The sequence below is a fragment of the Empidonax traillii genome, unplaced genomic scaffold (genome assembly GCF_003031625.1).
Source record: "Empidonax traillii isolate 1590-97213 ecotype Southwest subspecies unplaced genomic scaffold, ASM303162v1 scaffold144:size1428860, whole genome shotgun sequence".
Lineage (NCBI taxonomy): Eukaryota > Metazoa > Chordata > Aves > Passeriformes > Tyrannidae > Empidonax > Empidonax traillii.
In genome coordinates, this window is record NW_020955337.1 from 1087507 (window position 1) to 1229008 (window position 141502).

General features: G+C 44.6%; 5 protein-coding genes and 3 long non-coding RNA genes across 10 annotated transcripts; 2 read left to right on the plus strand and 6 right to left on the minus strand.

Moving 5' to 3' along the window:
• Positions 1–9991: 9991 nt before the first annotated feature.
• On the minus strand, positions 9992–14658 carry LOC114057764. Its single transcript, XR_003571298.1, has 2 exons — positions 14481–14658; positions 9992–10132 (listed from the first exon to the last, which is right to left on the minus strand). It is a non-coding gene; the product is annotated as an uncharacterized LOC114057764 (long non-coding RNA).
• Positions 14659–14746: 88 nt separating this feature from the next.
• ABCG2 (ATP binding cassette subfamily G member 2 (Junior blood group)) lies at positions 14747–30462 on the plus strand. 3 transcript variants are annotated; one of them, XM_027884414.1, is made up of 16 exons: positions 14747–14797; positions 15127–15339; positions 16662–16721; positions 17133–17247; positions 18378–18530; positions 18926–19083; positions 19460–19611; positions 20052–20156; positions 21628–21878; positions 24319–24401; positions 25386–25475; positions 26070–26194; positions 27315–27469; positions 28352–28441; positions 29142–29239; positions 29712–30462. In XM_027884414.1, the coding sequence occupies exons 2-16, from the start codon at positions 15134–15136 to the stop codon at positions 29860–29862; spliced, it is 1992 nt and encodes a 663-aa protein (XP_027740215.1). In that variant the 5' UTR covers positions 14747–14797; positions 15127–15133; the 3' UTR covers positions 29863–30462. The 3 variants fall into 3 exon arrangements, with proteins under 3 accessions (XP_027740215.1, XP_027740217.1, XP_027740216.1); XM_027884416.1 differs by having other exon boundaries at positions 21631–21878; XM_027884415.1 differs by lacking the exon at positions 14747–14797 and adding an exon at positions 14945–14964.
• An 11403-nt stretch (positions 30463–41865) lies between these two features.
• Positions 41866–66597, minus strand: PKD2 (polycystin 2, transient receptor potential cation channel). Its single transcript, XM_027884379.1, has 15 exons — positions 66296–66597; positions 60956–61069; positions 58455–58588; positions 57846–58096; positions 56922–57146; positions 56132–56360; positions 54144–54314; positions 52804–52985; positions 51685–51805; positions 49400–49498; positions 48330–48451; positions 47395–47512; positions 46977–47140; positions 46016–46163; positions 41866–45033 (listed from the first exon to the last, which is right to left on the minus strand). The coding sequence occupies exons 1-15, from the start codon at positions 66498–66500 to the stop codon at positions 44800–44802; spliced, it is 2517 nt and encodes an 838-aa protein (XP_027740180.1). The 5' UTR covers positions 66501–66597; the 3' UTR covers positions 41866–44799.
• Positions 66598–67115: 518 nt separating this feature from the next.
• Positions 67116–71534, minus strand: SPP1 (secreted phosphoprotein 1). The gene is made up of 7 exons (XM_027884382.1): positions 71407–71534; positions 70071–70137; positions 69921–69971; positions 68941–69045; positions 68756–68800; positions 68231–68488; positions 67116–67781 (listed from the first exon to the last, which is right to left on the minus strand). Exons 2-7 carry the CDS (start codon positions 70122–70124, stop codon positions 67377–67379), a joined length of 918 nt encoding a protein of 305 aa, XP_027740183.1. The 5' UTR covers positions 70125–70137; positions 71407–71534; the 3' UTR covers positions 67116–67376.
• A 237-nt stretch (positions 71535–71771) lies between these two features.
• Positions 71772–92203, plus strand: LOC114057738. Its single transcript, XR_003571293.1, has 3 exons — positions 71772–72189; positions 84475–84476; positions 92190–92203. It is a non-coding gene; the product is annotated as an uncharacterized LOC114057738 (long non-coding RNA).
• An 11940-nt stretch (positions 92204–104143) lies between these two features.
• LOC114057737 lies at positions 104144–114898 on the minus strand. The gene is made up of 4 exons (XR_003571292.1): positions 114077–114898; positions 113675–113846; positions 113060–113201; positions 104144–104213 (listed from the first exon to the last, which is right to left on the minus strand). It is a non-coding gene; the product is annotated as an uncharacterized LOC114057737 (long non-coding RNA).
• Positions 114899–121554: 6656 nt separating this feature from the next.
• MEPE (matrix extracellular phosphoglycoprotein) lies at positions 121555–126329 on the minus strand. Its single transcript, XM_027884380.1, has 4 exons — positions 126208–126329; positions 124573–124626; positions 123720–123812; positions 121555–123609 (listed from the first exon to the last, which is right to left on the minus strand). The coding sequence occupies exons 1-4, from the start codon at positions 126259–126261 to the stop codon at positions 121555–121557; spliced, it is 2256 nt and encodes a 751-aa protein (XP_027740181.1). The 5' UTR covers positions 126262–126329.
• Positions 126330–129247: 2918 nt separating this feature from the next.
• Positions 129248–134057, minus strand: IBSP (integrin binding sialoprotein). Its single transcript, XM_027884381.1, has 7 exons — positions 134027–134057; positions 132908–132972; positions 132777–132827; positions 132578–132649; positions 132307–132363; positions 130253–130354; positions 129248–129965 (listed from the first exon to the last, which is right to left on the minus strand). The coding sequence occupies exons 2-7, from the start codon at positions 132959–132961 to the stop codon at positions 129372–129374; spliced, it is 930 nt and encodes a 309-aa protein (XP_027740182.1). The 5' UTR covers positions 132962–132972; positions 134027–134057; the 3' UTR covers positions 129248–129371.
• Between the last annotated feature and the right edge of the window lie 7445 nt (positions 134058–141502).

Consider the following 141502-nt stretch of genomic DNA (forward strand, 5'->3'; position numbering starts at 1 on the left):
CCCAGGTGAGGCACCTCGGTGACAGCAGCTCCCCGTCAGAGTCAGCCCTGCCCCGTGGGCAGCGCCCGTGCCCGCGGCTGCGTGGCTGGGACAGGGATATTTTCCTGGTCCTGAGGCGTTTCTGGCAGTAATGTTAAAGCTGTCCCGCGTGAACAGCTGAACGCCCGACTCGAGGAATCCTGCGCTGTGCTTCCCCGCCGTCCCTCAGGCCAGTGCCTGCCCGCTGGGGCCAGGGTCGTTGTGGTTTCCATGTAGGGCCGCCCTCGATCCTAGACCGGCAGCGGGCGCCGCAGCGTTCTCCCAGCACACCAGGACACGGCCACGGCCGCTCCGGTTCGGAGGTAGTGGCTACAGCTGCACAGCCGGCAGGAGCAGGTACAGGCATTTGTTATATGGGCATCCTCACTGAGGGAATGGGGTTTCTCCTTTCTCCCAGTGGAAACAGATTTCATTAGCTGGCAGCTGTTGGTCTTGAAAACCTTAATTTGTCTGTAGTTTTCTCCTGTATTCAGCCTCAGCCACAGCCCAGGAGAAAGAGCATCTTACCTTTCCTGCGTCACCCAGGCAGACAAGGCAGTGAAACCACAGCAGCTGGAGCAGAGCTGCTCACACCCCGGGGCAGGTGTTACTCCTGTTCTGAATTGCGGTGTTTCTCCCTGGGGCCTCTGGGTGATGTTTAAGGGTAAGCCTGCTTAAATGAATTTTTGTTTCCTTAATTCATCTAATCTGTTGGCTGAGATAGTTTTGGCAGCTCTTCCCTAGCTGGTCTGTGCTTTTTATCTACTGGTTCTGTAAAGCAAGCATGAAAATTTGCACTTTGCTGGAGGAGGTGCCCCTTGGCAGTGATGTGTGCAGGCTGTACTCACGCTGCTGCTCTCGGACACCCCCATCCCCTGGCTGGGATGCTGTGGATGGTGGGTGAGCACTCAATCCCCTCTGAGGGCTGGCTAGGTTGGGGCTATTCCTGCTGCCTTTTTTGGCACTGTATGAATATGGGCGTGGGGCAGAAAATGCCAGAGAGGCATCAGTGCCATGTGGGGAACTACCACAGCCACTCCTAGGAGGTTTGTTCCTCACATTTCGGGGACTGGGAGATGGGAAAAGAGTTCAGGGAACATGAAGCAAGAGCTGTTGGGGTCTGATCCAGCTGCACCACACTGGCAGCAGTTCTATGTAATGCTGGGAACAGCCCATTGTTAGTGGTTACTATCCCTGTGCTGAAATGCACCCTGCTTAGCAGAGGGGCTTGAGCAAGATGTTCTTTCTTGGCTCTCCTTCTGAGGAGAGATGTGACTCTTCTGGGCTGGGAGGGGGACAGGCATCTCCTGAGGGTCTCTGGGGTGTGCACCCATCAGCTCTGACTGAGTGGTGTCTCTCTTTTTTCAGGTACAGAGGAGACTCCTGCTTTGTGCCTTACCTGCACCCAACAGCCTGCAGTCCTTCGCAGGCACAGATCCCTGCACAAGAGCTGCCCCAGAAAGCCCATCTCACTTCTGCTGTCAGGAATGGGGCTGAGAGAGACCCTCCACACAGTGAAGAGCACATGACACGTATTTAATTCCCAGAGGAAGAGGCCAGGCTCCCTGCTGGAAAGAACTCCTTGTAGGGGACAGCCCTATCTGTGCCCATGTGGCTCCGGGCTGACAGACACCCTGGCTTGTTGCAGCTCCAGCTGATAGACAATGCAAATACTGGGTGCTCTGGGTTAGAGATGCTCCTGATTCTCACAGCTCTGGCCAATGGATGATTCAGCTTCTTACAGTTCAAGGTATTTGAAGCTCTTAAGTTACTTCAGCTGCTGCTTCTTACAGCTCCAGCTCCAAATCACAGTTCTGGCTGCTCCACAGTTGAGTGACAAGATGTTCCTGCCATCAGACCTACTGCCCTTGTTAGAGCTTGAGTTATGGACACTTGGGTTTCTCTTGAGTTTCAGGTAATTCCAGCTCCTGGATATACAGGCAATGGATGTTCCACTTCAGCTTATTTGAAGCCCTGAAATATTTCAGCTTCAGCACACTCCAGAGAAGAGATGCTTCTCTTGCTTTCAGAAGCTTCTTTGTGTTACACGCTAATTGAAGCTCCAGCTACTCACAGAAATCTGGGCTTTTGGCAAGGTTGTAAATCAATCACTGTCATAATTGAATATGAATTTTCCTAATTGCACATTGTCTAAATGCTTGCTGATTATTAAATAACTATTCCAGTCATTATACAAACCTAAATAAAGAATAGGGGAAAAGCACCATTCTGCCCAGTCTCAGACATTGAGCTTGACCTGGTGCATGCTAGCCCCCTTAACTTAGGAAACTCTTCTGGTAGGGGTCCACACCCCCTGCCCTCCTAAAGGGTCCCAAAGCCTGTTGCTAACACCCAAAAATGCAGCACTTCATTTTTTCTCTGAGTCCCAGAAATGCAAGCCTTAGTCCTGCTCTGAGCTTCAGAAACAAAGTGCTCTGCTTCTGAGACCCCAAAACTCAGCACTGAATTTCTGCTTTCTGCCCCCATGTGTGATGTTTGGGGTAGGGGGAGCATAGCCCTTGCACAGCCCAGGATGTCCTGTGAAGTTTTGGGAATGCTTGGGAACATTCCCAAAATGTGGGGGTAGCCCTGTAACGCTCTGCACTAGCAAGCAGTCCCTGGGCTCTAGCCCTTCAGGCTCTATCTGACCTCTGCCAAGAGTGACCATCCTGTACAGCAAATTCAAGATCAGCAGCAGCTTCTCCTCCCCTGCAGGGAGCTGTGGCTGTGAGTGCAAACCCCTCTGGGCCACTCATACCACAGTGGGTGCTTGAGCAGGAGAGGAGAATCCAGGAACTTCTGCTGGGATCCAACTGCTCTGCTTCCTCATCTAAGCAGCTGGGCAGGGTTCAGTGGGCAGGGCAAGGGGCTCCCCCTGGTCCCTTTAGCCCAGACACAAATCACAACTCCATCAGAATCAGGGTCTTTCTCAGGACCCCACTAGACTCAGGGACAAACACAGTTACAGCACCAGCTCCCTGCCCTAAGCTACTTGTATCCGATCCCAGACACCTGCATTTACCTGCTGTTGCATTTCCCCACAGAGGAACAAGTTCCTGTTTCTTACAGCTCCAGTTCCAAAGTGTGGTTCTGGCTATTGCATAGTTGGGATATGAGATGCTTCTGCCACTGGACCTCCTCTCCTTGTTACAATTTGTGTTATGGACACTTGAGCTTCTGTTGAGTTTCAGGTTTTCCTACTCCAGCTTCAGCTCCTGGACATGATATGCTAATTACAGGCAAAAAAAAATGTTTTCCACTTCAGGTTATTTGAAGCCTTGAATTGTTTCGGATCCAGCACACTCCAGAGAAAAGATGCTCCTACTGCTTCCCGAAGCAGAAATTAACTCTGGGTGGTGTTTGCAAACAGTCTGAGGGGCTCCAGAAATGCAAGACAGCCTGTCTCACAAAGCACACTACAAAGGGGTGGCTATGTAGTCCTGGAGGCCTTGCTGTGCATGCAGGGTCTTCCCTGTGGCTGGGGGGGTGATCTGAAGACATCTCCCCATGTTCTGTGTGGGGGTGTTCACAGCCTGTGCTGTGCTGTGGGCACTACCCTGTGCCCCAAGCTGGCAAAGCACCATGTGAGCACACAGATGCTGTACACATGACCACATCTGGAGAGAACCATGGAATTGTTAAGGTTGGAAAAGACCACTAAGATTGAGTCCAACTAACACTGCTGTGCTCATCACTAAACCATGCCCCAAAGCGCAACATCTACACATTTTTTTAGAGCCTCCAGGGATGGTGATTCTACCACTTCCCCAGGCAGCCTGTTCTAATGCCTGACCACATTTTCTGTGAAGAAATTTTTCCTAATATCCAATCTAAACCTCCATGGCACACATTTCCTCTCATCTCCTCTCATCCTATGTCTTATTTACATTGGAGAAGAGACTGATCCTCACCTCTCTACAACCTCCTTTCTGGTAGTTGTAGAGAGCGATAAGGTCTCCCCTGAGCATCCTTTTCTCTAGACTAAAGACCCCCAGCTCCCTCATCAGACTTTTGCTCCAGACCCTTCACCAGCTCCATTGCCCTTCTCTGGACATGCTCCAGCACTTTCCTGTAGAGAGGGGCCCAGAACTGAACACAGGATTTGGGGTGTGGCCTCAGCAGTGCCAAATACAGGTGGAGAGGCTCTGTTTTGGACAGAGGAGTTCCATACAGGTGCCTGGGTGCAGGCAGGAGGTGCCCCCAGGCAGTCGATGTAGTCAGCAACAGGAAAACTGCCTGTCCTGGGACACAGCACCGATCCTGCAGGGACACTGAGATGATGCAGCAAGGCATGACCCCGAGCAGCAGATCAGGCACACTCTTAATTCAAGGCTAATGAAGCATGAGTGTTAATGTGCCGGGTGGTGGTAAAAGCGCAGCTAATGCAAACCCCTCCCAAAACAGCCTTCCTATACTTTTCCAGAGTGGTTCTCTACATTTTCAAGAAGCACTTCTGTCATTCCTTGATTTTTGTTTCACCTGGGGCAGAGCAGTGGTGGTGCTGCCTGCATGAAGCACAGGAAAGTAAACCAGACCACCCAGTTTCATATCCCACACTGTTTCTAATGGTCAAACTCGATGGTACATCTTTTCTTCGTCTGGGCCTGGCCCCTAAGCAGCAATGTGTTTTAGGAATCCTCTGTGAGCCGGGAGAGCAGAGTGTCCGTCACTAGAGGGCATCATGCTGCTTTTGAGAATACACGCAGGACTACTCTCGAGGAGAAAAGACAACGCAGAAAGAATCGCGTCTCGTCGATATCACCTGGGGAGTCTTTCTGCTGTACCTTCTGCAACCGGACTTGTCTATCTCGCATTGGCCTTTTTAGCTATCAGCACGCCTGTAGCAAGCGTGGGTAGAGCCCTTCTCAAATCTTCGTTCGCGAAGCCTAGCCATGATGAGACGGCATCAGGGAAGAAGGATGCGAGACGTTCACCTACTTCTCTGCTTCATGGTCCAGCCTATGAAGGAGAAAATGTTCTTCAGTAATTCCCTGCTGCTGCTGTTTGCGCACAGGCAACACCCCCACGACAACACATCTGCCCAGGCACAAGATCACAGCAATTTAACAGCGAGAAGGAAACGTGTCAGTCCCTTGTATGTGTTAGAACAGCAATGAATGGATGTAAAAACTCTGAGGGTATCTATCAAGTTTTCTTTGCCCTTCTACGTGTTTGTGTTCAGGACATTTCACGGTGGGTGCAGTGCTTGCCACTGTGGTGCTTCAACTCCCTGCCTGGGACTTGCTGTCTCAAAGAAATCAGAGAGCTGGAAGGGAAAGTACAACGGTGGACACAGAGAGCTGTTGTTAGCAGGAGCTGGTGGTAGCAGCCCTAGGGACTGTTGTGTTCACTGATAGGAAACAGAGCTCTTAGATCTTTCCTAGTTATGTCAAATTTTTCAGTGAGCCAGGTTCAGCCTAAAAAGAAAGGTAGAGGCAAGACACCTGTAAGACAAAGCAGGGTTGCAGAGGAGTGCAGCACCAAGCCTGAATTCAGTAGGGCTGAAATGCAGCTCACTCTGTGCAGCAGCAAACCTGCTGGGAAATCTGCTACTCAAGTAAAATGTGTGACATTAACATCATGGTGATTTAAGTCCTACTTTCTGGGGAATGGTTGAAATCATTTGATGGGAATGTTAAGCCTCACAGGGGAGAGGAGTGTCATGCTATTTTTATGTCTTATGGGACAGACCAAAAGGGCTCCTGAGAGATTTGCATCTGGTGCCAAGCTGGAAATACTGTACAGTACTGTGCCAGCCTGGTCTGCAGCTCAGGAAAATTCCTGGTGAGCATCATATTGAGCAACATTAGATTCAACCTCCACAGGCCTTCCTCAGAGTTCACTTCAGGTCTTCCAAACAGTTACTCAAACAAGACGTGTTATCTTCCACTCTTTCTAATAAATCTTTATTATGTTTTTAAACATTGCCTCGCAGAGCTGGGGTGAAGGTGCACAGCCCTGTTCACCTCTAAACAGAGAAGGGGCACACCCAGGGACCTCACCTTGGCAGGTGTGGCAACTGCACAGATTCTAGCTTCTGTCTCGGTTAATGGACAGCTGGTGGTGACCTTCTGCCAGATTTAATATTTAAACAGGACATGCAACCTGTTTGGAAGCATTGTCTGATAAGGAGATACCTTTCTTAAGATGTGTATAACGTCTCAGGTTTTATGTATTGTGAACTGAGCAAAGGTCAGCTGTGTGATATGGGTGTGCCACACATCTGAGCAAGCACAAAACACAAGTGTGAAAGGTTGAACATGTTTAATCAGTTACTAACAAGTAACTTTGTGATACGCCATAGGTTAGTCTGAAGATAGATGAGGAAAAATTTATGAACACTTGTCATGCATTCTTATCTGACAAATATGCACCTGGGGCAGGCATGGCCTTGGAGACAGTAAGATAGAAAATAGTTGGTTAGAGTAGAATTTATTACTGAGTTTTGCAGTCACTTCTGAGGGCACAGGTTTCAAGCCCTGCAGGAGGACATGAACCCTGGGTTCACTTGATCCCCCTGGGAACCCTGTAGTAGCAAAGCCGATGAGATGCCAAAGTCTGCACTGTGTTTTTCTGATGAAATCTGTAGTCTTATCACTGAGGAATCGTGTTCCTACACTGTATTTCTTTTATTACTAATCTGAACGTAGATAGCTCTGTATTATCTTTATACAAGATCATTCAGTATCTCAGCAGGTAGCTGGGTTAGATAATACAGTCCCTTCAGCCTTACTAGTACACGTGTCTAAGAGCGAAAACTTCCCAGTGAAATTAAATAACTCCTGGCCACCTCCCGAAACTGCAGAAAGACAGGCTGAATTCCTTTCACTCACTGTTTCAGACTCCAATGCAAGCATGAGCTGGGGCTTTCCTTCAGACAGTCTACTCCATGTCTGAAGACAGGAACAACTGGGAATTGACCCACTCAGAAATGTCCTCAAGGATACCTGTGCCCACAATTTAAAAAAATCCCAAATCATATTGGGTTTTAACGGTAGAGCAAATACCTGTGTGAACAAAACAACTATAGTTTTTCATCTCCTTTTTTGTTTTTGTTTGTTTTGTTTCAGCATGAGTGCCAGTCATGCTGAGAGCAACAGCCACCTCTCACTGAATCCTGTGCAAATGCTTTGGTTTTTTCTTACTCAGAGAATCACAGAATATTCTGAGTTGGAAGGGACCCATAAGGATCATTGAAATCCAACTCCTGGCTTTGCGCAGGACAACTCCAAGAATCACACCCACGTGCCTGAGAGCATCGTCCAAACAATTCTGGAACTCTGTCAGGCCTGGTGTTGTGACCACTGCCCTGGGGAGCCTGTTCCAGTGCCCAATCCCCCTCTGGGTGAAGAACCATTTCCTAATATCCAAACTAAAGTTCTCATGACACGGCTTCATACGCTTTCCTTGGGTGCTGACACTTGTCACAAAAGAGGAGAGATTGGTGCCTGTCCCTCTGCTTGCATTCGTGAGGAACTGGCAGATCCTGATGAGGTCTCCCCTCAGTCTTCTTTTCTCCAGGCTGAACAGACCACGTGACCTCAGCTGCTTCTCATACGGCTTCTCTTCTAAGCCCTTCACCATCTTCATTGCCCTCCTTTGGACACTCCCTAATGGCTTAATATCTTTCCTATATCGTGGCACCCAAAACTGCCACAATATTCAAGGTGAGGCCACACCAGTGCAGAGCAGAGCGGGACAATCCCCTCCCTCGATTGGCTGGTGATGCTTTGCCTGACGCCCCCCAGGACAAGGTTGGCCCTCCTGGCTGCCAGGGAACTGCTAATTGATGCCCAACTTTACCTTGACCAGAACCTCCAGGGCCCTTTCCACGGTGCTGCTCTCCATCCTCTCGTTCCCCAGCCTGTCTATGCATCCAGGGTTGCCCTGTCCCAGGTGCAGAATCTGGCACTTATCTTTGTTAAACTTCAGGTGGTTTGTGATTGCCTAGCCCTTTAATTTATCGAGGCCTCTCTGCAGGGCCTCTCTGCTTTTGAAGGAGTCAAGAGCTCCTCTCAGTTTATTATTGTCAGCAACCTTACTTGGTATACCTTTGAGTCCTGCTCCAAGTTGCCTGGGAATAGCCCAAATCTGACACTATGAATGGTCTGCTGAGGTTTCTGGGCCAGGCTGCAAATATGCTCCCTGAATGAGATAACAGTGTTTCTGCATCTATTTGGTCACATGTGCACCTTCTCAAATGCTAGTGGGACTATGCAATGGTCTTCACTAGCTGCTGGCATGCTTATAAGTCTTGTGCCAGTCTTGAGTACAGGCTTAATTATTATTAAATTATTGATAAAGGAAAGATTCCTGAACAATGAAATGCTTTCCTATCCGAGGTTTCAACCAGCTAAATCTGGCCTCTTGGTGTTCTGTCTCTGATAGCTTTTACAGGCTGCCTTGGTGTTCACTAGTTAACAGTGAGTACTGCTAGGAAAAAGAGAGTATAACAGTCATGATTTTAACTGGAAACTGTCTGCAACATGTACTCTTTTGCATTGTCTGCCAAGAAGAATGACTGTGACTGCATGGGCTCGTGCTCCTGTCAAAGCGCTGGCAGAGCCCTCGTGTGGGATGGTACCTGGGACACTGGCCAACTGAACTGAATTAATTCCTTCAGCATCCCCCAGAGCCTGGAAAACCTCACCTTTGGGGTTACTGGGCTCAGAAGCTACTGCTGTCCTGGAAAGCAAAACTGTGTCAGGGAGCACAGGGGAGAAGTGGTGTGTCCGTCACTGATACTGCTCCAAATGTTAGCACAGCTCCTGGAAAGCTGTGGCCTGCGCTGCCCAGTGACCTCACCTGGGGACCAATGCCCCTACCTTGTATAGTGAAGGCTGCCTCAGCTTTGGTTCCTTCCACAGTGACACCAATGACACGCTCACATATCTAGTGGAACCCCCGCTCTGCTGGGCTCAGAAAAGCCTTTGCACTATTGCAGGTATTTGGAACCGAAGGAAAACACAGTACCTGTCCACAGGAGGGTTCTGTTCTCCCCCACTGAGGGAGAAGGCTTCGCAACCAGCTGAGCTTTTTGCGACATTCCACCCTGGCAGCTCTGCCAGCCCCGGCTACCGCTGCGAGCCTCGGGCAGGTGGAGATGCTTTACTTCATTCAAATGTCGGCGCTACCCACACAGCTGGGTTGGGGCAGCTTACCACTTAGTTCAGCTAAGAGAAGGAAAGGTGAAATTGAGGCTCCTCCTGGCCCTGCCCTCCCGGCAAAGCCCTCTGGCTTCCCCAGCGTGCGGGGAGAGGGTGGAGACTCCCCGGGGGTGACGGAGCGCGGGGATTTCAGCCGTCCTGCAGCAGATGGGGTGACACGCGTGGGACTGCCCTGCCCTGCGAGCTGAGCAAGCCGTCGGGGCTGTGCTCCTACACACCGCGCTCGTCTCTCCGCTGGATCCTGCGCTCCTTCCAGCGCTTCTGCCACCCCCCCCAGCAGCCCGGCGGCGCTGACCCTGACCTGCTGCTGGTAAGTGAGTCGCTAGCAGAGGTTCAGCCCTTTTTACTGAGAGAGATTGAGTTCGGTGTAGTGGGTTTGCTTCCTCGCCCGCAAATTGCTTACGCTGCCATCGCTATGGAATTTATATTTAGCAGCTGTTTTCCTCCAACAGCCAAGGAAAACGCAGCGAAGCGCTTGCCGCCTACCTTCTCCCAGCTCTTCAGGGGGGTTTAATCGAGAAGGGAAGAAATCAATGAAAACACGTTTTATAAATGGGGGTGAGGGGGATGTGGAGAGCTTCAAGGCTTAAATTAAAGCCGGGAAAAAGGTTAGACTATTTTGCAGGATCTGCCATAGTCGGGGTTCCCTCGTGCATGGTAACACGCTGCTGACAGCGCTCAAATGCCTGCACGCACAGGGCGCTGCCTGCTCGGTCCCCGGCGAACACACAGGGCTCTTTTCATGGAAGGCAGGTTACAAATCCCTCGTAAGTCGGTTGGCAATTAACTTACAGATTGCCTGAATGGCATTATCCTTATTTACTGAAGTGGCTTTAATTTCCTACGCGTGTTCCTGAGAAAGGGGGCTCTGTGGTCCCGGGCTGGCTGTGCTAGGCTGTGCTGCCCTCTTGGCATCCACACGCCCGTTCTCTGGCCAGTCTATGTCCCTGTAAATGCGTACAACTAAGGAGGGAAAAAAAGCTATACTTAGAACTTCTGTGAATTTATATGTATCCAAAGTCCAAAATGCGCACATATGGTGCTGTTTCAGCCAGCAGGTTGCAAAACTAAACTTTGTACCCATTAAAAATGAGAGAAATAATAGTATACTTAATTGTGGTTTCTCTGGAGTGCTCAAGTATCCAGGAAAAAGGAAAACCCACCATTTTTAAGAAGGGTTTGAGGCAGCTTCCTTTAGAAAACTCTGCTGAAAGCTGCTTGTGTCTCTAAAACTCTTCCTCTAAGTAATTTCAGTGCTTATACTTTAAAGAGATAAAATACTTTGAATAAATACCTGCATTTTAAAAAATGCACTTCTAGTACCCCTCCTATAGTATTGTTTTTTAGAATTTTTTTTTCCTAATTGTACTGCAAGTTTCCACCATGCCAAAAGCTTTGCAGGCAGACTGGCAGGAATGAATGTTACTTGGCTTTTTATGTAGACAGTATATCTTAAGGCATACAGATAGGTTTACTGAAATTGTTTGAAAGACTCCACGTATGGTATTGTGGTTCAAGTGGGTTTAAGTCAATGGAACGTTCTAGCACATTTTGTTGTTGGTCGATGTTTTTGTTTAGTGCCCCCTGTGTATGCAGGAAAAACGAGACTTTGTCCTTCACAAGTCTCAGAAGAACACACAAGAAAGTGACTGTACTGAGAGTTTCATTTTTTGTGCATGAAAACAGTGAACAAAGAGATTTTATGGTAATTTTAAATAAAGTAGTTTCATTTTGCCATTAATAAAATATCTCTATATCCTGTCCTTTGTCTCCTGACAAAATTTTCTGAGAGTAAATATCTCTGAAGGAAAGTATTTTCTATTAGGCCTGAGCTGAAATTATGTTGAAATCAGTGGCAAATATAAAAATATTTTAGAACTATATGGCAAAAGAAATGAAATTTGTAAAATTCCCAGGGTTCATACATTTTTTATTTTGTTGATAAGAAAGTTCATTATACACAGGGTGGATATGATAAGGCTATGAAACACATTATCATATTAACAAATATTTCTGAATACAGCTGGCAGTACATATTGTTATTGAATCTCCTGAATCTCATTTCTGATCCAAAGTAAATATTTGTAAGCCATTAGCAGTGAAATCTAGGAAACTTCATTCAGAGAATTTTAGTTTGCATAGAAATTGATTTGATTAATGTTCATCATGTTTGTTTCTTTTTCCTGCACATCCTGTGACCAAAATATTTCACAACTGTATGTCACATTAAGCACATTGTTTATTAAACAATTAAAAATTGTAATATTTTAAAAATTCTCTTCCTAAGGAGCAATTGTAAACAGCTGACAATTATATTAGCTGTAAAGGGGCATGTCCCTGTATTCCTCTGGTGAAGTTTATTGCTAGATCGGAAATGGAAAGGTTGGATTGTAAAATACTGAACTGGTTATCTCACTGCAACTCCTCACCCCACAGAGAAAAACAGGTCTCAGAAAAATAAAAGCAAATCAAATGCCTAATTTTAGCACATGGGCATAATTTCTGCTGTTAGCACGTCATCTTCTCCCAGTACACTGTTAGCCGAGATCCAAATCACCACTCAGAGGTTTCCACAGATCACTCAGGCAAAGCCACAGCTGATCCGATCTTGTGTTGGTGACAGTTCGGCTCAGAGGGAGAACTTGGGTTAGGGGACTTCCCCAGGCCCCTTCCCACCAGCATGTCTAGAGCTCTCTCACTCTGCCGTCCCCAGGAGCTGCTGTGATGGAGACCTTGCAATGGTTCTGCACCTTTGAGAAGAGAGTGGCTGATTTCAGAGATTTCACACAACATAAGTAACCACCCAGTCTTTAAGAGAATGACTATTCTGCAGTTTCTTTGTGCAATAAATTCTAGAAGCTCTGGAAGTATAAAATGCTATTTTCAGTATTAGGCTAACATCTGAAATAGATTTGGTTTACTTTGATAAATCTACCTCCCAGGTGTTCCCCTTACAGCACCCCACCGTGTCCCTGCAAGTAGCACAAGTGCATTGTAGCACGAAAGGCTGTGCCAGTTTACACCAGAGGTCCAGCAAGACTTGAATCCAGCCTCTTCTCAGAGCTGCCAGTAGCTAATGGCTTCCTAAGGAACAATAGCAAAACACAGTTTTTCTATGGCAGATTTGGGCAATCAGTGGGCTTGGGCCTTCCTCAACTGGAAGTTTGCTGCTGACAGTTTTATTAAACAGCCACTCTCTGCTGTGGACAGGTGTGATTCTTCTCATAGGTATTTTATTTATTTAGCTTCTGCACGCATCTTTGCAAGGATGTGTACAATCTCGTCATAACTTAATTGGTAAATTAAATTTTGACTTCGACATACTCTCTGTTCTTAAGAATGACGCAGTGTGATCATGTATTTATGAGGACAGTTTCTGATTCTGTGCATACTGTCGGCATATCTAGTTCAGTCTAGATGATTGAATCTGTTTAATTCTTAAAAGTTTGTTTTCCTAAAAGCATTTCTGAAATATCAGTGCAGGTGCTGAGCTAGGTTTTTATGCTGGTCTTCAGAAAAAACCTCAGCAAAACCAAATGAAAGAAAGAAGAATTTAACTGTTCTATTGATAATGCTTGAGGCCAGACTCCACCTCACTCTTCCCCGTTTATTCATAACATTACATGAGTAAAGCTGAGAAAAAAATGTGATCAAGCAACAAACTGATCTAGATACCTTATAGATACAGTGATATATCAAGGTCAGAGTCACACATTCCTCAAGAATTCTGTACTCTTGTTGTGTTTCCTGGTTATCCAGCAATCCGAGGGATTTTGTAATATCTACCTGTGTTGTTGACTCTGGGGTTGGCGCCTTGCTCAGCAAACGTCTGCTCAGTGCATGGTGAGCCTCTAAGTGAAAAGTTTCCACTGCAGGTCTGAACACACATCTCTAAGTTACCTTTCAAATGGTAATGATTGATGTCCAGTCAGATTAGCCCAGAAATTAGTCTATAAATAACCATATGAAATTAGCTGCCCTGATGCAGGTAGGTAAGTCTTCTCTGGTACAAGTAGAGTGCAGAGAGTTTATCAGTAAAAGGCCTCTAGACTTTAATTGTTGCACATTTAATTGATGTTCAACTCACTCAAAATCCATTTTAGCTAAAATTAAAGCTAGTCCCATTATAATAATTTTTGCAACACAGTTTCTTTGCGCTGGGCCAAGATGTGAGATTACTAAAGCATTAAGACCAGCACAGAAAACTGTGGCTTTGTCAGAAGAGGCAAGCTTGGGCTAGATTTTGGGTAGCATCACTGGGAGACAGATGAACCAGCCTTTACATGCAGATAGGCCTCCTGCTGAACATAGGCCTTCCAGTGGGTTCATTGTGTTGATAGCCACAAAGGAGAGTTCAACTGAGTTCATCTGTCTGCCGGGCAACCTTAGCAAACTGACAAGATAAGGGCTTGGTTTGTTATGTGACCATATGACTCTGTTAGATTAAACAGCTTTTTTTTTTTTTTTTAATTTTTTATTAACTGCCATCAAATTCATTCAGCATGTCTGAAATGGTCTCATAATTTGCTTTCTTTCTTGCTATAAGCGGTGTACATATGCTGAGGTACGGGACTGATCATTCCAGAGCTCCTAGCTTCTCATCTACCCTCTCAATTCCCAGCTCAGCTAGGTCATTACTAACATTTCCTACAGTGGCAATTAAAGTAATTAGACTCTGATGTCAACATGGTATATAAAGAGAGGCCAGATCCTACCTCTTACCTGAATGACGCTGTGCTTCTTAGGAAGCACAAAGGGGACAAAGGTCTGCGTGCACGGGGACAGCCAGGGATGCCCCACGGTGCACGTGGATGGCTCACAGGCAGGAGCCTGCTGACAAGGGAGGTGAGATAACTTTAATTATCCCACAGATGCTTTCTATTTTTCACGTGGAAATCAAATCCAAGGAAGGGAATTACTTGGAGTTACTTCGCAGCAGTGTCATTTTCCATGTTCCTATAGCCTTGGCAAAATTATTTTGATTAAAAAAATAACCCAGCAATTTTTAGATTTTGTTACTGTTGCACTGGAGCACTAGAGGTAGGAGGTATGTCTTTACTTTCAAACTGTCCCTTTAAAAGAGTACCTAATGGGCCAACTCTAAGCACATTCAAAAAGAGGATGGGCAGAAGACCAGGTCCTTTTGGACCTTACTAATTTTGAGCAGATCTTTTGGTGAGTCACCCATTGTATCCATGGTTTCCAGCAAGGGTGCAGTTTAAGTACAGACCTTTCTGCCAGGGGCAGTACTCCAGAAAGAGCAGAATGTTGTGCTAGTGGCACTGTGAGATGTACCTACTTCCTCATACCTGGAGAACAGACACAGCTGGTGGCTGTGGCCGGGTGCTGCTGCAGGAAGGGTACTGGGGAGGGGAGGCTTCTGTGAGAAAGAACGTGAGGCTGCCCTTGCCAGACACAGCCACCTCCAGCTGGTGCCAGTAGACCCACCGCTGGCAAAGCTGAGCACGTCACTGATGCTAGTAAAGCCTCTCTGTGTAAGAAAGGTTAAAAGATGTTGTTCAGCAACTGTGAGAGGGGAGTGAGAAAATATGGGAGAAACAGCTGCACAGACACCAAGGACAGTGAGGGAAGAGTGGGATTAGGTGGTCCAGGTGCCTGAGCAGACATTCACCTCGGTGGGCAGCTGGTGGCCAGCCAAGGTCAAGCCGCTACAAGAGACCATCAGGTTGGAGGGAGACTCTTCTATCTCCCTAACACTGCATGAGGTGTGAAACAATAGGGCAAACCCAGCTCCTCATCAGCTCCACGTCATCTCAAGGTCTGAGCCCCCAGGCCCCAAACTTTCTATCCAGAAGAGAGAGACCTAGATGGGCATGTGAAAGGCCCACCATAGGTTCGGTGTCGCGCACTGGTCCCAAAAGACGCATCTTTCCTCTCCGTACCTAATCAAATCTTACCCTACCTGTTTTTCCATTTCCAGAGGAAGGATGGCAGAAGACCAGCCGCACCTGTGCATTCAGATGTCAGACTCGAATACAAATGGCATCCCCAGCAGAAGGCCGTCCTCACCAGACCTAGCTGGCAAGGCAGGGAGCGTGCTCACTTTCCACAACATCTGCTACCATGTGAAGACGAAGACTGGGTTCGTGTGCTGTCGAAAAACAGCCACTAAAGAAGTTTTGAGAGATGTCAAGTACGTATTCAAACATCTCTGTAGAGTATGTGCATGTTTTATTTCTGTCTGGACAGTTGAGTCCTCTCACATCACTGAGCCATTAAGCACAAAATACAAAATTTGACCAAGATTTAGAGAAAGTGTATGTTCATGTTTGCTATCAGCTGTGCTTAAGCTTCCTTCTAGGCTCCAGCGGTCCTCAGTCTCTAGTGCTGAGCCTATACATCAGGGAGCTCATACTGCTGGGCATCATTTCCCTGGGCCCTGGGGGTACAGCCCTCCTGGCTGCTATCAGCACAGGGCCACACCAATCAGCTCTAGTCATTCTGCAGTACTTGGCAATTCTCCCACTGTGCTGTGGTGTTTAACTGAGATACCAACAGCCTGCCATCAATGGTTGTGTCTCCTTCCCTAAGGTGGCCTTTGGAAAGGTTAATCTTGGGGAATTTAACTTAAAACTTGTAAGACAGTAATATAAACGAGGGTTGTGTTAATTTTAAAAAGAGATTTTTTCTGGGGTTTTTTTGGTGTTTTTTGTTGGTTTTTTTTTTTTCCCCCCCCAACATTGAGCACTACTGTAGTAAAGGAATCATGTCATTTGGGCCTTTGTTCAATAATCGATGCATAAAGTTTGCCTATTCACAGTTCAGTAGTTAAACTAAGTGGCAAGTGCTTATACAATATGCCATTCCAAGTCACCTGTGACCTTCAGCTCCCTAACTCCAATTTCTATCATAAATATTCACCCTTTTGTGTTGCTCTGTCTGTTCTGCTCTTTCTCTGTGTAATTTCCACACCTGCTAAACATGAGCTATTAGGGTCTTTCCTAATTTCCTCGAGAGGCATACATCGTGGTAACTCAATTGACTGATACTGGTCATTTGCAACATTTTCTATCTGGCTTTTGAGTTTCATGTGGCTTAATGTCAGATACAGGGAAACTGTCAACTGCAGTTTAAATAAAGACCTGTCTACAGGGACCATTATTCTCTGTGTTAAGAGAATAATACCTTTAGAACTGAATATGGTTAAAGCAAGAGTGTGCTTCACTTGTGGAGGTCCACGGGGTAAAAATATATGTACAGATTTTGTTACATTTTACTCATGTTTCTGTATTGTCTTCATTATATGAAGATTTGTTCTTCTTGAATTAGTAATAAAAATTAAGGTGGAGTTTGATTGATCATAAACATTGCTTATGATCAGGCAGCTTCATTAATTCCAAAATTAATGGGATGCAGAAAGTAGTTGTACAGATAAGTTACCCAGCCTACCAGTTGAAGCAGTAAAAAGAGATAAACCCACTCCTATTTGTTTTGTAAATCTGTTTTGTCTTACAGTGGCATCATGAGACCTGGACTGAATGCAATTTTGGGACCCACTGGCAGTGGTAAATCTTCGTAAGTGCCCCCTTTGTTGTACACAGAGATTACACCAAAGAGAAACTGCACATATTTAGCAATAATGGACAGTACTCTCAGAGAAAGATAATGGTTTTATTTTAGGTCTGTGCAAATCTCACCTGTTTCTGAGAATTACTTGAATTTGAAGAAGACAGGTTTATGACAAAGATGAAATTAAGTTTTAGTTCAGACTTTGCTGATAACACAATCTTTATGCATCATTTTAAGTAAAGCTCAGGTTCTTGAAAAAATGGACATAAAATTGCACAGATCTCATTTCCTTAGGAAACCAGGACAAAAGAAACTCAGTCCTTCAAAGTTGCTGGGGGTTTTCTAAATGGCATGCTTTTAGGTAGTTGCTTGTTCCATGAACTGGGTTTGTGACTCAGAAACTAACTTTTCCTCTAGGCTACTTGACATTTTGGCTGCAAGGAAGGATCCCCATGGGCTTTCTGGTGACATTTTGATCAATGGAGCTCCTCAGCCTGCCAACTTTAAATGTGCCTCTGGGTACGTCGTACAGGTAGGCAATTTTTATCACTGTATGGATTCTATTGTAAAAAGTTGCTGCTGTGTTCCAAGTACCTTGCCTTGATCCAAGAAGCAGAGCTGTTGCTGTAGCAACTCCCCACACATCTACTCTTGCTAGAAAAAATACTGTGCCTTGTATTTGAGTCTCTTCCCTTAATGCTGTACAGTCTATGGGAGCAGATGCTTTGGATCTGGATCCCTTCTGGTTCTCCATTTGGGGGAACAGCTGTAAGCCACCAATACGCATGGAGTATTTTCCAAGTATGATGTTTTCTGCTAATTTGCAGCTGGCACCTCCACTTGCCCAGTGACAATGTCACTAACTCCCATTCTGAGAAAACCTTTATTCTGCCAGGGTGGGCTGGGAAGAAGGACAAAAGAAGGAAAACCACATGCCTCTATTCATTTCTTCCCCCTCCCCATTTCTCGTGCTCGGCAGCAGGCTTGCAAGTCTATCAAGGCCTGAAGAGGTGCATCTGTGAAAATTATAAAAGCATGGTCAGCATGTTACTGAAAGAAAACATACGTAACCCTGAACTCCTACACCTAACAGATTCCCTTTGCAAGAGACAAGCAGATAATATCTAAAAAACCTACCCTCCTTCCTCCTTTGCTGAAACAAGTTTGGAATATCTTTGCCCTCACCCACATGGACACAACCTCTCTTTTCATTCCTTCTTTTCTCACTGCTCTCACCTGTGGTGGGCTGGGGCTGCCGCAACAAACACACATGTGGTGACATGAGCTGTAGCTGCTCCTTAGATCCCTTCAGCCCTTCAGTCTCTCCCTCAAAACCTCCAAAAAACTGCATACGGTAAAAAGATATAAGGGATAGTTTTTAATTACTTTGCTATTTATGGATTCTGATAATCATTCATGATGAAGGATGTTCCTATATTGCGTTGCTTTATGAATTAAGTCAAATACAATGAAGTGCACTGAATCAAAATTGCTGTGACACAGACATTGAAGATGCACCTTATCACATGCTCTGGCCATTGCTACTGTCCCTCTGCATGCAAGGACAGCACAAAACATAGGTAAATGCAGTTCTAGGAGGAATAAATAGAAATTGCTAAGCAACCACCAAGCATCTACCTTTTTTTTTTTTTTTTAATGAAGGATGATGTGGTGATGGGAACCCTGACTGTAAGAGAAAATCTGACGTTCTCAGCAGCACTTCGCTTGCCAAAGTCAGTGAAGGAAAAAGAAAAAAAAGAACGAGTGAATCAGATCATCAAGGAACTGGGTTTGAGCAAAGTGGCAGATTCCAAGGTAAGGCATGTAAATAAGGTGCTTAAATCATAACTAAATATTAAGTGATTTATTAATTGAGCCAAATGGCTCAACATGGCAGATTAAAAAAAGGTTAATTTCAACAGTCTGTTTCAGTAATACAATAATTAATAGCATTTCTCTATGGGGATCTGCACAGACTGTGCTAATGCTGCTCTATGCTACTACATTGCAGGGAAAGGGAGTGGTAGTCTGTGTTTGGAGAAAAAGAGAACACCTCAAGTAATACTAAACAAGTCTATGTGTGAGATAACACATCTGTTCTTGAGAATAGAGCTAAAATTTCTTATAACTCTTTGCAAATAGTGCTGTGTGGGTAGGATGCTGTTCACTCAAGGATTTTTCATCAGTCCAGAGTTTCTTGTTTGGGGCAGGTTGGCACCCAGTTCACGCGTGGGGTGTCTGGAGGAGAGCGGAAGAGGACCAATATTGGGATGGAGCTCATCACGGATCCTGCCATCTTGTTTTTGGATGAGCCAACTACTGGACTTGATGCAAGCACTGCTAATGCTGTTCTGCTGCTACTGAAAAGGTGATGGCCTTGGAAACAGCTTCCTATTTTCAGCACTCCACTCTGCTATACTTGTGTTGTATTTTACTGAAATCACAGTTAGAATGAGCAAATAGGGAAATCATATTGTTTACCAGCGAGCCAAGTTTGCAAAAGGGATGGGAAAAAGGCTCTATGAATTCTCTCTCTCTCCAAAGTGAGAATTCTTTTCTCAGATGGGCACTATAAATGTGGTTTGAATATTTTCTTTTTCCCTTTTTTTTTTTCCTTCCTCCTCCCCAATCTGGCATTCCAAGTTAATCAGACTTCACTAAGGCTTAACTGAACTTTTGAATTCTCTTATCTAAAGGCTGAATTGACTTGCAAAGCTAACATCTGTGTTGTTCTTCACATTCAGGATGTCGAAACAAGGAAAAACGATAATCTTCTCCATCCACCAGCCTCGGTACTCCATATTCCGACTATTTGACAACCTGACACTGCTGGCTGCAGGGAGAGTGCTGTACCATGGGCCAGCCCAGCACGCCATTGGCTACTTCCAGTCCATTGGTGAGCACAACTTTTGCAGCAACACCTTTAGTTTGCACTAACTTGAATAAAATGCCAGTAGCTCTGGGCTAGAGTTGGCCACAGCATGTATCAGCAAGCCCAGGGTTTTAACAGGCTAAGCATTTCTCTGGTAGTTTCTCCTCTTAACCCACATGTAGGTTTGGATGACAGGGCTGACCTCTAATGAACTGTTCCTGGGTGCATCTTACCTAGCCAAAGCCTACGCTAGGGCTGGGAAGGCACATTGCCAGCTGTCACCTTGCTTTCACTGATGGAGCTGCCTGGCAGTGCCATTCATCCCTTGGCAAAGCACAGACCTTCTGAAGCCTGCCCTGCCCATGGTGCTGGCTGCTCAGTGGGCACAGTGTGTGGCTGTGTTCTTGACAGCCTTTGTCCAGTCACACAGCCATCACTCAGGCCTTGTACTTCTGTCACCACAGGCTACCAGTGCGAGCCCTACAACAACCCTGCCGACTTCTTCCTGGACGTCATCAACGGAGACTCCACCGCTGTGGCGATGAACAAGATTGATGAGATTAACAAAGGTATGAAATGCAGAGCTGAGTCAAATTATCACAACGTGTATTTTGCCAGGAGGTGCCCAAAACAACATTCACAGGTGTGTCAACCAACCAATAACTTCATTGTATAGTGTATGGCTGTTTGTATGCATGAGTGTCATGCACTGCTGATCCATGTTGCTTTAAAGGAAAAAAACCCACAAGCACACTATTCCTAAATCCTTTCTGCTTATGTGTGGAAAGTAATTAGCACAACCTGAAATAAGTGCCAAATTCACATGCAGCTCTACTATATAAAATGTTCCTGCCTGTGCAAGAACAGTTTGCCTCTCATAAATAGGTATTTAGTAATTTTGTCCCTGCTACCCATAAACTGACCTGCATACTTTTGTGTCACACTCAAATAATGAGATATTATAGGTGCAAGAATATTTTCCTATGTTGAAATTATAATGTCTGGGAATATAAGAAAGTATTTTGGAAACTCTCAACACAGAGAAAGCTTTTTTTCATGTTCAAGGCAAACCAGCTGAAGTCTTGCAGAAGCAGAGGTGATAAACTGGGACAATTATTCCAGTTAGGGACATAATTTGATGCAGTTACGACTTGTATTTTTTACCTAATGAAATGGTTAATCTGTTAGGAAATTACTGTTTTCCTTCCTCTGAGCCAGGTGGGAAGAGGGGGTAGGGATAGTGGACATTTGGATAGTAGGGATAGTGTTCATTTGATGCTTCCCTGAAGTTGTGGTAAGGCAGAAATTATCCCCATACTAAAAAATTAGATCTTGCCTATGTTCAGTAGCATGCTTTTTCATCCTTTTCTGCTGCTACTCATTAATAGCATACTCTCTTTTCCCAGGACTGAAAAGGGGCATGAAATTGTGAACATACTATGTCCTAAAACACACAGTTTCACTGTATCTTTACCAAAGAAGCAACTGTTTTACAAAATGCATTTTTCAGGATCTGACAAATATTACAGCTGGTAATAGATGTTGGAAAAAGCACATTGGGCTATAGTTGAGGAAAAAAGGAGTTCCAGCTGAAATTTCTTCATGACTGAAGTAGACACATGCAAGATTACCTGGATTTAAAAGTCTGGAAAGTCTAGGATTATCTCGTCAGATCTGTGGAACAGATCATTTACAGAAACAGTGAAGGGTGAGAAGTGGGTGTAAAGGTCACTTTTTGATTAAAAGCTTTATTGCTGTCATGCTGAAGCTTCACGGGCAGACAGGGGTTTACCTACTGAGTCTGCTGTGAAGCTGCTGCCTGTGGGTCAGGTTGCACAGACAAGCACAGAGGTTTGGTCTCACACCAACTCTTTTGAACTGTATGCTATGAGGGCAATGAATCACTGAAAACTACATGTGCATATTAATTCTTCTGGTTCATTAGTAGCTCTCCTATCCCACATAACTCCCCTGGCTTGACTCCAAAACAACCTTCCCATCCCTTACAGGCATGGTCATGTTTCTTTTTAATCTTTTCAGCAGAGAGCACTGAAGAACGCATTGAATATGATAAAACCTTGGCTGAGCAATTAGCAGAAAAATACTCCGGCTCCACCTACTACCAAGAAACAAAAGCACAATTAGAGAATATTTCTTTGGGAAATAAAAAGAAAACCAAATCAGTTTTCCGGCAAATCACATATGCCAATTCCTTCCTTCATCAGCTGAAATGGGTGTCCAGGCGCACTTTTAAAAATCTGATAGGAAACCCTCAAGCTTCCATAGCTCAGGTAACGCTATTTGTATCTATTGTTTTGTGATACATGTTGAATTTATTTGGCTCCTGTATTATTGCATGAGTCATTGGGATAGTTTTGCCTCTTGATATTTTGACTGTAGTAAGCATCTGAAGAAAGTGTGTTCTAGGTCCGGGAATCTAATTCCATAGAACGTGTCTTGAATGCTCCCAAATCAGAAGCATGCAGGACTGTTCAGTAATTAATTTTGGACTACTAAAAGGCTTTAGGAGGCAAAATCTTTCCCAGCAGGATATTCTGCTGCTCCTGGCCAGGAGCACATTATGTCCCAAGTAGTGTCTTGTATTTGCTCATGAATATTCTGCAAACTTGACTTTAATTGTCTAGGCTTGGTATTGTGGGGTTTGGCCTCCAGTCTTCTCCCCTGCCAGGAAAAGCTAACAGACTACACTAGCGTACCTAATTAACCTTCAGTACAAAATGAAGTGCTGGCAGTTGGCTCAAGTGCAAAAATATTTTTGCAGTCTCATAATGTGCGTGCTGTTTGGTCATTTGGCTGTCCATATTGGCGGTGATGTCTTCTGGATAAGATGTGACAAAGACCCACAATGGGGTCTAACACCCACCACAAAACACAAGCATGTTCTACATGACTGGCCCCATAAGTGCTCGTTTTTCAGGAGAATCAACACCGAAAGTGTTGACTTCTTCAAAGCTGTACATTGCCTTCAGAAATAAAGAATGTCTGGCTGGCCTCTGCAGAATGACTAATCCTCAGGAATCCTGTAATTCATGGGCCAAACTCTGCAGTCACAGCACCACCAAAAAACTCACACTTCTCAGCAGTTCTAGAGGAGGCAACAGAAAAATTGGTCTGTATCCAGGGGTATAAATAGTCTTCATCATGGCTTTTATAATGAGTGAAAAAATGGCCAGTGTGGAGGGGAAATGAGTGCAGAATCCCCAAGGTTAAAAGGCTTTGATATATGTGTATGTGTCTGTATGTTGATACTATGGAGATCCCTAATAATTGCTTTGTAAAAGCTTGACCTTGTGACAAGCATTAGGCTCTCAAGGATCTCCTAATACCCCCAGGTTAATAGTCCTGACTTGTTTCTCACAATCTTTTCTATCTCCCCGCCCTCATTAGGGATGGATTTGACCAGCATTCTTTTAGTGGTACACGGCCTGTTAAGCCTTTTTTTTATTAATCTGCTCCAAATTGGTCTTGAAATGATCCCTGCTTTCCACTGCAGTGGGCTTAGGATCTGAATTATCCCTGACATTTGCTCCTTTCGGCAGGATCTTAGCGGTAGGGTACCATGGATCAAGGGGTTTATAGTGTTAAGAATCATGCATTGCTCGGGCTTAAAGATGACAGAACTGCCTGATACCATCAGTTTTCCTGAGATTTTTGTCATTTGCATTTAGTGTTTAGAAAGTATGATGCACACACTTCAGTATTCATCCCTGAACCAAGTGTTATCATTGCTATTTAAATTGTGTTACAGACTGCAAATATCAGCACATTTACAGCCCAGTTGTAGTATCTTGTTAAAAAAAGGCTCAGGAATAAGATGTGTGATAGAGCCTGGCAATTACACATTCTGGGGCATGAAAATAAAATGTCATCCTGAGCCTGGCAGTCAGGAAAGACTGATTGCCCAGCTCAAAGTAGCCTTGAGATGGTTGCAGAGAAATCCCCACAGAAGCACTTGCACTGCAGAGCTGTGGTCAGCCCTGGAACTGAAGTGACCCTTGTCACTGACAGCAGATGGGGAATGACTTTCTGTCCAAAGGAGAGTGAATGGTGGAGATTATCAGTAGGGAGAGAGGAGGAAATGTTGCAATCAACTTAATTAATTTAATCACACCACCTAAGAATGGCTGAAACAGTTCTTGGGGAAAGGAGTTTGGGTGAGGTCCATGTGATGCTGGGGATCCCTCTTTCTAACCTGCCCTACCAAGCCTCTGCTATCCTCCTCCTCCCACTGCTAGTATTAACATCCTCCCAGCACTCGTGGAGCAGGTCCACAAGATCTGGCCCCACAAGAGGTCACAGAAAAGCCGTGATATCACTGCAGGATTGTGCCTCCTGCCAAGTATCATGGCAGAGCGAGAGCAGCAGCTGAAGCTTCCATACCCTCCCTCCTGTCTCACTGTCCCGCTGCCTTGACCACAAGAGGCAGCAGCAGCTGGCCACTGCCACGGGAAGGTGGCTCTGGGGAGCTGCTGTGTCTCAGGCACTTCTTGGAGGATGTCATGGCTGGAGACTCGCAATACTGCAGAGCTGCAGGTTGCTAACACCCCATCGGCCGCCTTCCCAGCTTGGGCAGTTTTTCTCCTTTCTGAAAATACTTCTTGTCAATCCACACTCGCCTGCTGCATATTTAAGAAAAAAAAACGCTGCTGAAGTTTTGAGGCAATGAGAACGATACTTTTCCTCTTTTTTTTTTTTTTTTTTTCCATTTAGGTGTGTGTTACGGCTTTTCTGGGACTGGTTGTAGGTGCCCTTTTCTTTGGACTTAAAGAGGACACCGCTGGACTACAGAACAGGTTAGTCAGTTTGAGTAATGGATGTTCAAAAGTTTGATGTGGAGCATTTGCTTTATAAAGCAAATGCTTCCCTTCAAATCAGTAAGTAAGGCCAAGCCTGTGTTAGTGACTCAAAAGTGAGGATGTTCCTTGGTCCCTGCAGAACTGATAGGGGGATGCAGCTTTGCCCTGCCGTGCTGGAAGCTGGACAAGCAGTTCCAAATGAAATGAGTGATGATGCTTCTGTAGGACGGCACTTTCCAGTGCCAGTGCTAAAATCATATTAAAAAGGTTTAATTCAGCATGGCAGGACTTCAACTTATTTTCTGCGAAGATTTTCCCAAGATGAAAAGAATAAAGATTAAAATATGCAGACTTGGCTACATAAACCTAGGAAACAAAAGCTTTAATCTTGCATCTGTTTCTATATACACACAAACTTGATTTTACCAGCAGTAAGTCAGAAGGTGCACCTAGAGCTAGATTTTCAAATTATTCTGGTCTGTATATCATTTTGACAGCTGTATATACGTGACCTGACACATGATTTCACAACTCTGAAGCCTCTGGGTTGTTAGTCCTGAAACACTTCATAGCATTTACCTAAAAATGGCCCAGTTTCAAATTGGGTATGAAGTGCCTTAAATTTCAGTGGAAAAAGTGAAAACTACTTCTCACATTGCTTACTCAGTTCCTCACAGTTTGCCGTCAGACAAATGCCTCTCACAATCTCAGAACTTTTAATGTGTCAGGAAATGATATAGAAAAACTGCATCAGAGAACTGACTATTCTTGCATGCTGAGAGCAAATACTAACCGTACCACTGTAATTCAGGCTTGTCACAGACTCAGACTTCTAGGCAATCCTTCTGTCATGGAATTTGGGATGCGAGGTCACAGACTGCTAAACTTCAGGCACTACGGTTGGATTTACATATGCAGTAGTGGAAACACTACATTTACATCACATTTTTAGTAACAGCTTGCTGTTCTGCCTTTTTGTAGAGTGGGTGCAATGTTCTTTCTGACCACCAACCAGTGTTTCAGCAGCATCTCAGCTATTGAACTCTTCGTTGTGGAAAAAAAGATATTTATGTAAGTAAAGCATACACAGGTTATCAGGCAGTGCTGTTAGAAAGCAAGTTTGTCTGCCCTACTGTAGCTAATTGTCCTTTAAGTACACCTAGTGCAGAGTTTTGAAATGATTTCACTGATAGTGCTCATTGCAAATGAGTGAGTGAGTTTTAACGTGTGAGTTGTCTGGAAATCCCCCAAACAGTAGCTGTGATAGCAGATAGCTGGGTTTAAAATCACTGACAGAGTAGGAAAAAAAATCCCCTGAATATTCAGTTTTGGTATTGATTACGAATTTGTGACTTGCTAGTGAGAACAGGAAATACTATCTAACTGGATTCTTTAAAGCTATGCATATTACACTGTATAAAAAAATGAAAATTATTTCAACTTTTACCCTCTCTGTTTTGATAACACAATATATATTTACTAAAAACCATGTGCACAAGTATCCACATTCAGTTGTCTGGCTTACTGGACATTTGCATTACAGCCTAACTGTGAAAGTCTTATTTTCTGGTTTGAGCTAGAATTCATTTGTCTCCATGTGAAAATAACCATACTGATTTTTAGTGATTACATTTGTCATATGCTGTACGTATCTCTGTGTTCCAGACATGAATATATCAGCGGGTACTACAGAACATCTGCGTATTTCATCGCAAAGCTAATGGCTGATTTGATACCCATAAGGACTCTACCAAGCATCATCTTCACCTGCATAGTTTACTTCATGTTAGGCAAGTATGGTCTCCTACAGTTGCATTACAACCCCCAACACCCTCAATAAATCAACATGGGACGTGTAGTTTATAGATGTGTATGTACACATAAATATTTATGTAGGGTAAAGCACTACATCAGCATGGCAGTGGTTACTGCCAGTTGCTTTTAGCACACCATGTTGTTTTCTACAGAAAAAAAACACTTTCAAAGATTTAAGTGTTCATCACAGAATCTATGACACCTCCTCTCCCCTGTCCCTAGAAGGAAGCATGACTTGACCATTATTGCATAGGTTTATTTTATTCCTTTTCATCTGTGGCCATATTAAGCTTCTGATGGCTTGTACAAGATACTTTTCCAATCCCTGCAAGAACACCTAAAAGACAAATTTTTGGTTTAAGATCTTAATACTGTGTGAATTAGTATCAACTTGTTATTTTTGGTGAAATGTCTTCTAGTCAGTGAGCAGACTTTGAAAGTTGCCGGCACCAACTTTTACAACCTTAAAACACATTCAAACATCATCCATTTTCCTGGAGTAAGGTTTCAGATGATGACATCCTTTTGGGATGTCCCAAAAGCTTGAAAGTACAAGCAAGACTTAAAAATCATCACAGTGTGCTTTGGCTGAGATTTTTTCCCGAAGGAATAGGTAAAAAGGCCACATCAGCAAGAGGCTCTCCGACTGTGAAACTGGAGCAAGATAGATCTTGCTGCCAAATCCACAGTCACCGAATGCCCCCTAGGCCCTTTGGGAGAGGTCTCTTCTGGAAACCAGTAAAATTCTGTACAACTGCTGCTCATGGAATTGCACTAGAAATTTCTCCTTTCATAGACAACTTGAAGCCATGGTGAAGCCGTCACTTGGGATGTGTGGAGTATGGCACTTTTAACTCCTCCCCGTTCTGCCATCTCTAGTGTTACTAGTTATTCCTCCTGTCCTTCACTGTCAGGGCATACACATGGGCTGTCACAAGCACCAGGGGCAGTCTTGGGTCTTGGTGATGTAGCCCACACTGTCAGACAAAGTGTAGTCTTTAGGCAGGACACACTACAGAATTCAGGATAGTGTTCAGCTTATGGTAGAGCTTTTGGCAGGATTGTACTGAAACCCTTCTTGTTCTGATCTTTAAGGTTTGAAACCAACAGTAGAAGCCTTCTTTACAATGATGTTTACCCTTATGATGGTGTCCTACACAGCCACTTCTATGGCACTAGCCATTGCAGCAGGACAGAGCGTGGTCGCTGTAGCAAACCTACTCATGACTATCACATTTGTTTTTATGATTGTGAGTAGCATTATTCAGTTTTCTAGACCGAATCCTGAAATCCTAGAAATGCTGAAATCTAGAAATCCTGCTAGCACTGAGTTCAGCTGAATTCTGCAGGAAGACTGTTGGAGTCGAGCATGTTGCATATCCTGATTTGTTTGATTTGAGTATTCTGATGGGGTTGAATATTCTGTTTTGTCCTTTGAAAAAAACAAAAACCGGAGGGAAAGGGGGTTTGGGTGTGAGGGGGAAGGAGAGAGGCTCCTCTGCCCTCTTCATTGTGGCTCTGGCAACCAGCAAACTGCCTTGAAAGCAGAAAAGCCACCTATAGCTACATATTTTTCTTTCACCCTTAGCTGTGCAAAAGACAAATGTGTCTGGCTGAGAACATGACCCACAGCCTCCTGCTCTCTGAGACCACTACCCCAGCTGTCCTCTGCAGCTGCAGAGCCCCCCGCTGGGCATGTTAGAACCAGGCAACACACAAACAGCTCCAGCTGGGAGACAGGCACCGTAAACAATGAGGCAGCCCCGAACCCACAGCCAGCGTTCACAGGGCATGCAGGGAAAACCCGGTGCACACCCTGAGGAACAGCAGACAGTTCATGCAAACCCATGTGGGACCCCGTGCCAGGAAGCAGATGGGTTTAATGCACAGGGTAAAGCCCTCCCTGTTAACCTATTTTGGGAGAAGGACCTGGGGTTATAGCTAAAAGCTGATTAACAGAAATGATTCCTTCCCTCTCCACTGGAAGATTTTTTTCCTCTAGAAATGCTTTCCCACTGATTTTTTATCTGAAGAAGCAGGGTCAAGAGCTAGAGAAGAACACATGATAACAGTATGTAATTTGTAATTTGCTTTTTTTGTTGTTGTGGCTTTTTTGTAATTCTTGTCTCTAGCTTTTCTCTGGGTTGCTGGTCAATCTCACAAGTGTCCTGCCCTGGCTCTCCTGGCTCAAATACTTTAGCATCCCTCGATACGGATTGACAGTAAGTGCTATTTTTTTCCTGTGTACAGACTTGGAAAAGGTTAGGTAGAAAGGAATGTTTTTACTCATGGTAAAGAAATCAAACCTTATGGTCCAGTGAGCAAAATGAAGCTACGTAAGTACAGCAACCTTGAAACAAGTATCTTGAAACAAGAAAGGCTTCTCATCAACCAGCACCCACTGCTGTCTAGAAGAGCTCATTTCTGCTACCTAGAAACACCTCATATGAGAGAGCAACTGAACAACTACACCCAATGAAATGCAGCTGGACAAAAATGATACAAAATAAAGACCGTTATCACTAAAAAAAAAAAAAGAAATTAAAGAAATTAAATTCTTCTCTTTTCCATCAGTCTCTCTTTTCCATCTTGACAAAAACTTGTCAAGATAAAGCTTTTTTCCTCATTTTTGAGAATGTAAGCTAGGGTGATTTGGGCTTTATTATGCAGGTGCAGAAATAGTCTATCCTGGGGGAGGTGGTGAAGCCTGCTGTTGTGCATGCTTAGCAGGGTGTGGGCTGCATACATTCCTTTCTTAAAAGAACAGTGCTGTTCAGCTTAAAAAAATGAAAATCTGGCCAACATAATAGTGATACCATCACATTTTTAGAATAAATTTTAATTGCGTTATATCTCGTCTCAGTAATGTATCATTCCTTTGCCTGCTGATTTCTGTTGTCATTGTTTCCTTTATTTTAAAAGGCTTTACAAATCAATGAATTGAAGGGTCTGAACTTCTGTGGCAGCATTAACAACACAGTTTTAAGCAGCGACAGTAGCTATCGACAGATGAGCCCAATGTAAGTATTTTGGTTCATTGAAACGAATCCCACCATCAGTAACTTCAAAAGTCTTAGAGTATTAGTCTGAGCATCAGAGATGCACACTGATGACCAGCAGAATCTGTGAGTTTTTTAGAGAAGATGATGCTTTGACTGGATTTTTGCATTCTGCCTGCATAGAACATTCTACCTGTTGTCATATTTAGTATTTATAAGAGTGCAAATATCCGTCATTATGCTTCTTCAGACTGCATTTACTGAAAGACATGCTCACAAATTACAATTTTACAGCCTCACAAAATCCATTTCAGCTTCCTATAGGAAACTGGAGCTACAAGACAAATGAATTTACGTATAGAAAATAAACCAGTTCCATAGTTGGCATTTGCCTGACCTGCTATACACGTGAAATCACACTTACAACTTCTAGGGATCTTCCAAGGTGCTCCAGACTGACAACATTTATAAATGCATGTGTATTTATCTGCAGAGTGTGTACTGGCGATGACTACCTGAAGAGTCAAGGCATCGATGCGAGTACCTGGGGCCTGTGGCAGAACCACCTGGCTCTTGCCTGCATGTCACTAATATTCTTCACCATTGCGTACCTGAAACTGCACTTCATGAAGAAGTTCTCTTAAAACCAGAAGGAAGGATGCAATTTCCACTCTTCAGAAGTTTGATGAAACTGACTGTGCAGCTGACTTGGATTATTTTTTTAAGAGGCCTTCCTTTGTACTTTTATGATTACACAAGTCAACAATGTGAAATCCTTGTGTATTATATTAAATACTTACTATTAATGTACCTTGCTGAAATATTTAACGAGACCCAGTCTTCCCTGCCAGAAAAAGTGTATAACTAATAATTTCTTCAAGAGACTATTCAGTCTTTCTGCATCTTCTAGCTATGAACTTGTTAGACACTAAAAGTAATTTTTATTGGCTTAACTTGTTAAAAAATAATAGTTGTATACTTTAATTAGCACCTACATTTACTGGAAAATAATCCTATCTGAACTGATGCTTACCAGAACACCTGTGCAGTCTGAACTGCTTATGTGCTCACAGTCTATGTGAGACAGCAACAAAATCCTCTCCAACCCAATGCACATCTCACCCTTTTCCATTTGGGAATCATTACTGCTCTGGGGAGTACTTGATTGATGCCATGAAGTCTTTCTTACCACACTGGAGTGGTAAAAGCACTGGTTTTTTAAAATAAAGGTGACTGTGAACTTACTCTGCCACTTCGCATAATCCTCGTCCTGAAATTTGCATTTCCTCTGTGTGATTGCAAGTCATCTCCACTGTCTCTTTATTGCTGCTATCATTAGCTCTTAGTCTTTTTTATAGTGACCAATTTCAATTGCGTGACTAAACAGGGTGGTACTACATTTGTAGAGGTCCATAGATTGCAGCAGCCCTTTCCTGGCAGGCCAGCTTTTCCCTGGCTGTGTGCAGCAGTGCTAGCTCATCTCCTTTATTCAGGGGACTATAATTATATGCACAGTTATGCACAGTAAATGTGTTAAAATGCATAGAAGACAACTTTATAGCTCTTTCTTGAGTTGTTACCAGTAGTCTTTGCCCTATTTTGTGTAGGTCATACAAAACAAACTTACAGAACCTTATTTCTCTAAGAGACTTACAATCGTACAATACACTGAGTTGGAAGGGACCCAACAAAGGATTACTGAGTCTATCTCCTGACCCTGCACAGGACCATCCCCAAGAATCATGCCATGGGCCCGACAGTGTAGTTCAAACACTTTTTGAACTGTGTCAGGCTTGGTGCTATGATCACTTCACTGGGGAGCCTGTTCAGTGCCCAGTCACTGTCTAGGTGAAGAAACTTTTTCTAGTATCCAACCTGAACCTCCTCTGACACAGATTTATGCTGTTCCCTGGTCAGCAGAGAAAAGAGAGCAGTTCCTGCCCCTCCAATTCCCCCTGTGAGGCAGGTGTAGACCACAATGAGGTCTCCCCTCAGTCTCCTCCAGTCTGAACAGACCAAGTGACCTCAGTCACCCCTGGTATGGCTTCCCCTCTTCACTATCTTCATGGCCCTCCTTTGGACACTCTCTAATAGGTTTATATCCTTCTGATATTGTGGTTCCCAAAACTGCACACAGGGCTCAAGGTCCACATTGAAAGGACTCAAAGGACACAGGAGTTGAAACTGCCCCAGTGCAGAGCAGAGCAGGACAATCCCCTCCCTCGACTGGCTGGTGATGCTTTGCCTGATGCCCCCTGAGACACAGTTGGCCCTCCTGGCTGCCAGGGCACTGCTAACTGATGTCCACCTTGGACTTGAGCAGAACCCCCAGGTCTCTTTCCACAGTGCCGCTCTCCAGCTTCTCATTCCCCAGTCTGTCCATACATCCAGGGTTGCCCTGTCCCAAGTACAGAATCCGGCACCTGTATTTGTTAAACTTCCATGGTTGGTGATTGCCCAGCCCTCTGACTTGTTTAGGTCTCTCTGCCAGGCCTCTCTGCCTTCTCCTACATGACTCTTTCAAGGATGGCTACAGTTTTATGTCTTACAAAAATTATCCAAGGCAGAGTGACAGAAGCAGAAGGAGTGCGTACTCTCCTCTTATGTCAGAAATATTTGGTTTGGAAGCAGTGCTGCAGACCTAGGACAATGACATGAGGCAGAAAAGTGAGGGTGAAAGGAGAATAGGAAAGAACTGACATTGTTCTTCAACTTCCCTTGCAATGAGTACCACAGAATGAAGCTTTCTACACTTGTAACCTGTAGCTGTGCTCCAGAATATTCCTATGTCAGTTCTGAAACAAGTGACGTGGGGCCTGTGGAAATAACATTTTAATCAATCACTTACTCAGAGTTGAACTGCATGAGAGGAAACAGACAGAAATGCTGTAGAACAGCATTGCAAATATAAGTGAGTTTTATCCCCTTGACAGAGATACATCCTCGCAGTGGGGTCCTTGCTCCGACTGAAGGTGTGAACTCAGAATCTCACAGTCTGTTTTTTGTAGTCAGACACAGGTTTCTGCAGAAGCCACTGCTAATTTCCATAACATCTGCTACAAAATTGAAGAGTAGCACTTGCTATTGTCAAAAAAGTTAATATTTTAATAAATATCAAGCAGGTATTTAAAAAAATGGATGTTTCATACCTTTTTTCTTCAGCTTTGTCACAACTCTGCATAAGCATCCAGGAAACGAACTGAAAAGACGAAATAGTGTAATGAAGATAAAATTACAGATTGACAGACACAATAGCACACACTAAGCTAAATTTTCAATTTCCAGGTTACCTTAGAAGGAGATTTTTGTACAGAAGGGTGTTGACATAGACCTGAATTTTAGGGAACAGATGCATGTGACTTTAGGAACACATGTACAAATAGAATCACACATGAGTTCCTCAATATTACAAAGAGCCCTAAAAAGCTGAGGAAAAAAAACTTGCTTGACCATTAATATTTCTGAATTTGGTTATTTGAGTGCAATCAGTTTTCAGAAAATAGGTTATGATGCTGCTAAACTTTAAAATCTCTCTACCCTATTCCTACATGACAAAATAGTTTGCTGTAAATTTATACTTTGGTAAAATAAGTTGTTGCTGAAAATAAAAATCTACTCTTCCTAGATTATCAGAAAATGGTCACCTTAAACTATACTAACAAACAGATTCTCTACTTTTACACTGGTATGGCTGAACTATAAGCTTGACCTTATGTATTTCTATGCATATAATTAACAAATAGAATTAAAAATGAACAAAATCATAGTTTTGTAGTATTCAGGCTTTTTATTAGGTCTTGACAGATTTGCATCTTATGGCATATCAGAATGGGCAGACATTCAAGTTAATAAAATGAATATACAACAATCCTAATTTTTTTCTGGGTATTATTACTGAAGACTCAACTGCTGTGGCACTGAAAAATGCACGGGACATAGTGGCTCCTGTACAGCAAAAGAACATTTCACAGCTTGAGAATAAGCAACCATAACGTTATTTGCAAGATGGCAATCTTACTTCCAATAGAATGATAAGAATATTTTGTTAAAAATTTCTGAGCCTAGATTAGTTTTAATGCAAATTTACAGGACACCTCTAAAAATCTGCATGAGATTTCTACAGACAACAGTAAACATGCTGCCACAGCAGACAGGACTGTACTTAAAGAGATGAGACCAACTACAGAATTCTTTTTGAAGATTTCACTTCTCTTTTATGTTTGAAAGCATTTAAAAGCCTTCCAGGATGTAGGTTCTGCTTTCTTTCTCATGAAAACAAGAAAAAAAAATTGCATTTGAGATTTGAATTTTTTGACATCTGGTATTAGTATTCTCTTTCAAACTTCAACATTTTTGTTTAAAATTTTGAAAAAATCTTCCCCTTGCCATTCCAGTAAATCCACTGAAAATACTGCTCAACATTTCAGTATATTAAAACAGGATGACTAATTCAAGAATTGAATCATTAAACTGAAGCAGATATTCAAGCTTATCTTTGACAGCTTGCATGAATGAGTACTTGCAGGTACAATAAGGTTTATATTGCTAAGACTGTAACATAATAATGTATTTTATCCTCCTAAAGAGCTCAGGGAGACTTCTGCACATCATGAACATAAGGAGTCCTTTGCTGAACTTGTGAAAACTGAATCATTCTACCAACTATGCCCAACATCATCAGTGATGATATCCAAGAGAAATATGCTCTGGGTCAAAAACATTTCTTATCCGTGCAGATTCCCTGACAGTTTCAACAATCACAAACCACTGAGAACAGAACTTGGCTTTATGAATTCCTTATTCCTGCCTCATTTAAGCCTCTGTCTCATGTAATTGCCCTGGTATGAATTTCTCCTTTGATGGTTTCCTTTGTGCAGAAGGCTCCAGAAATGGGAATCCAGAAAGCTAACAGAGCTTTCAGGAGTACAGTCTTCCACTGTGACTGTTTTCTAGAGAATGCTGTTATCTAAGAATCTGTAGTTGGATGCTGAAACACGTACTTCTGACAATGAGCCATCAGTCTTGGTGGTAAAATTCTAATAATAAATCTGTTCAACTCTTTTAGCTGTGTTTTGTATTTACAGATTTGATTGATGTTTGATTTCAATTCAGATTTTATCTTTCCAGAACATTCAGAGCTGGGATGCTGCTTATAAGTAAATGAAATGATCTAAGCTTTTGGGCAGCTCACATTTGTTCTGAACTTATCATTTTGATATATATGACTTTCGGATTCATGTTGATCCAGTCACTAATTATGGTATTGTTTTGTTGGCAAGATGTAGTGCTGCTGGGACAAATGAGAGCTTCAGAGCACAAAAATTGGCAGAAAGTGTTCTGTACCTTTAATTTACTTACACATTTGTCCTTTTTAAGCAGAAGGAAACAGGTGAGAAGATAACAGCAATGTGGTTATTCCAAAGAAATCAACAGAAAGAATACTTCAGGTCGTGGTACTACAAAGAAATGAAAGTGGATTAGAGAAGCTGCCTTTGGAGACAAAAAACAACATCATCCCAGATTTGAAACTGTAGAACTCTACAGCCCAGATAGTTGTAGGTGGTCCTTAACATTTCAACATTTAAAGAGTTATAATAGACTGTGTTCCAACCAGAAAATAAAATAGATTTTAGTACACAGCAGTAATTTATGAGAAAGGAAACTATCAAATTAAGTTAAACCACTGACATTTTGAAAAGATTTTGACACAGTACTGCAGAGATAATATTTACCATGAAACTCCTAAACTTCTACTCCTATCAGCAGTTGGCCATCTATAAGAATGTACTTATGTAAAACAAATATTTCTTCCTGCATCGTCCAATACCTATTTCTGCTTTTACTCTGCAGAGAAGTTAAGATACTGTCACTATGATTTCATTTGCACTGAAGTGGCCCATGAGACCAGAGCAAACCCACGAGTCACTACCCAAGAAGAATTCCTATGCAGCTCAATGAGAGGACAAGCTCTGCTACTCCTCAGTGCATCCCTGTTTAGCTCATTTGCTCCCAGTGATTTTAATGAGAATGCCCACACGCTAATGAACTGACAGCAGCACAATGCAGTCAATCCCTTATCTGAGTTCTGCAACTCCACAATGACATTGGTACAATTCTGTATCTTTGTTGCAAGAGCAGAAATTACAGTAGTAGTCATGTCAGACTTGACTGTCACAGCATAGGCTTTAAATGAAGATTTTATTTTTATATCCAGCATTCTACTTTACATATTCAGGTGAGAGATGTCCCTGGCCACAGCAAGGGGGTTAGAACTAGATGATCTTTTAAAGAACCTTCTAACCCAAGGGACTATGATTCTATTATATATCTGGTTCTCCCCTTTTGTTTGGGACTGATAAGTACAATCAGATTGCTTGCACAAGCCACCAGGCACATCAGCTCTACAGGAACTCCAACAGGTACCTTTACAAATAAGGAAAGCAGGGGGGAGGAAAAGTGATTAGGAGAAGAGAAATAAATCCAGAATCCCCAAGGTTAAAAGGCTTTGATATATGTGTATGTGTCTGTATGTTGATACTATGGAGATCCTTAATAATTGCTTTGTAAAAGCTTGACCTTGTGACAAGCATTAGGCTCTCAAGGATCTCCTTAATACTCCAAGGTTAATTGTCCTGACTTGTTTCTCACAATCTTTTCTATCTCCCCGCCCTCATTAGGGATGGATTTGACCAGCATTCTTTAAGTGGTACATGGCCCATTAAGACTTTTTTTTATTAATCTGCTCCAAATTGGTCTTGATATGATCCCTGCTTTCCACTGCAGTGGGCTTAGGATCTGAATTATCCCTGACATTTGCTCCTTTCGGCAGGATCTTAGCAAGAGGGTACCATGAATCAAGTAGTTTATAGTGTTAAGATTCATGCATTGCTCAGGCTTAAAGATGACAGAACTGCCTGATACCATCAGTTTTCCTGAGATTTTTGTCATTTGCATTTAGCATTTAAAAAGCGTGATGTGCAGAACTTAACGATTCTGATTATATCAATAAGTCAACTGAAAATGTGTTTTCGTGTATGAAAATTCCTATTTCAGTTTGCTTACAATTTAACATCAAGTGATTTAATCTGGGCTCTTGGAAACTTTAAAGACTTACATTTAGGTTTTATGTCAAGCCATTCAATTTTTCTTTTACATCTTCCATCTGAGCTACTTTAAAATAATTAAAATAAGTCGCAAGCTGAAGGTCGTTACTTCCTAAAGAGTTATTAAAACTCATTTGAATCAATTAGTTTGAAGGAAGCTTTATGATTACAATAATCTTTTATTGCATTCAGTACAGAAACTAAGGTTTTTATATTTTCAGTGCCAGTAACTGAAAGTAATTGCTTGTTCTCTGTAATGAATGCTCTATTTGCTGTAATTAATAGCACAGCATTGCTAAATAGCAGGGGGCTTATGTTTTTAATAACCCTTGTTCCTCCTCAGCAAACCAGGGGTCTAGAGGGAAGTATTTTACCCCCAAACACCTGTGTGTGTTATGTGAGGTACTCATTTCTGACTTGCTCTTTGTTCATTGCCTAAATTACAACTTTTTCATCTATTTGATCAGCCGTTGCAATCTCACAGTCATAAAATTTGTTGGTAGCAAGCACCTAATGTTATTCCTACATGATAGGCAAGAACAGATACAGCTAATACATCATCCAATTAAAGTGGTCACATCCTAGGAAGACTATTTAAAACTTGCTAAGGATCTGAATGCCATAGTTTGGAAAAACCTGAAAAAGCTCTATGTTTATGAAGAAGAGGAAAAAGTAAAAGGCAACCTAAGTGCTAGTAGCAGGCTAAGGAGGAAACTATTAATTGGGAGCTTTTAATATACAGAAGGTTACTGGCAAAACTGAAATCAATGGTATCCAATTTTTACTCTTTTAGCGTCTTCTCTGTAGCTAAAAATATTTAATAATCAATAATATTAACTGCTGGAGCAATTCTTCTGGAATAAAGAATTATTTCAGTGGAATTTGAAACAGCAAGCCAGCTGATGGAACAATTTGAATTCCTTTTGATGAAGGAAGCAGAAGGCTAGATAGTATAGAAAACAGATTTCATTTTTTGAATTGCTGCCTCATTTTCAAAACTGATGTTAGCGAGTTATTTCACTGATTCTGTAACACATTTACATGTGGTTGGAGAACTACATGATAAAGGCAATCGACTTTTTGAATGACATGTCTAAAAAGCCTGTAAGTTATGCTGACTCAGGAATTGTGACTTATTTTTCATAGTGTCCCCAGGCTTTATAAACTGTATTGGTTCAAGCAAAGATTTCACAAGTGCCTGAATGACTCAGTGGTTCTTGCTATGGACTTACTTACATGCTTTGCTGATGAAGCTGCTACGCTGGCTGGCTGGTCTGGGCTGCGGAAGAAATGCCATCGTCTTTCTTGACTTTTCTCTGCTTGTTAGATACAGCAAGAACCTTGTAGGCCATATACTCACTACCTGTGAGGAAAGACATTTGCTGAATTTAGGCTTTCCAGGAGGCACTGAGAAAGGTACTTGTGGAGCAGCATCCTACTGGGCCAGAGAATAAATCAATAAAAGATTCGCAATTTAGGTAGTTGTTTTAGCACAGAAGAAAGATTAAAAAAAAAAAATACACCGTAAAAGCAACAAAGAATTTATGTCAGGTAGACACTTGAAGTTAACAGCCATTAAAATTAATAAAGAGAAGAAAGAAAGAAAACAAAATAGCATCACAAAAAAATTAAATAATGTATGTCTGTCTCTTCACAGAAACTAGATAGATTAAGAGCTCAAAACAACAGTTTCTTTATATGTGGAAGCAGATGGATAGGTTCAAGGGCAGCTTTAAGTAAACCAACACTTCTCCATTTTCACGTATTTCCTCCAAAGAGAAATAATTTTTGCCGCCCTAAGGTTTTGAGTCATGCTGTCTAAGCAGACCATTTCATTCTCAGGAAAGCTGCCCTGCCAATATTTTAGGTGCTCTTTTTCTTCAAAGAACACAACAGTGCAATTACTCCCTCACTCTCTGGTATTATGAAATAGCCACCTGCCTTCTGATTACTTTTCCACTGACCCAGTGGGCACAGAGTCAAGTGCTTAGGACACAATATCCTGCTCTGGATGACTGCAGACAGGCACCACAGGTAATGTGACAAAAACTGTTTCTGGACAAACACTAGCATCAGTCCAAGGTGAGTCAAACCTCTCCAAACAACCTCTGCTATGGATTTGTAGTCACGTATTTTCTGTTTACAGATTTTTTTTTTCTGGGATCACAAGTACTCTATTTTTTTACTTCCAGGATGAAAAATTTCAGTATTCCTTGCTACAGCCTAATAGTGCCAGGTTTTCTGCATACTTTATACAAATAATCTTCCAAAAGAGAACACCATTTATTTTGGAAAAAAAAAAAGGGGGCAATGGTTTTCTAATATTAACTGGCAAAATGCTATTTTCACAAAAGTCAACTTGCTGCCTCTTGAACATTCAGTAAAGCGCAATAGCTCACTTTGTGTTTAGCTGTGTCCTTTTCCACAACAGGTATAGCTCGGGAGGAGGGAGTACAATCTGATAATGTAAATAACAGCAACACCAAAAAAGACTTCTGTAGTTGCTCCCCTGGGTCTTCCATGTGACACACTTCTATTTGTTAAATAGTCTGTCTGATTATGGTTCTTACAGACATAAACAGTCTTCTTTCAATCTAAATATTTCCCTCCTTTTTTACAATGAGTTCTCCTCTGTCAGACCGAGCTTATATTTACCTCTCTGCACCACAAAAACAAAAAAAAAAAAAAAAAAAAAAAAAAAAAAAAAAAAAAAAAAAAAAAAAAAAAAAAAAAAAAAAAAAAAAAAAAAAAAAAAAGGGAAGTCTCCTGAATGTAACATAAATGCTTTTCCTTTCCCAGTCCACATCTTCCTCCTTTTGCTTGCCGGGCATGAAATAACAGCCAGTTAAGACAGTTAAAACCCTTGTCAAACCTGTTTCCTCACTTAACTGTTTCAAATGACTAAGCCAGGAAACACAGCTGGCCCTTATTACACAGTTCTAGCATCATAGGAACACTGATAGAAATGGAAATTTCCTACCAGGAGAAATGCAAGGATTCCTTTCCTGCTTTCTGGGGGTCACAGTGGCAAAGCAATCATTTTTCTGAATGAAAGAGAAAATGCCTGTTTAGAAAACCATAGAGAGGTATCACAAATTTTAGGCAAGTTATCTGTGTTCGAGTTTCTAGAGCCATGCCTCAGTATATCCATCTCAGTCCTTGATACATATTACTGTGATGAAATGGGTCATATTCTGACAGGACTTCTTGCTAAATAATTCCTTGTCATTTACCTGGCTTAGCAAGACTATCTTGTCAAGCACAACTTGGTATCTTTACCATAACATCATTCAAAGCTCTGTAACATACAGCAATTCTGAAACCAGAACAGCTGCATGCCTTTTCTATATGATAAACATGACAAACCTCCTTCAGCCAAGTGCTTTTCAAATCTGTGGCTGTCTCCTCCTGTGTCAGGAGACGATTGAAGGAGCGAAGAGGTTGGGTGTTGCCAGGTGGGGAAAGAGACTCCCCAGGGAACACCCTGGCCACGTCCTCGCTGGATCAGCTGTTCCTCAGGGTCACAGCAGTGGCCCCTGGTTACTGAGTGTTTCCAATGCTCAGCAGCTCTGCCTTCCTGCAGCGGAAGGTTTCTCACGGCTGCATCCACAGCCGTCTGTAACTGGGGAGCTGGGGAACTCCATCTTACAGCGTCCACCTCGGCTGCAGGAAAAGCTGATAGCAGAACAGAAGCGTGCTTACCTTGGAATTTGCTCCTTTCAGGCTAAACAGTTCATTCCATTCTTTTGTTTTGTGCATTTTTTTGTAGTTTACACCACACCACTCTCCGTGTAAGAGTGGAAAGCAGCAGCCTGTCCAGCACACACCAGCATTTCTGGCAGTCACAGCATTGTTAAGTATATTCTGAAAACACCTTAAATATGACTTCCTTGAAAGTAAAGCCTAACTCTTCTCACTGGAAGGATTTTTTTTTGGAAAGTAGAAGTTTCAAAATCTGAACAGAAGTTAAACAAATTCTAGCTCTGTAGGAGTTTCATACTGTTGTTCTGTTTTGGATAGATGGATTTTTAATGAGCATTTTGTCCCCTGTGAGTATCTGCTAATCTTTAACTCTTTTCAAGACTTTGCAAATGACTGAATTTACTGAACTAAACTTCTGTCAAAATGCCACCAATAAAACTGTGGCTGATGCAAATTGTCATGATCAGTCTTTTGGCAGCATATTGCATCTATTACTAACAACATTTTGTCGGCCACACAAACTCAGTGCACTTCCCAAATCTCAAAAAGCTTGCTCTTCTCCTAGCATCCCACTGCTGATAGGCCTCCAAAATACCTAAACACCTGGCTGTAAACCTGCTTCCACACATTTCCCAGTTCAGCACTGCTACAGAAGGTGCAAGTTTACTTCCTTCAGACCTTTTTTTTACCTCCTGGGATGCAAGTTTCAGTCTCCATGAGTATTCCCTGCAGCAGAAGCAAAGCAGAAGAGCTGCCAGAACCTCCAATACAGATAAAACTTGCTTGTGATCTCATTGCTGTTTTAGCACTACTGACATTGAAGTAGCACGTTTGTAACAGTCCTTTGAAACAAGCTGGAACCACCCGAGAGTGTTAAGGCATTGGAGTGAGGTGACACATATAAAAGACAGACAACTCTTTTGCATGTCAGCCAGCCACCTGAACCACTAAGCTGTCCCTCTACTTTTCTGCACCTATTTTGCATGATCAGCACTTAAAACCTGGAGGTCCTTGTTATGCAAGTGACAAGTGCTTTGCAGACCTTTTATCATAATGTTAATTTTTTCCCTTTTTCCTCAGGTGTTTTTTCTTGTTTAGATTTACTGGAGAAGAGTAACTATACAAGGCATTCACGTGATGCTGGAAGAATTACGTGGCTCTTATTCCGAATAGGCATCTCAAACTGTACTTCCTGAAGAAATCTTAAAAAGTCACCAAAGCTGTAGCTTACACACAGTATTCAATAACAAAAAGGTTCCCACCTCCCACAAACTGTGACTTTTATAGTGCACTGACTAAAGGCTTAACATACTTACTAAACTCAGTATGTATTTCATTAAAGATTGAGACTGATTTACATTAAACATCCAGTTTTCATTATTACAGTATACTTTAAAGCTTTGTCCAGAGAGAACTATGGGCATGTGAGAGCCTGGGGTTTCCAAACACTACTCAAACTTTCCAGATGCTGTAGGATTCCCTGAAACAAGGGGAAAAATAAAGGGGAATAGAGAAAAAAAAAAAGAGTTTACTTACACAGCTACTGTGAAGTAATGAAGAGACAGTTACCAGCAGTCAGAGCTGCTACCTGAAATAGCAGAAAACAGAGCTGTGCATTTGCAGAAACACAAATGTGAAATGAAGTGTTAAAAAAAGAAGAACTGTTTGGGCAATGAAGCAGCAGGATCAGCCCTGTCCTCTGTGTTCATCATCACCCTGTACTCCTTTTGTATATTATTAAGTAATCTGAGACTAAAAGTATGTGATAAAAGTAACACAAATAAAACAGAGGATTCCTCGAGTTCCATTATAAACAAACCAAGCAAAAGGCACAATGTTTGCTTTATAGATTATATAAAATGTTTATTAGGAAGTAAAGTGCTCAGTTTTACAGATCAATACATTCTTGATCATTGTAGACTTGCATAATTAACAGCTTCTTAATAAGATCAAACACTGTATATTACTATGCAAAATTCTTACCGTTCTACTAAGTAACAAATGATATTATAATCTAAAATTGAAAAATGAATTAATAAAACATTTGTAACACTTTTCAAGTGGCAATGCACTTACTACAAGGCCCACTGTCAACACACAGGGGTACCCCACGGGAACTTATTGCACTTCAAGATGAAGTTTGTTATTAAGTAACGACACGTTACAGAAATACACCTCAACAAATAAAGCTATGAATGCAGACATTCTCATAATAAACATATAGTACAAATAAAAGGTGAATTTACATTTTGAAAGATACATTTTTACAGGAAGCCCATGTAAAACCATACTGACAGGTCTGTGTGTGCTTTCTTTTCCCCCAGGAAGGCCCTGCCTCGACAAAAAATGACCACTGGATCACTTCTGCACACTCCTCAGTCCCTGCTGCCATAAACCTCTGCATGCCACATGACTGACAGGCCACAGGCACGAATCTTAACACAGAGTACCCTTAATGAAATCCCAGATGATTGCTGGACAATTTGAGTCATTTGGCCGCAGTCACTGATTTTTAAATACTATCATAGCATGTAGAGCCTTGACCCTAGAAACCCAACACCAGTTACGTATTACACACACGTAATTGGTCAGTGTGCCTCAAAGTTTAAGCTGTAAATCGTATCACATGCCATCACATTACACATTTTGGATATGTATATAAAGATAAGGCTCTGTATATTTAAATTGCTTTGGTATTTTCCTTGCACACCAGCTGGCCATGTGTACAGCTAGTGCTCCTTTTTGGTTTGCTTGTTTGTTTGAAGTCAGAAATGCCAGTTCAACACTGAAAACTCTTCTCAGAAAGGTTTCTACAGTCCAAAAATTTGATCAATTAAGGCAAGATAGAGCTTAGTCCGAGTGTCTTCATTCCACACAAATGCGCTATCCACTGTGCTGTTTTGGCAAGTTGATGGGAACTCTTGTGGAAGAGTATGAATTTCCTCTTAGTACAGGACAAAATAACCCACAGAAAGAAAAAAAAAACCACCTCACAAGAATCACAACCTGTTTTCCCACATAGTTCTGTTCTCGACACAAGACTACTATGAAATTCCAATCTCCACACTGAATTTCCTCCTGTTCTACCTTGCATTAATTACATTTCTGTGCGTATGGTTTCCCATAAACTTAAAAAAGAGAAAAGGCACAAAGTCTATTTAGTTTTAGCAAATTCTCTGGTTAGAGGAAAGGCAGTCTGAGTCACTGCACATCCAGCCAGTGCCATTGTAAGAATATATGGAACATGTAAGCTCTGCCTGAGCAGTACTCCCACAAGAATGAGGAGCTAAACCCTGGCAACAACTGCTTTTTGAAACAAAAGGCACCAACACGTGCTATCTATACTTTGTTAAACAGGCATTTTTTCCCCTGTATACCCTAGTAATAGCTAAGATGCAATTGACCGTGTAGCTTCCCATTATCCATTTCACCAGCTCTTTAAATACAAGACAACTGCCATCTTCAGGAAGAAAGCACCATTGACAACCTCCCTCCTAAACCAGCACTCCACACATGGACACATGTTGCTAGGCAAAACTCCAAACACTGCCTTCTATATTTCTATAATGCTTTCTATAGGAAACCAACATAATTTCAATGTGGCATTTCCTTTCAAAAACAAAGCTTCTATGACATAAGAAACAGAGGAAATTAAAAGGTCAGTTATTGTACCACAAACATCTTTACCAAAGGAATCATCTGTTGCACCTCAGCAGAAAAGCGTATGTAGAAATGTACCTAATAATTTTAGAAGCGGTTCTGTTAAATGTAAATACAGACTGCAGAGTTGAGATGTGATTTAGAACTTCACATGGCACAAGATCAGATTTTGCCAGCTGTCAGCAAGTTCTCTGCCCCTTCTCCCACTCATAGAAGAGTTAGTGTTTTTCAATTTTGTGTGCTTGTAAATAATATATTTTCTGCAAAGTAGTCATATTTGACCTAAAGCCTCTGCAATATTTATCCCAGGAACACTTAAATCATGAAAACAGGGCATTAAAAAATGGACACTTTGCAACACAGATGAAAATTATTATATTACTTGGGTGAGAAGAAGCAGCTCTCAAATATTACTTCTGAAATGCTAATTATAATGCATTCAGTTTCTGCTACAGAATCATGTAATTTACAGTTGTACAAACTAAGTGCACTTTCTTCTGTTTAAAGAAATGTAGTACTTCTCAGAAACAGGAAAATGTTGGGTAAAATGTTGGTACACCAAGAATAACTCAGAAAATGAGACAGCAACTCAAATCTAAAAAAAAAAAAAAGTGCTGTTTTCTCTCTTTGGAAACTGTCAGCTATTGTAAGAATCAGAAAATAAACTGATGCCATCTTCTTTTAAAACTTGCTTTTTAAATAATTTAAAAACCATATTTTCCAAGAGAAAGGAGAAAACTCATAGCCTTTCATTTTAGAGTGCTGGCCACAGAACCTTATTTTGTCTGATGCTTGCAGCTCTCATGAAAGTGTTCCCCATAATACATGTATGGAATCAAATTTCTGTCCCGGCAGACTTTGTCACACCTGATATCCATTCTGTTCCCTGCATTTTTGTTTCCAGGGCTGACAGTCTCGCTGCTGGTAACCCAAACATGATAAATGGCTTACATAGGTCTGAAAATGACTTATGAAGAGAATATTTAGTTCTGCCCACCAGTGAAAGTTGTCCTTAGTGCTCTGACCAGAATGATCACTTCATGCTGGGAAACAGTGTAGTGTATTTGCTGGCTGAATACTGACCTGAAACATTTGGAATCCCCTACAAAGTTAATCCTACATGTGGATGTTGTTCCCCCCATTTCCTCCTCCCCCATCAATACCATCTGACTGGGAAGAAGATGGCCGAGAGTTCCTCGAACGAGGCTGGCCGTTCAGTCCAAGTGGTGTTCCCAGTCGATGGCTCATTTGGGATGCAGTATCATCTGACTCCCAGCGCTCCAGCTCCTCTCGCACAAGTCGCTCCATTTGTTCCCTGTGGATTTCACTGTCACGGCCCAGTCTTTCATCCTAAACACATTAAAAGACACAAGCTGGAATCACAGCCTCCAATCTGCAGTCTAAGCAAAACCCGATGGGAAATTCTTACACCACTCAAGTACTTCCACAGGCCAGTGGAGAAACATAGCTGCCATGGTAAATTGTTTTATTTCCAGTGATATAATGCCCAGCTTGTTGCCTTTACTTGGGAAAGCACAATTTGTATTACAGTTTTTGTATTTAAATCCACCTCTGGAAATGTAAAATACACTGAGAAGAGCACACCCACGAAGAAGCCCCACCTCAAAACCAGGTAACACCCAGGATCACCATATCTGAGATAGGGCAGTTGCAAGTCTGACCTACATATCCCTCCAAGACAGTCCTCTTGGTAACACCCACCTCCTGACAACCCTTTTCTGCGAGTTCTTGCTCCCATCAGGAAGCTGACAGATTTTAGCATCCACAGAAATAACATGTTTCTACACTGTCCACTTCCAAAACGCCCTCAAGAAAGAGAAGGTGAAAGGAGCAGCAGTAGAAATCAGGTAACCTCTGTGACAGAAATGACCTGCTCCCCCCTGCCACACACAATCCCAGAAGAAACATGGGAGAATAAGAACAGGCTGGGCCTGTTGGGCTGGATCCCCAAGACTCTAACAGTCCATAAAGCTGTATTAATCCAAACAGACACTAAGGGATGAACGAGCTGCTTCAGCAACTCCTGAACATCACTGCTGTCCAGAGCATGGGTTTAAATGGTAGCACAGGCCTGCTATAAGACACACTGTCATACCTGAACCTTGGATCGTGCCCTCAAAATTTAATGTTTTAAATTCCATGTTTTCCTAACACATAAGCAGAATCCCTTGGTCACTGCCAAATAAATCACCCACTTCACCTTTTCCAATACTCCTTCAATCCTCCCTCCCCAGCCAAGCATTAGGAAGAAGTGCTAACAGCAAGGAAGCTGTGCAGTTTGTGACTAGACCGGAGAGAGTGGGATCCCTACCTCTGTCACTCCATCTAACAGTCTTCCCAACACATCTCTCCTCTTTATCTTGGCTCTCTCCATTGCCTCGAGCTTCACAATCACCGCGTCGATCTTGGAAACGATGCTGCCGATGGAATGCTCCATGCGATCGACCCGCCTCATGAGTCTGAGGGCAACAAGTGGGAGCTTCAGTGACTCTGACATTTCCCAGTCAGCATCGTTCTAGCATGTCAACATACAGAGCAGATAAGGATGAGACACCATTTTTATTCAAGCGCCCCTCTGACTTCCCACAAACGAGTCCTACTGTCCAGGAGGGAGAGCGTACACTAGAGCATGAAGATAGAACAGGGGTAAAGCACGTGGGAAAAAAAAAGTACATATTTCTCTCTGTTTTCACTGCTTTTAGGGCATCATCATAAAATTTTTTTCATTCCAGTTACCTAGTTCTTTACTCATCTAGTGTCACTATAATTAATTCATATGGAGATCTGTCATTTCAGACAAAATTCACAGTCACAAGTAATTTAATCTTATTAGAAACAACAGCTGAAATTCTTACTGAACCTAAAAAACCCTTGAGGTTTTACTACTTAAAAAAGCATAACAGTTTTCTGGCATCATTTTAACATGACCATTTTATCTGTCTTTTCAATGACCAGGTTTTAAGGACATGGGGGTTTTTGCTGGTTTTGGTTTTTAATTTGTTTATTATTCTAATTTTTTATTTTCTAACCAATTCTCACAAGGCTCTCTAAAGCACTTCCAGTTCAGATATTTATTTGAAAGCTACTAAAAGGTGCACCATAAAAACATAACACTTTTTTTTATTAATAATTTAATACTCAAGAGTTACTCAATAATTTAATACTCAAGAGGAAAGAATACTATATAATGGAAAGGAGAAAACCCACAAGGAAAAAAACCAAACCCCAAAACCCACCATGCAGATTTGTCCCCCTCAGAAGGATTAACTTACACTTGGAATTCCTCATAGGAAACCCCACTAGAGCTGCTGCCCCTCCTCCGGGAGCTGTGTCCGCTGTCCTCATCCTCATCCTCCTCAGAGTCATCCAAGCTCCGGGGGAAGCTGCGGCTGCTCAGAGGACGTGGCAAAGAGCTCCTGTCCAGGTCCAAATCCTCCTTTGTGAAAACACATGCCAGAGAGAGAAAAGATGTATAAACTTTCACCTGTACATGGGGAATGGTGATGATGAGGTCCAAGACCTCCCGCCCTCCATCAGCTCCCCTGTGTCTTTTCACAGTGCTGCTCAGACAGCCAGGGATGACAGCACATGTGAAGGGCAACAAGAGAATTCTTCTGAAGCAGCAAACCAGCACAGGGAGAAGACTGGCAGACAGTGCTGGTGGCACAGCACTCCTAATGCTGAGCTCACCCTCTCTTTCTCCAGGTCATCTCTCATCTGCTGATGTTCATGCTCTGTCAATTCCTGGTCTCCATCCTGGTCATATTTGGTAAATATTGCTTCAATCTCTGCATCTGTGTGCCCCTTCCTGAAAAGGCAGTAAAAGCAGTTCCCTTACTTTCCATTTTCCAGATGCTGAAAGAATTCTGAGTATTAGAAAACACTTCAGACAGATTTCATCTCCAAAACAAAGACATGACTGATCCCAGCATTGCAACACGGATTAAAAAAACCTCACTCCTCACCTTTCATTAGTTTATAGCACCAATCTCCCCTACACTGCACCCTGCTCCTTCCCAACTATCCCTTCCATACCTCCTTGATTTATTCCCTTTCCTTGGCCTACTGCCTTTTCACAAACTTCTTCAGTGGTCTGATAGAAACACTACCATTTCTTCAAAGGTCTTAGAACTCTGCTTCCTCAGAACCTTTTCCCCACAACACAGAAATTCAAGGAGGCTGGGCCCTAGAGCTCCAAATCCTTTCTCTAATGTGGGATGCTGCCCCAATGCAGCAACACCAGCGATAGTGCAGACTGCAGGGGCCAGCGCTCAGCAGACCTCCTTAGTTAGAACATCTCTTACACCTCAAGCTGACCATTCTTTTCCTACTTCTGTCTTCCACAGTTCCATATCACAGTTTGAATTTGCCTTTGTGCAATGCCAGTAGGCCCATATGCAAAGACTGATCACCTGTGGACCTCTGTTTGTTTACATAAAACTCCCACCAGACATAGGAAAAGCACAAGCTTTGTTACCCACTAACCAAAAGAAAAGTATTCTGCTATCTGTCTTTATTAGTGGAGTCTTGCCACATCACAGAAGCTAAAAAAAAATCACATCAGAAACTTAAGATCACGTATCTCTGGGAATCCTATTCAAGACAAGCAGTAACACTTCCCTTACCCTTTTAGATCTTGCCGGAGTTCATCAAAATTTAGTTTTCCCCCACCTTGTCTCAGACTTTCTGAAATGTCATCAACAGTAGTCTTCTTCAGTTTAAGTTTGATCATGGCTTTGTTGTAGCCCTAAAAGAGAAAGTGAAATTTTGGTGTTTGTCATGAAATGTTAAGATTTGATTTCTAATAACTTTGATTACAAAAGTCAGCTATGCTATCATTCAGTGTGTTCTAAAAGTCCCAAAAGAATTGTCTCTTCCTCCAATTTACCCATCTTTTATTTCAGCATTTAAATACCTTTGCAGTCATAGGTAAGGCTTTCATCATTCAATTTGTGTTTCAAATATTCAGTAGGAATGGAGTATTTTGTCCTACGAAGACACCTTTTGCAGCTACTGACAGTTTTAAACAATGCTGCAAGGTACAACCTGCTGCAGTCATTTTACTAATCTCTCATTCTTCAGTTGTAGGAATGACTTTTAAAAGAATCTTCATCCAAAAATTGCATTTTTCACTGCTCTGTTCTAATAACAAGTTTACAAGTTTTAAACTCTGTGTTGCTTGTCATGCTGTGTATGTGTTTAGACATTTCTGACCATGGCACAGCATTGCATCCATGCCAGAGCACATGAACATGTTTTTCCTCAACTGGGATTCAGCTCAGGCTCCCAACTTTGTATTCAACAACCTTACTGACAGCTGCTTCTGGAGCTCCCAGCACATTAGTCAAGATTTGTCTCATCTTATTGCCTGAAATGGAGTAAATCTGAACTCTGTGACTGTACCAAATACCAGTTTATCTTCATCGGTTTAATATTTCTGTATGTATCTAGACAGAAAAATCCCTTATCATATTCAGTAGGCTGATCATTCAAAGCAGTCTCAGATGACTAAAATACATTGTTTTGGAAAGTTTTCATTCAGTTAATTTACACTCAGCTCAGATTCATTTATTTTAAGAGATGTATATTTTCACCAGCTGCTGCCACTTTTACTTTGTACAATTAATGTAGTGTTTTATGAAATAAGTTCAGATGTGAGGAATAAGACTTCAAACAAACAAAATATTACTTTTACCTTTCTGATAAGGTCAGACAGTTCCATTTCTGCCTTCTGTTGTGCCATATCCGACTTGACTTCAGAGTATGTATCATTGATAATGGCCAAAAACATGTTCTGTTCACAAGAGAAATCAAAAAGCCCAATTTGAAATTTCAACAGGTCTGAGCCCTACTGCTCCTATGATTTTTTTATACATGTGCAGACATATGTATGATTTTTTTTTTTTAAAAAAGGCCAGGAGAAAATGGTGGGCTGTTTAAAAAGCACTAACATCAAGAGCTTGATATTAAAATACAATGCGTGCTGCAGTATAACAACTTCTAATCAAGGGAGTTATTTAACATAACTGGAGAATTACTTTCCAGAGAGGCTTCACACCTACACACAGCAGAGGCAATTAAACTAAGCTTGTTTAACGTTATATGTATGTTTGGCCCTTTACCTGGCCAAACCTGGCCTGTGTAAAAACCTTTACCTGTGTAAAAACCTTTACCTGGTTTTTACACAGGTAAAAACGGTGAATCAATCAAGGCAACACAGCTGGCAACAAAAATGCCCGAGGAATCAAGTTAACTACTCATCCTGTAATAAAGAGCACAAACAACAGGTTCTTTTCTAGTTACAGCTCTGTTTGCATTTCACACTAAAAACAAAAAAAGCTTAAAATCAGACGCTTGGCATGTATGGCACCAAGTCTGACAAGAGCCTGGTTGCTTCTTCAGAGAAAAGAGAAAGTATTGGCCTCATTAACCCTGTGCCAAGCATTTAACTGACTTGAGCCATACTGTCATTACTGAAAGGTTCCTGATGGACATGGAATAAACATGACTGAGCTGCAAGTTGGACACTCATGTTCAAGAAGAATTACTAAATTTACTGGCATGTTCCATGTGCCACTCTCATACAGAAAGGCTGTGTTAAACCTCTGTTACCTCATGGACTGAAAAAACATGCTTTAGGACAACCTTCCAGTGCTGTATTCTTCATGCATTCTTGCTCAACACTAGAGAAGTAAGACATAACTTGACTACTGACTATTTTGCTTTCAGCTGCCCAAATTAAGAGTTGATGCTCTCTATCCATTTTCCCTAACTTAGTTCCCAGGTCTCAGACTGGTCTCCAGCGTCAGACTCCACATGTCTCTCTTACATAAACATAAACATCAACTACAAAGCAAATACAAAACCTGCTTCATTTGCTTCTTTGGCCAGAGTGACCCATATTATTTTCCTACTGGCCACTGCTCCATCTCACTGAACTCCCAAGGTTCTCTGCTTCCTTACTAGCAAACACTCAAGATGAAGTCTTTTCCCACAAATTAAATCTGAATGCCATTCCTCCTCATCTCAAATAATACTAATAAAATGCTTCATTAAGTAAGAGGGTCATTAAATAACTCTAAAAGTTATGATGATGCAGGACTGATGTAAGGTTAGTAAAATCCTGCTCCAGTACTTGACACCTTATCAAATTACCAAAACACACACAGTTTGGGGAGTGATCTGAAGTTTCCTGCTCAGATAACTGCTTCCATCTGGTGCTATCATAAGAAACAAAATTACTATATATTATTAGTACCAAACTAACTGAAAAGTACATCCAGGTAGAAGACACCAGTGCTCTCCAGTTGTATTAACATTAAAAAATTAATTTATTGGTATCCTAGGTTTCGAAGAGAGAGGTCTCCTCCCTCCATTTTATTGTATAAATTATCAATAAGACTGTAATATGGATTCAATACTAGTATTAACAGAGTATACAAAAGATGAGCACTCACTCACAATCACACTGATTTATTTGTCAGTAATGCCTACATGCTGCCTCTCAGGTAAGCTGAGCTTCTTATAACGTTGTTTGAAAAGTGTACAGTTAATCTGCATTGGGAAGGGGAGAAAGACAGGGGCTACTCTGCCCTTGGGAGGTAAAAGAAGATGGAAGAGAGGCAAACCTGAATATCTGAAGCCTGCTGCACTGCTGATGAGCTCGTCTCTACTGGCAGAAAATCTGTGTGTCGCATGCAAGAACCAGGCTGTTGTAAACACAGCCAGCCACATATTGGAGCACTTTATGAACCAAGAGCCTGGACAGCTACTACAGGTACTTTTCAACACAGGTTTGCTGTGTATGCCAACCAGGCACTATTCAGATTTTAGAAATAAAATTCTTCATAATAATAATAAAGAAAAAAATAAAAAAAAACACAGCATGGAGCACTACATGCGAACGACAACAAACATACAACGCAAATCTATTTTAAATGAAGCAAAAAATGAAAGAGTGTGTAACCAAAGTGTACATACCAAAAGAATGAAGAACATAAAGAACACAAATGTAGTGAAATAAATTGGTCCCAAAATTCGATTAGCTTCTTCAACCTCTGTGAAGTTGAAGTCTCCCAAAATGATGCGGAACTGAGTAAATCTTAAAAAAACAAAACACGTCCAGGAGTTGAAGAAAACATTTTTGGAGCTGTGCAAGGATATTCAAACTATTTCTTTCTAACAGTCTGACTGATGGGCTGCAGAGAGAGCTGCACTACCCTAGTACTTTACCAGGCACTCCAATAACCAGTTCTCAAGGCATAACCAAACTCATGGTCAGATGCCACACACACCGAACAAAACCAGGGTGGTTACCTCTGCTTTTCAGTTGCTTGGGGGCAACAGGAAGCAGAGCAAAACATTTTTAATTAAAAGATTACCATTATGGAGCCTTAAGACCCACTACCATCTCTCTCACATACATACAACCCCAACCCTCTCCCTCTAAAGCTGTCTGGACAGTGCCAGGGCTGGAAGAGGCTTGAAATTTTACAGCAGAATCAGCATATTTCAAGTTCCTCCACTTCTCCATTAGGGGGCAGGGGGAACTGGTTACCGAACAACCTGTTAATTGCCTCTGTTACAATCAGGTTACGTTGTAGCAAATCAATAAAGGAAAAACTGATTAACAACTTTATACTAAGTCCTGTCACTGTCCTGGACTCCAGCAGATGCTTACAAATGTTCTGGTTAGCTAAGATAGACTCCATTTGAGTCAACCAACTACAAATACTATTCAGGAGCACAGCCTTATTGCGCATCCAACATTTCAGTAAGCACGTACCTGCCGAACACGGAGTCACTGCTTTGTCTGGGAACGCGACCAACTGCTGTAAGAACCATGTCATTTCCACCAATGAAAACCTGCCATTTTTAGCTCACTGATCTGACTATAGTGTATTTTTAATCTCACAGCAAAAACATTTTCTGAGCTAAAAATTATAAAAAAAATGCATTTGGTACTGGGCTCCATCAACACTGATATGTCTGCAGCTATCTATTTAGACAGGTGTCATAAGGATTCGCCTCTGATAAGGCAAGCAGATCCATTTACCAGTGTACTGGGAAATTCTTTGCACTTTTTATACCTGTACTTACATGCAATCCTGGAAAGTGCTGAAGTCATCAATTTGAGTGCCAAAGACAAGATAGGCCAACTGAGCATATGCTAAGAAAATAATGAAAAACATAATAGCAAAGCCAATGACATCTTTGACACAGCGAGACATGGTAGTGGATAGCTGGCTCATCGTTCTGTTGAAGTTCACAAATTTGAAAAGCTGTTAAAAGGAAAAAAAAAAAAAACACAAGAAAAACCGGTAAAGACAAGGAAGACACTTTCTTAATACAATTGCTCTCCAGCCTTTTACACCAGATGTCTTACTGGATATGACTGGAGACAAAGTCAGTTAATTTCCATTTAGAAATACATCACTTCCTAAAAACACTGAGGCCTGAAACATGAGGAAAATTGTTTGAGAAGGCAAACTTCTTATTTGGGTGTGGGTTTTTTTTTTCATTTCCATATTTGGCACCCTGGCTTCAGAACAGCATTACCAAAACACTTCCAGAAGCCTGTTTATCCATCTTTATCTTCAGTGAAAATGGTTAGATACCAAGTAGTAAAATGCAACAAAAGCAGATCTCATAGCTTTGATTTGCTCCAAGCAGGTGGTTGAATTACAGACTTCCCAAGGTCCCTTCCAAACTACATTATTCTGTTACTCTTCAGTTTAACACTACTTCTTATAATTAGCCACTTTATTTCTTAAACCATGATGCAAAAATTAGATGCAGCTTTGTCTTATGAAACAGTAAGAGACTAGCTAACTTGCTTGATGAATCTAAGCATCAGAGTTGAAATCCACTTATCACTGATCTTACATTTCCCCTTTTAGTTTATTAACTAAATGTTCCTCTGCAACTTTATATATAGAGAGGGCAGAAAATGAGTATGAGCACAAAAAGAAGCATCACTGGAAGGAGAAGTTACTTTTAACTAAAGCAATAACTAAATTAACTAGATTAATTAACTAAGGCAATTGAGTTTTCAAATGAATTGGATTAGCTTTACCAACTCTTCTAATGATTCAGAAGCTTGGAGTAAATCAAATGGGCATGTTTTAACTAGGCTAGGATAAAGCAGCCCCCATTAAGAACTACTGTCTGAGCAATCGAGGAATAATAAAAACATTTCTTGTGCCTGTGGACAAAACACTAGCATTGACTATATTTTCTTGATTTAAACATGACCCAACTAAACCTGGAGCAAATTACAACCTTGCTTTTCATCTGCAAGAAGTTACCCCTGTGTTCTGACTTTCTTGCATGACCAATGTTGGGAGAAACACAACTAAAACTCAAGTAATGTGTCATGAGAAACTCAGAATACTGCTTACATTGTAACATTAGAATAAGGAGGAGTGTGTTGGAGTTACCTTAATCCAGACAAAAAACACGGTGACTGCAGTAATGTTGTTGAACTGCATTTGCCAATATGCCAAAGGTTCAAAATTGGGGAATGAGTTCTGATCTTCCAGCAGCTTCTTCAGGAGCATATCAACAGTTGATGTCCTGTAAATGCTAATTCCTATAGCTACCACAGAGAGCTGAGTGCAAAAGAAATGTACAAATTTACAAAAGGTGATTAGGATTTTAAACCAACTTGTTTCACCACATATGTCAGAAAAAACTGATACGAGGAACTTCATGTTATTTATAGCACTACCATGAAGTGAGCTTTGAGTAAAAGCAAGCAATACTGTTTTCAAAGTGTCCTGACTACAAAGCTGAAGTTTAAAACAGAAAAGTAACATCCAGAGATTGCACAGAGCCTAGGGGAAAAAAATTTAAAAAAAAATCACTGATATAAACTTCTCAGAGTCCTTCAGGGTCAACCCTTCTGATCACCAATCCCACTAGTGCTTAGGGCCAAGCAGTTGAAGGGGCTGGAGGGGCCAGGTTTCACTTAGGAGTAATTTACCAGCCCAGGAGCTGCTGTTTGACATGGGATCCAAACTACAATTTCTGGACATTATCAGGAAATGCATTTCACCAGAAAACCATTACAGTCCTGGACTACAGAAAAATAGTCTGGGAATAGAAAGATTTGGAAGTAATTTTCTTGCCAGAGTTGAAGGACAATATGAGAGTGAAACCTGGCAGGCTCAGAAAAGTGAAGCTGTCACAGAGAAGAAAACATAAGGAAGGAAATATGACAATTCAAAAACACAGTGAAAAGAGTAAAAAGCAGAAAGACAGCAGTAGCCAAAAAGGCCCTACAGTTTTCTCTCAGAGTACAGACTGCCCAGTATTGCCCAGAACAAGAGCAGAGAAGCTGCAGTTCTACCATACAGGTAAGGTTTTTGCTTTCACCTCTGCAAATGTGCTGTTCATCAGTGTAAGTGAACACTTCACCATGTATGTAGAGTCATAAGTACATAATCTTAAATTTTTTAATGGCCCTCAGGCAAGGTATAAACATAGAATTTTGACCCTTTATGTGAAATGAATTTTACACTCAACACTTGAACACTCTTCACTAACTGTAACAGCCAAGCATCTTGTTCCTGCCCCCACCATTAAGTATAACAAACACCACAAACTTCACATAAACATCCTCCGAAATGGTCCTTCATTTACAAAGCACTGTGATGCAAGTATGATTTCTCTGGATTACAGATACTAAATTCAAGACTTGAAACCTCTGATTTATCCAAGCCTGAAGATACAAAATGAGTGTGGGACTGGAACTATTTCAGCACTTCTGGCTTTGTATACTTTTGGTAAGAACAGCTTGACATGAGTCCAGAGAGAGTTATATTATGTAGATTTAAATCCAAAACTCAGATTTTCTGCTACACCAAGAATTACTGATGTGCAACACTGTCCACTTAATCAAGAAAGCAGCCCTGACAGCTGTTAGCACTCCACAAGTTTGAGACACTTCTTCAAACTTGGTATTAGCTGGTGAGTATTTAATACCACACCAAATCTCTTTGTGGTTCTTTGCAAACATATTCAAATCCCAGTCCCATTCCTCAAAATGCAAATCACTACTTTAAAGCAGATGATTTTCATACTTGAAAGCCAGTGCATTAGTCTGTATCGGATATGTAGAACAGAGGGCAAGTTTGCTACCTCTGATACAGACTACCTGCCTCTACAGACAAAACCAGAAAAGCATGATGGACAAACACTGTAAGTTTGCACCAGGACACGAAGGTAGAAGACAGAACAAGAGAATTTGCAAAACACACGAACATTACAACACTAAAGACTAAAACTGTCTTATTCAGACTGAACAGCCTAATAGCCTGTAAGTATCCTTCCTAAAGACAGCCCTGTCCCTTAGACCCACAATAGGAATACTTACACAAAGTGCATTTTAGAAAGCAAGTTTAATCTTATTACAAAGGTTACCTACCACAATGATAAGGATATCAAGGCAATTCCAAAGACTTCTGAAGTAGCGCAGTCTGTGAATGTGAATTTCTAATATCTCTTCCACCGTATAATAAAGAACAAAAAGACAAAATGCCATTTCACAGGCTGCCAGGAAAAAATCAAAAGTGGAGATGTAATGAATCAGCCTAACTGGCTGAAACTGCCAAGACGTAACAAGGCCTCCAGTTGCTGGAAACTCCACCAACAACCTACATTTAAAAAAAGGAAAGAAGGAGAAAATACTCAAATTTACACAGAGTTGATGAGAAGCACTACTAAACAATATTTGGGTTTATTTATATAACTATTTAAATACTGGAAACAAGCCCACGTATGGTTCAGAAAAGACACCACACAAAAGGTGTGTAAACATGACCACACTCAATTTTGAGTAAAACCCAAAGCTTTTCAGGAACAGTGAGAAAACAGAGAGATTTGTTTTCATTTCTATCTGTTTCATGGTGTCTAAATTAAAGATTGATGCTGTATACCCATGTATTTACTCGACTCAGCTGACTCACTAGAGAAGTCGCCTGCAAACTACACCCAAACTGCTGCAGCATCAGGAAAGCCAGGACTGCCTCCAGATGGTGAGTGCAAACACCATGTACAGCCTCACTTCTGTGACAGGGAGGCACATCACTGCACTTGCCTGTCTCCTTTATACAAAACATGTGCTTACCCCCGTCCTAAAACAAAGCAATCACAAGATAACCCCAAGTCTACAACCCACACTGTGCAACTGAATGCTGCTGTGGATCTGTTCGTACCTGACGACGCAGAACAGGTTGATGTTTGCATTGTACACGGAGAAATCAATGAAAGCTGCTCTTGTCCCTCTGTCCAGCCACAGGTTCTTCTTAAGGCTAGCAATCTGCAGAGCTGTCACTTCTCTGGTCCTCGAGAGGTCTTGGTAATAACCAGCTCCGCTGTATGTGGCAATCAAGCCCCAGTGGCTGCTCCCATTCAGATCCTTCTCACTGGTATACGTCCAACTAGTTCAGAAGTAAGTGAAACAGAACATGTTGGTCTTTCCACCTTCAGCTTAAAATTAGCAGAACAGACACCAAAAAAACTTGACCAAAAACCCTGTATCAGTTACTTAAAGCTGCTTTGAGAGGTGCTAGTTAAAAGTTTTGATGTATCCTGGAGAAAGAAAAGTTCCTTCGACAAACACAATAAAATTAAGATAAAAAGATGTGTCACAAGTATATTAATTACAAAACCCACTCACACAGAATTCCTGTCCTCAGGGAAACTGGCATTTACATAGCTCTATTCCACCTCCAAGACCTTTTACAGTTCAACTCACAAATCATCCTCCAAGAGGGGCAGTGTTAGTCGTGTTTTCAGCCAGGGAAGACAACTTGCTAAAACCTGCTGCAGCAACACAATCTGTGATACCAGAACAGTGCTGAGCTTGGAATGCAGCGTGTCTCCCACGCACAGCAGCTACTAATGGCACAGGGACAGCTCCTGACCTCACAGGGATCAGGAGCACAGTCCTCTCCAAGTCTGGAAGGTTTCTCCAAGAGCAGAACTGGCAGCTGCTCTGGATTTACCTGGCGTTACAGATAGAACAGATAAAAGCAAATGCAAAGTTGCTTCTTGCCAAGTGACTTAGTGTGTAATTCAGCATAAGCCAGGTCAGGAAAACACAAAAAAAAGTATGTGTCTACAGGAATATTACGTACGCGGTTCCATTTCGAAGTCCAAAAGGAGCAGTATCCTCATTAGCTACTGAATAGACATCATAGCAGTCTTTGATTTCATCCTTTAAATCTTCAGGTATTGAGCACGAACCATTTCTGACTTTCAGCTGCCGAATGCGAGGCACTCCAAGGAGCAGGTTCTCATAATAAATGAAGCTTTTGTTTTCTGCCATGGTTTTGTTGTTGTACCACATCTCCCAGTAAAGACCATCAAGCAAAGGGCCTTCTGTGAACTGGGGAGGATGACAGAATTTTACTTGGTATGTTGCCAGCAATGTTTGAATAGATATTCATTCCATGGAGGTGTTAGAATTGCACTTGATAATTTTACTGACAGAAGGCCTTACTGATACCTGTCCTCCAAAGACATTCCACCACCTTGCTCCACCTTGCCCCACCAGCATGACCTGGGTTCTAAACTTTTACATATCAAAGGCCTACTTTGTTCCATAGCCTTGACATTGTGCACATAGATCTTCTTGCACAAATCCTACCACGTTAGAAAATAATATCCTGCAGGTTAAATTTAGGGGCCATGACAGGACAAGCAAACCACAGCAATATAGATATAAAAATTTGGTTTTAGATTACCTTCCAGAAGTCATCCATGGTGGACAAAGTTTTGAAATCAGTTCTCTCTGTTTTTGACACAGGTGTTTCCAAGAAGAGCTGCGACATAACCCTTGTATAATAGTACATGCTGGAACTCACCGTCCCGTAAGTCACTGCAAAAGATTTGATAAGGAGTCAGAGATAAAGGAATGAGAAAAAAAAAAAAAGAAAAAAAAAAGGTAGTTTGTTCTGTTTTGAATACATCAGACTGTATATGTACATATTTTGTACTGGAATTTTTAAGCTTCAAACCAAAACAAAATCCACATCAAGAACTATTTATCTGTCAACTGTGACTGAAATACAAAAAGCAGGGAAGACAGAATGACTGATCAGTTTAATACTCTCTTTTCCTTCCCACACCTCATTCTATTATTAATGGTTCTACAAAAACTAACCTCAAGAAAAACAAAGGCATAATTCAGCAGCCTAAAGAGAGGCAGCTACTGCGTTTTTAGGTGACTTGTGCTATCCAAGGCATGCAAGGAGAACCGGTGTGGATGGCACAAAGCCCTCAGGAGAACTACGCCCTGGTTGAGCAGCTAATGATAGTCAATCAGGATGTTGCATGGCCCTGGGAATGACACTGGCAGCTTATGGTTAGGAAATGAACCTCCATTCCAGATTTTCAGTCCTTTTAAGAGAAACTCCCCACAGGAAATAAACGACTGCGTGTTACTTCTTTTCCTCCCACTAGGCCAAGGATTTGGATGAGGACCACAGAGCATAAATTATAAAATGATGTACAAAGCCAAGATGGCTTCAGAGAACGGTCTCTGGTGTGGATATGGTTCCTGCCTATAAATACTTATAAACATTTTAAGGCTAAAATTCAGAGGAGTCTGAAAGATTAGGTCTAAAATGAATAATCACTGTCAATTTCGACAATTTTATAGAATGTTTTCCTTAGCAAATGTTTTTTTTAGTGACCACAGAATAAGAACTATTTTTAATGGAGTTTTGCTGTGGCACATGGAATCTATCACATGACTGTGCAATACCTGGATTCTCTCTAAATATGTACTCTCAAAAACACAAGGGAACAAGAAATGCCCATAGAATTTCGCCTGCACTAGAAAGCTGCCTCCTAGAGCATGCCAAGCCACAGACCAGACAGACCAGACTGTCCTACAGTTATTCCTTATGTGTAAAATAAAAAGGATAGAACATAAAAAATACTAAAGAGTTAGCAATCTCTCTAGATATTTAACCCAGTACATTTTTCCTTTATTCTCTTAGCAAAAATCTTTTCCTGTAGCAAAACAAATTGTTAACAGCCTGTTATAAGTCAAACTTCTCCCACTGAAACCAATTTCATTTTAATGCTACACCTCTCTTGGTGGCACAGCATGTCAGCCTCAAGCAGTCTTACACTACTTCATAAACCTGCACTAAGCATTCTTAATGGACTCATGGAAGGAAAAAACTCCATGATATTTAGTATATACACAGGTTTGCAGTACAACACCAAAACAGTTTTGTCAATGGTATAAAGTTTGGGGCTTTTAGTAATTCTGCTACATTCAAGCAGGGTAGACTTGCTCTCAGACTCAGTCTACCATTGTAGTTTTGCATCTGCTTTCCCGCTCCAAAATTCCCTCTCACAAAAAATAAAATCATCACCTTGTTGTATTACAACTGATCATAAATGACAACCTAAGTGTCACTGACATCTCAGCCATTCAGAGCAGAACTGCCCCCACTAAAAACTGGATACCTGAAACATGTCAGCTTTCCAAAGATGCACTAACTCAATGCATGCAGATTTTGCTGTTGCTCTCCCCAGTGACCAAATAAAACATCTGTTTCGTAACTCCATACTAAGTTCTTTCTTCCCTTGTAGGTTGAATTTTACTCTGTTTTGTGTTCTGGAATGTTATGATACTTTAAATGGTATCAAGACAACAAAACAAATGACACACTTAAATCACAGAAGTCTCCAGCTGTGATCCATATACACCTGAGCTCAGGCTGCTGATGCATTTAAAACATCCAACATCACACAAATACAGATTATCAGATATTTCTAAGGTGCCAACATTATCTCTGCCTTTCCAGCTACTATCAAGAAATGTTATTCTAAGAATGATCTGGACGTAAGGTTGGTGATGAACTTGAAACTTGGTGTTTTAATTTAATTATTTGCCCTAGATGACTAAATCCTCCTCTTCATATCTACCAGTTCCGTTCACTGACTTCAAAATGCATAGCATTACACTGTGGTACTATAATAAAAAAAGCTCCCTAAAACCAAAGAATATTATCATTCTGCCTAAAGATTCCAAACCTGTTAAGGCACAGAAAGCTGTAGTGTTTTCAATCTCAAGCAACAACCCATGCACAGAAATACTTGATTCTAAGTGTTTGCCTTGGTATCTGCCCATTAATTCTTCTCCTACATCAAACAACCTTCATTCTGGAATCACAGACAGCAAGGAGATAGTACAGAACTGGATGCATTAGTGCTGAATGGTACTTACGGACACACAGGACCACAAGGAAAATCATGTAAGTAATCAGCTCCCGTAAAATACTTTTCAAATATCGCTCTCTGCTGGTGTTGCTTTCTTCCATGAGTCTTGTCCCCCACAGACCTTAAAAGGAAAATAAAATAATGATGTGCTTAGATGTCTGATATTTGACACACAAGTGACATAGTAACTGCTGTTGAAAGCTTAACCTATGTCATGTCTGCTGCAGGTTTTTCTACAGATTTTAAACTGATGTAAGTTTAAGTAAGAACAATTTCTTTCACAGACTGAATGGGGCTTGAGGCAGGATTAGCTATTCACGAGATACCACGATAATTTAGGAACAGCTCAACAGAACTCTTAACAGAATCTGCAGAAGATTTGCCAGAAGTGCTTTCACTTACAACCACATGGCATGAAAACAGGTACAAAAATACAAAGACATGCACAGATATAGCCATCCTTCAAGAAATGGAAGTGTAGTGCTTTGGGGTTTTTTGTTTGACTTTGATTGTTTGGTTTGGTGGTGGGTTTTTTTTTACATGAAAACCATTGTTAGATCCAGGGCCTGACAGAATTCAAGAAGCATTTGGATGATACTCTCAGGCACATGGTGTGACTCTTGGGGATGGTCCTGGGCAGGGCCGGGAGTTGGACTCAATGATCCTTGTGGGTCCCTTCCAATTCAGCATATTTTGTGATTCTATGAAAATGTACATTCATTATCAAACTTTTCTGAGTAGTCTTAACTAACTTTCCACGTGAAAGGAGGATACATGAGTCAAAGATATTTTTAAAAACACACAGATCATAACCTTCCTCTCCTAGATAGGCAAGGCATGTCCAACAGAGACACAGCAAGGACCTTGGTGAGCATTTCTACACCGTTTCTTTCCCTGCACAACAAAGAGTTTTTATTTAAACATTAGTAGCAGCCTAAATGAGCAACTCCCATCTAAGCTGTCAAACGGAGCAACTGTGTTGGCTGAACTGTTTCCACATGCCACTCACTTCATATCATACTTGACATTCTCAAGAAGACACTGTAAGAGAAGCTATTGAAAGGTCCCTTCCTAAAGGGTAACTGAAAAGCAAAAGGATGTTTTAAATGGAATCCCTAAAAGAAACAACCCTCTTAAAACAAAACACAGTAACCACCATACTTATTTCCTATGCCTAATACAGAACATCAAAAAAGGTGGGAAAAGCTGCTGATGCTCAGACCAGAACTGCTACCTTCAAGGAACGTCTCTTCATTGAAGTCTAAATAAAGCAAGGCAATTTGACTGTAGTTTATGGTGAGAGAGAAAGCATATAAAAATAAAAATTCACTAAACTTCCATCCTTTTCAGGTGTTTTAAACACCCAACCTTTCAAAACATCCCTTACATTCTCAGTAGATGGAAATGAAGTAACCTCAGACTCCCTAGGAAAAAATCTTGGATCCATCAAACATACCACAGTAATTTTAAGTCAAATGGAACAGCAACAAGGGACAGCCAAAACACATTATAAAGCTGTCAATGAAACAAGAGTTCAGTCGATCTGCAACCACTGTTGTAAGACCAAGACAAAGGGCTAATCTGCCTGCGGCAGACCTTTGTTTGCTAACAAAGAGATGGGAATAAGGAAACTCTTCCCTCGGCCTGCAAATATGAGGTTTATTCAGAAAAAATGTTAGGTGTTTCTAAAAGAAAAAATGAAAAAAAAGAAAGAAGCCTTTCAGCTACCACATTTTTAAGTTGTGACGTAAACCAGTAAAATTCTCTTGCATAGGCACAGCAATCACTAACAGTTTTAGCATTAATCTCTGTTCACATTCCTTAATTAGTAACTTATAACCTTCACTAGTGTCAGCCCCAAAATAAGAAAGCTTTTTCAAAGCTGTTCTTTAAAGCCAAGTTTGAAAAGTTACAGATAAAGACTCCAACTTTACTACACAGAATGCCAAATCCTCCCCATTAGGTCATTCTTGAAGACACAAACACAAATCCAGGAACACTTACAGAGTTACTAATAATAAAGAACTCCACAAATTCAGCCTCTAACACAGCACTACGTTGCACTAGCAACCCTCATAATAGAGGCAGGAAAACATAACTGGAGAGAGAAAGAAAAGGCTGGAAGAGCCAGTGAGCTAAGCTGGTGAGAAAGCCAAATCCCGGCTGTCAGCACATTACTCACCAACAAGAAATGTGGTGAGCAGAAGCAGAAAGCTTGCAAACTCAAACTCTGTCATATTAGACCATTGTTAGGAGTCAAGTCAGCAAAGACTGACAGAAAGTTACATGTGAAGGAAAAACCCAACCAAAACACACCAGAGATCATATGATGATCTTTGTGTTAAATGAACTCTGAAACTGCCCATCAGCCAACTTGAAGCTTTCATTAGCTGTTACATTTTTACAACATATATGATTCCCCTTTTTGCCTTATGAGAATACTGATTTAGATGCATCAATAATAGCGGAGGTAAGCAGTGCTGGATTTAAGTTGACAATCTGCTGCAAGCACCAAGAACATTTCTGTTTCCTTATATAAATTTACTGTTCATCAGCTTTTTGACAGAATCTTTGTAATTCATTTATCAAAGCTGCAACTAACAATCTCTTGTACTCATTCTGTGTCTCAAATGGCTTACCTGAAGAGTATATAAACCTAGAAGAGTTGCCAAAAACTAATAAAAAAAAGAAGATGAAATTTCATCTTACAGTAAAAAGTCTAGTCTGTTACACAGGAAATTAAAATCTGTCTGTTTACACACATATATAATGTTTTGTAAACACATGCATACGTATATGTAATATATATAATGCACAAATGTAATATATATAATGTATTTGTGCTTACATATACCCATATGCCTATATAATCATAAAGCCAAGTTTATAAGGTACAGAAGCATATAAAGTAATTCATTTTTATATAAAAGTCCTAAGTTCTGAATGAGCTTAGGCCAAGATACATATCACTAACTAACCTGACTGCCCAGAAATTCTGGGGAAAGAATGAGGCTGGGGGAAGGAGAGGAAAGTGACCCTCAGACAAAGACACTTTGTCAGAAAACAGCAACAAAACACGGTCTCACAATCCTTAGCTCACACTCCCAGTAAAAATGTCATGATGCATTCTTCATGAAAGTTACAATTCATGGGTGACTGGGACAGATATTTGATTCTTTCATTTAAAAAGAACTAAGAAAACCTTTCAAGAAATGCCCAACATAGCCAGTATTGACACACATGAGGACATGGCAGCACCAAAGTCACACTCAGACGTTTACTGTGCCCATGAATTCATGGCAACATTCTCATGAAAGGGCCAGAAATGCACAGAGACAGGTCTGAAATCAAAAGAAACTGTGGATAATAACCACTCTGGGATTAATACACTCCAAACACTCCTAGAATAGGAGTCCAAGTTTTTTCCATTTTACAGCTAAAAATAGAATATTACCAGTGTGCAATGACTGTCTCAAACTGCAAGAGGCGGCTTGATCCATGGCCATTAGAGATAATATTTTTCTGTTTTCTTGCACTGCAAGAATGTGTAACTTTGCAACCATTCCCCACACAACACACACTAGAATAACTGGCTAATGCCCAACAGAGAAGAAACTGCCAGTCGAAAGGATGCACAACGCTACCACGTCAAAAGTGGTCCTCACCTCTTAGCCTGAAGGCAGAAATTAGAAGTTCAACCTACAGACACACATCAGCTTCTCAACTGGTCATTCTAGCCCAAGATACATTGCTTTTAGGCAGGAGGACAGGCAGGGGATCCATCTATGAGAGCAGGGCAAGAATATCTCTAGCAACGTCTGCTTGATGCTGATGCCACTGAAGGCTCAGTCGCACTCATTCTGCCCAGCACAGCCCGCAGCTTCACCAACAGCCAGTTCTTGGCTCTGCTGCTTGCTCAGCCGAACAAGATAAATATATATATATACGCCTAAAAACAAATAAACAAACTTACACGGCTAAAACCAACATACTAAAAATAAACATTCTTCCTCCACCCATAAACCACCCTAAGCTGTAGATGCAGATAAACAGATGATTCAAAAAATTATTTCACCAAGCTGTGATTAGAACAGTATCTCATGGTAGTGAGCCTGTCTGATGAACTTTCTTTCCGTCTGCGAAGAGTCTAACCTCACACAAGTGATATGTTATTAAGCTCTGCCTTCAGGTTCAAAAGGGCTCAGAAATCAGCACCAAACTTAATCCTAATGTGGGTAATCTGTTTTGAGTATTACTGCACAAACCATGACAGAGAACCAACAGTAGCAACTCATGCCAGGTCATTACTAACTCAGTCTCACCTCATGTACAAACACTGCTGGTTTTCATCACAGTTAAAAACATACACTTCTTGGCAACAACCAGTACGAAAGGAGCATCTCAACAGTCTACTTAGATAAGAATTTTTATAAAAGAACTTTACTTTTTTCTTGTGAAGCAGCTCCTTTCCCAGGCAATTACACATCTCAGCAACAGACTAAGGCAAACACACCATTGCAGACTCCAAAACACAGTTGTGCCAGTTCACGCATAATGCAATAACTACTGGTATTGTTCCTGGTTATTCTCATCTCTTATTTTGAAGTGACTTGGGTCATTCAACATTGTCCCAGTAAAATCTACTGAAAACATGCTCTATTCCATAATCTCTGCAAGTCTAACTTGCACCTAAGACACTGCATTGTTCAAGAGGGATTTGTTTTGGTGCAATACAGCCGAAGCCAAAGAAATCATTATAGCGAATGATCTATGAATGCACATAAAAATCCAAGAGAAGGGATACAGGACATACAGTAATTTACAAATCCTTGCTTAAAATCAAGTTTGTTTTGATAGTTCTGCTGATGCTGTGCCAGCCAGTGACAATACTATTTACTACTTCATGAAGTCCACATTTGAGAGGAAGAAAATATTTCCTAAATAGAGTTTACTTTTCCTGCAGCTTTATAACTATAAAGATTTTGTCTGGCACTTAAACAAATCCTATGTTTAAAATCCTCAGCAGTAAGAGTTGGGAGGCAGAGAGGTCTACACAATCCAGGGGAAAGGAGAGAGGGGCGAGTTCGTTTGCGTGTGCTGGGGAGGTTATAACCGGGAAGGTGATGGATGCGCTCGAGGGGCAAGGACGGATGGGAAAAGAACACGGACAGAGGGAAAAGAGGGCAGGGAGCAAAGGAGTGGGTGGACAGGCGGTAAAAGGGACTACAAGCAACTCCTAAGCGTTCTTCCGAGACGGCCGGCAGGCAGCGGCAGAGGCGCCGCGCGGGGCCGGGAGCGGGGTTCGGGGTGCAGGGGTGCGGGGCCGGGGCAGCAGCTATTCCCTCACCTCGCAGCCTCCGCGCCAGCCGCTTGGCCCAGGCCACTCTCCGGGGCGCGGCGCCGTCGGGCGGCCCGGGAAGGCGGCCCGGCCCCTCGGCCCCGCCGCGCCCCGCGGGGCCGCGCCGCGCCCGCCGCCCGCCGCCCGCTGCCCCGGCACCGCTGCCCAGCGACGACGCGGCGCCGGCCGAGCGGCTGCCCCACTCCACGTCCATCTCCAGCACCGGCCCCGCCGCCGCCGCCGCCGCCGCCCCGTCCTCCTCGGGCTCGAAGCCCGGGTTGTCCCGGCTCCAGGCCTGCCGCGAGCAGGCGGAGAGCGGCGGCGACGGCGGGCAGGAGCCGGCCCGCGCCGCCTCGCCCAGCCGCTCCAGCTCCAGCTGCTCCCGCCCGCGCCGGCAGCCGCCGCCGCCCGCCATCAGCCCGCCGCCGCCGCCGCCCCTTCCCCGCCCTCCGGCGGAAAGCCCGGGGTACGGAGGGATATGTAGTCGCCCTGGCTCCCGGCGGGAGCGGTGGCCGGGACCTCCTTCCCGCCCTCCTCCTCCTGCACTCCTCCCACCCTTCCCTCCCCTCTGCAAGGCTGGAAGCGCTCAGCCGAGCCGTGCGGCGGGCAGACCCGGACCGCCCCTGCGGTAGCGGGGCAGGGGCCGGCGCCGGGCGTGCGAGTCCCGCTCGCCGCCCACCCTCGGTGAGAGCAGGAGGAAGCCCCACGAAGAGGTTTTACTCCTTAAATTTGGTGGGAACAGCGATTTCACGTCATTTTAAGGAGAGTTAATAAAGCTACCCACGCCCGGCCCCGACCCAGCAAACAGTAACGCAGCCCGCAGGTAGAGAGGGTTTTGTGGTTTTATTTAAATCCCGTTACAGAGCAAGACACCGCCCGGCAGCGCAGAGAGCGGCGCGACCCTCGCCCCGTGTGTCCCGCAGCCTCTGCTGGTGGCCCAGGGGAGGCCACCGGGTCATGGACCGCCCCGAACCCGAGAATTTCACCAGGCGAACTACATTAAACAAACACTGACCCGAAATGAAGCTACGCCCCGCTCCTATTAGCCAGGGACTGAAAAAGAATGGAAACGCAACTTTTGCCTCCCTTTTTAAAGGGTGACTTCGTTATTTTCTATGCTGTGGCGGTCTTGAGAATCCTCAGCGCTCTCAAGTTTTTGGTTGCTGTTGTCGTCAGAAACCTCAGATGAAACGCGGACCTGGCTTTCCCTGCTTTCCGCGCTCGGGAGACTGTCCCCTATGACAGCAGACTTGCTATCATCGACTTCTGCCTCACGGCTGTCGAATTTCTGCCGGCTGTCGTTTTCCATGCTCCGGTCAGGCTGATTGCTGTCCTGCTCGCTGCTGTCATGTCCGTGGCTCTTGTCAGACCATTCCACGCTGATGGCATGCTTCTCCAGGGAGCGTCGGGAAGCAGAATCCTCCCGGGAGGACCCTGCTCGCTGGCTGTCTGCATCCAGGTCGCTCTCATCTTCCTCAGTGGCATCATACATGAGCTGTGTTAGAGAGCAAAGCAAGAGCCACTGTCACTCCTGGGAAATTATCTATCAACAAGTGCTGCCCTACTGCACTAAAGCTGTTCGGGCTGAGGGGACACTCCAAGCTTTCATAATACATCTCTGCCTGGAAACACTAACTTTTCTGGAGTTACATTACCTTTTCACATTATGAGAAACCAGTGTTTGATCCTGTCCTCAGATTTCATATGTGCAAGTACATCATTGCAGTATTGCACACTTTGCAGCAGCAGGCTACAGTCTTGCCTTGGCACCACCAACACCCCCTGATTTGGGGTATACAGAGAAGGGAAAATACATTCCTTTGCTTATGCCTACTTTCCCCCCACCGATTTTTCTCAAAGCTGACTCCCATAAAATGACATGTCCATCTTCAAGTTCACCACCCATTTCCAAAAACATGGGTACCACTGCTCAGTGCTGTTTACCTTTTTTGCAGCTTTGCGGAGCTTGATATACTTCACCAGTGCGGCTTTTGCCTTCATCCTGTAGGCCACGCTGTCGCCTCTGCCGGCGTTGTCTCCCCGGGTGAAAGGGAATGGAGGGAATGGTACAGTTACTGGAATGTCTGTGGGAAAACCTGTGACAACCTCATCGGATTCATCTGTGTCATTGGAATCATTATCATCGTCGTCGTCGTTGTCGTCCACATCTTCATGGCTCTTGCTTGACACATCAGGAAAGTGCTGGAAAACATTTATTATGCATCAGGCAAATGAACACAGATGTGAGATGTGCAGACTGGTATCTGTCCTGCTAGCCCAGGGCTTATGCAGCGTTGAGGAGCTATGTGCAGGCATTTCTCTGAATTCACCTCACCCTGCCTAAGGAGGAGATGCTATTTAGGGAGAGATGCTAGTGCAAGAACTGCACTTGAATGAGGAAAATGAGTGTTGCTACACACTGGCTGCCCTGTAGCACCCAATTGACATTTTGTCGTTCAAAACACTTACTGGTTCCACTGGGACATCCACGCTTTCTTCTGAGGAGTAAAGGGTCTGAAAGCAACATAAAACTCCCTATTAGTATGAAAAGGCACATAAGGTAGAGATGATCAGCATGCTGACTATTGTTTAAGCACTTGTACATCTTGGCCTGGAAAGATGATCTGCTTTCTCTTCCAGTTAGCTGCTCATACCTGCTGAGGTGAATCCAGGTCGGTCTGTGGGCGCTGCTGACTCTCCCAAGACTGAGAATTCACGTGGCCGTGGTGATACCTGTGCAAGTCATGGCCCCTGGGGTCCTTTGAGAGAAAATAAAGGGAAGGAGGTGCAGGTTAGTCCACAAAGGATTGGGCAAAGCTGCCTGCATCACAACCTCTGTTTTCAGGCAGATGTGGCATCTGCAATACATACTCATTTTGCACAGGATGTGCCCTCAGCTATTCAGTAGGAAGAGGACTCAGAACAAGGCATGGTCCCAGATGAACATTATACCCAAACAAAATAATATAGAAGATGTGCCTCTTCCGTTGGCAGAGCCTGGGGAATTTCAGGTCAGTTTTTCCACCTTGTTTTTGTTGAGTGGAATTTGAAGTTATATCTAACAATTATTGTTTCTGCTAATTCTCGGGTCCTTTTCCCAAGGGTGATTTATCTCCCTCATCATGAAGACTCTAAACTAAATGCAGTAGCTGATTCTCAGAGAAAATAATTGATTTTACATGGGTAGCAGCCGGCAATGGAGTATAAATCAAATAGCTACGCACAAAATTAATACAGTTTATTTACATCGCTCCAAAGAATCATGGGAATTGTATTGGAGTGTTCTTCTAACACCAAGTACTGTCATCTGATCCACACTAACAAATGTGGATTGTAGTAGTTGTGCCGTACTACAGTCCTTTTCTCTTCTTAACTGTCAACTAACACATTTTTCATTAAGAAAAAAGGTTTCCAGTGCTGGTCTAGAGATAGAACTAATGAAAGTCCTCAACCAGGACACCTGACACAAGAAAAAGTCTATGAAACTGGCTCCTAACAGCCAGGTGAGGACATGCCCTGCAAGCATCTACAATCATAAAACAAGTACCAGAAAATATGTATTAGAGGAAACAAACAAAATAAATTCAAAAAGTATTTATTAAAGAAAATTAAAAGAAAGACAAAAGGAGCTTACATATTTTTCTTCGGAGCTGGCAGAAGTGGCATGCTGCTTGGATTTATTCACCTTGAAGGGAGAAAAGAAAAAGCATTTATCAGTATTTCTCACTAGTATGCAAAGAAAATAACACTAGTGACTGCTGATCCACATTTGTGATTTACTCACTGGCCATGCAGCGGTGATGCTGATAAGGCATAAAGACAGAACTACCACCTTCATTGCGATGTTTTACCTAGAAAATAATTTGGAACAATGAGTCAACCAGGTAAAGTACCACAAAAATGCCATAGGCTTTTCTTTTTTCCCAGTGTACTTCACTGTGCTGAGAACAGCTCCCTGCTATGGATTCAACCTGCCCATGCTAGTTTTTTTTCATTTGTCATCCATTACCACCACATCCCTAGACAGTTTATCATGACTTAGCTATTCAAAAGCTACAAGAGTTTTTAAGAGGTTCTGAGAAGAGCTGAGCAGTGGTGAGAATAGCCACATTGAGAAGGTGAACTGAATCCTGTCACCTAATGACTTGCACAGACAAAGGAAAAGCTTTGTGAGAGACAAAGTATTATAAATATCAGCTTTGGTTTATCTTCATTCATTTAACATATTTTTTTCTCAGAAGAGACAGGATAAAGCACATTCAGCTTGGATTCTTCTGTCAGTTATGTTAAAACCAGTTTTCAGGGTTATTGAGTTTCTGAGTAAAGTCAGAAACTCAATATGAGTTTCTATAAACATAAACTGCTTTTATTGATAGATCTCTATTTCCCCCTCCAGAAGTTTGAATGAAATAACCTGTGTTTCCAAACAAGAGATAAAGTGAACTATCTGCTCACATTGCAGTTTTAACAATTTAATACATGACTGATTCCTGCTGAAATTAGGAGAATGCTGAGCTACAGTAAATTTTAGTGCTTACAGACCAGTTTCCAGGATAAGGAATATCCCTGAGTAATTAAACCAATTCACTGATGAACAAGAGTAATTTAGAACTTTGGTAAATCATAGCACGAAAGAAAAGCTACTTAGGACATATTTAAAATGCATTAGTAAGGCTGGCCCTGAGACAGGATACTCTACTAGAGGTATTACAATTTCAAGTTACACAGAGAAGGACGAGTGTCCCATCCATTCAGGATTGTGCAGCACAAACTGTGAGCCTGCCAGAAGAAACAAGCACACTGCCAGGCAGTGGTTTCATGAGGGAGAAAGCTTTCTGTGTTCAAGCACGAGCTTTGAGTTTCCAGCACATGATTCAGTGGCAGAGTTCTCAGTAACCTCCTCCTGACATCTATAAGCACACAGGTTTAAAATTGTCATTATGTATAATACCTTGAATTGCTGAAACAACCTTGCTCCTATAAAAGCACACCTTTTCCCACAGAGAAATATCAAATGTCCCTGCCCAGTGAAGCAATTTTCAAAGATCTCCTGCTCAATGTTTCCTTGACTAAAGCTGCAGACAGATTAGCACGTCAGGTAAAAAAAACCCAAAAATTACCTTTTCTGATGCTGGAGGAGTCAGCTGCAGCAAGAGCACTCCTAGTGATCCCAGCAGCAGTTCCAGTCAGTTGGCTTCCAGAAGCTCTGGCTTTCTCCCCTTGTCCCCTGACTGCCTGACATCTCTGACCTTCGGGAATTTAAACCCTGTCCCAAGCACAGCCACCAATCCCCATGTGGCGGAAAAAGATGAGGTCATGAGGCTCCTGGCCGCCGTCCTGCCCACGTTCTCCTACACTTCCTCTTTGGCTTTGTGGCTTTTGAAGCAAACAAAAACTACTCTATGGTTAAAACATTACTTATGGGCAAGATCATTAACCAGCAGGTCTGTTGAATGCACAGCAGTTGGTATCGTGTAGGAGGGCTTCGGGGCACATCTGTCCTCCTTTTGTGAAAAGGCAGAGCCCAGTTTCCCAGAAGTCTTTTGTGTCCTACTCTGTAGGGGGTAGGAATATGTAATGTGAGTAGGAAGAAAGAAATATGAACATAAAATTAACCAAAAATGTGTTAATGCTTCCACAAAGTTGTAGATTTGCTCTCCAGGGCATACATGGTGCAATGGGAATTGCAAATACAGTGAAGAATATGGCCTTTTGCATTTTTTTTTTTTGGTCTGACCTGGATAAAATAGAGTTAATAGTATTAGTTGTCTCAATAGGCATCCTGCATCCAGAAACTTGTTTGTGAAGATATACAAGAGGCAGTAATAGTCTAACTAAAAAAGATTTGATTATAATAAATTCTCACTTCTATCCATTTTTGTCTCTTCTTGCTCCTTTCTTTGGTCAACTTGAAAAACAAAAACAAAAACCCCTCAACCAACCAACCAACCAACCAACCAAACAAACAAACAAAAAAACAAACAAAAAATAAAAAAAAAGGGAGGAGGAAAGCAGCTATAGCTCCAGCTTGAGAAGTGCCATGACTAGCATTGGAAATCAAGGGATATCATGGTATGAAATTCCATGTCTGCTAGGGAGCATTGCATTGGCCCTGCTGATAGGTGACAGTTCTATTCTGGTAGTGCCTCTCTTGGATGGCTCTTTGGAGAGGCATCAGCTGGGATGTGTGGTAAGGCTCTGAGACCCTCTTCCATTTGGTGTTTCTTTAAAATGGCAATGAGGTGTCATTCAAACACAAGGCAACATCCCAAACAGCCCTTTCAGAAGGCAGAATATTTATAACTGTTTCAAAGCAGTTATCTTTCTCCTCATCTCTGATACCCAGCTAATGTTCGCTGTGTCCTTAGTCAAGCAGACAACAGACACCTTGTTGTATCAGCCCCTGTTACCAGTTATCCTGTGCTTATTAGCACTGTGGCATGTTTAGAAACATCATGAGAAACATACTGAGTTAGCTCAGCACCTCACATGATCACACAGACCTAGCTAATTATATTTTTGAGCTGAGATCAGCAGCAGCTGGAAGTTCAACTTAGTTTACTTAATAGAGTATTCTAATATCCTAGAAGGAGAATTGGATATAAAGATAGTATATAGCATATCATCAGTAGTTCTGCATGTAAGGATCCATCTGAATGAGAACTATCCTGGCTTTTATTTTTGGAGCTATGTGACCATTATTATATACTAACTCAGGAAAGACTTTTCAACCAACAGAAGCCTTCAGTAACTGGGATTTCAGCAGCATGATCTTCTTCAGCTTTAGCCAGCTTTACCATCCTCCATCATAGTGCTCCTGGAAACCAGTTAGTTTACTGAAGCTCTTGAATGCAGATACAAGACTCAAGCTGTAAGTGAGTGCTCTTTGGAAGTTTCGCGTTGAGCAGCATCACAGAATAGCTGATACTATTCCTTAGTTACCAGGACAGCTTTAGAAAGCCACTGTTGTTGACTCCCAGGAACCCCAAGTTCAGGCCCTTAGGTAGCCAAGTACCTTTAATCCCAAACACCAGTCCATCAGTAACAAACTACTTCCATCTGACAGAGCAAGAAACTGATAGAGAGTAAAGCTTGGTGGCTCACACAGTTGAATGTGGGTTGAATGGGTGTGCTGGGTCCTCTTCTCCTGTCCACACCCTGGATCAAATTTTAAGCCTTAAAAACCTACTTTCCCTACAAACCATTCATCAAGAGATGCAGAACTGAAAAACAACATATGCTGACAGATCCTCTAGAGCTGTTTTCTGGCCAAAACCAGCTCTTGCAGTCTGCATAATGGCATATTACTGTCTATCAGACATGTAAACAACCTGTTCCACCAAGTTCAGCAGCAGTTATCAGTTGTGCTGATGGAGCCACTAGAAACACAGTCTTCCTGCAGTTTGTTAAAGACCTTCCTGTACAAGTCAATTATCACTGTGGCTTTTCAAGGCAAATGTTTTGTGAGTACCTGGAACACTTGACTCCTAGCAGAGACTCTGTGTGACCCCCAGGGAGCTGTTTCTGGCAAACAACTGATATTTCCAATGTGCTGGGAGATGACAGTGTTTTTGAGTATGCTGCCAAAGCTATATGGTTGATTTTGTAAGAGCTAAGAAACAACACTGGTGTTTTGCAGTAACCCAGAAGCAGGATGCGAAGCGACAGTTATTACTAAATGGCTTAATTTCATGCAAGATTAGCCAGTACAGAGCTGTAGTAAATTTAGCACTTGTCTCATGCCCGTCATTATGTGGTTTTTCATCCTGCAAATCATTTCGTCTAGCTGAGAAATCCTTTACCTTGGTAGGGGGTAATGCTTCATATCCTGTCAGAGATAAGGAAAAAGCAGGGCAGAAAGTGCAAAACTTTCACCATTTTCACTTCCCACATTAAAATGCCTAATTCTGGCAATTCAGCGTGGCTGCTGGTGGCACAGCAGAAGCAACTTGCTTGACTTTGTACAGGTGGGAGGGTACATGATTTCAGCTTTCAAGAGCCGTCAGGGTCTGTGTGGAGCATGGCTGTGACAGGCTGTAATTTGTTGCGTGTAGGTGACATTTTCTACTTGGCTATCCTGTCAAACAAAGCTTTTGACCACAATGTCTTCCATCTCGGGCAGTGTAGGAAACATGTGGTTAGGTTGCTGTTTCATGTTGTCCAGAAGCTGTATCAGTGCCTCCCTGTGCAACTTCCAACACCTACCTAAGATCCTGAGCCAAGACATCAGCGCGATGCCCAGTGATATCTCTGGCTGGCATGGAAAATCCCAGCCTGCCTGCAGTGACCTGTAACTCTCAGTCTTTCAGGACAGCTGTCTTTTGTTTAGTTTTGTTTACCAAAAAACAAGTCTAGAGGTCGACCAGAGCACCAGCATCTAGATGGCAAAGACTAAGACTGGGAGAGAGAGGTTAATTTCTTCAGTAGCATTAAGAGTCTTATCAAGTACTGTTTTATAACTAGAATATCCCAAAGAAAAGCAGATATAGAAAACACAGGTTTCTGTGAGAGACAGATGAAAAGCAAAACCTTCTTGCATTGCCACCATAAAATTCTCCTTGGAAACTCAAGTGTGTCAGCCAATATAATACACCCCCCAAAGCCCTTACATTTTCCCAATTAAGGCTTCAAAAGCAGTGAAAGACTTACATTCAGCAGTTGGTAGACCTCAAAAAAAAAAAACCCCTTCCGCCTCTGAAACAGGCTACACAGACCACCACAGTGTTTGTGTCCAGGCCTAGGAGAGTAGTTGGTATGCAGAAGGGATATGGGTGTCAGACCTGTTTGATAAAGAAATTGCCACAGCGATTTGCTCCTTATGTGTGCGAGCAGGACACCCTGATAACACGTGCTTTGCAGCACAGCTGTGTATCTTTTGCTTTGCAACACTTAAAGCAATAAAAGGATTTATAGTACCTCGGTTTCCCACAGCCAACACTAGTAGTTCCTGGAGGAGTTGCAGAACTAGGCATGTCCCTGAGCTAGAGCTGCAGTAGGTGATTTATTGGGACAGAACAGAGGCTTTCTGGGAAACAATCCCACCATAAGCTGACAGAGTGTTAGAAAGTGCCAGTGTCTGACACACAGCACAGTCTTTTGGTCTGTCCTTATCTCCCTCTCCATAAAGAGAGCCCACTCACTTATCTGATTTCTGAGACTAGTTGCTACCTGTTCACATTTTCAAATGCTGTTTTCAGCTTTGGAAAGTGAAAAAAAAAAAAAAAGATTTTGAGAAACTGCTGTACAGCTGTGGCCCACAAATCCCGGAGGCTGAACATCCCCAGTCAGATCCCAACTTTCAGAGGCAAGTGGCTGCTCCGGCTGCAGCATAAATACAGTCCAGCTGTCTGTAACTTGCTAAAATGGGGCCCTACTGATGTTTCCTCCCTTGAGTGTTACAGCCAACTAGAAAAAATAATTTTTCCAGATCTTTTTTCTTTCCTGTTGAAATTCATGTGTTTTAATACTGAAGTCGGTGTAGCAGCAGGAATTAAACCAGCACAGAAACATTAGGTTACTTTTAGGTCATCAAAGTGTGAAGACCAGTGTGAAGAACAAAGCACCAGATATTTCAGTGCTGGGTTTGTGGCTGTGGCTCAGCTCTGAATTGACAGAAAAAGAATAACATTTGTTTCAACTGGAAAATAATAAACACAATAGTAGTCTGAACTACAATTAGAAACAAAACCAAAGAAAGAATATATGGAGTACATCATGTTTTCATAACTGCCATTTTGTAATGTATGTAACCCTAGAAAAGCAATTTTTTGAGAACAAGGGGAGAGATTTTCCCATCCCAATGGGAGCTGAGCTCAGTCTGTTGTCTCTAAAGCTGAACACTGCTGCAGAGATAACGCTCCAGGATGAAGGAAAGCATGCAAGGTGTGTGTGCCTAAATCCTCTATATGCTCATAGGCAAGTTTTCCAGCTCAGGTCTCACAGTGTTAGTGCTGAGGGTAATTCGATGGTAGGAAACAGATTTACAAAACATTGCTTTTTAGACAAGCATTGCAAAAACTTTGTGACAAGTTGTTTCCCTCTCCCCCTTGCTTAGTTTTCTGTTTCCTATTCTACTGCAAAATTTTCTCCTCACACTGAGAAAGGACACTAATGGAAACATCTGAATATGCAGAATGGGTATGGAAATGGGTATGGAAAGAACAGCATCTTCTTGCTCTACATTGTGAAACTGGTGGAAAGTCACAAGATGCCTGTTCTCCCTAGTGCAGGGACTTTTGGTAGGGCACCACAGGAATGATTTTGCACACCCCTCTGCTTGCATCTTCACTAAGCTCTTCTGGTAAAGCACCCCTTCGCTGCAAGAAACAGAATGAGATGGCAGAGAAGAGTCAGACAGGGAAGATGATGGACCAACTCCTCTGCACTCACTGCTTCTGTGTATAACTGAGATGAGCATGACAGAGTCCTAACTGTGTCCTGGGAATCCTTGTCACACAGAAGCCTTGATTTTGCATTCCACATATACCATGTTGAGCCCATGTCATGTTTCCACACACAGCCACACGTGGATCACAGCACGAGGAGCAGAGAGAGTCCAAGAAGGGTTGTTACCAATCCCAGAGACAAACCTTTCTCAAGGCACACTTTCTGAGTGTCTCCTGGAAGAGGCCAGTGCAAAACAGATCATTTGGAGAGGTGCCGGGCATTACGCAACACAGGATTCCTCCCTGCATATCTGTGGTTATCTGTATACAAAGCATCTTTTCTGCAGCCTGCCCTGACTTTTCTATCTCCAGAAAGTCTTGGGAAGGTGAAGCATGTGCTGTACAAGCAGTGCAGGACTGCTAGTATGGGTTGTGACCCTGTCAACAAACCTGACCTCAGACACAGGCTTGGCTGTGTACCAGAAACCTTTCAGATCTCACGTGGCTTCAGGTTTTGTTGTGAGCAGTTTTCTTAACTCTCAGTCCAAAACCATTGTGGTCTGAGGTGGGACAGATGCAGAACTGAGTCAGTGTGAAAGCAAACACATCCCAGGCACTGTGTACCAGGCTGTGGAAACCCTGCTGGTAAAGTGGGAGGAAAAACCCATCTACGTGGGCCTGGTGAAGGGAAATTAAAGAGTTAGGGACTGGACTTGGGGAGGAAATAGTTTGGCCAAGAAGCTGATTTGATTTTGTGGGGAAACCAAAAATCAGCAGGCTCGGGTCAAGGCCTCTGCTGTCTTGACTGAGTCATGGGCAGATTCCTCACAGCTTGCTCAAGCTCGGAGGGGATGAGGCTGTTTACACTCTAAGCCTATCCAAGCAGGAGCTCTGCAGGAATCACGCTTCATTGCAGCAATAATCATTTTGGCTCTGGCTTGGAAAGCCAGGACATCTCCTGCATGTCAGTATACTTCATTTAATTAGCATTGGGGTAGCCACCTCTTGTTCAACAAGCAATAAATGTGCCAATGGAACACCAGAAATTTTTCCTTATGTTTTGCATATTGAATTTTTTTAAACTTGAAGGGTTTATCTGTGAAACGGGAAGTAGTTTAAACTCACACCTGACAGGTATTACCATCAGCAAGTCAAAGGGGATGTTTTCTTAAAATGTATAATTTTTTTAAAGTAAAAAGGGTAAATTGATATACTGAATAGTTACATGATGCATAATACAAGTGTCTGAGAAAAAGTAAAAAGGTTTCTTTTCCTTAGAAAGGTATTGGCCCCCTCCCGCCCACCCCATGTTCAGTCAGTTTTGTTTTCTTTCTTGGCCTCCCTTTTAGCAGGACTGGAATGCAAAAATATTTCATTTTGGAAAATACCAGTGTGCTATCTGCAAAATCGGCAGCTCATGTACACAGGACAGGTGCCCTTAATCTCCAAATTTGTGATGTTCTGGACCAGCCAGTCTCTGACCCTGCTCAGCGCCAAGGACTAGCAGCCCAGCAGCCTGGGATAAAAGGGAACTGCCCAGAGGCACACTGAGCTTGGGCAGCCAGGAGGACAGACAGCTTGCTAGGTACAGGAGCACAGCAACAGACACAGTTTGGCAAGTCCCTCCTTTGCTTACCAGCTCTCTTTGGAAGGGAGCTGCCCTTTTGGAAATACACACTTGGGAGATAATCACATCCAGATTTAGGAAATAACATTTTGCACATAATTCATACTGGCTGCCTAGACAGATTATTGGTTGAGCATGCAGCTGTAAATTTAGCAGAATAAATGGCAAACTGTGGTAGGCATATGGATGCGAAGCAGGAAGCAAACTGCAGCTATACATTAACTGTAGGAAAGGAAAGCCAAAGAAGCTGGGTTAATCAGCAGGCTCTAAAGCAAACAGTAAGAAGGGGCAGGTGACAGGGCAACTAACTCTGGAGCATATGCAGCATTAGGGCTCTTTGCATTAGGAAGAACATTACCAGTCAATAAATAACAAGCCAGCACTGCTGTTCTGCTCACTGAGTCTTGTTTATCACAAAGAAGTCAAATGACTTCTCCTCACCCATGGAAAATGTGAATACAGAGGACGACGAGCAATTTTGGGAAGCAACATCCGTTCTGTATGGAGAAACTTGATCTGCTATACTCAAAATAACTGATGTTGAAACACAGACTAGATCTCATGTAAGCAATCAATGAGACAAGATGAGGAAGCTGGAGTGTGTGTTGGAGCTGTGTCAATCAGGCAGCAAGGGCAGTAACAGGGCAGAGACGTGTGGGATGAACCAGGTTGGAAAATGCAGATCTAAGGAGGCAAGTTGTCAGCAGGTAACTTTGTGCCCTCAGCAGGGCTGAAAAGCATTTCTGATGGCACCCAGTCCCTGAATAAAGCACTGTAGGATCTCTGGCACTTCTACCTTCATTGGTGCTGATGCAGTCACATCCCATAGGAATCAGTCTGCCTGAGCCCTTACAGGATACTCCCATCCCTGACATGTCCTACTTCTCCTCTACCCTTATAGTGCAGGCAATTGTATATTGACACAGCCACATTATCCAGGCTCCTTGGGTGTGCTAAACCAGGGAAAAAGGACAACAATAAAAACTACAACAAAAACCAGAGCTGGCTGCAGGTCAGCGTTCAGCCAGTAAAGCTGCATCAATAAATCACTTCTGCAGAATGGGATCTTCTGCATTCACCTTTTGCAAAAAGAAGCTGACTTCCCCTGGGACGGGCTTTGGTACAGCGAGACACTGCAGTGTTTGGCTCCATGCACAGGGTGGCTAGAATTCTACTGACTGAACATTCAAGGCATAGTTCCATCCCAGGCTGAAAATCTGATCAGAGCAGACTTTCTGTACTCTCCTTGGCTCAGTCATAGCAATACACACACACACACAAACGCGCATATATGTTAACATACGTACATACCTACCTACAATTAATATTGTAGATTCCATTTTCAGGATCAAATGGAATTCTGGAGTTCTGAGTCACACAAAACCCCCTTAAAAATAACAGCAAAAGAGAGTGCTGGACCATGGCAAGTCCCAGTGAGATCAGTCCTAGTCCCCTGTTTCACGCTTACATAAAGACAGAAAGAGGAGGGCTTAATTTCAACAAATATCCAACAAATATCTTTTTCCCCTCTGCTCCAGGCAAAGAAGCCAGGCTGACACACTGGGCATTTTTAGGTATATCTTTCAGTCTTTCAGATCAGCTGATTCATTCATCTACCTATTTTCTAGGAAGTTGATGACATGACAGCAAGCAGTGTAACACAGCTTCAGTCCCATTTGACACAGATTTCTACAAGAGGAAGTACAGGACCAAGCATCAGAGCAAGGGTGACAGCAGTTGGGATATCCAGGGGGTATTAACCATGGCTCTCTTTTGGACAGTGCCAGGAGTGTCATTGCTGGGATATAACACTGCTGCTTTACAGGCAAGTTACAAGACATGCTCACTGGCTTGTCAGGAGGTCTTAAGATCATAGGAATACTGTAGATTTTCCAATTTTAAGTAAAAAACTAGTACCATCAAAATAATAAGAAATGCCGACTGTCATAGAAAGAATTTTTTTAAGAAGTCTTTAATTTATCTTCATGTCTACCATACCTGCCCTTCTCACAATGATGTTATAGCATGTGACTATAATAATTTTCAGCAAAAATAACATTCATTATAGCTCTGATCTTGCAAAGCCACTGTATGGCCACAAACTTTCCCTTAGCAATTATACAGTTATCGGGTCCGGTTATTGAGTAAAGACTATTGAAAATATTTTTTTTTTAAAGGAGGCAACTCTAAGCCTTGATGCAATAAGATTTTGCTCATTTAGTTTATCATCTCCTGTCTTGATGGTGCTCCCACAGATGCCTAAGAGATACCAAAAGCTGACTCTGAACTCCAATTACACTAGCATTTCTTCTAACACATTGTTTTCCCATCATTATTGCCATGGAAATCAAGGAAAAATACAGAGGCAAAATAGAAAAGAAAATAAATTAACCTGGCCAAGTAATTGCATTCCCTGGCTGTAGGTTTTAAACATCTTTAACAGGAAGTCTTCCCCATAGATTTCAGTAGAAAACAGCTATACGTGCACATACACAAGATTGCACACTGGAGGCTGGGAGAGAGGGCAGCTTTTTTTATTTACGTGGGCTTACACAGATGCTGCAAATTGAAGCTTAAAACAGCAGGGGTTCTCCCCTTTCACCACCATATGGCCTGCTGACAATTAGCCTGTCTGCTCGGGCTCCTTTTCTTCCCTATTCCATCCCTGCTTAGCAATTAACATGGGCAAAAGCAAGCCCGTGTGCTCCCTCCCTACATGTTGGAACAGCTGCTTGGGCTATCCAGGGGGTTACCCAGAAGATCTTTCCTGGAAAACCAACAACTCTACCAGGCCTGAACTTGTAATACAGACTAGAAGAGTCCATCGCCTCAGTGTACAGATGATACATACCAGACAGTGAGGATTTGTGGATTTTAAAAGCTAAAACAGACCATCTTTTACTCTGACCCACTGCACAAATCAGGCTGGAGGACAAACTTCAGACACTACTGAGCTTATCAGCTTGCATTTGGCCAAATGCAATTATTCCTCCTGAACTAGGATTATTCTGTATTAAAGCTATTTTCCGTAAAGTCACATTGATGAACACTAGCTACACCACCCATTTGTAACTCTAAAAATTAAATTACGCACAGGCTTTGGCTTTCCCATTGCTTTTTTTTTCTGGGTAAAAGATTATTTTGGCTATTTACACAATTCAGCCATGTATAAACACAGCAGCCTAGCCCACAATTATCAGTTTTATTCCAGCCCTCCCAGTGCTGATATTTACAACTCGTATTCTGATTTTAACTGAGATAACCCTGATGGCAGTGCTGGTGAGGTTTTTCCAGCACCCTTATGCTCCCATCTGGGAAAACCTCCCCAGAGCACTGGCTTGCCACCCTGCTCCAGTTTCAGACTTTGCTGGCCAAGAAGTCTGCTTTATTGTACGGCAAACCTATCTGTAACTTCTAGGGAAACAGGAGCTTCCACAACTCAGTTAGGCTCTGTGCACATCTCCTGGCTTTCTGGAAATAAGATTTTTCCTCCCAGTGATCAACTCTGAAAGATGGTCAAAGTAGCTGAAGCAGTGGTGGAAAATGGATTAGAAACACACAGGCATTAAAAAAGCTAGAAAGTAGTTCTGGAAGTGACCAGTGACAACATCTGTCCATTTTCCTTTCTCAGTGTAATTCTTTGTGCAGTTTATTTGGCTCTTACTCTCCAGAAAATCTCGTCCTCAACATAGGCCCTACTCTAATATGCAGCAGGGTGGAAATTAGGCTTTCCAATGAAAACAGCCATTGGTTTATTTGTTTGGATTTTTATTTCAACACACTGATCTCCCTATGGCCATTCTAGGAAAGCGCAAGAGAAATATTTCTTCTGCAAAATGTAATTAACATAGTTTTCTTCCCGTTGTGAAGTATAACGGCAAATACAAACTGACACATGGGCGTGGAGTTATTTTGGGTGATGGTTTGTGCAGCAAAATACTGTGACGAGGTTGGTTTGTCAAACTGAAGGCAGGGCAGACGTCTCTCTCCCTTCCTGTTTAAGCCAGTGGTCTGGGAAGGGCTGCCGTAACCCATAATGACGGTTAGCTCACCAAAAGCAACTTGTTTCCCCCAATCTCTAAATGCAGTTTTCCAAAGGCTGAACATATGCCAGAACATGCACTTGCTTTGTGTCAGTCCTGTGTGACATGGCGAACCCTGGGCTAATCTCAAATTATATTAAAATTTACATTAAAAATTCTCTATTCTGGTAAACCTGCTGCCTTCCAGTACCTGAAGGGAGCCTACAAGAAATCTGGAGAGGAATTTCTTATAAAATGTAGTAGTGATAGGACAAGGGGGAATGGTTTTAAACTGACAGAGGGCAGGTTTAGATCAGATATTAGGGAGAGATTCTTTACTGTGAGGTGGTGAAGCACTGGCACAGGTTGCCCAGAGAAGTTGCGGATGCCGCATCCCTGAAGTGTTCAAGGCCAGGTTGGATGGGGCCCTGAGCAACCTGGTCTAGTGGAATGTGTCCCTGCCCATGGCAGGGGGGATTGGATCTAGGTGATCTTTAAGGTCCCTTCCAACCCCCAAACCATTTTATGATTCCATATACTTTCTCATACAGAACTCACACAAAGGTGTGGAATATTCCTTCAAAGAAATCAGTCAAACTTTCCACTGCAAAAGCATTTCCTAACTTCCTAAGGACTTGGCCAAACATGGGACCTTTTTCACATTTCACCGTGTATTTGCAATTGCTCTTTGGGTGGCAAAGCACTGAAACCTGCTGAGCCCCAGGAGCTGTTGATAGAAATGGAGTGTGGCACAACGTGGCTGTAGGGCTGCAGCCTAGGGAAGCACTGGTGAGGCACCTCCTGGCTGGAGGTCACTTTACACAGATGGGTAATTGCCTGCAACGTGTCCTCACACGCAAAACGTATAATCCAAGATGGAAACGGAGGACTGAAATAACAAACGATTTGCTCTTGCCTGCTCTCCAGACAAGGTCAATCATTAAACATAAATGAGAAACTACATTCTCTCAGTGAAAAGCCTCACTCGTGTAAGTAGGCATTCACTTAATGAACTTGTTGGTATCTTGTTGGAGATGGGTTTTGTAGCTTTTTATTTTATAAACAACATAATTGTAGTGAAAAAACAGTTTGTGTTGTAGGTGATTTTTAGGCAGAAAATCCTCGTCGAGCTGAAGCCTCAGTTGTTACCATGTTGCGAGTGGTTGCCATGGTCTGCATGCAGAGGAGCCAGTGTCAGCTACCATTGGACAGTTCATAGCACCACGACAGCTCAGCCAATCCCTGGTCATACCCTGTTGCTGTCTCGTCCCCTTATGCATATGCATTTAATCCCTACCTATCAATGTAAGTGGATTTGCATGCTCCACCTCCTTTCCAGCATCTTCCCCGACCTAGCCCTATAAAACCCACCATTTTGTCTCAATAAAGGCAGCTCAGCCACATCAGCCTTGGCCTCAGGGAGATCAGCTTTGGCTGTTCAGGTTTTCACATACTATGTCGTGTGTCTTTCTCCTAAGCGTGCGGCCAGGGTGAACCTAACCTGTTAGCCACTGCCTGTTGCCCTCTCTACATTATTTACAGGCTAGGCAAGAACCCCGAGCTGGTCTGTCCCACTCTCAAAACTGTGACAGTATCTGGCCTCAAATAGTCATTATTATAAATCTTTCTGAGGCAGAAACCTTGAAAAACATCAACTACTTTCTACCTTATCTTCTTCATTTACTGCAGAAATATGCAAGTAAATACTCTGGCTTCCATCCATAAGACCAGAGGCTGCAGCACAAGTGACATGGACTGAATAAACCACTGGGCAAAATCAGGCAACACATCACACAAGCAAACTTCTCACATCCCAGGTAGTTAGGTGAAGTGAAACAAGGCTGGTCTGGCAGGAATTACATAGGAACAAAATCCATTTGCCTGAGGTCTGCTCTCCCCTGTCACTTGGACAGAGCAGTGCACTGCTGTGCCCTCTCCTCTCTCTGCAGAATCTGTCTGGCTGTCCCTCTGTGCTGTCAGGGGCCCAGGGGTTCCAGGCAGACCTGCACATCTTGATGAGAAATGTGACGAGTCTTCAGAAGCAGCCAGACTGTCCCTGCCCAGAGAGGTGGCAAAGTGACCTAGGGACATGAAATGGTGCTCCTTCCAACAGTCAAGGCATATAATATGAGGAATAAACAAGAGGAGTTAGAGATGTACGTGCCAACAGGGCTGTGATATTATTGGCATCACAAAGACTTGTTGGGATGACTCCTGGAAGGAAGAATACAGGCTCTTTACGAAGGACAAGCAGGGGGAGATAGGAAGGGTGTGTTCCCCTCTACATCAGTGATCAGCTGGAGGGCATGGAGCGTTTCCTGGGGATGGATGAGCTGACCAAGAGCTTAGGAGTATTAAAGAGAGAGCAGGGACAGGTGACATAGTGGGGTCTGCAACACGCTGCTTGACCAGGAAGACAGAGTGGATGAGGGTCCCTGCAGCAGGTAGAACCTACCTCACATTCGCAAGCCCTGGTCATCATGGGGGACTTCAACAACTCCAATATCTCTCGGAGAGACAGCACAGGAGGGCATAAGCAATCCAGGAAGTTCTTGGAATGCATTGATAACTTCCTTCTCCAGATGATAGAGGATCCAACAAGGAGAGGTGTTATGCTGTACCTTGTTCTCACCAACAAGAATGGGCTGGTGGAGAATGTGAAGCTCAAGGGCAGCCTTGGCTGCAGTGACCATGAGGCAGGGGAGTTCCAGATCCAAAGGGCAATGAGGAGAACGCTCAGCAAACTCACTGTCCGGGACTTCAGGAGAGCAATCTGTGGCCTCTTCAGGGATCTGCTAGGTGGAATACCATGGGATAAAGCCCTGCAGGGAAGAGGGGCCCAAGAAAGCTGGTTAATATTCTAAGCTCAGGAGTAATGCATCCCAACAAAGAAGGAGTCAGGCAAAAATGCCAAGTGGTCTGCGTGGATGAACAGGATGTTCCTAGGCAAACTAAAATACAGAAAGGAAGCCTATGGAGAGTGGAGGCAGGAACAGGTAGTCTGTGAGGAAAAGGGGGGATGGCTTTAAACAGAGGGTAGCTTTAGATTGGATATGAGGAAGAAATTCTTTACTGTGAGGGTGGTGAGGCCTTGGCACAGGTTGCCCAGAGAAATTGTGGAAGCCCCATTCCTGGAAGCGTTCAAGGCCAAGTTGGATGGGGCTTTGAGCAACCTGGTCTAGTGAACAGTGTCCTTGCCTATGGCAGAGGGTTTGAACTAGATGATCTTTAAAGTCTCTTCCAACCCAAACCATTCTATGATTCTGAGTTAGAAGGTTATAGCAGCAACCATGATTAAACACAAGTGGTGTATGCACACTTCTAGGTATCAGAAGATATCTAGATACCTGTCAGAAGGTATTCCAGGAAGGTGTTTATTAAGAAGGGAAGTTGGACATAAGATTAAATATTTTGCTTTCCAGGTAATCGTACAAGGCCACTTGACAAAACTAGAAAACCTTCTTGAATCAAATTCTTGCTGAAAGCCTATGGCAGGTCTAGCCTTGCATCAGGAGCAGATGTCAGGCACAGAGATGCAGAGACTGTTTCTCTCCACAGCCAATGCACAGCCCTACTATCAGGGGGCTGCTGCTGTATGCAGATGCCCTCTTGCCCCCTCCAGTTCTGGCCACCTGTGACTGGACAAGTGCCAGTGAGCTGTGCACAGCCTGAGGGGCCAGACACGTTTCACTCTTTGTCTGCCAGCACAAACCTGCAAGGAAAATCTAGTCACAAGCCTGTAAGTCACTTCCTTAGCCTCACTCATGAGTCACCAAATCCTAAACCAGCCCCATTACTTGGCAAGGCTTCAAGGTTCCTGCTGCATTTTGCACGGACTCAAGCAGGGTGCTGACAGCAGAGTTGGCCTAGGTGGTCCTTGCCTGGGCAAATGGATAAGACAGGCAAGCAAGTTCAAGGAGGGTGAGGGTGCTGGTCACAATCTCGGGTGATTTAGCCTTCACCCGAGACTGAGAGCGATCACTGGGATTGCCGTAGGGTGACAATCATGAACACTTCTCCCCATGACCAGTCGGGATGTACAAAAAGACTTGGGGGGTTTCTTAAGGAAAAATCAAGCAGGGAAAGGCACAGAGAATTTGTCAGGCCAATCACCGAGCCAGCCAACTCACAGGGAGGTGGTTTAAACCAACCACTGTGTGCATGTGCCAGTGCAAGGGTTCTGCCTCGTGCACCCCCCATCTGTGGGCTCTGTTTGCTTGAAGCCTGTTGAAAGTACACATCTCTCAGACCAAATACCTGCTACATCTGCAGGCTTTGGAGAATCAACGTGGCTGTCAGAAGGAGCTGAGGTCCAAATTGCCCCTTTGTGTTTCAAACACAAGGAAATGCACATGAATTCTGAGTAACTCGAGAGCTGTCACAGACTGCTTTGTTTCAGTAACATGTACGGCTTTTAAACTGGGATTTTCCAGCAGCCTTCCAGTGCCAGCCTGGTGATTTATGAATCATATTCTGTCTCTCACATGAGAATCAATCCCTGCAGCAAAGGGTATTAAAGCTCTCTGTTTCTCACTGGCTATTGGGAATATTTTGCAAACCCTGAGAAGTAGAACAGCTGTTCTGAAAGCCTGATGGAGCAATTCCATGTCAAAGCTCTGCACACCTCTGCCTCCTGAGTCTACCATCCTTAGGAAGGAGTCCCCTTCCTTTCCCCAATACAATGTCATGGATAAGGCCCTGACATGAAGCTGTGTACTGGTCACTTTTTGTCCCTGACAGCATGCTCTTTGAACAAGAGAGAAACCAAGTTTAGTATCAGCTACTGCTGAGGCTTTTGTACCATGAGGCTGAAGTATTATATTGCTGTCATTAAAAATCCAGAGATTTGATCTCACTGATGTCCTAATGCATACCTTGTTAACTTATTCTCATTTTCCTGGTTAGTCATGAACTCTCAAACTGCATTCATGCCTTTAAACAAACAGGATTTTCAGGGATTAAGTGTGGTGTGCAGCTTGAAGCTGCCAAACCCGGCTAGTACCTTCCCCTTCCATTAGGTGTGCCAGAGCAGGCTGCCCAGACAGCAAGACCCAGGACAGTGCCTGCCCACAGACCTCGGTCCCTGGGGCATCAGTGCCTTGATTTTGTCATCCTGGAAGCGGATGCAGCGGCCAGTGCAGAGAGGGTGAAAACTTCTCCCCCACCACAAAACTGCCGGATGAGACAGACACCCCCCAGTTCCCCTCCACATCCCTATGTGGAGAAACACAAGCCCACACCCCAACAAACACCTCCACCTACCAACTCGGGGGAAGTTTCTACAGCTCTGCAACCCCAGGCCCAGGCACTGTTTGAGCTGCATGGAGAAAAGGCCCAGTTTTGTTTTTCCAGTGACCATAGCGATGCTCTGCTCTTTCCTGGGGTCTGCCTTTTTGTTTTAAGTGGCCCAGAGCCAGGTAGCATTAGTTAAATGACAGCCAAACAGTTCTGGTATAGCCCAATCCCTGTTAAAATCTTACTCCTGGCTCAGCGAACAGGAAGCTAAAACTCAAATACCTCCCTTGAGCACACCCCACAAAGCACCTTTTTTAGGACACACTGGTCAGGGTGGGCAGGACAGCATGGATGCAGAAGGAAGCATACAGGGCTTACAGAGAGAGGCTGTGCAGGGTGGCAGCAAGGAGTGGAGACATCCTGCACTGCTGGGAGAGGGCAAGAACACGTTAGACCTCGTGTATCGCAGCATCTCACCTTAACCACACTTAGTACCCCCCACAGCCCCACGTGGTGACTCAGGGAGAGGGCACCCGGGGGCGTCAGAAATCACTTTTTTTCCCGGGAGAAAGGCAAGAGTTTCCTGCCACTCGTTCATTTCCAGGAGCAGTTACTCACTGCTGGAAAGTGCTGAGAGCAGCTGTTGCCCAGTTCTTGCACTGAAAATCCCATCTTGCCCCCGGGCATGTGTCAGAGCTGTTTTCCAGTGACCAAAGGAAGCCCAGGAGAGCTGGGAGACTGCAGCAGTCATTGGGTCCAAACGAGGTGACAAAATCATCATCTGATTGTGACTCACGTCAAGTCACTTTGCTTCAGGCAATTAGCTTGGAGACCAACATACCTTCCTGTTAGTGATTTACCTCTGGAATATCTTAACCTTTGTGCATAGGAGCTGCCTGTAAAACCCAGGGAACCTGTCCAGGGAAAACCAGCCTGAAGGGTCCCTCTTTAGCTGCACTACAAGCTTCCTCCTGCTAAGTGGAGACAGGACCTATGCAAACTAACCTACAGGTCTTCAACATCCGACTTTCTCATCACCAGTGTAACAGTTATTTACTTTTGACAGGGGAACATTACACAACCATTCCTTTGCATTAATGATCATGATTCAGATGAATTAATAATAAACAGGAGTAAAGGCAAAGATTTTTCCAGGCATCAAATGAGACTCTGAGGAGATCTGTCAGGTCGTGGCAGCACTGGGTCTCTTGAGGTTTCCTCACAGCCTTCCCTGCAGCATCTTCCTTTCAATCCTGTTTTGGCTCATTTCAAGAAGAGGAAAACAAAGCTTGGAAGCATGAAAGAACCAGATACACTGAATAGGAGACTATTCCATAAAACTGATATCCAAGGAACTTCATTAAGGAATCCCTTGACCTCATTTGGCTGGGACTTTTGGGCAGTCAGAGCAAGGAGTTAGCACAAGTTTACTCAGCTTGGAGCGAGGAGGTGAGCACTGACAGAGGGCAGATCAGGAAAAAATGAAACACCAGAGTGGAAATGCATAGCAGAAAAGGCAAGGCAGGAGAAACAGCAGTGGAAAAAAAAGGGCTAAGGGGAAAAATGCCAATAGAGCAGAAAAGCCAGAAAGTTGGCAGAGGAGAAGGCTTGGAGCACAGGTAGCTGAGGAAACTGAGCTGGAAAAGGGTGACAGAAAGCAAAATATGAAAGAGGAATACGCTTCATAAGGCAGAGCTGGTTAGTCAGAGGCAAAACTTAAACAGAGGGAAAGAGTGTGACCCTGAACCTCCCTGTCCCCACCAGCACTACACAACCTTCTGCACAAGTCTGTGGCAATGGTCTGCCAGCGTCTATATCCTGCATCAACTCTGCTTTCATGAGTCTGATCACTTAATTAATACATTATCCTCAGGAAATCAGCTTGCAAGCCCTGCTTTAAAGCTTGGTGTGATCTGCATAAAAAATTTAAAGTGCAAACTTAACTGCCATTTATGGCACAAATCTTGGTGCTCATGCAGTGCTCTGAATTTTCGTAGCTTACCTAGTGGTGTCCCCACATGTACAGTGTTATCAGAACTCCACTCAAATACATGCCAACTGAAACTATTTTATCCCATTTCTCCCAAAGTGTTTTCCACACATGCCAGCACTCCCCCATCCTGCTCCCCTGCCTGTGCTGGAGCATCACCTCGTTTTTGCACAGCTCTTGGGGAACCACTTTGTGACAGGCTGCCAGTTTGAAAAGGAGCTATTTGCCACCACCCTCTGGGTGCTGGGTCCCAATCACTTCCTCATCCCCCCGCACAGACCACTTGTCTAGAGCGTAACTCATCTGTTTCTCCAGGAGAAGGCTGTGGGAAATGGTATTGAATTCTCTGGAGAAATCCAGGTAGACAATGCCCACCACTCTACCCACACTGACTGAGCTGGTTCCTTTGCTATAGAAGGAGATCAGGTTTGTCGAGCATGATTTGCCCCTGGTGAATTCATGCTTGCTTTTCCCAATCACATGCTTCGTTTTATTTGTGATAACCCCCAGGAGGATTAATTCCATAACTTTCACAGGGACTGAAGTACAACTGATGAGCCTAGAATTTCCTGGATTCTCCTCTAAGAATCATAGAATGATAGAATATGCTGAGTAGGAAGGAATAAATCAGGATCATTGAATCTAACTCCTGTCCCTGAGCAGGAAACCCCAAGAATGTCACTCCATCTTGTAGATGAGGTGACATAAGCCTTCTTCCAGCCTTCTGGGATGTCCCCTGATCTCTGTAACAAGGAGGGCTGCCTCTCAACATGGCCATCGAGTTCTCTTAGCACCCTTGGGTGGATATCGATCTGTAGAGGTCAAGCTCCTTAACAGAGCACACACCAATTCTTCCTCCACTGACACTGGTGTGTCTGTGCATCAATCTGGATTGCTGTTCCTGAGGTCTGGAGCCCAGCAATTCTGGTAAAGATGGAGGTGTTGAGAACCTCTGTCTTTTTAGCATTGCTGGTGACTAATTCACCTCTCCTCTTTAAGAGTGGGCCAGTATTTTCCTTCTATTTTTGCCTGTTGTTTATGTATCTGTAGAACCCTCTCGTGCAGTTTTTGACATTTCTGTTCAATTTCAATTCAAGCTGAGCTTTTGCTTTTCTCACTGCATCTCTGCTGTTTTTGTAGTAAGAAGAGATGCTCCTCAGCAAGGAAGTGGGATTATGACCTGACCAAGACAAACTGTGTTTAACATTTGATGGCTGATCCACATCACCACTTCTCGCAGCAGTATCCCCTGGTCTCAGCCAGACAATCATTACATGCTTTTGTTAGATTTCTATATATGCCCTTTTCTGTAAATTTAAAGAGGACCTTCCCTTCCAGTAAATTATAGTTTTCTTTTGGCTTTCACGCCAGTCTGCAGCTCATGTTTTCATGCAGTTTGAGTTGCTTGTGTTTGGCTTTTCCGAGACGCTGACTGCGGAGAAGGTTAAGCAGTTTAGTGGTCGAGTCGCTGGTACAAAAACAAACCTACAGATTTCTGGTCCAGAACACCAAAACAACACGCTATAGAGAAACAGCCCAGCTGGAGCCAAGTATACGTGCTATCGCATTACACACCCCTGGTGTTTATTTACAAAGCAAGCCAAGTCTGACTGCCATCCCTCCTTAAATGTGTACTTTTTGTGCCCAGAAATTGTCCCTGGATCAAGTTTCTGATGGGAGGAGGGTGTAAAGTAAGCCGTGTGTGCAGGACCTGCAGTCAGCAGGCTTCTCCAGCACGTCTTCCAAGGGGTGAAACGCAGGTGTGAAGGGCTTGCCCGCAGCTGCTGTGGGCCCTGAGGTACCTGAGACAACAGTGGGTTTTCAGCATCTCTGCCACGGGCAGAGTGGGAGCTTCAAAGTTTATTAGATAAAGTTTATTATTAGAGAAGCCCTCTCGTTGAGTTACGAGGTGAGGAAAGAAGCCCATTGCTTTCTAAACTCCTCCTCAGAGAGGATCCTACATACACCTGGATCCACTCTTAGACCCAGACTTTTCAGTGGTTTATGTCTGCCTTTATACAGCTTTATCCTGCAGGATTAAGGATGGCAAACCAAATGTGTTTATACAAATAAAAGGAATGATTTATTGAAATGGTTACAATAATGATAGTGATTTGGAAAAAAGAGTTTTTGTCAGAATTACTATATATGGATAGCTATAACTATCAATATAGTGCACTATTTTTTAAGCGATACTGAAGTAATTGTAATAAAACAATTGAAGTAATTATATTAAAGCTAGCAAAACAATTATTAAGTAGAGGTTGGTGTTACCATAGCAATGACCAGGGGCAAATCTCTTTTGCTCAGCCTTGAGGAGTAACCTTGAGGGGCATCCCCACTCAAGGGAGAAATTGTTACACATACTCTGAGAAAGAGTTTGTTAGGAGACCCTACCATTAAAAAGTTTGGGCTTTTAAAATATAAAGTGATTGACTGTCAGTCATATATATTTTTTTAGATTATGGGTTGTCACCTTAGTCAGCAAATATGTTTTGTTGTTGACAAAGGTGTTAGCAACTCTCTAGTTTCTTCTGCTCAACGCTCATGACTCTCAGTTTTGTATCAGGGCCTGCACGTCCTTGCTGCTCCCAGCCTCAGTCAGGGAGCCTCTATCTTGCATGTCCTCGTGGCGGGGTCTGAGGGTTTGGTCAAGCTGGTCTCAGCATTCTTCAACACTAAAACCAGCAGACCTCCTTCAGTTGATCTTGCCAATGATCAGGCGACTCTCTTTGTTGAGGATAAACTTGTAAGACAAATTTTGAGCTGCTGTATCTCCACTTAGACAGAGCGTGCTGCTACAACCTGTGCTGTGGCTTTCCTCCCAGAGAGTACATCCATCATCCCTCCTGGGGTACCTCAGTAGTCATCATAGGAGAAAACACCTTTCCAGGGACTTTGCAGCTTCACGCAGCTGCCCTGCACTTCATGGTACACCGGCCACAGCACTGCCCTAAACTGAGTCAGTGCCCCTTGAATTCCGTGGGAGCAAGTTTTGAACTGGAATGGTCCCAGGACTGTGAGGAGGAGGACTAGCAAGGGGAGGAAAGTAGTTGCAAAAATGGCCCAAAAAGGAGAATTTTCTCGAAGGGCTTGGGAACTTGATGTCAGTACCTGGAGTTGCATACTGAAGCCTCTGCTAGCTTTTTACAGTTTCACAGAAACCTGAACTGTCGCAGCCCGAGAGCGGAGGAGGAGATGAGCGACACGAGGGTTCGATGAATTGTTGTTAATTTATTAGCAGTTGGGATACTTCCAGGGAAAAATAATGGGGCTCCCGGGAAGCTGCGACACCCTCTGGGGACAAAATGTCGCTCTCCCCCCGAGGGAGAACAGAGGTTTTTATAGGTTTAGGGAAGAAGGGACTAGAACAAAGGGAGGAGTTCCATGAACGACAAGGGGTACAACCAATAAGAACCTTACAACCATAGCGCGCCATACTAATAACCAATAAGATAACAAGTTGCCTCAGCTATGCCCGCCTAAGCTGCGGCACTAGCTGACCTATCGTAGCTAACCGATTTTCAACCAATCAGAAACTTGCAATTCGTGAGGGGAATAAAATCTTATAATATAAATGTAACTCTTATAATAAATAATAAATACGTTAAATACTATTAAAACTGTCCATAAATATATGGATAAATAAAGCCCATGTCCGTGGCAATAAATAGAGAGTCGTTTTAGTATTTCTTGTAGGCTTCTTTCCATCGGTAAAAATCCTTTCTTCTCTGTGCCTCCGCATCTCCCCCTTTTTTATCTTTTTGAACGTAGATGGTCTCATAGTCCGGTGGGCTTGTTTGTACTTGTGCAACATTACCTTTTGGAAGACAGTACCTTTTGAAAATAGTAACTAAACATGACATTAAACATAACACAACTATGATTGAAATTAGAATTGAAACACAAACCAAAAGTATTTGCCTCGCCCAATTTGGAAGTGAAGGCCACTTCAGACCTTCGAATATGTCTGGAGTGTACCATTTGGGATCTTGCCTTAATTTAGAGACTAATTCGTGTATTGTATTGATGTTTGCCTGCATTGATTTTGAATGATCTGAAAAATTTAGACAGCACAGGTCAGTGAATTCTAGACATCCATGATTATGTAGGACCAGTAAAAAATCTATAGCCGCATGATTATGTAAAGAAACTCCCTTCAATGTTAGTGTGTCTTCTAATAATCCTTGCAGTGTGAGCGAGGTGGCATTAGCTTCCTTCGCCATCCAGCAGGTCATGTGGCTTAAGGTGGTAAGTGCATGATCAGATGCTATGCCTGCAGCAAAGAATGATATCCAAAAATCCTTACTGCTAGGCCACAGCCATACTGAAGGATTACAGTTTTGAGATACGGGTAAGTAGTCCTTCAGTGAAGATGATGTTGGATTGGATGGCTCTTGCATTTCCTTAGTTTGTAATATTGGGAATTTAGAGTTGCTAATATCCGAATTACCAAAACTGATTTGAAAATTTGACAATTGAAGGTGTGTGAGAGAGTTAGGAAATGCTAAAGGACTGTTATTGCCATTGATTGCTGTTATGGGAGTAGCGGCATTTGTCTTTTGTTCGGATGAGAGATAGGTGTTGGATTTGTGTGGATAGGAGTCCCAGGCAAGCGGATATTTCTCTTTCTCCCTTCTGATAATTTCCGCTGCCGAGGAGGTCATAATTTGTCTTCTGGTTTTAGTGCGCATACCAGGCTGGACAATTTTTGATTTTACTTCTCCGGGTATGCTAAAATTAAATGGATGGAACAGAGTGATTTTTCCTATTGTGCATGGACCTCCCGTGGGATTAGCTGGGATTCCATTCCATGCCCTCTCACCGCAAATTAGAAAATCTCCAGGGTGTAATTCTCTTGGATGTGTCATAGGTCCTACCAAAATTTTTGTTGGTGTGGTGCCATTACACCATAGTGCTGTGTTTTGATAGATGCCCTTTTTTGAGGTAACATCTAGTAATTTGTTTTTAGAGACATTGGCCTTCGGTACAAATGTCATGCACGAGCTTGTTGTAGCTGTGCCTAGTAATTTGAATTCAATTATGGGCTTATTTGTTTTTGGTGGATTTTTATAAGCATCTAACATTTTCTTACTTAAAGGAACTCCAACTAAACATGTGGAAAACGGATTAGCAACATTATTTGTGGCCAGGCAAATGGTGTCGGTATTGGCTTCTTTTGCTACCTGCACCCAGATGTTTTCCCCTTGTCCCATGGACCAAGGTGGCATCTTCGCTGAAGGGGGACACACAACCTACTCCATGACCAGCAACATTATGGCGATGACACTGATGACACTGTGTCCTCTTGACGAGAAGAAGCTTGTGCCTTGTCCTGATGAATACGTACTGTCTTTAATGGTACCCATCGCGTTCCTGTATCTGTCAGAATACATGCATGACCTTTTCCCCAAGTGATTAGAGGGAAAGGTCCTGCCCACTTTTCAGTTAGAACATCTCTGTACATTATTTTTGGTTTAACAGAAGAGGCATCAGAATTAAACTTAAAATGTTTTTCAGTTGGTGTTCTAAAATAAGGGGTGTTACAATCTTCAAACCTGTTTAAAAAATTTAAAACATAGGTAGCTTTGTCTAATTTTTCTTGAGGGGACATTCCCATGGTTCCCCCTTTTTGTTTTTTGATTAAATTTTTTAAGGATTGGTGTGCTCTCTCCACTATAGCCTGACCAGTGGGATTATGGGGGATGCCAGTTATGTAAGTAATTCCCCAATCAGAGAAGAATTTTGCTGTTTCTTTTGCAACGTGTGAGGGTCCATTGTCTGTTTTGATGGTATGAGGAACCCCCATACGTGCAAAAGCAGCAAGGAAATGTCTCTTCACGTCTCAAATTTTTTCCCCAGAATGGGCAGTAGCCTAAATGAATTTTGAGAAGGTATCCACGGAAACATGGATAAATTTTAGTTTGCCGAATTCATTTAAATGTGTAACATCAGTCTGCCAAATTTGCAGAGGCTCAAGACCTCTGGGATTTACGTCCTCTGATTTTAGAAGAGCTACTGCTTGACAGTCAGGGCAACCCTTTATAATGTCTTTTGCCCGATTGAGTGTAATGCCGAATTGTTTATGTAAAGATTTAGCATTCTGGTGAAAAAATTCATGAGACAGTCATGCTTGCTGTAACAAATTTGGAATTACCGAGATACCTGCTAGTGTATCCGCGCGGCGGTTACCTTGAGCCACTGGTCCAGGCAGCGTGGTATGAGAGCACGTATGAGTGATAAAATATGGATGTCGTCTGTGATTGATATAAAAAAGAAGAGAATTAAGTAATTTGAAAAGTAATTGGTTAGACACATACTTCAAATAAGAATTCTCAATTCTCGAAACAATACCAACAACATAGGAAGAATCAGAAATAATATTGATAGGTTCTGAGGGGAAGAGAACAAAAACTCGAACAACAGCAGAGAGTTCTACTAGCTGAGCCGATCCAGATGTTTTGTGGATGTCTTGTTTCCGTCACCTTCTCTCCATACGACAACAGCATTTCCTGTCCTTCCTGAGCCATCTGTAAAAATGTCTTTAGCGTCTTTCAGTGGAATTGGGGAAAGCAGAATCTTTAGCTGTATTGGTATTGGTAAAAGTCTCTGTAGAAAAGGACAAGCATGTAAGTGCAGTTTAAATTCCCCTTGGTAACCAGCCGTAGCTACCTGAAAGTCTAGAGAGGACTTAAGTAATTGATCAAAAAGCAAAGAGGTTAAAGGGAGATAAATAACATCCGGATCTTTGCCTGAAAGATCAACACAACGAGAACGACCTTTAAAACACAGCATAGAAATCATCTCGGGAAGGGTGGTAAGGGTTTTGGAAAATTGATGTGGGAGGAACAGCCATTCCCACAAACAGAAATTAGTTTTATTAGAAAAAAATTGTCCAAGGATGGCAAAAGGTTGAAAAGAATTCAATACAATAATTAAAGAAACAGGTACATTAGCAACATTCGGTTACACTGTCTGTCTGATAACTTACATTCAATGAATTGTAAGGCATGTCTGGCTTGTGGTGTGAGGGTTCTAGGGGAAGACAAGGCAGAATCTCTTTTTAATAAATTAAAAAGAGGGTCTAACTCCTGTGTGGTGATACCCAAAATTGGTCTTATCCAGTTAATTGCACCCAAAAGTTTTTGCAAATCATTTAAAGTTTTTATATTAGTTCTGACTGTAATTATTCGGTGTTATTGCCGAATTAGTAATTTGGAGTCCTAAATATTTCCAAGGAGTCGAGGTCTGTATTTTTTCAGGTGCAACTTGCATGCCATTTGAATTTAGAGCCGAGATAACAGCATTGAGTGTCAATTTGGTGTCTGATTCCGATTTTGCACAAATTAGGATATCATCCATATAGTGTAGGATGATTGATTTTGGAAAATGAGTCCGAATTGGCAGAAGTACCTGGGATACAAAAAGTTGGCAAAGTGTTGGGGAATTTTTCATCCCTTGTGGCAACACTTTCCATTGGTACCTCTGGTGGGGTTGGCTGCAATTAAGGGATGGTACAGAAAAGGCAAATTTTGGAGTATCCACAGGATTTAAATAAATGTGGAAAAAACAGTCCTTGATGTCAACAATCACTATGGGCCATTCAGCAGGCAGCATTGCTGGAGATGGCATGCCTTGCTGAAAGGTTCCCATAGGTTCTAGGACTTCATTTACCTTTCTGAGATCTTGGAGTAACCTCCAAGAACCAGAAGGCTTTTTAATAACAAAAACTGGGGTGTTCCAGGGGCTCGTTGAGGACTCAGTATGTCCTTTATCTAATTGTTCCTGAATCAATTGATTTAAAACTTGCAGCTTTTCAGATGGTAGGGGCCACTGGTCAACCCAAACCAGGGTGGTAGTTCTCCAAGATAGTGGAGATAGCTGCAATTTACCAGCGGCCCAATTTATAAATTTGAGCTGAGTCCAATGCCCCACTGCATCAGGGAGTCCCTGCCCCATAAGGTAAGGGGAATGTCTAAAATAAAAGGAAAAATTGATGCTGCCTTGTCTTCTGGACCTAGAATTTGAATTAACTTGGCACTTTTTAGTGGAATTTGGGATCCACCCACTCCATTGATGTTAATTAGAGTTTGGGTGTTCTCCCATGATTCAGGCCAATCCTTTTTAGCAATAATAGTAACATCAGCACCAGTATCAATTAAACCCATAACAGTGACTGACTGTGGATGTTTAGACTCAGTATGAGTTAAAGTGCAGGTTAAAATTGGTCATGAATGACAAATTGTCTGTGACCAAGCAGCCATGGTTTCATTATGAATGGTGTTGTGCAAAGTAATATAAAATATGTAAGAGGTATAAGGGTAGCAATAGCATCTTTTTGTAAAACCTGAACAGGAGGGTTAGACACAGTAATTGGGATACAAATATGATCAACATCCAAATTCTGTAAAAGCATAGGAATAATAAAAATTCCTTTAGGAACACAAATAGGGTTTGAGACTAATAAAGAAGTTTCTTCAAAGACAACAGGTTGTGAGGGCTTAACACGCAACAACAAATCTTGATCTGTTAAAATTGTAACCGGGGAAATAGGGTGTAAATAAATACAGTGCAAATTTTTATCATTTAAGGAAGAAGAACTAGAGGAATTTAACTTAGAGAAAACCTTCTGGGAGTGGTCTGGGAAATGTGGGGGGAATTTGGTGTCCTCGCGCCCCCCTGGGCGCTCATAGGGAAGTTTCCCGTACTGGAGTTAGCAGAAGAGGGAAGGTTTTCACAGGACCTAAAAGAAACTTTACGTTTTAAAATTGGGGATTTGGGAGGTAAGGGATTACCATGGACATCTACTACAGACTGACAGTCTTTTGTCCAATGCCTGCCTTTTTTACATCTCTGACACACTGTTTTAGGGAAGGTAGGTGTATTAGGTGCTGACTGAGAACATAGTTGTGGACAATGTTTTTTCTAATGACCTCTTTGACTGCAGTTAAAACAAGCATTTGGTCCCGAAAGAGCTGCTGTCATTAGTTTAGCTTTGTGCGTATTAGAATTTATATATTTGCAAGCCTCAATCATTTCGAATAATGTCAGTTCTTTTAAATATTTCAAAGCATGCTGACACTCCTGATTAGCATTCTCAATTATTAGCTTTTTAAATAAAATTTCCTGCGACTCTTTCTGTTGGACCTGCTTGTTTATTGCCTCTTTAAGACAAGTAATAAAGTCAACAAAGGGCTCATCCTGACCTTGCCTAATTAGGGTGAAGGAAGGTGCAGATGTATAAGCATCGGCAACCTTTTTGATTGCTTGTAGAGCAAGGTCACGAGAGATATTTAAATACTGTCTTTCAATTGTGGCCACTCTCTAGTTGAAAATGCACCTTCACCATACAGCATGTTTTTATAGTGGTCAGGAGGGCTCCTTTTATTAGACAGTTTGTCAGTAACATATTTACCAATTAGAGATTTCCATTCATTTTCAAAAACCAAATTTTGAAGCACTGTTAGTAACCCATTAGTAATCATACGCACATCTTACGGAATTAATGTATATGCCTGAAACACATAGTCAAATAAACCAAGGGTGAACGGAGCACCCAAACCATATTCCGCAATAGCTTTTTTAATGTCCTTCAATATCGGGTAGGAAATCGGTGTCCACTGAGGTGTAGGCCCTTCGTCAAAATAAATTGGGAAGGCTTTGAGGAAATCTGTGTCTCCTGCCTGAAGCGCTTGGGCTTTACAGAGTCCTTTTAGTGTTTCTTGTAGGCTTCTTTCCATCAGTAAAAATCCTTTCTTCTCTGTGCCTCCGCACTGAACTTTTCTGTCCTCCACACCCACCTTATTAGGGAAACAGCATGTCCCCATCCCCAGAAGAAGTGATGGTTTAATTCTACTTCAGCAGGGCACAAGGTCTTAAATTAAACCCAAAGTATAAAGAGGAGAAATCCTGACACAGAAACGTCAGTGAGGTTGCTGCGTCCTTGGGGCAAGCAGGAAACCAGGGCAAGTTGTAACTGCTGGTTATTGTTTTAGAGGTTAATATTGGGATAATGTTAACTACTCCCCTTTCATTTTTATTTTTTAATTGTTCACACAGTGCACGGTGTTTGTGGCTTACTGGAAGCTATTTGCCAGCAGCTGCCTTACCAGAAATACCTGGCAGACAAACTTGTCGCACCACCCTCCAAAACTGCCTCTCACCACCTCTGAGCATCACTGCATCAACTGCTCCCATGCCATTTGCATTCATCTCCCATATTAATCAAAATTTGTTTTTTTTAGCTAAGCTGACTTCCAATTTCCATCACTTCGTAGCAAAGTGCCAGAGAAATACTGAAAACTTCTGAAGCAAATCTTCCCTCTCTTTCGAGGCAGCTAATAGAAGTGCCCTCTGACAGCCTCTGTGCACTTGCATGGGAAAAACACGTCCCTGTCATCATCTAAAAATGATGACCTCAAGCGTCTGACAGGTGAGCCTACAGCATACCAGGTCTGGGCTCTCAGTCATGTTAATTTTCTTGATTATGTCTGTTCTGCTAAGCAATACTCTGAAGCTACACAAAATATCAGCTACAGAACTAAGAAAATTAGCCCCCGTCACTTCATTGCATGAAAAGGCTACTGGGGCATGAGATAGTCCTGGGCTGGTTTAGCTGGAAATCTGGAACTGCTTTCCCTGCTAAAATCAACCTGGAGCAAAAAAGGTGCTGAGGGGAGAATATAGGTCCCACATCACACTTATAAATCTACTGCCATGCAGATAATCTTCCCAAAAACAACTGGGCTTGACAAAAATGTTGCATCCGTCCATTTTATCCCAGCTACTTCATAACACAGTTGTGAAATGAGCTAGGTTACAACTATTTGTATTGACAATAACATGGCAACCTTAACCATAATACTTTCAGCTTTTGCTCTCCTTTTTTAATGCAGTTTGGTGTCTTAACTCCAACCCGCTGATTCTTGATGGGGTTTTGGGAGGCTTTTTCCTTGTGTCATTTCACCTTTGGAAATTCTCTGTGGAGTAGCTCAGGTGTGAAACCTGAGTTTCACACCACAGCTGTCCCATGGGTGTGGTTTGGTTTGGTTTGGTTTGATTTGGGGGGGTGGTTGTTTATTTGCCTTTTTTTTTTTTTTCCCTGGACTGTTGTCTGGGCTTTTGCTTGCAAAGGAAATATTTTTTTGCTATCTTGTGAAAACAGGATGGTTACTGAGAAGGTAATATTTGCAATTTCTCAGCCTGGAGACATGTTCTATCTTGGTTGCCAGCCCCCACCTGTGTAGGTGACTCCTGTTCATATCAGCTTTACGTTTGGCTTAACAGTTTTGGCAAAGGCCTGTTGGCTGCTGATGGAGCAGGTGTAAAACAAGCAAACAAAATCAAAGCAGAGCTTTGGATTGAACTTGTGTGAGATTTGTTGGAAGAAGTAAAAATATATCTTCCCAAATATGCAGCCTTTAAAATCCATAAAATGCAATAGAGGACTAAAGAATTCCTATCCTAAAATACTCAATAAAAAGTTCCTTTACAGAAGGAAGCAGTGCTTTTCAGATGTGACAACTTGCAGCAAACTTGTATCCTTTAATCCAGATTGACTAGAAATGTCAGTGTAAGAATGCAACTGTCTGTATTTTTTATTTCCTCACCAAGCAGCAAGGAATTTGGCATTCTGATTGCAAATAACCTTGGGTCAACCCTGAGTGTGCCACATCCAGTGGTGGTTGAGTAGGTAATGGCATCTGAGGTCCGTGACAGTTTATTTTTCCATAAGGTTTCTATCCCCAGGAACTGAAAACTCCACTAAGGAAATAGAATTTTTTAAGGGAAATGCAGGACGAGCCTTTGTGGAAGGCTCCCACACAGGGTAGGATGTTTCAGCAGTGACAGCCCCTGAGCTGTGAAATACCACAGCCAGCTGACAGATGGAGATGTTTGCAAGCGCTAAAACCAGAGCTTGGGAAGTGTAGGTCTTTCTTAGGCCGGCAGACAGTTAGAGAAACAACCTGTGTGCTCAGCAGGATGCTTTCTCCCAAAATATGGACAGGTACATGCCTGTCAGCACTGGTTGGTGATGTTCGGTGTATCTCCCTGTGACTGATGGGGACACTTCCTGCCAGACTATGTCAGCAGCCAGGGTCTAGGAGCTGTTGCTGGCTCCTTGTACCCTCTGCACACCATTTGCTTTTAGAGCGGGAAAGGTAAATGGGGATGGTGATGATGATAGTGATGGTGGTGATCATGATGGTGCTGCGCTCCCCAGCGGTTGCTTTATGTCTTTACCTCACAGGTAAAAACGTATTTTTCAGGCTAAATGTTGACCACAGCAGTTTACTTTTCATTGGATGTGTGCACCGTCTGTTGCTCTTTCAATCTTCAAGGTACTGAAATCATGACATTTTCACCAAAACATTCAGCTGAGAGATAGAAGCCCTCCCACCCCAAGCGGTGTCCATTTCCTTTTACCATACAACACGTACTGCCCCAAGAACTACAGAACTTATGCCTTCAGCTTTTTTTCCCCCCAAAATCAGTAACTACAGTGTGATGAAAAGAACAAGTGCTTCTGACTGATGAAACCAAGAATTTTATTTTCACCTATTAAAAGAAGTCTCTGTCTACCAGCAGAGCCCAACAGAGATGAACAGACAGACTTGACTATGTTTAAATAAACTAATAATTTATTTATAATTAAACTTGGGAAAAAATGGAACTGTATGCAACAAGAACTATTTACATGAAGAAAAAAGTCAAGAATTCTTGACTTTTTTTCCAAAATCCATCTGAGTCTGTCCTGAGAAACAGAAGTACTCAGAAAAAAATGGGATGATAGTCCCATGGAAGGAGGTTTGTCCTGCAGGTTGGGCAAACCTGGGAAGTACTAAGGACAGGAAGGAGGCACTGACTGCAGAAGAGATGGCCAGACTCGGCTGCCTGGCAAAAGCATATATTCAGCTGTATCCCAGTGTTCCAGGAGCAGTTTCTGTTCTTACCAAGATCAAAAGAAAGCATACCATTTCCTTAGAGGTCTGTTGGCTCTGCTGTTGAAGGTCCACCTTCACTAGAAGGCGGCATCCTGCTTTGTTTCGAAGCTTGTGTGGAATTAACTGCTTCTCCACGGCTCTTTTGCCGATTCTAAGACAACAAAGCCAGAGCATTTTGTGTGGCAGCAATATTAACATGGCCCTCATTTTTGGAACACCAGTGAAAGCGCACGAGGATACAGAAAACAATTCTGCAAAGGCTGGAATACGCATTGAATGGTGCTGTGGGTCATTCCCACCTGAGCCCATGGCATCAAGGAAAAGACATCACCCCCGATCTCTTCCCAGTTGCCTCACCAGGAAAAAGTACCCCAGAAAACACGTTTCAGAAATCAGATTTGCACTGAGTAGTAAATAGGACTTGGAGTATCTGTTATCAGTTCGTTCTATGTTGGAGATGGGTTTTGTAGCTTTTTATTTTATAAACAACATAATTGTAGTGGAAAAACAGTTTGTGTTGTAGGTGATTTTTAGGCAGAAAATCCTCGTCGAGCTGAAGCCTCAGTTGTTACCATGTTGCGAGTGGTTGCCATGGACTGCGTGCGGAGGAGCCAGTGTCAGCTACCATTGGACAGTTCATAGCACCACGACAGCTCAGCCAATCCCTGGTCATACCCTGTTGCTGTCTCGTCCCCTTATGCATATGCATTTAATCCCTACCTATCAATGTAAGTGGATTTGCATGCTCCACCTCCTTTCCAGCATCTTCCCTGACCCAGCCCTATAAACCCCACCATTTTGTCTCAATAAAGGCAGCTCAGCCACATCAGCCTTGGCCTCAGGGAGATCAGTTTTGGCTGTTCAGGTGTTCACGGACTGTGTTGTGTGTCTTTCTCCTACGTGCGCAACCAGGGTGAACCTAACCTGTTAGCCACTGCCTGTTGCTCTCTCTACATAACCTACAGGCTCAGCAAGAACCCCGAGCTGGTTGTATCTCTTCCCACTCAGCAAAACTGCATCAGTTCTAGTTTCAAACTAGCTGTCCAAAGCATTCCACATCAGCCAGCTGAGCTATGCAGATCCCTCTCTGTCCGGTTCCCCCTCCCAGAAAGCTAAAAGGATGACAACACGTGGAGCCTTACCTGTGAGGTCTCCTCAGCATTTCCTGCTGACCATGTGCTAGAGAGAATTGGAAAGAACACGCAGCCATTAATTTCACTGTGCATCCAGGGTTAGGAACACATAAAGTGTCAGAAATCCAAACATCCCCTTCTCTTATTTAGCAACATCCCAGCCCAGCAACACTGTCATTTCAAGAGCTTTTCTGTACTGCAAGCAATTCATTATGTCTCAAGCCACACTGTAGGATCGATTCACTAGTGACTTCATGAAGGATGAAGAAAGGTTTCTGCTAGATTTTACTGCAGATTTTGTGGGCAAAACCCTCTTTCTACTCTCTGTCAGAGACTAGACGTTAGAAAGACACTGTATCTGTCACATACCCATCATTATCTCTTGGTTCGTCTTCACCATCATTCACCAGCTGCACAACAGAATTAACTTCTGCGCTGAAAAGAAGTGGCTGCTTCTGGTTCTGTTCCTGCTGCTGCAACAGGGTTGAAATGGAGGCAGCTTAGGAACAACCTGTAGTCCCTCCTCACCAGTTAGATCAATGACTTCAGGCTCAGGAGATTCGCTGGTGAGATCTGTGATTTCATCAATAACTGAAAAAGAGAAATGGGCTGCCACTGTGGAACAGGTTGAGGTAGACTGAATTGTGCCTTGGGTCTCTTCTCTTCAGGAACGTGTCCAAAATTTCACTCAAGCTTTGCCCTCAACAGTCCACAGAGACCATTATCAGCCCTGTTTCTCACAGGTGGCAGCGCAAGAGGAACAGCAGCTGAACTCCTCACACAGTTCTGTTGGATAACAACAGCTGGCGGGAGGTACACATCAACAGGGGATTCATCTAATGTAGGGGAATGTTTATCACACAGGAAAAAAAACCAAAACAAAACCCAAAGCAAAACCAGAATCATAGAGGGTATCCTAATTTTACAGTCCCATGCTGTACATGTTCCCCTGAGGGATGGGGCACAGCTAAGTCTTCCTTCTCTTCTTCCAGCTTCAGAGATATCATCCTTAGTTTGCCACCCTCTGTAGTGGCAGCTGTGGCAACTGCCAGCCCATCAGAGTTCATTCCTATGAGGTCTGAGGACCTTTGCTACACAGCTCATCTCCCTCATCTTAGTGGAAATTCCCTCTCATTCTCTTTCAAACGAGAGCATGAAATCTCTCTCATTTTAGTGAAAAATGTATCACAGCTCAGTAACAAACTGAAAGGGTTGTGAGAAGGCTTGTTGTTTAGAGATGCCCTGCCACAGCCCAAGAGCGGAAAAGGAGCTGAGCGATACAAGGGTTTGGTAAAACTGTTGTTAGTTTATTGGCAGCTGGGATAATCCCAGGAAAAAAGAAGGGGCTCCCGGGACAGCTGCGACACCCTCTGGGAAAAATGTCGCTCCCCCCTGAGGGGAGAACAGGGGTTTTTATAGGTTCAGGGAAGAAGGGACTAGAACAAGGGGAGGAGTTACATGACTGACAAGGGGTATAACCAATAAGAACCATACAAACATAGCACGCCATAACCGGTAACCAATCAACTGATAATCTGCCTCAAGTAATGCCCGCCCATACTGCGGCACATTACAACCAATCATAACAGGGGGATTTCAACCAATCAGGGAACAGTAGTTTGTGAGGGGATTTAATCCTATTCTTATTATAACATTAAAACAAACATTAAACATTATGAAACTTGTCCATAAGTGTCCATAGCCGGTTAAGCACATAAAGTCTGTCCATCTTGTAGAAAGTCCATCCATTAGTTTTGTGAAAAGTCTGTTCAGTATTTATTGTAGGTTTGTTTCCATATTTCGAAGTCCTTTCTCCTCTGTGCCTCCACATCTCCCCCTTTTTTATCTTTTTGAACGCAGATGGTCTCGTAGTCCGGTGGGTTTGCTTGTGCTTGTGCAACATTGACTCTTGGAAGACAATACCTTTTGAAGATAGCAACTAAACATGACATTAAACATAACACAACTATAAGTGAAATTAGAATTGAAACACAAACCAAAAGTATTTGCCTCGCCCAATTGGGAAGTAAAGGCCACTTCAGACTTTTGAATATGTCTGGAGTGTACCATTTGGGATCTTGCCTTAATTTAGAGACTAATTTGTGTATCGTATTGATGTTTGCCTGAATTGATTTTGAATGATCTGAAAAGTTTAGGCAGCACAGGTCGGTGAATTCTTGGCATCCATGATTATGTAGGACTAATAGGAAATCTATAGCCGCACGATTATGTAAAGAAACTCCCTTCAGTGATAATGTATCTTCTAATAACCCTTGCAGTGTGAGTGAGGTGGCATTAGCTTCTTTCGCCATCCAACAGGTCATAGGGCTTAAGGTGGTTAGTGCATGATCGGATGCTATGCCCGCAGCAAAGAACGAAATCCAAAAATCCTTACTGCTAGGCCATAGCCATACTGAAGGATCACAGTTTTGAGATACAGGTAGGTAGTCCTTCAGTGAAGATGATGTTGGGTTGGGTGGCTCCTGCATTTTCTTAGACTGTAATACTGGGAATTTAGAGTTGCCAATGTCCGAATTACCAAAATTGATTTTAAAACTTGATAATTGAAGATGTGTGAGAGAGTTAGGAAATGCTAGAGGATTATTATTGACATCGATTTTTGTTGTGGGAGTAGCGGCATTTGCTTTTTATTTGGATGAGAGGTGGGTGTCAGATTTGGGTGGATAGGAGTCCCAGGCTAACGGATATTTTTCTTTCTCCCTTCTTATAACTTCCGCTCCTGAGGAGGTCATGATTTGTTTTTTATTCTTACTGTGCACACCAGGCTGAACGATTTTTGATTTTATTTCTCCTGGTATGCTGAAATTGAATGGATGGAACAGAGTGATCTTGCCAATTGTGCATGGACCTCCCGTGGGATTAGCTGGGATTCCATTCCATGCCCTCTCACCGCAAATTAAAAAATCTCCAGGGTGCAATTCTCTAGGATGTGTCATAGGTCCTACTAAAGTCTTTGTTGGTGTGGTGCCATTACACCATAGTGCTGCGTTTTGATAGATTCCCTTTTTTGAGGTGACATGTAGTAATTTATTTTTTGAGACATTGGCCTTCGGTACAAATGTCATGCACGAGCTTGTTGTAGCTGTGCCCAGTAATTCAAATTCAATAATAGGCTTATTTGTTTTGGGCGGATTTTGGTAGGCATCTAACATTTTCTTGCTTAAAGGAACACCAACTAAACATGTGGAAAATGGATTAGCAACATTATTTGTGGCCAGGCAAATGGTGTCGGTATTTGCCTCCTTCTCTAACTGTACCCAGATGTTTTCCCCTTGTCCCATGGACCAAGGTGGCATTTTTGCTGAAGGGGGACATACAACCTGCTTCGCGACCAATAACATTATGGTGGTGACAATGATGACGATGTGTCCACTTGTCGAGAGGGAGAGTGGTGCAGTGGTTCCTGTACCTTGTCCTGATGAACACGTACTCTCTTTAACGGTACCCATCGCGTTCCTGTATCTGTCTGAATACATGCATGACCTTTCCCCCAAGTTATCAGAGGGAAAGGTCCTGCCCACTTCTCAGCTAGAACATCTCTGTACATTATTTTTGGTTTTACAGAAGAAACATCAGAATTGAACTTAAAATGTTTTCCAATCGGTGTTCTAAAATAAGGGGTGTTACAATCTTCAAATCTGTTTAAGAAATTCAAAACATAAGTATCTTTGTCTAATTTTTCTTGAGGGGACATTCCCAAGGTTCCCCCTTTTTGTTTTTTAATTAAATTTTTTAAAGATTGGTGTGCTCTCTCCACTATAGCCTGACCAGTGGGATTATGGGGGATGCCAGTTATGTAAGTAATTCCCCAATCTGTGAAAAATTTTGCTGTTTCTTTTGCAGTGTATGAGGGTCCATTGTCTGTTTTGATGGTATGAGGAACCCCCATATGCGCAAAAGCAGCAAGGAAATGTCTCTTCACGTCTCAAATTTTTTCCCCAGAATGGGCAGTAGCCACAATGAATTTTGAGAAAGGATCTACGGAGACACGGATAAATTTTAGTTTGCCGAATTCATTTAAATGTGTAACATCAGTCTGCCAAATTTGAAGAGGCTCAAGACCTCTGGGATTTACGCCCTCTGATCGTAAAGAAGCTACTGCCTGACAGTCGGGGCAACCCTTTATAATGTCTTTTGCTTGGTTGATTGTAATGCCGAATTGTTTATGTAAAGATTTAGCATTCTGGTGAAAAAATTCATGAGACAGTCGCGCCTGCTGTAATAAATTTGGAATTACCAAAATACCTGCTAACCGATCCGCGCGACGGTTACCTTGAGCCGCTGGTCCAGGGAGTGTGGTATGAGAGCGCGTGTGAGTGATAAAATATGGATGTCGTCTGTGATTAATATAAAAAAGAAGTAAGTAACTGGAAAAGCAATTTGTTGGATACATATTTCAAGTATGAGTTCTCAATTCGCGAAACAATACCAACAACATAGGACGAATAAGAAATAATATTAATAGGTTCTGAAGGGAAAAGAATAAAAACTCGAACAACAGCAGAGAGTTCCACTAGCTGAGCCAATCCAGATGTTTTGCGGATGTCCTGTTTCCATATGTCACCCTCTCTCCACACAACAACAGCATTTCCCGTCCTTCCTGAGCCATCTGTAAAAATGTCTTTAGCATCCTTAAGTGGAACTGGAAAAGCAAAACCTTTAACTGGATCGTTATCGATAAAAGTCTCTGAAGAAAAGGACGAATAGATAAGTGCAGTTTAAATTCACCTTGATAGTCAGTCATAGCGATTAGGAAATCTAGAGAGGATTTGAGTAAGTGAATGTAAAGAGGTTAAAGGGAAATAAATAAAATCTGGATCTTTGCCTGAAAGATCAATACAACGAGAACAACCCTTAAAGCATAACATTGAAATCATCTCAGGAAGAGTGGTAAGGGTTTTGGAAAACTGATGTGGGAGGAACAACCATTCCCACAAACAGAAATTAATATTATTAGAATAAAATTGTCCAATGATGGCAAAAGGTTGGAAAGAATTTAACACAATAACTAAAGAAACAGGTATATCAAGTAACATTTGGCTACTTTGCCTGCCTGATAATTTACATTCAATAAGCTGTAAAGCATGTCTGGCTTCTGGTGTAAGGGTTCTAGGGGAGGACAAGGCAGAATCTCCTTTTAGCAAATTAAAAAGAGGATCTAATTCCTGTGTGGTGATATCCAAAATTGGTCTTATCCAGTTAATTGTACCCAGAAGTTTCTGTAGATCGTTCAAAGTTTTAATATTAGTTCTGATTGTAATTTGTTGTGGAGTTATTGCCGAATTAGTAATTTGTAGTCCTAAATACTTCCAAGGAGTCGAGGTTTGTATTTTTTCGGGTCCGACATGCAACCCATTTGAATTTAGAGCCGAAATAACAGCATTAAGTGTCAATGTTGTATCGAATTCCGATTTAGCACAGATTAGAATATCATCCATATAGTGTGGGATGATAGACTTTGGAAAACGAATGCGAATAGGTAGAAGGACTTGAGATACGAAAAGTTGGCAAAGTGTTGGGGAATTTTCCATCCCTTGTGGCAACACTTTCCATTGGTACCTCTGGTGGGGTTGGCTGCAATTAAGGGATGGTACAGAAAAGGCAAATTTTGGGGTATCAACAGGATTCAAGTAAATATGGAAAAAACAGTCCTTGATGTCAACAATTACTATGGGCCATTCAGCAGGCAGCATTGTTGGAGATGGCATGCCCTGCTGAAGGGTTCCCATAGGCTCTAAGACCTCATTTACCTTTCTGAGATCCTGGGGTAACCTCCAAGAAACAGAAGGTTTCCTAATAACAAAAACAGGGGTATTCCAGGGGCTCATTGAGGACTCAATATGACTTTTATCTAATTGTTCTTGAACCAATTGATTTAAAACTTGCAGCTTTTCAGATGGTAGGGGCCACTGGTCAACCCAAACTGGGGTAGTGGTTTTCCAAGATAGTGGGGGAAGCTGCAATTTACCAGTGGCCCACTTTATAAATTTGAGCTGAGTCCAATGCCCCACTGCATCAGGGAGTCCCTGTCCCATAAGGTAAGTGGAATGTCCAAAATAAAAGGAAAAAGTGATGCTACTTTGTCCTCCGGTCCTAGAATTTGAGTCAATTTAGCACTTTTTAACGGAACTTGGGATCCACCCACTCCATTGATATTGATAAGAGTTTGGGTGTTTTCCTATGATTCAGGCCAATCCCTTTTAGCAAGAATGGTGATGTCAGCACCTGTATCAATTAAACCAGTGACAGTGATTGACTGCGGGTGTTTCGATTCAGTGTGTGTTAAAGTGCAGGACAAAATTGGTTGTGAATGACAAATTGTTTGCGACCAAGCAGCCATGGTCTCTTTATGAATGGTGTTATGTAAGGTAATAAAATAGGTAAGAGGTATAAGGGTAGCAATAGCATCTTTCTGTAAAATTTGAATAGGAGGCTTAGATATAGTAATTGGAATACAGATATGATCAACATCCAAATTTTGTAAAAGCATGGGAATAATAAAAATTCCTTTGGGAACACAAATGGGGTTTGAAACCAACAAATAAGTTTCCTCAAAAACAACAGGTTGTGAAGGCTTAACACGTAGTAACAAGTCCTGATCCGTTAAAATTGTAACTGGGGAAATGGGGTGTAAATAAATGCAATGCAAAGTTTCATCATTAACGGAAGAAGTACTAGAGGAATTCAACTTAGAGAAAACCTTCTGGGAGTGGTCTGGGAAATGTGGGGGGAATTTGGTGTCCTCGCGCCCCCCCGGGCGCTCATAGGGAAGTTTCCCAAACTGGAATTAACAGAAGAAGGAATGTTTTCACAAGACTTAAAAGAAACTTTATGCTTTAAAATTGGGGATTTGGGAGGTAAGGGATTACCATGGACATCTACTACAGACCGACAGTCTTTTGTCCAATGCCTGCCTTTTTTGCATCTTTGACATACTGTCTTGGGCAAGGTAGGTGTATTAGGTGCTGATTGAGTGCATAATTGAGGGCAGTGTTTTTTCAAGTGGCCTCTTTGTTCACAGTGGAAACAAGCAATGGGTCCTGAAAGAGCTGCCACCATTAATTTTGCTTTGTGGGTATTAGAATTTATATATTTGCAAGCTTCAATCATTTCGAATAATGTCAGTTCTTTTAAATATTTCAAAGCATGCTGACATTCCTGATTGGCATTTTAAATTATTAGTTTTTTAAATAAGATTTCCTGCGACTCTTTCTGTTGGACCTGCTTGTTTATCGCTTCCTTAAGACGCACGATAAAGTCAACAAAGGGCTCATCCTGACCTTGGCGAATTAGGGTGAAGGAAGGAGTGGATGCATAAGCATCCGCAACCTTTTTGATTGCCTGCAAGGCAAGGTCACGAGAGATGTTCAGGTATTGTCTCTCAATCATGACCTGAGAATCCCTGGTAGAAAAGGGTCCTTCACCATAAAGCATGTTTTTAAAATGGTCAGGAGGGTTCCTTTTATTGGATAGTTTGTCAGTAACATATTTAGCAATTAAAGATTTCCACTCATTTTCAAATACTGAATTTTGAACCGTGGTTAGTAACCCGTTAGTAATCATCTGAACATCATATGGAATCAGAGTATATGCTTGAAACATAGAATCAAATAGACCAAGGGTGAACAGAGCACCCAAACCATATTCCGCGATAGCTTTTTTGATATCTTTCAATATCGGGTATGATATCGGTGTCCACTGAGGTGTAGACCCTTCATCAAAATAAATCGGGAATGCTTTAAGGAAGTCTCTGTCTCCTGCCTGAAGTGCTTGGGCTTTACATTCCTTCCATACATCGGCATGGGATACTAGCCGCGATGTACAGGCCTCATGCCGATCATGGGCACCGCCATGTTTCCGGATGTTATCAGCGGAACTAGCCTCGACGCCGTCTTGTTTCTGCCCCTCGTGACTACCATTGAGTGATGTAAGTGAGGGGGAGTGTATAGGGTAGGAGTTTACAGTTGGAGGGTACATTGGGCGTGATCTGGGAATGACGCAACTTGATGTTTCCCGCGCTGTGCTACGACTCCGCCTCCCTCCCTCAGGGTCGGCACCATTTTGTGGCTCAGATGGGTAACAGGGCTCAGTAGATTTCCCTTTGCCACGTCACCTTTTAAGAGTTTTGTCATAGTCCAGGTAATATCGGTGAGGGGATCGAGGAGGAGAAATTGAATTCTTGTTCATCCTTTGGTCCTGTAGGACCATCAGAACATTCCTCCAAGCCTCCAATGCCGAACTCGCTCCCACAACCTTGTTGTTTTTATCAGTCCATATATAAAATCCAATTTCGTCCCAATCACTCAAGTTAAAAACGTGAGGGACCTTTTCCTGTTTGTTATCCAGCCATTTCACCAATAGCTTTAAAGATTTTTTATCTGGCGACTGGTCGTGCTGTAAAATAAGCATTTTCAGGTGCCGATATTTTTCGCGCTTGGTTGTAGAGAGCAGCGCACCCATGTTTCTCAGGTGGGGATTTGAAAATGGGGAAGGGATTAGGACTGCCCCAGCTGCTCACCTTCCTCTGCCAGCAGTCGAAGGTGCGAAGGGGACGGCAACGATCTGCAGTTGTTGTTGCCCACTGTTCAGCTGGGGGTGGCTGCCGGGAAGATCACCACAACACCAGGACTTCTGTATCCCAGCTGACAACTTCGGAGTTCCCTCAATATGAGAGAACTCTACAAAGTCTCACGACTGGGTGCCATATGCCACAGCCCAAGAGCAGAAAAGGAGCTGAGCGACACAAGGGTTCGGTGAAACTGTTGTTAGTTTATTGGCAGCTGGGATAATTCCAGGAAAAAAGAAGGGGCTCCCGGGACAGCTGCGACACCCTCTGGGAAAAATGTCGCTCCCCCCTGAGGGGAGAACAGAGGTTTTTATAGGTTCAGGGAAGAAGGGACTAGAACAAGGGGAGGAGTTACATGACTGACAAGGAGTATAACCAATAAGAACCGTACAAACATAGCGCGCCATAACCGGTAACCAATCAACTGATAATCTGCCTCAAGTAATGCCTGCCCATACTGCGGCACATTACAACCAATCATAACAGGGGGATTTCAACCAATCAGGGAACAGTAGTTTGTGAGGGGATTTAATCCTATTCTTATTATAACATTAAAACAAACATTAAATATTATGAAACTTGTCCATAAGTGTCCATAGCCGGTTAAGCACATAAAGTCTGTCCATCTTGAAGAAAGTCCATCCATTAGTTTTGTGAAAAGTCTGTTCAGTATTTATTGTAGGTTTGTTTCCATATTTCAAAGTCCTTTCTCCTCTGCGCCTCCGCAATACCCTACTGGGCACTTTCTGAAATCCCATGTTTCCCTTCCTCCCCGGTAAAGGGCCTAGAAACTGGTAAAAGCATATGTTCAGCTGTATCCCAGTGTTCCAGGAGCAGTTTCTGTTCTTACCAAGATCTAAAGAAAGCACACCATTTTCTTCGAGGTCTATTGGCTCTGCTGTTGAAGGTCCACCTTCACTAGAAGGCGGCATCCTGCTTTGTTTCGAAGCTTGTGTGGAATTAACTGCTTCTCCACGGCTCTTTTGCCGATTCTAAGACAACAAAGCCAGAGCATTTTGTGTGGCAGCAATATTAACATGGCCCTCATTTTTGGAACACCAGTGAAAGCACAGGAGGATAGGGAACACAATTCCGCAAAGGCTGGAATACTCATTGAATGGTGTTGGGGGTCATTCCCACATGAGCCCATGGCATCAAGGAAAAGACATCACCCCCGATCTCTTACCAGTTGCCTCACCAGGAAAAAGCCTATACCAAGTGGCTTGCAAATAAGAAGACTAGTTCACAATTCTCTCAATTGTTGGTCACACTGTAAGCATTTCTCAACTATTGCTAGCACCCTGAGAGATTAAAAATCCTCACTATCCCAGAACATGAAGTTACATGAACTTTTGATAGGCTTCTGTTCCCGTCCACTTGCTAAAAACTCTTGAAATCCTTTCTAGAAGGATCCCAGAAGACACGTTTCAGAAATTAGATTTGCATTGAACAGTAAAGTACTTACTGTGCTCATGGTGTTTTGTTCTCTAAAACCACTGGAAAAGTAAGTTTGGTGGGACAAACACTAAAAAGGGAATTTCAGGGAAGTTACAGCAATCAATCCCTTAGATTCCTTAGATAGGACGCTGTTACAAAGTCCTGATTTCTAGGGTTCGGAGAATGATATTCTTCCAAACCTATCAGAAAAGAAGAGAGGAGATTACCCATCTGGAATGCCTGTTCTCTTAAATACCCATGCATAGCTAAGATTCCCTTTCACGAGTTCGCCAGTTTCTGCCCAAAGCTAGAGGGGGCATCCCCAAGTCTGCTACTTGAGCCGCAGGCACCTGCAGCTGGACCTGAAGCCCCACAGCATCAGAACAGCCCCACAGCATCAGAACTATTTTCAAAGATCATTTGCACTCACCTGTACTGTTGGTTGAGAATTTTTCTTGAAAAGTACCAGCAAATTGCCCTCTGTTCCCACCTGGGACAGAGAAGACAGAGGCTCCTCCGCACCTGCTTCCCAGCAGAGAATCTGCCAACTGCCAGCTGTCGATGGAGTGCTGGGTTCCTGACCCCTCTGCATGGCAACCGTTTGGTACCATTCCATGTTCCGGTAACCGGTGACCTCTTTGCCTGCTCATGGAGACTCAGAATGCCTTGGCTTGGAAGGGGCCTTAAAGATCATCTGGTTCTAACTCCCCTGCCATGGACAGTGACACCATCCACTAGATCAGGATACTCGGGGCCCAATCTAGCCTGGCCTGGAATGGGGCCTTCCAGGGACGGGACATCCGCAGCTTCTCTGGGCAGCCTGTTCCAGTGTCTCGACATCCTCACAGCTCTTCCTAACATCTAACCTAATCTTCCCGCTTCTGCTTTAAAACCGTTCCCCCTTCTCCTCTCAGTCTCTGCCCACGTAAAGAAATCGCTCTCTGCCTTTCCTATAGAGCCCCTTCAGCCACTGGGGGGACACAGTGAGGCCTCCCGGGAGCCCGTCCCTCTCCAGGCTGGACAGTGCCGGCTCCCTGCCAGCCTGCCTACAGAGGAGAGGTACTCTGGCCCTCGGAGCATCTTCGTGGCCGCTGCCTTCCTGCACCTTCGTGCCGCCCCAGCGGGCACGTCCTGCTTGTGCCGGCTCAGAGCCTGGCGCAGCCTCCGGGCGAGGCCCAACGCGGGCAGGGCAGAGGGATCACCTGCTCTGCCTCTGCCGCCCGCCGGAGTAACGCTGCAGCCTTTCGGTGGCTGGAGAAAGCCCACCGAAACTTCGACACTCCCGCCTTCCCCCGCTCCAAAGAAAATGAAACCCTTTCTTAACCCTTTTCCTTCGTGTTTATTAGTTGCTGAAAAGACTTGTGAGACTATTTTAACCCTAATTAAAAGCAACTAAAATTACAACAAACTACAATACCCCCCCTCGACCCTAGGCCTCACCCCAAACTGGTGAAGATCTAACAGTTTAGATCCTTATTTCAAGTCTCTGAAGTCTTGGGAGTTTTCAGGTGTTCAGCTGTTCCTCTGCTGAGCGTTTCAAAGCAGGGGTAGGAGGAGGTTTGCTCTGCTCCCCGGGCACAGCACCCTCCCCTACAAGGCCCTGCTCTGCTATGAAAGGCGACACAGGAAAAAAGAATGAAATTAAAATTCCGTTTTCCTTCTGGCCAGTCTGCCACTGGACCTGCATTCAGAGGAGTTGGCTGGAGCTCTAGAGAGTGGCAGCAACCCTGCCTCAGCCCTGCTGGATGCAGGAATGCTCCTCAGCCCCTGATCCCATGGGCACTCTCGGGTGTGGGGAGGGTGGTGGCAATTTGTCCAACACTGTGGATAGCCTAAGGATATTTTCAGAATGTGCTCTGTGTGAGGAGGTTCATTTTTTAGAAAAATTTCTCTGTTATTACAACTGTTGCTTTTAGGTAATTGACAAAGTGTTGAGGGTTTAAGGATAGATGGGGATCACTCTTCCATTTTTCTCAATCTTGCATCTGGGAGTTGAAGCAAACTCGTTTCAGTCATCATATTCACATCCTTCATTCTTCATGTTCATTGCATGGAGGCTGGTTTGAGGTACTAAGTTATCCCTACATTAAATATATATTTGGAATTGCTCTAGCATTTTAGCATTTTTATATCAAGCACTAAATCTCCTTTAGGATTTTTTTAATCTAAGCCTCTGCCCTTTGGATCCAAGATTTTTGGAAAGCAAAAGTGTTTAAGCTGAGATGAAGTACAACTGGATTTACTGGAGTATGAAACCTCCCATGCGTTAAGGCAGTGACCCTGGTCCACTCACACTTCAGGTGCAGCTGAGGTTGGCTGAGTGGAATTAGCACCACTTGTATTTCCAGGTGGGACTCGATGGCTTTTAGCAGGAATGTGTTATCAGGGCTAAGGGAGGAGAGAGCACTGAGGAAAAGGAGGAGTAGCTTTTAGTAAGTTGAACAGCCTTGATCTTCCTCATTGTTGCTAGAGGATCACAGCAGCGGGCTGAAAAAATGTTCATTGGAGGGCCCAACATGTCGCAGTTTTGCAGTGTGGGAAGGGATACGACCAGCTCGGGGTTCTTTCCTAGCCTGTAGGTTATGTAGAGAGGGCAACAGGCAGTGGCTAACAGGTTAGGTTCACCCTGGTTGCGCACGTAGGAGAAAGACACACGACACGGTCCGTGAACACCTGAACAGCCAAGGCTGATCTCCCTGAGGCCCAGGCTGATGTGGCTGAGCTGCCTTTATTGAGACAAAATGGTGGGGTTTTATAGGGCTAGGTCGGGGAAGATGCTGGAAAGGAGGTGGAGCATGCAAATCTACTTACATTGATAGGTAGGGATTAAATACATATGCATAAGGGGACAAGACAGCAACAGGGTATGACCAGGGATTGGCTGAGCTGTCGTGGTGCTATGAACTGTCCAATGGTAGCTGACACTGGCTCTTCGGCACGCAGTCCATGGCAACCACTCGCAACATGGTAACAACTGAGGCTTCAGCTCCACGAGGATTTTCTGCCTGAAAATCACCTACAACACAAACTGTTTTTCCACTACAATTATGTTGTTTATAAAATAAAAAGCTACAAAACCCATCTCCAACACCAACACATTTAAACTAAAGCCACTACTGAAAATACTCATCACTTGGAGGTGGGAGGGAAGGAAATCTCTTGCCTCTTCTCTGTACATCCCACAAAAGCTGAAAGGCTACATACCTGTTCTATCTCCTTCCACGTGGACCAGCTTTAAAGCAAGCTGAAACACCCTTTGCCTTTCCATTTTATGAAGGAAGAAGTTTATTAACTTCCAAAAATAAAAGGTTAATTTTAGCCAACAGCATGAACTAAGCCCAAATTGAGCTGGCATGTATATCAGTCACCCTGGAGGAACAGCATTGGGATTTTTACTGATGGTTATGGTTTGCCAGTATTTTTTGGCGGGGGAAAGCAACTCATAAGTGAGGAATGCATGGTTCACTGGCCAGAGGTTTTCAGCTCTGTACTCTCCCAAATCAAGGGTATCCTGGAGATCAGATCAAGGGTCATAAAGTAATTTAAGAAGGGTGAATGTAGTATAAGATGTCATACACAGACATAGCCTGCTGCAGGGTGATCACCAATGACAAGAAAATGCACAGTGATGTGAGAAAACCCACTTGCCACCCTGGCTGGGTTGGTACTGCTTCTCTCTGACTCACTAATAACCCAAATGATTTTGAGCTGCTAGTAGACAAACTGGACTCCATAAGGCAGCAGAGGTCCAGCAATTAGCCCAGCCCTTCAGCCCCATGGCCATGGCTGTGTTTTCCCACAGGGGCCTGCCCATGGGCAAGTTGGTTTTGTTGCCAGGGGAACCCAAGTGAAAGAGGGCTACATCATCCTCTCAGGCTGCCAGGGACATGTGGTGGGTTATTGATGGGAGGGAGTGTGACATCTGACCCCCCCCCAGCCCAGATAGGACTGCACTCCCCAAAGCAACTCCGCATAGCAGTCCCTCTAATAAGGATGCAGGGAAATAGGCAAGAATTAGCAAAAGAAGCCCCCAAAAGATGATAATATTGACTTAAAATAATTTTTAATAGTCCCACTGAGAATTGCATTGCAATTCATGTGTCAGATTGTGCCTTTGCTTGGCTATAGCAATGGTTGTGACCTTCAAATACGTTTCCCAAACTCTTCACAGGGAAGCGCTGGTGAATGGTCTATTAGAGAAATATATATTAAGACTGTTTGCATTAGGTAAAAATATTTCTGAAGCCCTTGATGGGAGGCAGTAGTGAGTGGCTTGTTCTGCAGAAGAAAAACTCAGGTAGGTTTCTTATTGCTGGGACTGATTTGCACCCTTCTTAATGGCACTATGTGCTTCTTTTGGCAAAGCAGGGAGGCTTTGGAGCATCTTCCATCCTTCAAAAATCAGGATGAGCTCAGAGCTCCTCCAGTTGCCCAGGTTTGGCTGTCAGCTTAGCAGGAAGGCTGAGCACAGGGAAGAGGGGTTTGCTGGGATCTGAGTAGTATTTCAGTCCGTCTCAGTCCCTGTTCCTTGGTGCGGGATGATGGCACTGAGTAACTACAGCAGGTGAGGGGAAAAATCATTCTTGTTCTGTAGCAGTGTTCGTCTTCTTTGAGAGATGCTGTTTTCAGCTGCTGCCTCAGGCAGTCTGCTTTTGCCCTCTTCTGAAAAAACACGGTGTTACAAGGGGGACCTGTGTCTCTCCGGGCTGCCCCTGTTGTTCCCACATGGCTGTGAAAGTGTGTGTGCAGTCAGCATCGAGTTCTGTACCTAAAAACATTCAGTTCAAAACTCCTTTTTAAGCTCAATGCTAAAGGTTGGTGCCCAACACCCTCTTTGTGGTGCCCAGCTTCTAAACCTGTAAAAAGATGCCATTTGAACTGATGCTTCAAATGGTGCCCCTTCAAATGGTTCCTCAAAGCTCATCATTGGTTTTTAGACTTCTTTTAGGAAGCATTTTAGCAGTTATTTGCAATTTTGCTGGCCTGAAGCAGTAGCACCATAGTGAATAGTGATCTGCAGGAGCAGATCACAACTCTGAAAGAAGTAAGAAGGCTTCCTTAAGGGGTATAATACCCAAAGGCTGAGTCCAGCAGGCTTTCTCAGTGATGCTGCTGCTCCAACATACATCACTGGAAAACCTGTGCAGCTGTGTGGGCTTTGAGCCAAGGACCCGACCTGAGCCTTGCCCAGCTGGCCTGCTGTGGCAATCCCCAAGCAAAGCTCACAGATCACCCTCCCCTCATCTGGCTTACTTGAATCGCAGGGGACCTGATGCCTTTTTCATCCAGCACCTGCTTTTTCCAGTAGTGCATCTCATGTGTGAGGGCTTTTAGGCTCTAGAAAGCAGAGGTAGCACACAATAATGGATGCTTCTTCTCTAAGCATAACATTTGCCTGAGTAAACAACCACCCATACTCACCTGAACACATTCCCACAATTAGCATTTGTAAGAGTAGCTAGGATTTTTAGAGACAAAATCTTTTTTGCTCTGTACCCCTAGAAAGTACTTACCACTCTTCACTCCCCACTTTGATCCAATACTCCAGGAAAACTTGCAGTTTTTCTTTTCAGTTGCCACTTGTGCTATTTGACTGGTGAGTTTGGAAGAGCAGAGCCAGGCACCTTGGTGGTGGTGAGGAGAGGGTTCAGGGTGAGCATCCCAAAATGGCATGTGCCCCAGGTGTAGGGCCAGAAATTCAGGCACAGAAATTCCAGGTGCTTTAACAACAACTGTGCAAGGAGGTTATGTTGATTTATAACTGCATGCCATTTGTACCTGAACTAGCCTGTTTTATACCTGACCTCGCAATTCAGGCAGATCTCCCTGGGACCTCAGGGAAGCAGTGGGGCAAGAGGGCAGCAGTGACCATCAGGCAGAGCTGGGCGTCATTCAACAGGCACAAAATGTTTCGAGCAAAAGGCTTTTTATTCCAGTAGATGGTGCCCAGGCCTTGCTGAGAGTTATTGCTTAATCGAATGGACAAGAATGCAGTTGGGACTGATGGTGGGGGTGACTGGGCACTACGCCGGGGTCCACATGGGGCTGCAAAACCACCACTTCTAGCCCTGCCAGCAGTGAGACCCCAAAACCACCCTTTCCATATGCTAGGCAATCCTGCCGAGCCTGAGTTCCCTGGAACATTGCCATAGCCCCTCAGACTTGGAATGTCATGTGCCGTGACAATTCCAGGCATCAGTCACCCAGTCCAGTCTATGTAGCCCCTTTCACTGCGAAACAGATGGGCCAGCACAGAGGGTCCCTGAGCCTTTGGAGGTCTTCTGGATGCTGCCCCGAGCCTGGGAAGCTTCAGGCAAACCCCTGCCACAGGCTGCCTCAGTCTCCATGTCCCTGCAGCACTGGCACCAGGCTGCCTGGGCTGGCTCCCCTGGGGGCACCAGGACCTGGTGCCCTGGTGGGGGCATAGTGAGCACATGCAATTTTTGATCCTTTCCGGTGGAGAGCATGAGCTGTAGCAAAGCAGAGTCCCGAGAGCTGATGCTAACTGATAGCACCAGTGAGATACACACTGTTATCCTGGTCCTGATGGTTCCAGCATCAATCAGCGATGCATGATCCCTGAGACCCAAGTGGCCTAGAGAAGCTGTGGATGCCCCATTCCTGTAAGTGTTCAAGGCCAGATGAGGCCCCGAGCAACCTGATCTAGTGGGTGGCATCCCTGCCCATGGTAGGGGAGTTGATGATCTTTAAGGTCGCTTCCAACCTAAACCATTCTGTTATTCTATGGCCCCATACAGGATCTGCCACTTCCCTGTGTGCAGTTGTGCAGAGGGCAGAGGAGCAGGCACTCTTTGGGTACCTCACTGACATCGTGGCTGCTCCCACCCCCTCCCTGCATGGGCACAGGATTGGTAGGGAGTCCCCTCAGCACATGCTGAGGCAGCACCTCTCCCCCTTGAGGCTCAGCAGCACTCCCACTGAGCCACTCGCTCCAGTGCGCTGCTGAAAATGCCTGTTTTAGCAGCTTCTTGGACAGAAAAAGCAACCTGCAATTGCATAAACAGTGATTAACTTCAGGAACCACCGGTGGCATGGCTCCAGCGTGTCGAAGCCCAGCCTGGCTTGCGTGCGGGGACCAGAGGTGGGAATGGCAGCAGGAATGGTGGCGGCATGGCCAGAGCATTACGCTGCTGCTGGAGGGACGGTGTGGCCGGCAAATGGTCAGCCCTCTGGAGGGCTCAATGGGGATTTCTCAGTGCAGGAGATGGACGAGCCAAGGGGGGTGATGCCCTTGTGGGGCTCCCCAGCAAGCGCTAAGCACCCAGAGGGGCAAGTGGCCCTGGGCAGGATCTGGTGGGGTTTGATACCCCAAGGGAGGGATGTGTAGGGCTTCTTGGCCAGACTGCAGCCCCACAGCTGATGGCTGGGCCAGGGATGTGCTGCGGCCAGAAATCCCCTTATGCCCAGGGACCAGCCCCACCTCCAGCATTTTGCTTGTGGCAGAGCAGCTGCCTGAAGTCCCGCTGCAAACACCAGAGTTAGCAAATCCTCAGGTACAGGAATGCCTTTATTTCTCCAGTAGGCTGGAAGTGAAACCGCGAGGACAGAGGCTTTTTCTCACTGTTTCTTTTCTTGCTTCGCATCAGTGCACAAACAGCGCTACCCTATGCTGTGTAGCATGACTGCTGTTACGTGGCTGTCTAGCACAGCAAACCCATGCATCCCTGCTGCAGCACCACATGCAGCCTCCCTCAAATTAACAGCAGATTGCATGAACCAGTGATTTTTGGCTCCTGGGCTGTGAAGCACCACTTGCCCCCCAGCAACATGCCACTCACCCAGGCAAGAGCAGAGCCCACAGCAGGGATGCCAAGGGGGGTGTAACATGACATGTGGGACCCCCTGACTCAGCCACTGGAGCTCGCCGGGGTGAATACCGGCAGCCCCTCAGAGAGACCCCTGGATCCAGCGGCCATAGGGGTGCCCTGGGGATTCCCACCCAGAGGGCTGAAGTCCTGTTTGTCCACTGTCACTGTGGCTGTCCTGCTCCCCCTCGGAGGACTGGCTGCTGTCAGCACTCCCAAGGTTGCTGTAGGGGCCGTGGGGGCCGCCCTCTGCCCCGCCGAGGGTGTAAAAAGCCCGCTCGCGGACGTGAAGCTCATCAGCGCGCTTCACCTGATCCACCTGTCTGCTATGGCCCAGCGCTGTGAACGTCCCTGGTGCCCCAGTCCCCAGCCTTCTGCCGTGGTGCCCGGGGAGGCGGCGGCCACCCCCAGCTCCCGACACTGCTGCCCCAGTCTCACCACCTCGCCCCCTCTCCCGGCCCTTGCCTGCTGCCATGCTGCCCACGTCTTGCCGTGCCTGTGGAGTGGGGCTGCCCCCTGCTTTGGTGGCATGTGATGTGCCCCCAGCATCGCCACCGTGGCCGCCAGCCTTTGTCTGGCTCCTGCTCGATGCCTGGCTGCTGGCTTTCCCACTTGGGGATGGTGCTTTGTCTGTCCTGGGTGTCTTCTCCAGCCCTGCTCCCCCTGGCTTGACCTTCACCCCTGCCCCAGGCCGTCCCTCCCCGCGGGGTTTTGGGTTGGCTGGTCTCACTTCCCCACTCCCTCCTTTCCCTGCCACAGTGCTCCTGCCTGCCTCACGGCTGCTGGCTGTCACCGAGGAGGTGGTGTAGTCCCCCTCAGTCACCCCAGGGGTAGTAGTGGCCAGGCGGACGTGGGCTCCTTCAGCTGGGACAGTGGCCAGATGGATGCTGGCCCTTTCAGCTGGGGCAGTGGCAGCAGCCTCCTCATCACCCCCCTGTTGGCGTGTTGTGGTAGCCAGATGGTCTGGCTTCCCCTTGACCCTCTGTCCCTTTCCTCTCACCTCATCATCATCATCTTTCCCACGGATGCTGGCAACTGTGGGGACAGTGATGTCACCACCAGTGACTCTCCAGGGGACAGGGGTCACCAGTCCTTCCCCATAGCCACCAGTGGTGGTGGCACCTTCCTCATCCTCTCCCATGGGATGTGCATCCCTGAGTCTGCTGGTGACCCTGAGTCTTCTGGTGACCCTCTCCCCATGGCTTGGGGTGGCTGTGGTGGCTGGTCCTTTGGGTTGCCTGCGAGTAGGGGTGCTGTCATCATCTCCACCATCTGGTGCTGCAGTGACACCCAGCCTGGACAGGGGCCTGCTGGTTCCCGCAGTGGCGATGCTGTCATCCTCGCTGCTCACAGTGGCACCGGCCTGGGTTGTTTCTTGCTCCCCCACGTGGATATTGGCCTTCCCAATGAAGATGTTGACCTCCTCATCCTTGCCTGGAGAGACTTGGGTGAAGCTGGTGGCCCTCGCTGTGCTGCCCAGGTTCCCACGGGTGATAGTGACACTGCCCGAGTCCGGGATGTAAGCGTATTCATCCACACCCGTGGCATCAACTTGGACGTCCTCTGTCTTCTCAGTGACGGAGGCAAGAGCAACACCTCCCGTCCCTGTGCCCCGCATGACACCCTCCTGCCCTTGGCCAGAGACAGTGGACTCACCGCTGCCCTCATCCTCTGCCCCTCCAGTGGCAGGGGCCCTCTCCCTCCCAGCTGTCATTGACCCTTCCACAGGAACCACTCTGGGGGCACCACCATCCTTGTCCTCACTCCTGACGCTGGACCGGTTCCTCACCACAACCTCACTGGGCTGTTCACCCTGAGGGATAATGGGAACATCGCTATCAAATTCAATCACCAGATCCAGATTGCCACTGCCCTCTGAGCTGGACAGGGTGGGACCTGCAGCGCCGACACCACCACGTGCTCGCGTGCCAGTGCCAGGGCGAGGACTGGGAGCGTCCCTGCCGGCGCCTGGGGTGCTGTGGTTTTCAGGCCTGAGGACGATCACATTCTCGATTGCTTCAGTGCTGCTGTTGTTGCTGGGCTCTGGGGTCGTCCTGGCCTCTGGCAGCTCCGGCTTGGCATTTTCCTCATCCAGCCGGCGGCTGGGGAGGATATTCTGGTGGTCAGCATCTTCTTTCTGTGCAATACACACAGGGGAGAGGTCAGGGACAGCCCTGGTGACAGATGGCTGCTTGGGGCCCTACAGCCAAGCCAGGGTCCTGCCGTGCCACCTGGCCACCTCCTCACCTTTATCTGCGTCTGGTTCCTCCGTGTGGAGAATGAGTAGACGTATTTGAAAATGTAGAAGCCATGCTTGGCATTGCAGCCTTTCAGAAGTATCTGGTGGGGAAGAAAACAACCAAACCCTACCATTTTCTTATGAAACGCATTGGCAGGATCTTCCCTTGCTGTGCTCGGCATTGAAGCAGCATCCCAACAGTACCCCCTGGGGGCCCAGGGCAGTCAGGAGCTCCCACCACCTCATGGCCACCAGCATAGGCAGAGATCTGGGCAGGATGCATGTTCTCTTATCCTGAGCTCTGGGGGTTTTGTTTTCCCTTGGGCTCATTTTCTGCCTGTGCTTACTTTCAGGAGCTATGAGTTTAGATTTTTCCGTAAGGTGGCTTAAGGCTTGAATAAGCAACCTGGTTGATGGTCCCATCAGACATGAGTTAAGGGACTGATGGCAATCAAGATACTGGAAGGACAGCAGCTGGTATCCAGTAGGGAAAACCAGGCATTTTCTTCCATACTACTCATTTGAATTATGATACTGATGCATTTTACACCAAAACACTTTGAAAAAACCCTGTAACAGTTGGGCCTGAGATTTTTACACCCTCACTTGTGGGTACACCAGGCATTTGTGCTCTGGGGCTGGGCAGGGGAAGAGGAGCCCCTTGGGGAAGAAGTCCTTCCCTTGCCTGAGTGCATCATACCTCTCCCCACCCCTGCTCTTTGTAAGAGCTGCTCAGATTGAAAGGCACTGCTGGTCTCTCTCCATGGCTCCCTGGGGCTACCCTCCAAAAGGAACTTTTTCTCCCTGAGCCTCTGGTGCAGGGCATCCCGGGAGGTCTGGGTGAGGCAGGGGGGTACATACCCGATGCTGTCCCACACAGTTCCCAGAGGCTCTTCCAGACACTGGCGGCGGCACCTGTGGGCAGCAAAACACAGGCATCAAACACTGCCCCAGCATCCAGGTGGCTGACAGTCCCTGCTGCTGGCCACCCACCCTGCCCAGCATAATGTACATGCCACAGTGTTCAGGGAAGGGTGGGAAAACTGTATCGACAAGCCAGTAAATTCCCAGGCACTACTTGGGGTGCTGGCTTAAAGGAAGCAATAATAGGAAAGGTCTAATCCCCACTCCCAGGGTCTTAAAAGTATTGCAAATTCTGCTACAGCCTGATTAGTAGCATTAGAAGAATTGTATGCTACTGTTGGTAGTTGGTGTTGTTGGTCTGCAAATACCCTTTTCTGTAGTCTGCTGCAGGGTATTTTATTGCAGAGCAATTTCAGTACACGGCACCACTGTTCACACCACAGCACTCCAACTCCCTGCTGGGGTCTGCCTGTGATGGGAGTATGGAGCTGGTTAACTGGTGATGTTTCCCAGTCTTTACTTGCCAACTGAGCAGCAACCTCTGTGCCCTCAAAGCCAGGTTTCTGTACATGCTTGCAGGCTTACGGCTCTCCCTGATTATCCTTTTGGATAATTTTGGCCACCTTTTGGAAGATTTTGGCCATCCCTGCATCCCTCATGTGGCTCTCGGTGGTGGGAACATCCTTTGAACCCCACCAAGCCATTTCAGGTCTTCTGTACATGCCAGGGTGAAGGGGAGACAGACCCATGGAGGGGAGTCCCCTTTGATCTCCGCAAAATTAGTCACTGAAACATCTGAAGTCCAGGTGAAAGAGGTAGAAACATGCCTCAGAGTGTTAAATACTCCCAGGTTATTCCATTGTTTGTGAACAGTATCAAAGACTGGATTACAGCCCTGATTAACAGAGTATTAACTTCTGTGCCCCTATCTGAAAAGCAAATCTGCACTGATTTATTGCCTTCCCTTGTGCTGCTCTGCTACAGACCTGGTTGTGCAAGCTTGCCCTGGGGGCTAAAAGACACACAGCAGGGGTTCAGCCCTCAGAGAAGATGTGATTTCCCTCCTCCTTACCTGCCAAAAGAGCAAGCCTTTTCTAGGAGCAGACTTTCACTCTATCTGTGTATTTAGCATGTTGAGCAACAATCATGCAGGACAAAAATGGCTGCTGTTTTATTTATCTTAGTTTGCCCTTTGTTTTAGTTATATTTGTCAAATTTTCACATTAGGAGAGCTGGAAAGTAACTGCAGGTGCCCCTCTGACCCCTGTTACCCACATGGGTAAGATGACCATCCCTCCCACACCTCACTTTTGTGGCTCCACACAGGCTACTTCCAAGCCAAAAGCACCTGGCAGATCCCAAATCCACACAAATCAGGGGAAAGAGTTGTAGCCACCCAGACTGGCTCCTGCACAATGCCCTGGTTGCTAAGCTGAAGGGGCATGCTCAGCCACATCAGTGCTAATACATATTTTTCCTGCTGGGTTCACCTCTGCAGTAGCACCTCAGTCCCCTCCCCAAGAACCAGAGGTGTTACACACAAGTACAACTCATGTTTTCCTGCTGCTGAAAGCATGCCGGGGTGCTCTGGATTCAGCAGCATGCTGGGAATCTGGGGAGAGCCATACTTACAGGTGTTGAGAGGGCTGTGCTGAGCAGGCACAGGCAGAGCAGGGCTGTTTTCATCTTGGGCTGCTCCTGGGGGCACAAAGCGAAGCATCACTGTTTATCTTCCTAGGACTTGTGGTCCCCAATGGTCCCAGTTAGCAGCAACCTAAAAGCTCCTGATGCCCCCAAGCCCCCATGACAGCAAGGTTTTCCAGCAACCCCAGCTCTCCCCGTCTTTGTGGTGGCCTTTGATATTACCCTGCCTCTCTGTACTCCTCGCTGCAAAGGTGATGCTCTCACCATGTACACAGGGCAGGGCCAGCAGCACCGTGTGGGTGCTCTGACACCAGGCACTTCCTAACTCCCTCTGTCAAAGCAGCTTGGGTGGGTATTTGCAATAAATGATCCCCAAAGCCACTGCAGGCTAAGCTGTTCAGTCGTAAGTCTGAATTAAGAAACACTCAAGCCCTTTTCAACAGCGCTGATAAAAGGAAGGAAGCAATAGCTCTGTTGGCCAATAATTCTCATTTCACCCAACCAGCCCGGCTTGGGCTTGCAGGTCCGTCCCAGACACTATATTCAGCCATACAAGCATTGCTACAGGAAATAACAGAAGGAAATTCATGCACAAGGATCAGCAGTACAAAGCAATGTAGGCTCAAGAGATACCCACAGCCGAGGATCAGAATGCTCCCGTCCCCCCCTATGGCTTGCCTGGAGTGAAAGCAGGAGGTGCCCTGCTCAGGGAAGGCAGAGGTGAAGGGCTAGAGAGAGACAGGGCAAGAAACTAGGTAAGAAGATTACCTTTCCCTGTCGGAGGCAGATCCCAGTGGCAGATCACAGAGCCTGTGCCCACTTTGCTGAAATTTAAAGTTGGCCCCAGGTGCGCAGAGCCAATCAGCTCCTGCCCAGGGACATTTGTCAGCACTGGCAGCACCCGCAGATAACCAGGGGGAGTAATTTCCAGCTAAAATTGTGTTTGTGGTGAAAGACAGCTATCAAATGTTCCACCTGGCTGGATAAACAGAAAGCACAGTTTATAAATATCTGTTCTGAAGGCTGAAATTGCTCGATGATTAGCACAGGTCTTAGTGTGGCACACAGCCAGTTTGGTTATTGATAAGAGGGTGTGCAGTGGGTCTTGGCGTGCTCACTGTGACCGACATGGGAAAGCCAGCAGGGCTGCAGAAAGGGAAGGGCAATATCCTGAGCCAGGCCTGGTCCTGGGCATGACTGTACATCGCAGGGCAGCACTGGCCAAGCCGAGAGCTACCACCACGCTGTAGCTTCTGACACCTGTTTTTTGGGTTTCAACCTCAAACCCTCTGAGCTAAACCTGTGCAAGTACAAAATAACAGAGTGGCAAAAAAAACTAAAAAAAGTATTTTTCCATGCACTTCTTGCACAAGTCTGTTCAATCCCACCTTTGCTATGGAAAGGTGCTACAAAGATGTGCATGATGTACATGCCCTTCTCCTCCCTGCCTCAAGTTTTGGTGGCATTGCTGGTCACCTACACCCTTGCCAAGAAGGGTTCCCCCTGCTGAAGCCAGCCTGGCTCAGCTTCTCAGTGTGGTGAAGGTGACAGCAGCTCTCATCCCACTCACCACTCTGCCCCAGCCCAAATCCTGGGAGCTGGCATGACTGACTGCTGGATTAACACCAGAAACGCTTAAACCATCAGCATCCAGCCTCAGGCAGGAGCAAATCTCAGAGCCAGCACAAAACTTGCCCTTGCCCCGGGAGCTGCAATCAGATGCTGCCCCACAGGTATCAGAGCAGCCGGCCCATGTGCCTTGGCTCGGGGAGGAGAGCTTTTGCCAGGTGCCTGGGGGACTGACGCACACAGGACTGGGCTATGTGCCCTGTGGGAGTGGGACCCGGCCCCTGGCAGCGCCAGGGCCCTTTGTCCATGCTGGTTCCCTGACGTCTTTGGGCACCCCCTGGGGATGTGGATGATGGGGCTCTCGTGTCCCTTCCAGCAGCTATGAGCTCATACAGGGCTCCCCAGTGCTGCCGTAGGGATTTGGCCCCAGGGGTGCCCACCCTGCAGGCAGCAGCTCCTGCCTCCCCAGCATCTACAGCCCAGATTTGGCACAGGGAGGCAGTTTTGTACAACGCCCAGCAGTTTGCTGCTGTGAGACTGGACTTGTTTTGCAGTCAAGCCTACACTGGGAGCTGAACACAGATTTCCTTTCTAGAAGTGCGAGAGCAACATGGTATCTGCCATAAACTGTTTGTGAGTGCCACGATTATTCCCAGATGGTGGTACCTGCCTGGAACCCAAGCAGAGTCATTCCCTCCCTATCCTTAGTGCTGATCCCTAGCTACACAGGAACACGCTCCTGTTGGGAAGTAACTCTGAGAAGGGATCCTGGGAACTGCAAGCCAGGCATCCCCACCCCTGTTGAAGGAGGGAAGTGGATGCACCACTGTCACTAGGACAGCCCTACCTTGCCCTAGGGATGAGGCTGTGTGTGTGACAGGGACATTCTGGGCTGCAGTACTGGTGTTCAAGATACACATCCAAGGTGCCCAGCCCTGTACCCGCATGCCTGGTGCAGGGATGCAAAAGCAAAGCCCTCATTGTAAGGGTGTGCATTTGCAGCTAGTGATGCACAGAAAGAGAAATTAGTGTCTTTATTAACATTGCCTACTGTGTGGTCAGGCCATGGGAGGCATGCTACCGAGGAATGGAGGATGTGGTAAAGTTATCACTGGAAATTCATGTCAACTCTACAGAAAACATGGCTGCAAACCCAGAGCAGTGACACTAAAAGTGCCTTTCATTTTTCAGAGGGGACTGTACGGAGGGTTTCCAAGTTAACCTTTCTGTTCCTCTTTCCTTTCATGTGCGTCTGAGCTGGAATAACAAGATTCAACTCTGAGCAGCATGAGCACCTGTAACCCCCTCAGCCCACCAAGCACTGTGCTGCCCCACTGATCCTAGCAAGTTTGGCAGCAAACCTTTCATCACCAACAAGTTGAGTTCGGTTGCTTTATTTCATTTCACTTTGCAAGATACCAAAAAAAAAACAACAACAAAAAAAAAGCCTGAGACAGAGCCAGTGTGGCAAGCTGCCTGGTGTCCCCTCTGGCATGCAGTGGCTGCCGTGAGCCTTCGGATGCACCTTCCTGAGTGGGATGGGGCAGGTGGGGGGGGAGCACCAGGGCTGCCCCCTGACCCGCTCACTGGCTGTAGTAGTAATCCTGGCCATACACGTCATAGCCATGCCCTTTGTAGTAGCCGTACTCATCCTCGTAGGCCCGGTAGCTGTCCCCACGGGCATACTCATCCTGCTCCTCGTACCCGTCCGTGGTGGTGCCCTCGTCCCCCCGGCCATGGTCCCTGACCGTCACATCGTACTCCCACAGCTCCCCAACTGTGGTGGCGTCTGTGGTGGCCTCTGTGGGTCCCCCGTCTCCCACAGTGGTTGCTTGGGTCAGCCCTTCTTCATTGGTGGTGCTGGCGATGGTGGTAGCTTCAGTTTCCTCTTCCTCCTCCTCTTCCTCTTCTTCTTCTTCTTCCTCCTCCTCCTCTTCCTCCTCTTCCTCAGCTGCACCAGTGCCCTCCTCAGCCACTGCAGTGCCATTGCCATGAGGTCCATCAGCCCCCTCAGTGGCGTTGGTGCTTGTGCCATTGATGCCATTCTCGTTCTCTTCTACTTCTTCTTCCTCCTCTTCCTCCTCCTCATTCTCATCACTGTCTTCATTTTCAGAGTCTTCCCCCTTCCTGGCAGTTCCATGCCTGACTTCCTTCAGGGTCCCTTGGCAGCCCTTGCCCTGGCAGGGGGGAAGGCAGCACAGCATTATTTAGGTGCCAGGAGGCTGCAACTCCATGTGACAAGGGGCTGAACATCCCCCCCACACCTTTGCATGGCAGGACTGTCTTTTTGGGATACCCCTTCCAACCCCAAGTTAACGCCCGGAACTTGGTCCAGCCATGAGTGTCTTGCGCAGCAGCCCCCCAAAGGCAGAAAGGGGGTGTAGGGCGCCCGTGGGTGCCAGCAAACATGCAGTGAACATACCCCTCCCTCCCGGGTGCTCCCCTCCAGCTCCCCAGACCACACCTGCTGGGGGGATGCGACGTCTCCTCCCAGGCCACCCTGGCAGTCCTCAGGGGCTGCTCCGGCAGGATGGCCAGCTGCCTTGGTGCCAGCATGAAACGGCTCCTGTGGGGACAGGGCAGGAGATCAGCAGCAGGAGTGGAGCATAGCCCTCCCAGCAGCGAGGGGAACACGTAGCATCCCCACGCAGCATCCCCACACAGTATTTTGGGCATTGCTCCGAGTTTTCTGCTTTCCCACGGGTCTTGTTCCAGGCTGAAATGGAGAAGCTGCAGCAGGGCAGCCGGAGCCGTGCAATTAAGTGGTGGTGGCTGGAGCCGGGTGTTCCCATTCTGGCTACACATTTTGCTTTACAAAGCATCTAAAGGTTTTCTTTTGAAGTCACCTCTCCCCGTTTCCAGTAAACAAAGAAAGCCACAGGCACACTACACGTGGACACACTGCACGTCATATGAGATGGTTAGTGGGAGCGTGATGGCTCAAAGCCAGGCATGAGCCTGAACCCCACCAGCCATCAGCCACTGAGCACTGCTTGGCCCCAGAGACCAGAGCGGGGTTCCCAGCGGTGTGCATGGCAGTGTGCTCCTCTAAAAAAGGCAGTGAATATTCCAAGTGCAAGTAGAGCCTTGAGCAACCACTTGTGGGGCAGCTCACCCAGTGCCCAGCCTGGGAGGAGGAGCACGTTGCCACCAGCAAATGAACCCAGCCATGGCAGGGAGACACGAGGTCACTGTCACCCCTGCCCTGGGCAATCCCTGCTGCTCTCATGCCAAAAACGAGGACACTTACCCTGGCATTTTGGGCAAACTCAGGCCTTAAAATATGGGTGCTTATGACGCCAGAGAAAATCAAGGCTGTTTTCCTCTCCAGTAAGAGAGCCATCAAATCGCACGGTGCATCCAGCTGTGCCGATGGGAGAGATGCTCCCCGTCTAGTAGCTGAAATAATTGGTCTTTACATACCTATGACTGACCTTTGGGCCTTTCAGCACAATATCTCTTGCTGACCAGCCCCTGTCAGTATCCCTGCACGGGAACAGCCACTGCTCTGGTGCCCTGGAAAGAAAGGGGCAGCCCCAAACATCAGCTACATTCCTGCATAACTCTTAATTTCTTTCTGAGGCTGCCCCATCCCACTACTCAAAGTTATCCCTAGAGATTGCAGTGGTAAGGGATAGAAACAGGCAAAATAGGGCAAATTGCAGGGAGGTGCTGGGGCTGGCAGACGTGTCTTGGCGACAGGGGTCACCCCATACTGTACCCCAGCCCCAAAAAGATCTCCAAAGAGGGTTCTATTACCAGAGTCCCAGACTTTCATTGAATTGTATATATAAAAAAAGAAGAAAATAATAAAAGATGGGATTAGACTTGACACACAGGTTTCCAGTCATACCAGATCCTTCTTTCAAAGTAGCCATGTGCTGGAGACCACTGGATTATTTTTGAACATTTGCAGCCCAGTGAGGCACGAGAGACCTTTGTAATCCCTTGCACTTAATTTTGAACCTGGGTGACTCTCCCAAATGCAGAGGTGCCCAAGCTCATATTGATCCAACAGGCAGGAGCAGCATTACCATCTGGGCTGGTACAAATGTGCATTTCCCAGTCTTCATCAGTCTGTGTCCCTCCCTCCACACACATAAGTGCAGAGCATAACTGTTTTCCATAGCAATCTTATCAGCACTGTGGGAGCAACACACCCTGAAAGAGGATGGTAAGGGGAGTTCCTAACAGCACTTTCTTCCTTGCATGAGCCTCCCTGCTTCTGCCTTTTGGCCTGTCTTGCTCCTTTCTGAGCCACTGAAAATGGAAACCCAGAGCATTTGTGTAAGGGTTGTTTGGTACATCCTCTACCCAGGAATAAAAAGGAAACAAAAAAGGAAAAAAATCAACAAAAAATAATAACATAATCCCCAGAGTAGAAAATCCAGTTGCATCCAGAGTGCAAGGCCGTGGGCGGTCAGCAGCCACAAATGCTGATGAGCAGAGACTACAAAACCAAAGAAAGTTCCCAAATTCCCGTATTTGTTTTGCAGGCTGCTGGTTTGCCATACTCACCCCCCCTTCCTCCTCCTCCTCCGAGCCATCCCCCTCTTCCTCAGATGAGTCACTGCCCTAAAGAAGAGGGAAAACCAAGTGATAGGCGAGTGGGTGGGTTTCTGCTGGCGTCACAGTGCAAGGCTCTGTGCCCAGCGCCGCAGGCCAGTGGCAAAGAGGGCACAGACCGTGCCCCCCATCCTCATTTGGGCCAATATCCCTGCATTTGGGCCAATATCCCTGCAACCCTTTGTGGGCGGTGAAGCATCGGCACCCCCTCTGAAGCACCCACCTGGTACCGTCGCTGCGGGGGATAGACATAAACGTATCTGTACAGGTAATGCCGGTGCCTGTTCTTGAACACCTGCCGGGAGAAGAAGGGGGTAAATCCCATCAGTCTGGGGGCTTGGGTATGGGAGCGACCGAAATGTGCCCTTCCTCAAGACCAGCACCATGTGGGACCGGGAGCGCAGGGTGGGGGGAGACCCTACCGCGTTTTCTTCCGAGTCATCCAGCTTGGCTCGCCGCAGCCAGCTCTTGACCTGGGGGAAAGGGTGGGTTGGCAGAAGCCCCACACCAGCTCCGGCAAGGATGGGGTGGGCCCCCCCTGCCTGGCACTCACCGAGAAGGCGCACGCCATCCCCACCAGGCAGACAAAGACCAGGACTGTCCTCATGGCTGCTTTCTCTGGGAACAGTGAAACATGTTGAGGGCTTGTTTTTCAGCTACCCCAAACTATCTGTGTGTCTGTGTCCACATGGATGAGCAGGGAGAAGAAAGGCTGACCTCCAGCCACTTCTTGATGGGTTCTCCCAACCCCTCCACAGACCCAAATCCTTCCTTTATTTTTTTTTCCCCCATGAATACATCTTGTTTTTTCAAAAAGCCACAAAATAGCAGAAAAGTGAGTTCCACCACGTAGTAGATGCACTGCTTTCCCTGAGCAGGACTACTCACTCCTGCTTTCCCATTGCCTTTTAGGGGGGGAGGAAGCCAAGCCCCACTGGACATGTGACAGGAGCAACTGGGAGCACTGCCCACTGTGGCCACCCTCCCACACCCCTGAAACCTGCTTGGGCTCTGCCCAGGGAGCAATGCTCCTGGGAATTACACCACAGAGAGTTTAACCTCACTGAGGAAAAATAAATAAGCAAACAAAGGAATGAATAAAGTTGGCTTCTACAGTCTGCCATTGACAAAAATAGCAGTGGCAAGACACCAAGGCAAGGAGCCCCCTGTAGGCATATCTGGGAGGGGGCTTGGCTCTGGGCAGGTCTGAGCTGCACACCCTAAGCACCAAACCCCAGCCTGCCCTCCCCCATCAAGGAGCAGGAGCACACCCAATCCTTCCTGCAATGTCCCAGCCCTCTCCCAGAGAGGGATGCTCCCGGTATCCCCCCAGGCTCAGTGAGGCCCACTAACTTTCCTTTTTCCTACCCTTCCTTTGTCTAAACCCACCATCAGCTGTGCTCGGGGGGACTTGTTATGATATTCAGCTGCGCTTGAAGTTTACTCATCTTTGTTTAACTCAAGCTTGAAAACAAGTGGCCACAAGCTTTCCTGACCCTGCAGCAAGGCTCTGGATACTCATCCCCTCCACCCAAGGGCTTCACGGAGCCACAGACCCAGAAAAGGACAAAAAGCAGCATCCATCCCTGACAGCAAGCTGAGCCCCCCAGTCCTCCCACAAAAATCAGACAGCAAAGCACAAAAAGACTGGAAGAAGTCGCAGGATGCTTACCCTGCCGCAGCACCGACAGCAACCCACGGAGTCAGCTGGCACAGATTTCCTCCAGCTGCTGCCCTGCTGGGATATAAGGTCTGGTTTTGCCCCCCCCAGGCCAAGTCACCGCCCTGCCCGGAGTGACGCCAGCCCACTGCCGTGCACCAGAAAACCCCAAAAACTTCAACGCTGGCAGATTTGGTGCACAAACATAGCGCCCCGTGCCGCTGCCAAACCTGGGGAGGTTTGCACTGCGACGCCTAATTGAGGGTCTGGCCTCAGAGGAATGGCTGGGAGGCCGAGGGTATAATAACACTCTGGGCTTAAGTTAAAATAAATATTGGGAAATCTGTTCCTAGGGGGTGTCCACCTCTCGTTTTTGGGAAATTCTGTCACAGTTTTTTCAAGTAGACAAAAAGACCGACCTCAAAGGCCTGTCTCCGCAGCCACTTGGGCATAGCTGTTAGAACGAAAAAATCTAAATCCAAACAAATCCCTCTCCAAGATGCTTTCAGAGGCCTTGGTAAGGGCAGGGAAAGAAAAGGGGACTAAGATATACAGGTGTCACCAGTCCCCCCCTTAAGAGCAATTTCTGCCACAGTGATGCTACAAAGTACATGTCTGCTTCATTTCTCCTGCTCTCCAAACCGTGCAGACCAGTCCCCTGGTCTCCAAAATCAGGCATTCTCCAGCTGAAATCTGTGTATGCCCCCAGCAAAACAGAAAAAAAAAAAAGGCAAAAATACCACCCACGCTCAGTCAAAGCTCAGTGGGGAACTTGGTGACCCGTGGTCAGAGCCCACACCTCCTGCCTTGCACCTGATGGCAGTGGATGGGGGCACGTGGATGCTGCCCTGGCACCCACCTCTGCAGGGGCATCCTTTCTCCTTTAGCTATATTTATCATTTCCTGCTGAGATTTCAGACACCCAGTTAGTTTTCCAGTGCACTTCTTCTCGGCCTTTCCCAGACTTTTCCTGCACTCCTCAGCAAAGGCCCCTGAGCTCCTTCACACACTTGGGCTGCAGAACCTCAGGAAAAATGACTCCTCTCCAAATGCAGCTTTGCTTTCCACAGTGGCAAGGAGAATTGCAAATCCCCTGCCATCTGATGCCTTCAGCCCCACAACCCTTGGAGAGGGAACAGTGGTGTTGGAAAAAGCGTGCCTTCAAGCGGGTTCTTGACACTCATCTAGTGGTAAAACTATGGTTATTTAGGGCAGAAAAATCCACTTTGACACAAAAGACCCGAATGTTCATGTTTCTGCTCAAAACTAGGGTCACAAAAAGCCTCACCTACATCCAGTTGACCAAATTCCCAGGTTGTGACCAGAATGACAAAGCCTTTTTTTTTTTTCTTTCTCATCACCACATCAATAGGTAAATCATGGGAAGTTGCTAACTGCTGATGGAATACCATGCATATCACACGCCTTTGGGAAGGAAGAGGTCCTTTGCAGCGCACTGGGGGTCCAGCAGCCCTGCTGTGCCTGCCCCATGGGTTTCAAAGCCTATTGTGTCACGTGAGGAGCCCTAATTACAAGGGAGGCCTGGAGCTGGCTGTGGCTTTCAGCTGGTGCCTCATGCCAGGAAAACCCACACACACACACACACACACAAAAAAAAAAAAAGAAAAAAAGCAGCCATGCAGTTTTCCAGTGCCAACACAGCAGCCTCCAGTAAAGAGAGAGACCAGCATTGTGAGGGTTCCCATGCTGTCCCAGCCCCATGGGTTTGGAGCAGCTAGAGGAGCTGCCCTGCTGGTGGGTGTGATGTATGGGGCTCAGGACAGAGACAGCCCTGCTTTCCACTGTCCCATGCAGTCCTGGGCTGCCTGGCTGGGGAAAGCAGTGAGCATGTGCCCAGCTTTGAGCTTAAAATTTCATCAGGGACTGGGAACAGAGAGTGCTGGTGGGAGGCAATTTTTAATGTAATTAAAGGGCTTTTGCTCCAGGCTGCTTAAAACAAAATAGAAAACTGACTATAAAAACACATATTTCACCCAAGATCCCTAAAAAGCACCAGGATAATTAACATGTACCCAAGTGCCTTGTGCAGCCAGCACCTATGTTTAGCTCCTGGAGCGAGTGATGCCTGGGCAGGCCACCAGCAGCAGCAACCTCACAGCACCATGCAGGGAGAGCAGCGGGGAAGTCAGCCAACACATCCAAAATGTTTCCATTTGAATTTTTTTTTCTTATTATTACTTTAAAAAGCTTCACATCTCAGAACTGGAGCATTCATCTATGTCTCTTAATGCTTCTACAAGAACTCTGGCTGTCCAAGGGAGCAGCGCTTGGAGAGATAACACATCTGCATGAAAAGGTATCTGTTATTGAAAGCGATTGCAGGCTCTGAAAACTTTATGAAAATTATCTCACCTTTGCAGATAAACAGCTGGAAAAAAAACATGGAACAGCTCATGGAGGCTCATCTGCCTCCGGGGGATGGGAGCTTTGATCAACCTGGTCAAGCAGAAGGTGTCCCTGCCTGTGGCAGGGAGGCTGCAACTAGATGATCAGGTGCCACAAGCAAAAGCCCTTTTTTTGGGAGCAGGGAGAAGGTAGGCATGCAGCATGCAGCCCACATGTGCAAATGCACTCCCATCCGGTTTTTAAGGTGTTCAAGTATGCTGCCGTGTCGCTCATTACACATCCCCATGAGCAAGCTGGGGGTCAGGCACACAGCCCACTCCCAAACCCTGTATGGGCACATTACTGCCCTCACACAGCTCCAGGCAGCTGATGAATCCCCCAGGCAGCTGCTTCTGTGCCCAAGCCATGACACGCCCCCGTGACCCCATGCTGGTGGGGTTGGCACCAGCTGCTGGCACCAGCTCTGAGCTGCAGCTGGGTTGGCTTGCACCCGGCAAGGGCACCGTGTGTGGTTTTGATGTACTCCCCTGATCCCGCGGGGACCTCACGGTCAGAGTGTCCCTGTCTGGCGCAGGCTGACATGGCTCCTAGGTCCAAATTTAATTATTATTTTTTCAGGGTGGTAAATGAGCGGAGCAGCGTGCTCCCGTCCTGCCCAGGTCCACTGCGGGGCTGAGGCTGTGGTTGGGGCTGCACCATCCTATTTCCACGCCCTGGAGCTATTCTGGAAGGAAACCTCAGGGCCGAAAATAAGTAAAGAAAATAAAACCAGAAGGACACTTCGACCATGATGAGAAGAGACCAAGGTGCTGCTGCAGGCGGAGAAAGGGGCGCCCCTGCCATGCAGCTCAGTGACCAAGACACCTCCAAAACATGTGCAGGGAGGCACCTGAGGCAGAGCTTTCCTTGGCTTACACCTCTCCCTGTGTGCTGTCAGGGACAGGAACATGTGTGCCGTGGCCACCAGCTGGGGATAGAAGAGATGAGCAAGAAGAGGGAGCACGTGTAAGAGTAAGGGATGCCTCTCTCTTTCCCCTTCCTCTTACAGCACAAACCCAAATGCAAACCAGCATCAGCTGGGTACACAGCTTGTTGGTTTTTTGCCAATAGTCGATTTTAGAATAAAACTGTGAGGGGAGAATGCCTAAAATGCACCTCATATCAATCTTGGCTATCTCTACAAAACCCTTATATATTGACCTTCTGCGGCTGAACGTTTCATATGATTTTCCTTTTTCTTTGAGCAGAAAGCAGGTGAAGGAAATTAATTCTATTTTCCTGCCTGGCAAAATGTGGGACGGGAGTAGCTCTGTAATGTGAGCACTTTGAAGCACCACGAACTCTGGGAACAGAAACCCAGCAAATCACTGAGGCAAGGTCACAGCATTATCACAAATCCCAGCACCCGCCACCACCCGGGCCCTCACGTGTTTGAGCAATATCTGTATATCAGATTTCCCCTGTTTTTTTTCGGTTTTTTCCTTTTTTCAGGAGCAAGAAGCTGCTCATGAGCCAGAATAAGTTACCAGGTCCGGTCCCACCACCTGTCTGCTGCCTCCATCCATTTGTGAGAGCTTTCAAACACAGCCACAGGAGAAAAAGCCAAATAAACCCCCTCAAAGGCCGCATTTTCAGAAGGAGAGAAGGCAGATAAGCTGGATTCAGTGCAGAAGTGCCAACCAATCACCTGTCCACCCAGTTCAGGAAATGAGCTCTCTAACGAAGTTAAATCAGTGTCCCTGGACAGTCAGGCATCTGGATGGTGTGGAGACACGCTGCTCCCTTGCCACACTAGTAATGGCTGCTGACCTCCCTGCCACTGCACTCCCTGGAAAAAAACCCCTGAGTCTGGGATGAAAATGGTGCCATTTGCAGCAGTGTGTCAGCAAGAACTGCTGCACTTGCACTGGTTATTTGTTACTGCATACATATGTGAGTTGCACAAAACTAGTATATGTATCCACATATCATAGGATCAGAGTATGGTTTGGGTTGGAAAGGCCCTTAAAGGTCATGTAGTTCTAACCACCTTGCCATGGTCTTCAGCAAGACCAGATTGCTCAAAGCCCTGTCCAAAATGGCCTATATATACACAGGGAAGTACATGTCTCTAGCAAAAAAAGTACCTTAACACTCAGACACTTATTTTATTTTGGAAAAAGTTGGCTTTGGAAGTTTTCATGCTATCGTGAACTCACTTTTTGCTCTTCAGGTGAGATAACATCAGGTTTAGGACAGAAAGGGCAGGAGTTGCCTGTGTTCCTGAGTGTCAGGTAATGTGATGCCTTCTGCTAAAACACACCACCAGCTCTTTGCCACGTTGCATTTCAGGGGGTGAAAACAAAAGAAAACCCTGAACTGCAAACTACTTGCTCACTCTGCAGCTTTAAGATCTCCATTATGAGTTTAGGGGATGTAGTACAGGTGGATGTTAATGCTTGAACTTTACTTGTTTCATCTTACGGTGCCCAACTCCTTGGGGCAGTGCTGGGGGGACCACAAAACTCCCAGGACATGGCTGAGCCAGCAGAGGGGGGAGGGGGGAAGTTATTTGACATTAAAGTGCATGCGAGTAAAGGCAGCTGGAAGAAAAATTTCTTTAGAGCATTCAAAAGGTTTGTGATATTTTGGGTGTTTCACTGAGGACAGAGGCTGTTTTTCCATGGCCAAGATGTTTCTTTGGTTCATATTGATGGCCATGATGATTCTGCCAGAGGCTTCTTCTCCATGTTGAAAAGGCCAGAGAAATGTAATCAAAGTCTCCTGGCCTCACTGAGTGCTTGGTGAGGAGTGGTTCTCACTCCTAATTCATCACAGAATTCCACTGCAGCAGGCACAGAAGAGACAATCCCATTAGACCTTAAGGGAGCCTACAGGAAAGATGAAGAGAAGCTTCTCTCAAGGGCATGTAGTAATAGGGCAAGGGGGAATGGCTTCAAACTGAGAGTAGGTTTAGATTGGATATTAGGGAGAAATTATTTATTGTCAGGTGGTGAAGCACTGGAACAGGTTGCCCAAAGAACTCTTGGATGCCCCATCCCTTGAAGTGTTAAGACCAGGCAGGCTCTGAACAGCCTCGTCTAGCGACAGGTGGCCCTTCCTATGGCAGGGGGTTGAAACTGTGGCACTCAACTCACCATGGAAAGCCTAGGACATTTGGCTGTGATGTCAAAAAAGCCACTGCTGAAGGGAGAGGGGGTCTGTGAACTCCAAGGGTATCTCTGTTTCACCCACCAACCCAGGAAAATAAGAGTGTTGAATAAATGCAGCTTGTGTGCCGTGGCTGCCCCAGGTCCAGCTGCCACAGCCAGGGTCAGCACTGCTGCCTCCCACCACTTCGGCCACACCAACTACTTATTAAAAATAGACTTTTTTCTTCTTGGAAAGGACAAAAAAATAAAGCCCAAACAAGAAACCTTTCTTTTAGGATGATGCAAACTTATGTTTTCTCAAACCTAAATGCATCCAAAAATACCTGCTTTAAACCCCAGTGCTGATTCCTGGGTAAATCACTGCGTTCAGCTCTAGAGGCCACCCCCAACGCACAAAAAATGTCATGTGGGTGGATAAGAAAAGCATACATTGATGTGGGCATTTTTTATCCTTGCCTAACCCGTCGGGCAAACTGGCCCTTACAACTTCATTGCATAACCATCCCGAAACTGAGGGCAGGAACATCTACAACTGAAGGCAGAGCCTGTGGCTAACCTTCCCAGCTGCTTTGCCTCCCTGGCCAACAGCAGAGAGCAGGAGCACTCCCCTACAGTGCTCACTCCCTTCTGATGAACAGGCACATGCCACAAAAACCGAACGCATGGCCTGCTAAAAATGCCTTAAAAATCCTCCAAGTGAGCATATCTTGGTCACACTCTCTCTGTCCATCTAAAGCCTCACCCCGTGAAGCACTGCACATCATCAAGGCCATCCAGATGTCAAGCAGAGAGATCCCGCTTGCACAGGGATGAACAGACTTGTATAGGGATAATCCAGTGCTACTGGTGTCCCCCAAAACCTGCCCGTCCTTGCAGACAAAATGCCAGTTTCTGGGCACATCCCTGCATGGCGCCAGCCAACGTGAGTGGCTCCCTCCCTGTGGCCGGGCAGGTTTTCCCGGTGAAGGGGTGTTTCCTCACCCCGTAATGCCCGGGACGGATGGTCCCGTGGGAAGCCGTCCTGGCAGGACCGGCAGGCAGCAGTCAGCTCTGGCACCGGCTCCCCGGCCTTTGGGGAGCAGCCAGGCAGCGGGAGGAAAATTCTGGGCGTTGCTGGCAGGGACTGCAGCGCGTCCCTGGGAAGGCAAGTGAAGGGGACCCATGTGCTGGGGGAGCACAGCCGGCTGCCCCTCGGCACAGGGGGCAGTGGGGGTGCTGCGTGCCCTGTTTGCAAGGCACCCGCGCCTCCCGTTCAGATTAAACCCAACTTAACCCCGTTTTTCTCTCCCTTTTCAGAGGGGCGAGGGTGAGCAGTCCCCTTCCCAGCTGTGCCAGGCTGCCGCTCACCCCGGCACCGCTCACGCAAGGGTGAGGACTGACACAGGGTCACGCACAAACCGCAAGAGCAGTTTAATCCCAATCCTGCAGCGTCTTGACCGTCCTGCTCACAGTCTGGGCTCACTGCAGAGCTGCGTGGCACTCCTCGATTTCCTGGACGCATCCGGAAAAAAACCTCCCAGTTCATATTCCCACCCCCATCGGTTGTCCCCACGCAAACATCCCCTCTGATGGCCCCAGGGACGTGGCCCAGCCCTGCGGGAGAGCCAAGCACCCAGACGGTCCCCTCTGCCTGAGCAGCAGCACCGCTTGGTGGACACGGGAGAGTTCACAGCAGTTCCCTGCCCTGCCCTGCTCCGCAGCAAACACGTCACTGTTACAACTTGAAACCAAAGCGATAGCTGTCACCCAGCCCTTTTTGCGCTTCTGGGCTGTAGCCAAACCCATGCTTGCTGTCTTTCACCCCAGCGATGGGGAGGTGCACCAGCATTTTGGTACTTGAGACCCTGACAGGCATCATCACCATCACAGTATCCCTGGCTACCCGCATAACTGATGCAAAGGGTCCAAAAAAAAGGGGCAAGTCATGACCGAGGTATTCACTGTGAAGTGGGCATCAGTGGGGCGGAGG

Excerpts from the sequence above, each read along its gene's own strand:
- ABCG2 (XM_027884414.1), top strand. The coding sequence starts at position 15,134 with ATGGCAGAAGACCAGCCGCACCTGTGCATTCAGATGTCAGACTCGAAT. Across the intron at positions 21,879-24,318 it reads CTCAAGCTTCCATAGCTCAG|GTGTGTGTTACGGCTTTTCT; the intron begins GTAACGCTATTT and ends TTTTCCATTTAG. Across the intron at positions 24,402-25,385 it reads ACCGCTGGACTACAGAACAG|AGTGGGTGCAATGTTCTTTC; the intron begins GTTAGTCAGTTT and ends GCCTTTTTGTAG.
- PKD2 (XM_027884379.1), bottom strand. The coding sequence starts at position 66,500 with ATGGACGTGGAGTGGGGCAGCCGCTCGGCCGGCGCCGCGTCGTCGCTG. Across the intron at positions 52,986-54,143 it reads TGTTTTTTGTCTGGATTAAG|CTTTTCAAATTTGTGAACTT; the intron begins GTAACTCCAACA and ends TCCTTTTAACAG. Across the intron at positions 45,034-46,015 it reads TGTTAGATGGAGTGACAGAG|GATGAAAGACTGGGCCGTGA; the intron begins GTAGGGATCCCA and ends TAATGTGTTTAG.
- SPP1 (XM_027884382.1), bottom strand. The coding sequence starts at position 70,124 with ATGAAGGTGGTAGTTCTGTCTTTATGCCTTATCAGCATCACCGCTGCA. Across the intron at positions 69,972-70,070 it reads GCATCACCGCTGCATGGCCA|GTGAATAAATCCAAGCAGCA; the intron begins GTGAGTAAATCA and ends TCTCCCTTCAAG. Across the intron at positions 67,782-68,230 it reads TCCGCAAAGCTGCAAAAAAG|CTCATGTATGATGCCACTGA; the intron begins GTAAACAGCACT and ends TCTCTAACACAG.
- MEPE (XM_027884380.1), bottom strand. The coding sequence starts at position 126,261 with ATGAAAACAGCCCTGCTCTGCCTGTGCCTGCTCAGCACAGCCCTCTCA. Across the intron at positions 124,627-126,207 it reads GCACAGCCCTCTCAACACCT|GTGCCGCCGCCAGTGTCTGG; the intron begins GTAAGTATGGCT and ends TGCTGCCCACAG. Across the intron at positions 123,610-123,719 it reads GGAACCAGACGCAGATAAAG|AAAGAAGATGCTGACCACCA; the intron begins GTGAGGAGGTGG and ends TGTATTGCACAG.
- IBSP (XM_027884381.1), bottom strand. The coding sequence starts at position 132,961 with ATGAGGACAGTCCTGGTCTTTGTCTGCCTGGTGGGGATGGCGTGCGCC. Across the intron at positions 130,355-132,306 it reads AGGAGGAGGAGGAAGGGGGG|GAGCCGTTTCATGCTGGCAC; the intron begins GTGAGTATGGCA and ends CTGTCCCCACAG. Across the intron at positions 129,966-130,252 it reads ACGTCGCATCCCCCCAGCAG|GGCAAGGGCTGCCAAGGGAC; the intron begins GTGTGGTCTGGG and ends CCCCCCTGCCAG.